General features: G+C 44.4%; 1 protein-coding gene across 1 annotated transcript; it reads right to left on the bottom strand.

Moving 5' to 3' along the window:
- Positions 1-54,430: 54,430 nt before the first annotated feature.
- CACNG3 (calcium voltage-gated channel auxiliary subunit gamma 3) lies at positions 54,431-141,350 on the bottom strand. The gene is made up of 4 exons (XM_036824342.1): positions 140,484-141,350; positions 65,743-65,826; positions 59,953-60,093; positions 54,431-55,489 (listed from the first exon to the last, which is right to left on the bottom strand). The coding sequence occupies exons 1-4, from the start codon at positions 140,692-140,694 to the stop codon at positions 54,978-54,980; spliced, it is 948 nt and encodes a 315-aa protein (XP_036680237.1). The 5' UTR covers positions 140,695-141,350; the 3' UTR covers positions 54,431-54,977.
- Between the last annotated feature and the right edge of the window lie 2,829 nt (positions 141,351-144,179).

Raw genomic sequence — 144,179 nt, 5'->3', positions numbered from 1 at the left:
AGTACAAGGTGGTGGGTCATTGTGACCACTTACAAGATCGAGAAGGAATATTATCTTTTAAGGAGTTGCCTTGTTGATGCTAGGAGAATGCTACTCTTTCTGGTTGAGCAGGTATTTCTGCCGATGGGGAGGTTTGGTTGATGCATAATGGAGATACGCAATGCACAGTGCAGGGAGAGAGGAGGCCAAAGGGCAGAGAACATTTTTTGCTGTTTAAATTTTTCTTGTCTTGCCATAAAATATGAATTTTATTTCACACCCTACTTTATAGAAGAGGAAATGGAGGTGTAGAGAGGTGACTAGCCTGGGATTTGAACTCAGTTCTATGCTGCTCCTGGGAGGGCAAATGTACAGTCCCTCTGAGAGCTGAGGTTTCAGAAAAGTTTTACAAAGCTGATGCAACTGCTAAGAACAGAATTGCATCTCTTTGGCTCAGGATCTGCCAGCTCAATTGCTTTTTGATGACTTGTGTTTTTTTTTTTTTTAATTTAAGGAACCACACCCCGTGTTCACAAATAGATGCTCAAAAAAGTCAACTGCAGAAAGCAATTGGAGCCACGGGGTTGTGAGCTGACTGTGGAAGGGGCTGAGAGTGTCCGCAGACACAGTCATCCTAACAGGACACTTTTCACTAGGGAAGCCAGACAAAAACCCTGTTAACGAAGCTTCATTAGCTACATTTATTTATTTATTTATTTATTTATTTATTGGCTGCACCACACGGCGTGTGGGATCTTAGTTCCCTGACCATGGATCAAACCCACGCCCCCTGCATTGGAAGTGTGGAGTCTCAACCACTGGGCCACCAGGGAGGTCCCATTCCTTAGCTGCTTCTTTTTTAAAATATATATATTTTAAATTAATTAATTAATTAATTTTTGCCTGCGTTGGGTCTTCGTTGCTGCATGCGGGCTTTCTCTAGTTGCGGCAAGCGGGGGCTACTCTTCGTTGCGGTGAGCGGGCTTCTCATTTCAGTGGCTTCTCTTGTTGCGGAGCACGGGCTCTAGGCACTCGGGCTTCAGTAGTTGTGGCGCTCAGGCTTAGTTGCTCCGCGGCATGTGGGATCTTCCTGGGCTCGAGCCCGTGTCCCCTGCATTGGCAGGCGAATTCTTAACCACTGCGCCACCAGGGAAGCCCCCATCTTAAAAATCTTAAAGCTCTATACCATCTCACTCTAAGCAGGGCAAAACCACGTTTCCTCAAACCTGTTTCTCAGCTTGGTTTCACAGGTTAGAAAAAAATACTACTCCTTCTCCAGAGAGCCATGGAAAATACCGTGAGTCCTTCCTGAAAGGGTTTTGAGACAGCAGCAGAGGGGCGAGGTACATCACATAATATACAGGAAGCCTTTCTAAAAATGACCTCTACTCACCTCTCTCCCCAAAGTCCCACATCTTATGGAGGTTCCTTATCTCCTTCCTTATGCTCTACCTCCCCCCCGTCTACTTAGTTCTCCTGTCTTAATCACCCCTTCCCCTCTTTGCCTCCTCTTTCCAACTTCTTCTCAAGTCAGATCTATGTCTTTTTTTTTTTTTAATTTTTACTGAAGTATAGTTGATTTACAGTGTTGTGTTAGTTTCAGGTGTACAGCAAAGTGAATCAGTTATACATATACATATATCCACTCTTTTTTAGATTCTTTTCCCATATAGGCCATTACAGAGTATTGAGTAGAGTTCCCTGTGCTATACAGTAGGTCCTTATTAGTTATCTATTTTATACATAGTAGTGTGTATATGTCCATCCCAATCTTCCAATTTATCCCTGCTCCCCCCTTCTCTCCTGATAACCATAAGTTTGTTTTCTACATCTGTGGCTCTATTTCTGTTTTGTAAATAAGTTCATTTGTACCATTTTTTTAGATTCCACATATGTATAAGCCATATCATATATTTGTCTTTCTACGTCTTTTTAAAATGCCCTTGTGTAAGATTCTTCATGTGTTCTGCGTCTTCATCCATTGCCCCATCAGCAGATCAAACAATCAAAGAATCCTCCCCTCCTTGGAAAATGGGGTTGGGTGTGGGTGGGAGATTGTAAACATTCATCACATGATTTGTCCTCATCACACCTCTTGGTCTCCATCATCTTTCTATCCTCCCAGGGCTTTTGTTCCCATCCCTCTCACAACACCTATTCTTCCACCTTGGAGTGACTTCCGGAGCCTCATTCTCTCCAGTCCGCCAGCCCCTGTCTGATGTCTCTTCATCCCTTCTCAGCTCTGACCCATCTCGGGGATTATTTCCCTTGTACTTATCCATGTCTATCTTTTTACCATACCTGTCAAGCCAAACTCAATTCAAATCCATCAGTGAGTCATTTTTGCATCTCCTCTGGAGAAAATCACACAACTTGAACACTGATGCCTTGCAAATCCATGGCAACAGATGCTGGGCCCCCAGAGCCACTCATAAGTCCTTTCACTTGTCTGCAACCAGTTCCTTCTCTGGTTCCCCTCAACCTGCATCCAGTGGGCCTGAAGCCAAGTCATGTTTGGACTTTGCAGTTACAAAAACAAATAATTCCTCTCTTGCCTAATTTGAGTGTTTATTGAATCTGAATTGGGTTTCTTCCACTTGAAATCAAAAGACTCCTTACAAATAGAATTAATGACCCTGAGCTCAGAGAAGGTGCTGGGGGAAAGGGAGGGGGAAAAAAAAAACCCTTCTGAATGGATATTATGTTGGGAGTAGCTATTGATTCACCTTGGTGTCTAGTCTCTGGAAATTCTGAGGACAAGTCTGGTTGTCTGGGAAGCACAGGCAGATCTCATAGAGAATATTCTGGAAGACAATTGACAAGAGCAGCTCTGCCCTCTTCCTGTCTTTGCTCCAAATCCTCCTTAGAAAAGCAGAACTGCCTGAGGTTTGAAATGGACAATCAGACACTGCTAACAGCTGCAGCCCAAGAACTTCGGTTCTTGGCAAAAGGATCCTGACACAAAAGTATTTCTTTGTGGAAAATTATGCATTCATCGGGCTCATTTGAAACAAAATATGATTTGCATCTTAACTTCCTGTAACAAGCTCCAGTTCTTCTGTGGATTTCATAATGTCTGATTTCGTTGGACCAGATTGGTGGGGCACATGCTTTACCAAACAGTTTAAATTCAAGCCCAGGTTTTTCTTATTTTAAATAGCAACAGCTGCTAAGCATGATAATTATTGTATTTCATCAAAATAAACTCACTAAGTTGCTTCTGACTATTCCTTGGAGCTGCTCTGCTGGGGGCTGGGGGTCCTCAGGGCTGTCAAAGATGGTGCATAGTTTTGATCTGAAAAACACAGGAGATGAGGCTGCAGGCTGGGAGGTGGGGGACGCGGGAGATGGATGGACAATTCCAGAAGCAGAGAAAGGAAAAATTCTCTAGCTGGAGGCAGAGCCAGTGAGAGTCTTCCCTCTCAGTATCTGGTTGGGCTTTCTCTCTGCAGTGTTCAGCAATTCCAAGTTTCTAAAAGATTGCAAGGATATGAGAGGGAAGGAAGAAAACATCAGAGCACTGTCATGGGAGCGTTATATATTCATAAGGCAGCCAGCGTGATCTCTCTTAAAGAGAATTCAGACCATGTTTCTCTTACTTGAAACTTCCCCCCAGTGGCTTCTTCATCCAGCAGGCTGCACCTTGGCTGCCCATTAGAATCACTGGAGAGCTTTAAAAAAAATCCCAACTGCCCAGGCTGCACCCCAGACAAATTATATCAGAATTAGTGGGGTGGGACTCAGACATCAGCATTAGTTTAAAGTTTCCTTGGTGGTTCCAATGTGTAGTCAATGTTAAGAACCACTGCATTCGATTCTGAATAAATCCAAATATCTGACCATGACCAGGGAGGCCCTGACTGATCTGGTCCCTGCTGTCTGAACTCAGCTTAAGTTACTGGTCTTTTAGTTCTTTGGTCTGTGTGGATCAAAGAATTTTCTATACTTTTCATCATGGAAATATCATACTTTCTATGTCCTGGAAGACCCTGTGTGATCTGGCCTCTGGCCACCTCGCCAGGCTCTCCTGGACCTCCTCTCATTCCTCCTACTGCCCTTCCTTCTGTTCTTTTCTGTTCATTAAATGCATCTCTCTTTCCAGAACCCCTGCACCTGCAGTTCCCTTTGCAAGCCTTCTGTGACATCACACCTCTTGTTTAGTTTCCATCTCATTACTGCATCTGTTTCCTGTATAGCACATCATTGTCTGAAGTCATCTTGTTTGTCTACTTGTTCTTTTATTTATTTATTTATTTGGTTGTGCTGGGTCTTAGTTGCGGCATGCGAACTCTTAGTTGCGACATGGGGGATCTAGTTCCCTGACCAGGGATTGAACCCGGGCCCCCGGCATTGGGAGCGTGCAGTCTTAACCACTGTGGCACCAGGGAAGTCCCTGTCTACTTGTTCTTGATCTCTCTCTGAGAAGGTAAACTGCAACCTTCTAGATATTATTCAGTTGATATGTAGCAGGTGTTCAGTAAATATTTGCTGAATGAAAGAATGAATGTACAGTAGGTCACTCAATAAATATCAGCTGAATTAATGACCTCTTAGGATCCTTCTAACAACAGGTGTTGTTAGCACCATCTTGTATGCATAGATAATTCATCAGGATCAGAGGTTTGGTAACTTTTCCAAAATTACAAATCATGGCATAATGCCACTGAAGGAGAGTGCGTGTTGGGGAAGCAGGGAGAGGGATTATGGATTCTGGGGGACTCTGCCATCACTGGAAACGGCACCTCCTTCACTAATTGGCAAAGATATGTAATTAGGTTTTAATTGTGGGCTTCTGAAGGGACTATATTAAAACCACATCTGTGGCAGCCTTTGGTGGAATCTGACTTTCTGACCTTCTAGAGGGTGACGGGAGGGCAATCACAATGACTTTGAAACCGAGGGAGAACCTCATTATTTGCGGGTGACATGCTCTCAGCAGCCGCAAAGGAGCTGGGGGCTGGGGAATGGAGCAGGTCTCCGAATCTCAGGGATTTCCCTGCTGTTGACTCATAGCAATCATTAGCTGGTCTCTAGAGATCTGCACCCTGCACGGAAACCAGAGAAGGCCTGAGTCATACCGTGGTGGTCTCCGCAGCTGGTCAGTCCACGTGACAGGGCTGGAAGGAGTGTGGATTTTGGCTTCCTCTGCACAATTGGCCTGGGAGCCTTTATCAGTATGGAAAACCAAGGGCACCTTGCTTAGCAGCTGGATTTTAAAATAATAACAACAATAGGGGATGTATTAGTCTGCTCAGGCTGCCATAACAACATACCACTGGCTGGGTGGTTTAAACAATAGAAACTTTATTTCTCACAGTTCTGGAGGTGGGTGGTCCAAGATCAAGGTGTCAGCAGGTTTGGTTTCTCCTGAGGCCTCTCTCCTTGACTTGTAGACGGATGCCTGCTCGCCGTGTCTTCACGTGGCCTTTCCTCTGTGCACAGACATTTCTGGTGTCTGTGTATCCAGATTTCCTCTTCTTATAAGGACGCTAGTAAGATTGGATTAAGGCCAGCCTAATGGTCTCATTTTAGCCTAATTACTTCATCAAAGGCCCAAATATAGTCATTCTGAGGGACTGGTTTAGAGCTTCAACACATGAGTCTGGGGGGGACATAATTCAGCCCATAGTGGGTGACATTTATTGACTGTTCATTGCATGTTAACTTCATGCTAATTATTTTGCAAACATCAATCACCTCACATAATTTTCCTACCAACCCTAAAAGTCCATACTATTATAACTCAGTTTATTTAAAAAAGGAAAAAAAACTGAAATAGGGAGTTTAAGAAAATTGTCCACATTTTTTTTTGTGGGGGGGGCGGTGGTTTAGAATGCAAGTTTTATTTTTGAATCCCCATTGAAATAAATATATTAATCTTTGAAAAATATTTGGTTATATGCCACTAAAATTATCCTTAGATCCCCTAGTGATAGTCGTGCCCCATTCTGGAAAACACTACCATAGGGAATTACTGGAGGTCCCCTGGGGAGGTAGGATGAGGCCACCGCTTGCTGAGCAAGGGTCGTCTGTGTCCCAGGTAAGCTGCTTGCTGCTGTTCATAATTCTCTGAGCCCCAGACCTACCAGCATATTGGATCTCATCTTTCCTGGCCGGCAACACTTTGGTGGTTCCCTATTCTCTTCTAGATAGAAGAGTAAATGCCTTAACATAACCTACAAGGTCTTTGGGGATCCTGGGATAGGCCTACCATGGCCCCATCAGGCTGGTGAAGAGAAGGAGACAGGAGACAGGGAGGATCCCCTGGAGGAAGTGGAAAATTGTCCAAGTTTACACAGTTAAAAATACCAGAGCTCAGATTCAAGCCTGGGTATCTCTGATTTTGAAGTCTGTTCTCATAAAATCTGTGCTAAATTGCTGAATGCTACAATTCTGGTTTTTCTGTTCTCTCCATCTGAAATAGCTATTACATACATTTTGTGAATATCAAATATCTAGCTTTCATATCTCTTAATCTGTCCTTGAATAGTTTTTAATCTCTTTATTCTAAAAAAAAAAAAGAGAGCTCCTAGGAGATTTTCTTGCATTTGGTCTTTAAGTCGTTTATTCGTTTTCTTGCAATAACAAATCAGCTCTTTCTTACTTCTACTTGCATAAAAAAATTCATAAATGAGGTTTTCTCGCTTCCAGGTCATTTCCTATTCAAGGTATCCCTTTGCTATGGTTTCCCCTTCTTGCTTCTGCAAGAACACTAAGGAAGTGAGTATCAGCTGGGCACTATATGTGAAATAAACATAACAGTCATGCAGCCATCTCTTCTGAGAGGAAAGGAAGACCATCTGCTTTAGAAATCATCTCATGTAAATAAACACACAAATAAACCAGGAGCTGCCTGGGGAAGCTGCCCGCCTGCCCACAGAAAACTTACCCAATGTTCCGGGCAGGGCAGTGTTGGCCAATGAGGCCATGCTTGCTTCACTGCGTTCTCTGTACTGTTCACCAGCTCTCTCACTTTCATCTGTCTCTGATTTTCAATCTCCTGGTATGAGACCAGAAATCTCCTCTAACCTACAGGAAACCTGGAGGGCGGTGGGTTAGGAACACTGTAGAGTTTGGCAGCATGGAGGTGGAAGAGAAGTTGAGCATCACTCTGAGGTTTAAGCCCCAAGGTTGAGAACTTAAAGCTCTGAATTACCTTGAACTTGAAGCACCAGTACAACAGCAAGGACCACTAAATTTTCCCTTCCTCTAAATGATCTCACGTCCTGTCTGATTTGCTACAGAAGGAGGGGTTGCAGGCTCTCCTGCTAGGTAAAGAGAGCTGTCCTGTATGGAGCTTTCTTTGGCCTTCTCTGGAGTCCCAGACAGAAAAAAAAAAGAAGAGTGGTTTGGCTTATTTCCCTGCTGGAGAAGCAGAGGGTGGCTTGGTGAAGGTCTTTGAACTGAGCGCTCTGACCCTTGCCAGGATCCCTTTCCTCCTCTGGTCCAGATGTCTTCCCTGTCAACCAAGCTCCCCCCCGGGAGGCATTTCCATTGCCTCTGGCTTTTTCCCCCCTTCCCTGTGTGTTTGTTTAGATTCTAAAAAGGGATTTATTGCAGCAGCCTCTGGGCATATGTTCAAAACCACCCAAACCGGGAGGAGAAATTTGCCCAAATTCACATTATAACCATCCATGCAGAGCTGCCCCCAGCTATACTGGGGGGGACTCTTCACAACAGCCTGAAGGACGGTAGAGTTATCCTTTGCCAAATCTGAGCAGTTCAGGCCTCAGATCACTTTCTGAATACTCAGTGAGATGGGTTCAGAGAAACAGTGCCAACGACCTCCGTCCAAGGATGTGCACATGGCTGACGATTACACCGGGATGACTAGGGGGGGGGGCACCTCCGTCACCCCCGGGGAGATAGCCCACCCTCCAATTCTCCTTGATATTATTCATGCTGGCCCTTTGCTTTTCCTTTCAGTCCCCTTCTCTGCTGCCAAATTTTGACAACTCTATCTCAGTTATAAATTTTAGAAATCATCTGTTTTTATGAAGCTTTCCCCCGTCATTGGCACTGTTTGCCCTGTTCTCAGAATTAACCTCTTTCTCATCTATGCTCTGTTAGCATTGTGTATACACCTTTCCCTCCTACACTTGATACGTATTTATTCACCAATTACTGGGTGCTGGTCTTTTGTTGGGCAATGGAGATATAGTGGTGGGTGACAATATAGGAGAGTTTAGCCTTCACGGAGCTTAATTTCTAGGTTGTAGAGACAGACCAAAAAACTCTCATTAAATATTTATCTCCCCCACTAGATTATGAACTGCATCACCATCATAGGGGGCAATCTCTTCCTCATCTTACCAAACCCTGTGTACCACTTGCTGTGTGCCTGGCTCTTCAGACACCATCCATATATTAGCCCCCGTAAGGCAGGCACCACGCCTTACTCTGTGCACCGTCCCCCACCCCTGCTGTGGCCCATCATGCCCAGCATCATGCCTGCCACGTGGTAGACACTCAATTCATCTCTGTTGAATTTGTGATTCATCTATATTGTCATGTTGATTAATTATAAAGAAGCCTGGGCAGGTGACGTTTATAACAGAAACCTTCAAATCCAAGGGGAGCCCATTAGGAACAGATGTTTCCTGTTTTCCTTAACCCTTACCTTTCAAGCACATTCAAACATACACGCAAAGTCTAACTAGGGAAACTATAATGACTTCCAGTACTTATCACAGAGGAAATGTATGCAGGGGCTTGGTTATACAGGTGATGGAGAAGGTAATGGTAAGGTGTGGTTGATTTCAAAAATGGCCAGAAATTTTTTCTCTCCCATTTAGAAATGGAGTCTATTTCTTTACGTATTGAGTTGAGGCAGGTCTCGTGACTTGCTTTGGGAAAAAGCAACGTTGTGTAAGTTCCAAGCTTGGGCCTCAAGAGGTCTTTCCTATTTCCCTTCTCTTTCTTGGAACCAGCTGCCAATTGAATATATCTGGGCTAGGCTGTTGGATGATGAGAGGCATGTGGACCCACCATTGCCCCAGATGACAGCCAGCCAGTTCCCAAAGTGGAGCCCCCTGCTGATTTGGGCTGAGTGTGCCCAGCCAAGACCGGCGGAAGAATTGCCCAGCTGATCCCATTCTAAATTGCTGCCTCATGCTTTGTGAGCTACAAATAATGGTTGTTGTTTTAGACATTACTTTTTTTTTTTTTTTTAAATTTTTGTCTGCGTTGGGTCTTCGTTGCTGCGCGCAGGCTTTCTTTTTTAGTTGCGGCGAGCAGAGGCTACTCTTCATTGCTGTGCGCGGGCTTCTCATTGCGGTGGCTTCTCTTGTTGCAGAGCACGGGCTCTAGGCATGTGGGCTTCAGTAGCTGTGGCGCCCGGGCTTAGTTGCTCCGCGGCTGTGGGATCTCCTGGGACCAGGGATCAAACAGTGTCCCCTGCGTTGGCAGGTGGATTCTTAACCACTGTACCACCAGGGAAGTCCAGCCATTACTTTTTTTTTTTTTTTTTAAATGAAAGCTTCTTTATTTATTTATTTAATTTCTTTTTGGCTGCGTTGGGTCTTCGTTTCTGTGCGAGGGCTTTCTTTAGTTGCGGTGAGCGGGGGCCACTCTTCATCGCGGTGCGCGGGCCTCTCACTTTCGCGGCCTCTCATGTTGTGGAGCACAAGCTCCAGACGCGCAGGCTCAGTAGTTGTGGCTCACGGGCCTAGTTGCTCCGCGGCATGTGGGATCTTCCCAGACCAGGGCTCGAACCTGTGTCACCTGCATTGGCAGGCAGACTCTCAACCACTGCGCCACCAGGGAAGCCCCAAAGCCATTAAGTTTTGAAGCAGTTTGTTTCAGAACAAAAGCAAACTGGTACATGGAGTAATCCAGAGATTAGCAACAGCAGGGAGTCACTACTATCTGAGGCTGTAGAGACAAAGGGAGGAGGCCATATAAATGGGGCCCAGGGTAACCAGATCACCCAATGGAAGAGGAGTGAGGGCAGAAGTGTCCCATGGAGGCTTAGAGGCACAGAGCAGCTGGAGTTGATTGAGGCAGAGGCGGGTGGAAATACCCTGGCTTCTCTCTTCTCTCTGCCCTCCAATCTCCCACCAGGGCTGGACATCAGCTGAGCTCAGCTGGCAGCCAGGAGGAACAAGAGCCTGGAGATGCAGGCTTCAGGGGTCAGCCCTTCTGCAACGCAGAGGAGAGGAAGGGAAGGGCTGGGAATGGATCCAAGTGCAAATAGGCCCAAGACTGATCTTACACATCCTTTGAGAGAAAGACAAAGAAGTGGGATTACTTCTTTTTTATTTTATTCCCTATTCAGGAATTTAGCCCAAATTAAAAATGAGTTCTAGCTGTTGGAAAATTGTCATTGCAAGTGTCTCTCAACTTTTGACAAAATATTCCATCAAACTGTATTAGCCTATTTATAAAATGTTGTACCCACATTGGCCCATCAAAAACACATCATTAAAACATAGCCTGAATGATGCTCTTGTTAGGTCAAAAAACACAGACGTTATAAAACACTAATTTGATTAATTTCAATTCATTCAGCAAGCATTAAAAACTTTTTGTATGCCAATCAAGCACAATGAAGGATGACACAACATATATGCACACACATATAGACACAGACAATTGCAATAAAGTACAAATGTTGTCACTGAGGTACAAACAGAGTGGGGTGGGGTCATTTAAGCTGGGTCTTGAAGAATGAGTAAGAGTTCACCAGGTGGAAAAGATAAAGAATAGTTTTTCAGGAGGAGTGTACAGAGGTTCAGAGATAAGACACAGATGTCATATTTAAGAAACTCTAAGTAGTTAGTGTATTGTAATTTGGTGTGGCTGAAACATTGACTGTGGAAGGGATATGGAGGGAGATGACGCCAAAGAAGTGGCAGGGGTTAGACCATGGAGGCCTTATACGTTAAGTTGAAGAGTTTGCCCTTTCAGGGTAATTGGGAGACATCAGCATTTTTAATTTTATTAGATTTTTAAGAATTCAAATGATACATGCTTATTTTAAAGAGTTAAAGAATGATGTAAAAGAAAATAAAGGGTCACGATTTCGGTTCTCTCCTATATGGGAGGTAGCCAGGGCTAGTGTTCAGGAGATTATCCTGACATACCTTTCTCTATTTGAGGGTTGGTTGGTTTGCTTATTTGAGCTCACCTGGATTGCAAAAAAGATATACAGTCATCCCTTAGTATGGGGGAATTTGTTCTAGGGCTCCTGTGGATAGCAAAATCCAAGGGTGTTCAAGTTCCTTACATAAAATAGCATAGTATTTGCGTATAACCTATGCACATTCTCCCATATACTTTAAATCATCTCTAGATTACTTATAATACCTAATACAATGTAAATGCTATGTAGATAGTTGCTTGTGCAAGGCAAATTCAAGTTTTGCTTTTTGGAACTTTCTGAAATTTTTTTCCCCCAAATATCTTCAGTTCAAGGTTGGTTGAAACTGCCAATGCAGAGCGCAGGGCTGCAGAAGGCCAGCTGCAACTTATCCTGCAACTTGCTTTTTTCCCTTAACAGTACATGGACATCCCTCCAGATGAGTTAGATTTAACTCATTTATTTATTCAACCATTCTCTTACTGGTGGACAAGTTGTTTTCTGTTTTCAGCAATTACAAAAATATTGCAGTATGCCTCCTCAAGATGAGTCTGGGTATATTGGGGCTTTCGTTTCAGTAAAACAGATTCTCAAAGGCAGGATATCTGGGTCAATGGATGTTTGCATTTTTACTTTTAATGGATGTGTCCAGATTACTTTTCTAATAGGTTGTAGAAATTCCTATTCCTCGATGCTGTCAGCCGGAACTGGACATTATCACTCTTCCACTTGTAAATTTTGGTAAATATAATGAGTGAAAAAAAAGACTGCATTGGTTTAATTTGCATTTCCTTGACTTCTACAGACATTGAGCATCTTATGTTTATCGACAATTTGTACATTCCCTTATGTGAATTGCCTGCTTATTTTTCTATTCAGTTGTCTTTTTTTTTTTAATCATTTGGTAAAAGCTCTTTGAATATTAGTAATTGTTAATCTTTATCTGTACGTTTTACAAAGGTTCCCTTTTATCCCAGATTATCATTTGTATTTTTTTAAAAAAACTTTTTATTTGGAAATATTTGGAGACTAACATGAAGTTGTGAAATGGTACAGAGTCCTATGTACCCTTCACCCCACTTCTCCCAAGGGAAACATCTTATGTAACTATAGTACACTATCAAAACTCCATTTGTCTTTTGATGTAGTGTATGGTGCTATTTTGCGTTCAATAATTTTCTTGTAAATTTTAGTATCTGTTAAGGTAAGTCCCACCACTTCATGCTTTTTCTTTATTTTCTTGGCTATTCTCAGATTCTTATTTTTTCCATTCAAAATTTAAAATAATTTTAGCTACTTACACCCCTTGTCTTCCACCTAAAATTCTGATTACAACTCAAAGTTATATATTAGTTGGTGAAAGATAGACAATCCTGATTGCAACTCACTTAAAGTTATATATTAGTTTGTGAAGGATGGACATTTTAAGATACCAATACCAAGTTTTCCTACCCAGGAATGTAATATTTCTCTCCAGCTATTCAGGTCTATTCCCTTCAATAAGAATTTAGTTTTCTTTATGTAGATCATGTACTTTCTTTCTTTTTTATTTATTTATTTATTTATTTATTTATTTATTTATTTATTTATTTGGCTGCCGTTTGGTCTTCGTTGCTGCGCACGGGCTTTCTCTAGTTGCAGCAAGCAGGGGCTACTCTTTGTTGCGGTGCTCAGGCTTCTCATTGTGGTGGCTTCTCTTGTTGTGGAGCACGGGCTCTAGACGCCTGGGCTTCGTTAGTTGCAGCACGCAGTCTCAGTAGTTGTGGCTCACAGGCTCTAGAGCACAGGCTCAGTAGTTGTGGCGCACAGGCTTAGTTGCTCTGTGGCATGTGGGATCTTCCCAGACCAGGGCTCGAACCCATGCCCCTGCATTGGCAGGCGTATTCTTAACCACTGTGCCACCAGGGAAGCCCTAGATCATGTACTTTCTATGGATAATTTGTTCATAGGCATTTTACAATTCTTGTCACTGGTATAAATGATGTATTAGTTTTCTATTGCTGCTGTAACAGATTACCACAAATTTAGTGGCTTAAAACAACACAAATGTATTATCTTACAGTTCTGGAGATCAGAAGTCATAAAATCTGCTGTCAGCAGAGCTGTGTTCCTTCTGGAAGCTCTAGGAGGGGGTCCATTTCCTTCCCTTTACCTGCTGTCAGAGGCCACCTGCATTCCTTGGCTCACGGCCCCTCTCTTGAGTCATTCCTATGTCTGCTTTCATCTTCAGATCACCTACTCTTCCCTAACTCTTCTTGCCTCTTATAAGGGGCCATGATTACATTGGGCTCACCTGGATAATTGAATAATCACTTCATTTCCAGGTCCTTAACTTAATCACATCTGCAATGTTCCTTCTGTCATTTAATGCAACATATTCACACATTTTGAAGATTAGTATGTGGACATCTTTGTGGGAGGATGTTATTCTATTCACCACAATTGAGGTTATGTTTCGTGTCTTACTGTTTATTTCTGGCATGAAGAAAATTTTATTTATTTTTGTATTTTTAACTACTATCATTCACCTTACCAAAGTTTAATTACTTCAAACAGTTTTGGTAGAATCCTTTAGATTTCCTAAATATACAGTTATATCACATGAAAATAATGTAATTTTTGTCTCTTTTTTCAATATTTATTTATTTAATAATAATTAATAATTGGTATATCACATTAGTTAAGGTCTCCAAAGTAATGCCAAGAATGATGATTCTGACAGAAATGACTTCAGCTTTATATTATAGTTGCTACTAGTTTTGGGTAAATAATTTTTATCATTTAAAAATAGCTTTCCTTTTTGTGTGTTGGTGGGAAATGAGCTCATAAATGCTTTTTCCTCCATAGGGGGTTGAGGAGGTGGTGGCTAGACTCTCAAACCTCTGGGTACAAATGGTTTCGTTTTAAATCACTCAAACTGAGATAAAATCAGACCAACTATATATTAGTTTGGGGCAATCCCACTAAGGACATCCCAGGGAACCCCAGAGTCTATCATACATCTCTTCTCAGGGAGCCATAAAATCTTTCTCTCAGCCCAGGAAGGAGAACTCTCAGATCAACTCCTGGCCTCACACACTGTCCAGTTTCCATCAGAACTCTTATTTTGGTATTTATGCTGCTGCAAAAACAGATCGCAAAGGGGAGGGACTGGGGATGTTCACCCAGTTTGTCATCTTCCTAGAGTCTCCATAATTACGTCACACTGAAGTTTTGAAGCAGAGTAACATGATTAGATTTCTGTTTTAAAAAGTATTTCTGGAAGAAGCTTAAGTGATTGCTTTGAACAGGATCCCAGTTTTAAAAAAATATGACAAGGGGAACTGTTACATAAAATATGGTATATCCACCGAGGAGATTATACCCGGCTGTGAATACAAGGAAACAGGTCATCGTAGAGGGAGCCTGTCACACCATGGAACACTACGTAGCAGTCCAAATAAGGTGGTTCTGAGTATACTGACATGGCAAATCTCCAAGACATATTAAGTGGAAGAAGGAAATAGCAAAACCATTTATGGCACCCTTAATGTTTTTAAAAAAAAAACATACAAAAAATAGTAAAAAAATTTTCTTCTGTGTAGATATGCATAGAAAATATACAAAACACTCCCAACTGATTACCATGGCTAAATTTTGAATTTTTGATTATCTGTATTGTTTACATTTTTAAAAATGATAATATATTCATGTTTTGTGCAATTAAAAATGTTTCAAAGAATAAATAAAACAGACTATTGTGAGTGCAGAAGAGAAATGAAGTAATATGAAGCTGGAAGTAATATGGCATTAAGGGAGATGCAGAAAAATGGAGAAGGGAAAGATATTTAGGAAGTAAAAACCAAAATATTTTAAAACATCTGATAGAGGGAATTCCCTGGTAGTCCAGTGGTTAGGACTCCATGCTTTCACTGCCGAGGGCGTGGGTTTGATCCCTGGTCAGGGAACTAAGATCATTCAAGCTGCACAGCATGGCCAAAAAACCCCAAAAACAAACAAACAAACAAACAAACAAAAAACAAAACACAGCATCTGACAGAAAGGGAGGCATCTAGGATGACTTAAGGTTTTGAGTTTAGGTGATGGAGTGGATGAGATTTTAGGGGAGCTGGCATCGGGGTGAATGTCCAAACTCTTAATTTCCTTAACAATCCCTTCCAAGCTTAAGGCATATAAGGCCACTGATACCTGTTGGTTCTGTATCTGGGGAGATGATTAAGAGAAAGCTGAGAAATAAACCTTCACCTAAATTCTTGCCTACAGTGCTAGATTAACCTTGCCACTCCCTAGAGGAAAATGCCAGGGCAATTAGTTATTATTACAATGACAGCAGTGGCCAAAGACTCCAATGTCATCCACTTGTTGAGTTAGGCTGGTGGGCACATGAGCCTAGAACGCATGACTTGCCTTGAGTGGTAAAGCCTAAATGAACAACTTCAATCTTCCTTTTCCCCCATCCCTCTCTGAAACCCCGTTGGTTCTCTACCTAGAAGAAGCCTTGGACCCTTTCCTACCCCACAGTGACCTGGGATCAAAGAGAAATGAACCAAGATTGGAACCCATAAATAAGAATCCAAAGAGAAGAGACAAACACCATGAGGATGCTAGAGCTTCTCGCCTCTCTCAGCTTCACGCTAAAATACACACACACACACACACACACACACACACACACACACACACCACCCCCAACACCCTGGGGCTTGCACTACCCAGGTCTTAGTGCATAAAACGAATCCTCTTTAGATATATATCTCTGTGTGTGTGTGTGTATCTGTGTGTTGGAGCTGGCCTGGGATGAGGGTGATGGTTGGTGGCACTTAGAATTCAAATATCCCTTCCATAGTTTGTTCTCCTTCAGCTGGAGTTAGTTTGCCAACCAGACTGTGGACAGCAAAGAGTGCTGTTGTTTTGATCACTTATCAGAGGAGATAATGCTCATGACTTCAGTCATGAAAACTTCTCCCAGCTGTTCATCTGGAACCAATGGAAAATGACCACTGGATTTAACAAGAGCCCTTTCCAAATATCTCTTTGGCATTGGCCCCAGAAGCTGCTGAAAAATGTCAGAAAGGAAGTTAATAAATTAACCTCAAGGCCACACTCCACTGGGCCTAGGAGCCTCTCTGGGTTAATTATCATCTCAATGGTGTTCAGTTATAGGGTCCAGTCAGGCCCCCGAGTGTTTAACATACTAAACAAAGTCCAAACCGTGCACCGCTTGTGACATAAAATCCTTAGACATGCCACTACTTCACATTTTTCACACTCCAAATCTTTCTTTATCAACTTAATCCCTTGTTTCCACAGAGTAATTAAAGCTCCTTTTCTACTTTTTCCACTTAAAAAAGCCAGCAAGGAATCACCCCCTCTCCCCCTACCCCAGGTTCACTGGCTGGAACTTGGATTCTTCTGCACTCACAGCAGGGACTCTCAGTCCAGGCCACACACTGGAATCACCTGGGAGCTTAAGAAGCCCCGTTCCTAGAGACTTAGACTTAATTGCTTCAGGTAGGGCCCAGGCACCCGGATTTTAAAAACTTATCAGGTGATTCTAATGGGCAGTCAGGGTTGAGAATGACTCACCTACAGCCGGGACATGCTGCTCATGGACTAAGCAAGCTACAGCTCTTCCAAGTGGATTTTCTCTAATTCCAAATCTCTCTTGGTTCCACTTTTCTAAAATTCTAATCTAATTGATAGAACATTCTGTGATGATGGTGTTAACCTAAAACAAGAAAATAGCCACTTATTTTACCAGCAAAACAAGTTTATTTGGGAACAGCAAAGAAATGAAATTTGGGACATGCAACTATGGTGAACCACATGCAAGTCTAGTAAAGCAAAGGAGGGGAAACTCTTTTATAGAAGAAGGGGAAGTCGGGAGGGGCTGTTGTGTCCACTGGAGGAAGCTGGGGGCTTGAAGTATAGTGGTTTTCCATTGGCTGAGTTGTGACAGTCTCTCATTGGCTGACCTGTTGCCAGGCAAGGAGATCTTTCTTCCTCCTGCTGGTGGTAGTAAAGTAGTGTTACTTCCTGCAGGGGATGCAAGGTAAGTGTCTTCCTGTTGGGATCTGTATTGATGTGGAATGGTACATGCATGAGAGCTCCCCCTTTGGTCTCCTGACTCCATTGTAATAGGTTTCTATTATTTATTTATTTGTATTGGCGTATACAATGTTGTGTTAGTTTCTGCTGTACAGCAAAGTGAATCAGTTATACGTTTACATATATCCACTCTTTTTTAGATTCTTTTCCCATACAGGTCATTACAGAGTATGGAATAGAGTTCCCTGTGCTATACAGTAGGTTCTTATTAGTTATCTATTCTACATATAGTTGTGTGTATATGTCCATCCCAATCTCCCAATTTATCCCTCCCCCCCTTTTCCCTTTGGTAACCATAAGTTTGTTTTCTACATCTGTGACTCTATTTCCATTTTGTAAATAAGTTCATTTGTACCATTTTTTTTTAGATTCCACATATAAGTGATATCATATGATATTTGTCTTTCTCTGTCAGACTTACTTCACTCAGTATGACAATCTCTAGGTCCATCCATGTTGCTGCAAAAGACATTATTTCATTCTTTTTTATGGCTGAGTAATATTCCATTGTATATATATGTACCACATCTTTATCCACTCATCCATCAATGGACATTTAGGTTACTTCCATGTCGTGGCTATTGTAAACAGTGCTGCAGTGAACATTAGGGTGCACGTATCTTTTTGAATTACAGTTTTCTCCAGATAGATGCCCAGGAGTGGGATTGCTGGATCATATGGTAGCTCTATTTTTAGTTTTTTAAGGAACATTCATACTGTTCTCCATAGTAGCTGAGGTTCCTCTTTATTAATTTTCACAAGGGAAATGCTCATATCAGGACTGGAACAAGAATGAGGCAAGTGAGGCATGTAGGGTACATGCTTTAAGGAAGCTCTTACTTTCTTCTTTTCTTTTTTTTTTTTTAATACATTTATTTATTTTATTTATTTATCTTTGGCTGCATTGCGTCTTCCTTGCTGCACACGGGCTTTATCTAGTTGCGGCGAGCGGGGCCTACTCTTCGCTGCAGTGCACAGGCTTCTCATTGAGGTGGCTTCTCTTGTTGCAGAGCATGGACTCTAGGCACGCGGGCTTCAGTAGTTGTGGCGCACAGGCTTAGCTGCTCCGCGGCATGTGGGATCTTCCTGGACCAGGGTTTGAACCCATGTCCCCTGCATTGGCAGGTGGATTCTGAACCACTGAGCCACCAGGGAAGCCTGGAAGCTCTTACTTTCAGATGCCGACCCTTCACTTGCACAATCCTGGGAGTGAGTGCTTCCTTAAATTTTGAACATAAGGTGCCTCACCCTAATCTTGGCCCTGCTTCATATAGCATGTGCTTTCTTTTTTTTTTTTGATCACATTTTTTTTTTTATACAGCAGGTCCTTATTAGTCATCAATTTTATACACATCAGTGTATACATGTCAATCCCAATTGCCCAATTCATCACCCCCCCCACCCGCTTTCCCCCCTTGGTGTCCATACGTTTGTTCTCTACATCTGTGTCTCAATTTCTGCCCTGCAAACCAGTTCATCTGTACCATTTTTCTAGGTTCCACATACATGCGTTAATATACAATATTTGTTTTTCTCTTTCTGACTTACTTCACTCTGTATGACAGTCTCTAGATCCATCCATGTCTCAACAAATGACCCAATTTCGTTCCTTTTTATGGCTGAGTAATATTCCATTGTATATATGGAATATATACACATCTTCTTTATCCATTAGTCTGTCGATGGGCATTTAGGTTGCTTCCATGACCTGGCTATTGTGAATAGTGCTGCAATGAACATTGGGGTGCATGTGTCTTTTTGAATTGTGGTTTTCTCTGGGTATATGCCCAGTAGTGGGAATGCTGGATCATATGGTAATTCTATTTTTAGTTTTTTAAGGAACCTCCATACTGTTCTCCATAGTGGCTCTATCAGTTTACATTCCCACCAACAGTGCAAGAGGGTTCCCTTTTCTCCACACCCTCTCCAGCATTTGTTGTTTGTAGATTTTCTGATGATGCCCATTCTAACTGGTGTGAGGTGATAGCTCATTGTAGTTTTGACTTGCATTTCTCTAATAATTAGTGATGTTGAGCAGCTTTTCATGTAGCATGTGCATTCTTGATGAGGGTGTTACTGCCTCCAAGGGTACAAAAATTGGTTCCTGGTTTGGGGGGGCAAAAAAATCTTGCTGATTTTATATATGAAACACATATATACATATAGGTATTATAAATACATATAATACATCTGTGTTATTAAAATTTCATGGGAGTGGCAACTAGGCAAAGAAAGTCTAAAAAGGCTTTTAGAGGAAGCAATAGTGAAAAAAAGGTGGGGAAACACTGATACAGAACATTGAGCATAATGCTGTTAAGCGCTTGAAATGGAGCTAGTGAGACTGAGAAACTGAATTTTAAATTACATTTAATTTTAAGTCATTTCAATTTAAATACCTACCTATGGTTGCTGATTACTATGCTACACAGCTCAGATTGAGAGAATGGACAAGACAAATAAGATTATTACAATCCCTGCTCTGGTCCAAAGCACAAACATCCTAGAAACAAACAGGATCTCCCTGGCAGTTCACAATATAAGCACTGATCCACTCACTCACATAATATCTCAGAACCCAACGCATATTACCAGCCATGCACCAGGGAGGGGCAGACAAGAAGCAGAGCGGAGGAAAAAGAAAGATCAAACTCAACAGGGCTAAATGCACTATAAGAGGATAATGAAGGCAGTGTTTGGGAGGCAATGATCTCCAAGCCACATGACCGACCTCATTGAGGGGTGCTTGAAACATACCGCTCACCCTCTCTTACAACCAGAACACCTTGCATTTATACTTTTTTTTTTTTTGGCTGCGCTGTGCGGCTTGTGGGATTTTAGTTCCCCAACCAGGGATCAAACCCAGGCCCACAGCAGTGAAAGCACTGAGTCCTAACCACTGGACCGCCAGGGGATTCCCACTCTTTGCATTTGTAAAAGGTAATTTTTCCATAAAATGTCCTGGCTTTGCCCTCCCCAAAGTCCCAGTCTTAAACTTGTATCCCTTTACTTGTCCATTGTCACCAGGATCCCCAGTATGCCTGATGCATCTGTTTCTTATTCTAGAACTCCCTGAGCTCACGCATTCTGCTCCAAAGGTGCCTCCTGTTCCCATAGTTGTCCAAACTGGAGACACCCCTCGACAATTCTCCAGCCTAAATCTGCTGTGCCCTCAGGAGCCCAGGAAGAACAGTATATCTTCCAACCGTACTTTTCCTTAGCTTTAAAAAAAAATTAACAGTAAACATTTTTATCTCAAAAGTGTCTGTGAGTCAAGAGTTCGGGATCAGATTAGCTGTGAGGTTCTGGTGTGGGGTCTCTCGTGAGGTTGCAGTTGAGATGTCAGCCGGAGGTGTAGTCATCTGAAGGTTCGATGGGGCTGGAGGGTCCGCTTCCAAGATGGGTCACCTCACTCACACGGCCAGCAAGTTGGCACTGGCTGTTTGCAAGAGGCCTCGGTTCCTTGCCACATGGACCTCTACCTAGGGCTGCTTGAGTGTCCTTCAACTTTTAACTCTTCAGTAAACTTTTTCTATTCTGAAAGTACTAAAAGTATTTTCTTTTACCCACCATTATTCCTGCAGCAGAACTAAATGCAGTGACATCATATTGATAGCTTGAAATCAGCTGCAGTTGAGTATTTGCACCATGGAAATCAGCCAGTGCTTCAAATCAAGTATTGATTTGTTTTGTTGATTAGATGTCCAGACTTTAGAAAGTGTTAAAAATTTTAATAATGCAGATTATACATAAAAGCGTGTCACATCTACAGTGGTTACGTTGTGAATACTACAAAATATTGTGAAATCGTGATTGAACTGTAGCCGTAAGTTGACTATAGATAACAAGATTTCAGCAAAATTCAACAAAAGCATTCCATAAGAATTAATTGCACAGTAAAGGAAACAATCAATAGAGTGAAAAGGCAACCTATGGAATGGGAGAAAATATTTGTAAGCCGTATATCTTTTAAGGGGTTAATATCCAAAATATATAAGGAACTCTTACAACCCAATAGAAAATAACTAATAACCCAATTAAAAAATGGGTTAAGAATTTGAATAGACATTTTTTTCCAAAGAAGGCATACAAATGGCCAATAGGTATATGAAAAGATGCTCAATATCAATAATCATCTCCCTAAATGCAAATCAAAACCACAAAAATATATTACCTCACTCTTGTTAGGGTGGCTATTATCGAAAAATCAAAAGACAGTTAAGTGTTTGTGAGGATGTGGAGAAATTGCAACCCTCATACACTGTTGGTGGGAATATAAATGGTTCAGCTGCTATGGAAAACAGCATGAAAATACCACAAAAAATTAAAAATAGAACTACCATATGATCCAGCAATCCCATTTCTAGTATTTATCCCAAAGAACTGAAATCAGGATCTCAAAGAGATGATCACCCATGTTCACTGCAGTATTAGTCACAATAGCCAAGATGTGGAAACAACCTAAATGTGCATCAGTGGATGAATGGATAAAGAAAATGTGGTCTGTACATATAATGGAATATTATTCAGCCTTAAAAATTAAGCAAATCCTACCGTATGCAGTAACATGGATAAACCTGGAGGACATTATGCTAAGTGAAATAAACCAGTCACAGAAGGACAAATACTGCATGACCTCACTTATATGAGGTACCTAAAATAGTTAAAGTCATGCAAGCAAAGAATAGAACTGTGGTTGCCAGGGCCAGCGGGAAAGGAGATGGAGAGTTTTTAATCAACAACTATAAAATTTCAGTTTTGCAAAAGGAGTAAGTTCTAGAGATCAGCTGTACAACAGTTGTGCCCAGAAATAACAATGCTGTGTTGTACACTGAAAAATTTAAGAGGATACATCTCATGTTACGTGTTTTTAACTACAATAAAACTTTGAGAAAGAACTAATCAGCTATGTGTAATTTATAGCAGAGTATTTTATATTTCATTATTATTTGCAAATTGTGTGATGCCCTTTCTTTATATCTGCAAAGTGTATAATAAACTTATGTTTGTATAGACACGCATGCATTTTTTTCCCCCTCAGAGCTGGTTGGTAAACATATACCAGCATTGCCGAACCTGGCTGTGCACGCAGGACTTTGGGAAAAGGAGTGCTGCTGTGCAGTGCCAGCTCGGTCCCTGCCAAGCTCAGATTCCCGCTTCCTGACGGCTCTGTCCCATGGCAGGAACCGTGCTTCCTCCACCTGGGACTTTGCCCAGAAGTGCAGTTTGGCTCTGACAGTAAGGCGTCCTCCAAGGAGCTGGCCACCCACATCTCTGCCTTCTGCACACACTCACTTCCCTCTGCCAAATCACCAGATGTGAGACGTGTCTCAGCACAGGAAAGAAACAGGAAAGATGGTGGGGATCCTGAGCCCCTCAGTCCTCAGCCTCCTGCTCTCTACCCAGATGTCAAGGGACTTGTATACAGACAAAAACCAAGGTTTTCTTTCTCTAAGAAATGTTTCTTCACGTGTGGCCTCCAACTATCTCCTTTAGAACCGCCCGGTACACGTGTACTTTCCTGGACCCTAGTCAGGCCTTCTGGGTTATCATCTCTAGGGTAGAGTCTGAACTTTGAACTGCTCTACTCATTCATTCATCTATTGAGTGCCTGCTGTCTGCCAGGCACTGTTGTAGGCTCTGGATATACCAGGGAACAAAACAGACAAAACCCCTGTTTGCATGGAGGTTATACTAATGAAGAAACACCAAATAGACAAGACATGTATGGAAAATATATAGTATATTCGTTAGTAATAAGTGCTAGGGAGAAGAATAAAGCCAGGATAGGGGGTAGGAAGTATGAAGGGGAAATTTGAGTAAAGATCTGAAAGAAGATAGTGAGACATGTGGCCGTCTGGGTGGAACAGTGCTCCAGGCAGAGGGAACAGCAAATCCAACAGCCCCAAGGAAGGAGTTTGCTTGTGTAACAGGGAAGAACAAAATCTGACTCCATGTTGAATCGTTTCTTTTCTTTTTAACCTTTGCTGTCCATTGCTTTTTGTTACTATAATCACTAAAAAGATGTTGTCTATAGGTATTGACATACATAATGGCCTCCTTCTGGGAACCCTGCCCCTCTGTGTAAATGTTAAAGTGCCTTTGTTCAGCTCACAGGGTGACAATCTGACCCTGCCCACCTGTGAATGGCTGCAAGAAAGAAGAAATTAACACATCCCCTCCCCGAGGCTGGCCAAACCAGGAGATGTTTTGCAAGACTTATGGCCTTATTACTTTACTTCCTCACCTCCTCCCCCTCTCTGTTCTATAAAAGAAACTAGCATCCAGACCCCGATAAGATGATACTCTAGGACATTAGTCTGCTGTCTTCTCGGACACCCAGCTTTCTGAATATAGTCGTTATTCCTTGCCTCAACACCTCATCTCCTGATTTATTGGCCTGTCATCCAGCGAGCAGAGTGAGCTTGGACTCAGTAACACTTGGAGCGATCAAGGAAAAGGAGGAGACCAGTATGGTTGAAGAATTCGCAGAGATTCTTCTGCACACAAAAATGGAGAACTCCTAGCAGAGCAAATGCCGCTAACTTTTTCATGTGAAGTCTGTCATCCTCCGCACACTTGTGTTTCCAGACCGTTCCTCCAGTTCATTTGTTTCTTTCACCAAACATTTATTGAGCACTTACAAAGTGCCTATATTATGAGGCTGAAAGTCCTTCACTTGTAAACATTTTCTGGCATCTTTGCCTGTCAATCCAATACCCTCTGATCCCAGCTGGATTTCATTCTTCAGTTTCTTGAACCTTAAGTTATGAGCCTACTGCCATTCCCCAAACTCTCTGCAGTTGCCCTTTATTCTCTGCTTGTGGCCACAGGATAACATTAGTTCCCCAAACCTGGGTCCAGTTCCCAGAACCTCCCTGTCCCAGCAAAAGGTTCAGGTCCTTCACTGGCCTGCAAGGGGCATCAGGAGATTGAGTTTAGTCTTGGACATTGAGCTTGAGGCACCTGGGATGCACATAGGAGGCCATGCACAGCAGGTCATTGGGTTGGTAGCTGTATGGCTCAGAAGAGAGGGCAAGGATGGAAGTAGTGATTCAAGTCACCATAATCATTTGTTGAACTGCTTTCCATGTGCTAAGCTGGTGGTTCTCAACCCTGACTGTACATTCAAAGTGTCTGGAGAGCTTTAAAAATATATAGATGCAAGGGTCCTACTGCAGACCAATGAACACCAAATCTCTGGGGGTGGGGCCCAGGCATCTGTACATTGTAAAAGTGTTCCAGGTGATTCTAACATGCAAGCAGAGTTGAGAACCACTGTGATACACGAGCGGGATCAGTGATTCTCAACCTTGGCTATGCATTGGAATAAACCAGGGAGCTTTAAAAAGTATTGCTGCCTTGGTCCCATCCACAGAGGTACTGCTGTGTTAAGTGGTCTGGGTGCAGCTGGGCTTGGGGAGTTTAAAAAGCTCCCCCGGTAATGAAGTCCAGGTTGAGATAAACCTTGGATACTCTCTTCCTCCATCCACTGAGCTAGGTGATGGACATCTGGGATGAGAGGATTACAAAGATGAACCAGAAATCTTTCCAATCCTCAAGAATCTCACTCTGGCTGCCATGGACATGCCTATCTGTAGCTTTGCTTGCCCTGGACTCCTTTCTCACTGGCAACATCACCTTCCTTCTTTAGGGGAACTCCTCCTACTTCCATTCCAACAATATGGTTTTTAATGGGCATTGCCAACGATGACCTGCCCTGTTCCTTTGGCTATAGACCTGAGCCAGGAAAATCAGAACCCTCCTTGCAGTTTTCTGAATTAAAACTATGGGAAGTGGGGTGAAGCTGAGGAGATATGAGCTTGGCCACCACTGATTGCCACGCTTTCAGCTTCGTGGAGAAAACAGTTCTGAAAAAAAGAAACTACCACGCACCCAAAAGGGAGTTGTGTGTGTGTGGCGGGGATGTGAGGGTCGGTGGGCAGATCGCGTGCTACAGAGGAGCAGGGAGTACCTGAGTTCCCAGTTTTTTATTGTCAATGAAGGCAGCTGCTTCCTCATCTTCCCAAGATTTAGTTACCTTGGTCAATAAATTTCCCACTTTGCCTCAGTTAGTTGAAACTAGGTCACATGAAACAATTTAAAGAACCCTCACAACACACAAGCCTTGGAGGAATTAATCGAGGAGAAGGATTAAAGCATTAGGTAAAACCAGCCCCTTTGAGCTCAGTGGTGGAGCTGGGGGAGGGTCTGTTGATGACACAGGTGAGGGTGTAGCCTTGGGCTCCCATCTAAAATGAAAGCCCTCAGCCAAAAACTCAACTGGATTGCAAAGGCATTTAGGACTTGGGGGAGAAATGAAAATGTATTCTTCTATATCAGAGGGAAAAAAAGTGTCTAACAGGTTGTGAATAATTCAGATTTAATTACTAGGAAAATGCCTTCCTTTTTTTTTTTTTTTTTTTTTTAATTCTTTCTCCTGCCTGATGCTTAGGCAGCAGGTTTAGGAGATATTTTTGTTCCAGAAATTCTCCTTGAGAACTAGTGAGCCAAGTCCTCAGGTTTCTTCTTGTTGTGTGTGAAAGCCGGGGTGTTTGGATGTGGGCAGGAAGGAGCTGCAGGTATCCTGTAGCTCTTCCTACTGAATGCTGCCTGGCGTGGTACCCACTCTGGGGGTCCCACTCCAATGCCTGGGGCCTCTGAGCTTGTGGCTTATAAACTGGACGGTACAGGTGTGAAATTCTCCCAGCCATGCAGATGGGTGCCATTACAGTTCTGTGGTATTTCATCTCAGACACGGCCTCATCACTGCTCAGCAATCCTATTACACACCTACTGCCGTCGACCTCAAACCTCATTACTCACTTGGAGCCCTCAATACTCTCTATTCCACGCCCACTCTCCCCTCCTCCCCAGAAGATGAATTTTTAAAATAACAGCTTTATTGAGACTTAATTCATATGCCATAGATTTCACCCCTTTAAAGTATACAATTCAATGATTTTTAGTATATTCACAAAGTTGTACAACCATCACCACTATCTAATTTTAGAATATTTTTATAACTCCAAAAAGAAGCCCCATACCCATTAGCAATTACTCCCCATTGCCCTCCTCCCCACAACCCCTGGCAGCCACTAATCTACTTTCTGTATCTACTGTTGCAATAGGATTGCCTAATCTGGACATTTCATGTAAATGGAATCATATAATATGTGGTCTTTGTGTGTAGCTTCTTTCACTAGCTTGATGTTTTCAAGGTTCATTCATGCTGTAGCTTGTATCAGTACTTCATTCCTTCTCATGAGTGAATAATATTCCTTTGTATGAATACATATTTGGGTTTTCCATTCATCAGTTGATGGACATTTGGGTTGTTTCCAATTTGGGGCTATTATGAATAATGCTGCTATGCACATTTGTGTACAAGTTTTTGTGTGGACATACTTCCAACTCTTTGGGTTGTATTTCTAAGAGTACCCTTGCTAAGTCGTATGGTAACTCAAAGTGGTAACTTTGCTAGGTCATATGGTAACTTTTGAGAAACTTCCAGACTGTTTTCCAAAGTGGCTACACCGTTTTACAATCCTATCAGCAATGTATAAGGGTTCCAGTTTCTCCACATTGTCGCTAACATTTGTGATTGTCTGTCTTTTATATTTTAGTCATCCTAGCAGGTGTGAAGTGGTATCTCACTGTGGTTTTGATTTGCAAAACCTAATGATTAATCTTTTCCTATCAAACTTACACACTTTGTCCATTGTAAAATTAGGTTTTTTTTTATTATTAAATTGTAATAATTCTTTATATAATCTGGATACAAGTCCCTTATTATATATATGATTTCCAAATATTTTCTCCCAGTCTGAGGGTTGTCTTTTTACTTTTTGTCCTTTGAAGCACAAAATTTTAAATTTTGATTATGTCCAATTTATTTATTTTTTTCTTATCACTTTTGCTTTTAGTGGCATATATCTAAGAAACCACTGCCTAATCCAAGGTCTTGAAGATTTACTCCAGTGTTTTCTTTTGGAGGTTTTATAGTTTTATCTCTTACATTTAGGTATGATTCATCTTGAGTTTATTTTTGTATGTGGTGTGAGGTAGGGTCCAACTTTGTTCTTTTACATGTGGAAATCCAGTTGTCCCAGTATCATTTGTTGAAAGACTTTTCTTTCCTCATTGAATTGTCTTGGCAACCTTGTTGAAAATCAATTGACTACAAATGTAAGGGTTTATCTCTAGTCTCTCAATTCTATTCCATTCATCTGTTTACCCTCTTGACAGTACCACACTGTCTTCATAGTGTAACTGTAGTAGGTTTGAAATCAGGAGGTACAAGTCTTCCAACTTTGTTCTTTTTCAAGATTGTTTTGGCTATTCTGAGTTCCTTGAATTTCTATATGAATTTTAGGGTCAGCCTGTCAATTTCTGCAAAAAGATTGCTAGATTTTATAGGGATTGTGCTGAATCTGTAGATCAGTTTGGGGACTATTGTCATCTTAACAATATTAAGTCTTCTGATCCATGAATGTAGGATGTCTTTCCTTTTTAAAGTAGACCTTTTAGGTCTACTTTAATTCTTTCAACAATGTTCTGCAACGTACAAGTCTTGTACTTCTTTTATTGAATTTATTTCTAAGTACTTTATTCCTGTTGAGGCTATTATAAGGGGAATGACTTCTTAATTTCATTTCTGTATTGTTCATTACTACTGTATAGAAATACAATTAATTTTTGTATATTACTCTTATATTGTACAATGTTGATGTATCTGTTAGTTCTAATAGTTTTTGTGTGTGTGTGTATGTGTGCGTATATTCCTCAGAATTTTCTATGTTTTCTGCAAATAAAAATAGTTGCACTTCCTTTCCAGTCTGGGTTCCTTTTATTTTTCCCTTGTCTAATTGCCTTAGCAGAAGAGTTTTGGAATGGTTGAATATAGTAGTTCTAGTGGGTTCATGGACTTTGAAATAGTCAGATATGGTTATGAATTCTAGCTCCACCACTCCACTCACTTTCTGTGTGATTGTAGGCTGGTATCTTGACTTCTTTGAACCTTGATATATTTTTTAAAATTTTTATTAGAGCATAGTTGGTTTACAATGTTGTGTTAGTTTCAGGTGTACAGCAAAGTGAATCAGTTTTACATATATCATATATCCACTCTTTTTTAGATTCTTTTCCCATTTAGTCCATTACAGAGTATTGAGTAGAGTTCTCTGTGCTATACAGTAGGTCCTTATTAGTTATCTATTTTATATATAGCAGAGTGTATATGTCAATCCCAATCTCCTAATTTATCCCTCCCCCACCTCCCCTTACCCCCGGTAGCCATAAGTTTGTTTTTTACATCTGTAACTCTATTTATGTTTTATAGGTAAGTTCATTGTACCCTTTTCTAGATTCCACATATAAGTGATATCATATGATATTTGTCTTTGTCTGACTTACTTCACTCAGTATATAACAATCTCTATGTCCATCCATGTTGCTGAAAATGACATTATTTTGTTCTTTTTTATGAGTAAGTAAAGAGCCTTGATATTTTACCTGTAAACCCAACTTGCAGGGTTTTTAAAAATGTATTTTTTAAAAAAAATTATTTATTTATTTGGCTGTGTCAAGTCTTAGTTGCAGCATGTGAGATCTTCGTTTCGGCTCACGGGCTCTCTAGTTGTGGCGTGCATGGTCTAGAGTGCGCGGGCTCAGTAGTTGTGGTGCGCGGGTTAGTTGCCCAGCAGCATGTGGGATCTTAGCTCCCCGACCAGGGATCGAACCTGCGTCCCCTGCATTGGAAGGTGGATTCTTAACCACTGGACCACCTGGGAAGTTCCTAAAAATATATTTTTTAATTAAAACATTATATATATATGTGTATATATATATAATAAAATGTACAGGTCTTAACTGTTCAGTTTGATGAATTTTGACTATTGTATACATTTGTGTAACAACCATCTGAAAATAAGAAATGAAGCATTTCCATCACCCCAGAAATTTCACTTGTACCCCCTTCTAGTCAATCTATTTCTTCCATCATCATAGATTCGTTTAGCCTGTTTCATGTAAGTACAACCATATAGTACGTTCTCTTTCGTGACTACCTTCTTTTACTCAACATAATGTTTTTGAGATTCATCCATGCTGTTATGGGTATCAGTGGCTTATTTCTTTATATTGTTGAGTAGTATTCCATTGTGTGGACATACTACAATTTGTAATACATCCTCCACTTGATGGACATTTTGAATTGTTCCCAGTTTGGGACACTATTATGAATCAGGTTGCTATGAACAATTGTGTGCATGCCTTTTAATAGATATATGTTTTCATTTGTCTTCGGTAAATACCTAGGCATGGAATTGCTAGGTCATACAGTAGATGTATCTTTAACTTTATAAGAAACTTCCAAATAATTCAAAATGGTTGTACCACTCTGCATTCTCACAGCAATGTATGAGAATTCCAGTTGCTCCATATTCTTGTTGACATCTGATTTTAACCATTCTAATAGGTTTGAAGTGGTATCTTGCTGTGGTTTTCATTAGCATTGCCCTGATGGCTAAAGATGCTGAGCACCATTTCATGTGCTTGTTGGTTAATGTATATTTCCTTTTGTCAATTTTGTTCATGGCTTTTGCTCACTTAAAGAAAAATTGAGTTGTTTGATTTTTATTGTTAATTCATAGGCGTTTAAAATATATTTTGGATACTCTTCCTTTGATATATGCACTATGGTTTTCCCCAGTCTGTGTATGTAGGTTCGTTTTGAGATTCAAATGAGGAATGATATGTTAAGGACAGTGATTGGCACATAGTAATTATTCAAAATAAAAAGAACAGAGGCTACCAGGTCATGATCTCCCTCAATTTTCCGACCATCTACCCTGAAACTTAGCTGCATCTCTACCCATCCTTAGCATTTTCTCCCTTGTTTTAGAGGAAGAGAAGAATTTCTCAACCAAATCCACCTCAGCAGAGATCTTGCTATATGAATTATGCCCTCCTATAACTTTTACATCTTTATTCTGTACTCATACATATTCAAAAATCTGAAGTTTCTTCTTTTAAAAATAAAAACAGGTGGGAGGAAGATAAGGAACAATGATCTTACATGACCTTTTTCTTCTTTCTGGAAATCTTTAGGATTTTCTCTTTATTCTTGATGTTTTGCATCCACGTATGAGACTTTCAAAATTCATCCTACTTCTCAGTGTTCTTACCTGGTTAGCTTCTTACAGGCCTGGCGTAGTTGTTCTATCTCCCCAGTTAATCACCTTGACAAGTACTCCTGGGCCTGCCCTTCCTGCCTGTATCCCTTGACTCTGAGCTTGGAGTCCCTCTCCATACATTCCTACCTTCTCTGGAGATTCCCCTGCAAATTTTGGGGTGATGGTTCCTTCTAGTTTTGTTTATCTGTAGTGTGTATGTTGTCTGCTTCCCAGCTTCAGCTTTGACTTAAAATTTCTGACCATCTGATGACACTTTCTTGCTTTCCCATGCCTTTGTATGTTTGTTTCTTGGGTTTGGGGGTAACAGAGATATAGGTGCTTATATTCAGTTTGTCCTAATAGCCAATCTCCAAAGAAACTTTCTAACATGCTACTTATATATTCAGTACGGAGCATGGTATTGGTTTATTGTAGGCAGTCAGCAAGTTATTTGCAGAATGAATCAAGGGACAAGTGTGTGGGAGAGAAGCTTCCAGACACTGTAAAGCCCACTAGCCTCCCACTCCTGACCTCCATATATAGTGTTCAGGAATATGTACTGTAGAAATAGATGGACTAGTTAGGGGACTCTGAGCAAGTTATCTTGCCTCTCTAGGCCTCTCATTCCTCATTCATAAAATGGGGATGGTAAGAATTCCTACCCAGTGGGATTGCCATGAGGATTAATGCAGCAATGCACATAAAGTGCTTAGAATGGCATCTGGTGCATATTAATCAATAAGGATTGAGTTTCTTTTAAATTTACAATGAAATATTTCAGGTTCGAAAACATTTCTGAGTCACGTGGTCTATGTTACTTGCACTCTTACCAGCAGCCTCCCTTCCCCGAATCTGCGTCCTCATTCACCTGCACCTTCCTCCGCTTTACACCCATCCCATCCCCCCAGCATCTATGTGCAGTCTCTCCTTTCCAAGCAACCCAGAAGCTTGTCACATAGTCTTCCCTTTAATGGTCCTTAGTAAAAACCCTTAACCAAGCCTGTCATCACTGACAGTAGGAGGTGAGTAAGCCATTAGCATTCCTTACTTAATGGACCAGTATTTCTTTTGGGGGTACCAGTACCAATTAAGAGATGGAAATAAAGTTTTAATCTTGTTTCCTGATGGACATAGTACAATGTGCGGTAAAACACCTTCTCTTCAAGGCACCACACAGGTGAGTTTGAGAACACCTTTGTCTGGGGTGTCATCGGAGCAGTGACATAGAGGTAATCATCTTAGAAGTCAGACTTTAGAAATCCAAATGCTTCCTGGGCTCAAAGAGTGGCCATATGGATCCATCTGGGCTAGGTTGAAAGGCATGAAGGTGTGATTCTAGAGAAAGTGTTGGATAAAAAGGAACACAGGGGATGCATCTCTGACAATTAAGACAGCACCACGTACCAAGAGATGCTTAGAAATGTAGAGGATGTATTTCTGGTTGGATTAAAAAAAGCGCTCATTCATTTGGTGACTGTTTATTGAGCACCTACGACGTGCCAGTCACTCTTCTAAATACCAGGGTTACAACAGGAAAGAAAACAGACCCAAATCTCTTCCCTCATGTTACTTACATTCCTGTTTAAGCGTAACGGGGGACCACGAGGCCAGAGGAAAAGGAAAGTTTGGTTGGCAGATTGGAGACTTTTCGGGATGATTGATGAGCGTGATTAGAATTCTTTGAGGTAGAAATGCAGGGACAGATGAAAGACCTTGGACCTCTGATCTTCCTGGGAAGAGGAGTTTAGAAATTCCGAGAGCTCATTCTCAGGGAACATGTGGGGAGGGGCCTGGGCAGGTCTGTGGAGGGCTGAGAGACAGCAAGAGGACTTGTTAGCTGGTTTGGTGTTTGGAAGTGGTTCTGGAAGGAGACACGATAAAGTGTTGGTGGGAGGGGGTGGTGTGAACTCACAAGCAAGCTTGCCTTGCTGGGGTGCTGATGGTGAGAGGAATCCAGGGCTTTGGGAATGAGAAAGACATGGAATAATGTATTGGTTATGGGCATGTGCCTTGAGTTGGGGTCTGCCACCTGCTGTGTACATGACCTTGGAAAGTTTTCTACTTTCTCCTTCAGTGAAGACCTTAGTTTCTTCATCTTTAATGGGAACAATGCTGTAGCTTGTTGTGTGGATTTGGCAGGCTAATGCGTATATATGTATATTAATATGTGCCTGGCATTATGATCCTGTTTGTAAAGTTGTGTCTCCACGGGCTGATTCATAGCCACGTCTGGAGGGTGACTGGAGGAAACATGCCTCTTCTTCCTGAGACCGTCACAACCATCGTGCGGGGGTGAGGGGCTCAGCCACCTAGGGTTACTCAGGGTCTACTCCAGCCGGGCAGGGGCTCCTGGCTGCCTCTCTGCATCCTTGCACTTTGAGGCCTCTTTTCACTTTGTTTTAAAATATTTCCCGAAGCTCTAATTGCTACACTTCCTCAAATGTTTTTAATACAGGCAATCAGCAGCTACTGCAATTAGGAGGACCTAATTACCATCGGCATTCTTTCTCTTCCCTCAGAAACCACCATTGGAACAGTCACAAATAAACCTTAATGAAGACCAAAGATCTTTCTTCAGTCTAAAGCCATTTGTAATCATGATCTGTTATTGTCAGAGCCAGCAGGCAGAGGAGTCCTTAGAAGGACTGTTGCATATTCAGTAGTGACAGCAGCCGCGGCAGCAGCAGAGAGAGACGTGCTGGGGCCTGGGAGGAGGTGAGCAGGCAGGCGTGGGGCTGGGGGTCTGTGGTCCAGGCCTGAATGGGTTGGCACTCAGTCTATTGCTGTGCTTTCACTGAACCTTAAGAATAAGGTTTGAGGGACTTCCCTGGTGGTCCAGTGGTTAGGACTTCGCCTTCCAATGCAGGGGGTGCAGGTTCGATCCCTGGTCGGGGAGCTAAGATCCCACATGCCTCGCGGCCAAACTACCAAAACATAAAACAGAAGCGATATTGTAACAAATTCAATAAAGACTTGAAAACGGTCCACACCCAAAAAAATCTTTAAAAAGAATAAGGTTTAACTATACTCCAATTTAAAAAAAAAAGGAAAAAAAAAAAGAAGGTTTGATTAATTAAAAAAATATATACCTATAGTCCCTGTGTAATCACGGCCCAGATCAAGATATAGAACATTTCCAACATCCTGGAAGGCTCCCTCCTGCCCTTCTGTGATGTGTCCATCAGGGTAGAATCAGAAAAGCAGAACCATGATGAATGTTAGGTTATCAGGGGTTAAAAGAATTTGACCGTACCCAACTGTGGGAGGAACTGGGAAGTTAAAAGTTCAAAAAAAGGGCGCAGAGGGATCAGAAAAGGTGCTCACTTGAAGCAAGGACACAGGTGAATGAGTCAGAGATTGTCAGGAAGCCCGGCAGCTGGCCACGTCCAGCTGTAGGAGTGAGACCATAGAGGAGCTGGTGTAGAAACCCATGGGAAGCTGTTGGTTCTTTAGCTGCTGCCTCTGTGCATTTGCAGTGAAGCATCCTGTGGTGATTGTGTCACTGCGGGTCAGCAGGGCCGGCATTCAGGAGAAGGGCTGAAGGCGGCGTGCAGAGAGCAGAGCCAGGGCAAACTGGAACCTAGTAGCATCTGTTTCTCACCGCCATGAACAGTCAATGGGGGCTGCTTCACTCTGGGCAGCTCTAACCTGGAACCACTCAGGGAAGGTGATTCTGGGAAGCATGGACCCCTGTACAACCAGGCTACTAGAACAATCCGGCGCAATGGAAAAATGTTCACGTCCACTAAGTGGCTGGTGAGGTTGTGTCCTCCAGCTGCGAGGTTGCAGGGCTTTTGAGGAAGAGTCTGTATGTTCCAGCTGCACGACACCTAGAACAGTACCTTCCCCAGAGCTGGTGAGGGGAGGAGGTCTCAGGCCCTCCTCCTTCCTGTTCCCATCTCTCTCCAAGAGAAGGCAATGCTGATGGAGTGGGGTCAGATTCTTGGACAGTGGCCAAGGTCACTGTGCTTTAATGTGTGGGTGTGGCCTATGGCTGTAGGGCTAAGAATAGTGGTTCTCAACCTTGGCTGCCCAGTGGAATCATCTGGGGAGCTTTACAAAATGCTGATGCCTGGGCCACCCCCAGAGAGTCTGGAGTGCAGCCTGGGCATTGGGATTTTTCAAAGCTCCCCAGATGATTCCACTGGGCAGCCAAGGTTGGGAATCACTGGAGAGGCAAGACCTGCAACTTGGTAGGCTGGATCTTCTCTTTTCAGGGCCTTTCTTCTTTCCCATGCAACAGAAAGGTTGAGTGCCTCTGAGGCTGGCTTCCTGGGGGTAGGTCTCCTCTGCCTTCATTGCTTCGCCTAAATGATTAGATTTGAAACACAGAGGAGTGAGACACTCTCCTTAGGCCTTAAGGCCAAGTCGCCGGCTTCAGTCCAGTAGACCAGATTCCTGCATGGGCCAAAATGCTCCCCCCTTCTCCCCACGATTGTAAGGGTTCTCCACAGGGTCAGAGAAAATCTATCTGAGCATAGATAGGTCCACTTATCTGGGTCAGAATTCTCAAAGCAGGCTGTGTATAAAATCCTCTGGTGTAATGTACAGTATGTCACTATGGTTAACAATACTGTATTGTCTATTTGAAAGTTGCTAAGAGAAAAGATCTTAAAAGTTCTTAAACACATACACACACGTTACCAAGTCCAAGTACGTACTGCTCGCTGCGTGACAGGCCAATAAATTGAGAGACGAGTTGTTGGGACAAGGAATAGAAACTTTATTCAGAAAGCCAGCAGACTGAGAAGATGGTGGACTAATGTCCCAAAGAACCATCTTGCCTGAGTTAGAATTCAGGCTTCTTTTATACTAAAAGGGGAGGGAGTAAAGTCAAACTTTTCCTGGTTCCAGTCAACTTCCAGAGGGGATGTGCTAATTTCTTCCTTCCTGTAGTCATTCACAGGTGGGCCTGGTCAGGATGTTTCCTGTGAGGTAAACAAAGGTATTTTAGCATAATGCTCATTACCTGGGACGCAGGGTTCCCAGAGATGGGCCATTATGTAAATTGCCCATAGCTTATGGGCAACGAGTTAGTGATTAACCTGCAATAGTATACAAAGGTAATTCCCTATTACACAACTGTAACTATATGAGGTGTTGGTGAAAAATTCATCTGTTGATCTAAGAAAGAAATGGAAAATTTTATTCAAGCCAAATTGAGGATTATAACCTGGGAACAGCATCGCAGAAAGCTCTGTTCTGCCTGTTAGAGGTCAAAGCACGGTTATATAAGTTTTTTGAGACAGAGGGCTGTACGTTAAATGACGTATTATTGACAATTTACACAATCCAGACCTAAGTGTCATGTGACCCCTTACAAGATCGAGAAGGAACGTTATCTTTTAAGGAGTTATCTTGTTGGTGCTAGGAGAATGCTGGTCTTTATGGTTGAGCAGGTGTTTCTGCTGGTGGGAAGGTCTGATTAATGCATAATGCAGATACACAATGCTCAGTAAGGGGGAGAGAGGAGGCCAAAGGGCAGAGAACATTTTTTATGTTTAAATTCTTGTCTTGCCATAAAATATGAATTTTATTTCACAAGGTGATGGATATGTTAATTAACCTTATTGTGGTAATCATTTTGCAACATATACGTATATCAAATCATTACATTGTAAGCCTTAAACTTATACATGTCAATTATATCCCAATAAAGCTGGGAAAATGATCCCCATGAGACTCTTAAAATACCCCCTTGTCTGGGCCCCCCTCAAAGCCAATTGAATCAGACTCTCAGGGAAGGAGGGTCCTGGCTTAGGTATTTTGTATTTTATAAAGTTTTGCTTATTTTATAAAAATTTGTACTGAGCTATAGTATATTACAGGAGATTACACATATCTTAAGATTTCAGGAGAATGAAATTTTACATAAATCTATACCCATGTACCAACATCCTGATGAAGCTATAGAACTTTCCAGCCCCTCCAGAAAACTCCTTCATGCCTCTCCGAGGCAGTAACTCATCCCAGCTCCCCATGATAGGGTACTTCTATCACCTGAGATTCATTTTGCCTGTTCTTGAACTTCACAGATAGAAATGGGGCCAGGCAGCATGTGGTCTTTTGGACCTTAGCTTCTTTCCCTAAACACAGTGTCTGTGAGATTCATCCACGTTGTGGGAGTCAGCAGTTATTCTTTCCATCAGATGAATGTGCCACAATGTATGCATCCATTCCATTTCTGATAGAAATGTGGTGGTTTTCAGTTTTTGGCTATCATAACGAACCTCCTATAAACCTTTTTTATGTGTCTTTTGGTGTACACACACTTGTCAGTGCACTCATCTTTCTTAGGCATATAATTAGAAGTGGAATTGTTGAGATAAAGGGCAAATGTATGTTTAGAGTTTCTATATAGGGAATAGGTTTTTTGCTTTTTTTTTTTAAGCTCCTAAGGTAGTTCTAATGTTTAGCCAGCATTGAGAATAACCGATCTGGAGGGTAAGTAGAGGCACTTTCCATAAACGTGTGGCTTCACTGTAATAAAACCCAAGGCAAAAGAGGGCTTGCTGTGCCTTTAACATAATAAGGCCAGATTTGTTATTTCTCAAGGGATAAGGTCAAGGTCAATTCTTTTTTTAAAATTAATTAATTAATTAATTAATTTTTGGTGGCATTGGGTCTTCGTTGCTGCGCGTGGGCTTTCTTTAATTGCGGCCAGTGGGGACTACACTTCATTGCGGTGCGCGGGCTTCTCATTGCAGTGGCTTCTCTTGTAGCGGAGCACAGGCTCTAGGCACGCGGGCTCCAGTAGTTGTGGCACAAGGGCTCGGTAGTTGTGGCTCGTGGGCTCTAGAGCGCAGGCTCAGTAGTGTGGCGCACGGGCTTAGTTGCTCCGCGGCATGTGGGATCTTCCTGGACCAGGGCTCGAACCCTTGTCCCCTGCATTGGCAGGCGGATTCTTAACCACTGCGCCACCAGGGAAGCCCAAGGTCAATTCTTAAGAGACAAACACATTTTTCAGGTAGCCTAAATGGGAGTGGTTTACACAAGGGAAATTAACCTCACATCTGATTTCAATCACCTTAGGAGATAACAAGCCATTGCCTAGGGTGGAAATACCTGCTGCCCCCATCTTTCCCTGCACCCCTCATCCATGGGACCAGGACTCTTCCTTCTCACCACCTGGAAAAGCTAGAAGAAAGTATCAAAGCTCACCCTTTCCACCAGCATACAGAGCCTGGGAGAAATCTCTTCATATTCAGGAGGCACTTGAGATGGCACATTTTGTAACACATGAGACCAGCCTGGGTCTCATGGGGCTTTATTTTTATGGGGTGGGGGTAAGCTATTCTTGAGGAAGGGGCATGTGGTATATTGGACAGACTCCAGGAGGAGAAGGAAAATAATACTATATAATATTATAGCTAATAACTAATATAATTACAAGTAATATAAATATAATTAGTATATAATAATACATAATATAATAATAAAATAAAGGGAGTATTAGTGGACAAAGGAGAGGAATACTTTCTTGAGACTTAAGCATTTGTGCTTGGACTTAGAAAACATACATCTGTTCTCCCCTCCCAGTCTGGTTTCCACATTAGTTGTTTATCTCCTACTGGCAAGTGAAAGACTTGGTTTCTATCCTGTTGGAAGGGCACAGAGAGGGTGAAACCTATGGGGTAAATTCCCTGCCAGGCAACTGAAATCCTAACACACCCAAGGCTGTCTCTGAAGAGAACTCAGCTTTGGTGTATGTGGCAGATGCCACGCCAGAAATTAGGGTCATTTTCTCTGCCCTAGTGGGAGAGGTAACAGAAGGTCATGCTATCACTCTTGGGCCTTTGTGTTGTGATGCTCTGGGCCCCTCTGGAGGAAATCAAGCTCTATTCTCTGGGAAGTGGAAGTAATCACACTCTTTAAGGAGAAGCTTCCAGGTGACTGTGGGACCTTCTAGGAATAATCCAGGTACCTTTGAAGGGTGAATCGCCCCATCTTCCTGGAAGAGTGAAAGAAGAGCTCTTAAGGGCTCAAAGGAGGTAAACAACTCTTGGGTAAATCCCTGGGATGGATAAAAACACGGAACTTCCTGGGTGCCTGGTAACTTGGGGGATGGGTTGAGGGGACTGTAAGTGGAAGATCTCCCTTGGAACTGTCACTGCTTGAAGGGCTGCCTTGACTTTGAATTGTGACAGCTGAGGTCGGTAATGGACAGCAATGTGGGCTGTCAAGGAAGGGTGTCAACAATGGGTGGGTGGTACACCAGGACATGGACATTGTCTGTCCCCTAATCTTCTCCTATTTTCCTCCCCACTCTGAAGCCTGCTAATGTCACCAAATGTCCTTTCCTTAAAATTTGCTATCCCTCTGTTAGGGAACCATTCATTGACTGAAACTACCTGGCCCTGGCCAGGCAGGATAATAACCATTTTCATGAGTTATCTCACAACAGGAGGTCCCAATAAGGAACATGGAACTGACAAGCTACTGTCAGCCAAAAGAATTCGGGAGGGGCCAAAAGGAGGGAGGGAGATGCCAGGCCATAATATGTCCTGCCCACCTCCCAGAAACTCTCGCACTGGAAACCGTCTTGACTGAGAAATCCATGCGCCACCAGGAAAGGCCTTAAATCGGACCAAATACGGGTGCAGGTGATGCTGAAACTTGGCCTCTGTGCACCGGTGCTGAATCAAATCTCAGAGACAGAGTTTTGGGTGAAGTAGAAAACAATAGCTTTATTGCTTTGCCAGGCAAAGGGGGACACAGCTAATACCCTCAAAACTGTGTGTCCCAAACCGGGGGGATTTGGTGAGGAGTTTTATAGCAGTGGTTCAAGGGCAGGGTTGCTGATAAGGATCTGGGTGTGTGCAGGGCCTACAATCCTTTAATCCGGCCTCAGGTGGTCTCCTGATGAGCTTCTGTTGTTCTCAAGGTTATCAAACTGTGACCTTCTCTCTGGAATGAAGAATGCTTCATCAGGTAGTTAACATCTTCCATTTGCTGGGGGATTTATTTATTTATTTATTTATTTACTAGTTATTGGCTGCACTGCACAACATGTGGGATCTTAGTTCCCAGACCAGGGATTGAACCCATGCCCCCTGCATTGGAAGTACAGAGTCCTAAGCACTGGACTGCCAGAGAAGTCCCTTTTGGGGGTTTTAATTCTGCAAAAGAGCTCAAAGATATTGTTATGTATGTTCCTTGAGGAGGAACCGGGACCCTGCCCCAAGGCTCCACTACTGTTTCTTGACTGCTCCTCCCTTGTCTCTGCATCCCCTCCCTTCCCTGATTAGCAACTGTTTGAAACTGCCCTTTGGAACTCAGGGAAGGTCATGGAGGCTGAAGCCTATTTCCTACAAACAAGAAATGGGAGACACAGAAAGACTTCCATGCCCAGGAGCCCCATAGGGTCCTGCTCAGTTTCACAGGCAAGATGATTGTCCAGAGACAACCTAGAAAGCTAACCTCACCACCGTAAACCCTGAGACTACAAGCCACATGGCAGAGAGGTTCTCCTGGGTTCCTATATCCTACTGCTCTCTTCCCGGGCACCCCATCCTAATAAAGTCTTTTGCTTTGTCAGTACATATGTTTCCTCTGACAATTCATTTCCAAGTGTTAGACAAGAGCCCACTCTCAGGCCCTGGAAGGGATCCCCCTTCTGGTAACATGTCTACTGTTCTCTGCTCTCTTCTGCTGATGGGAGGGACGAGCTCTGATCTCCATTTCTCCTGGTTTCTTCACATGGAGAGAAAGAAGAGTGCTGGTCCCATGGAGGAAGGGTGCAAGGGTAGAGGGGATATTTTCCAATTCCACTGTGCCTTTGAAACGGAGCAGGACCCTGTGGTGCCCTCCTGAGTATATATCCTTTCAGTGTTCCCCCATTTCTTGTTTGTAGGAAATAGGCTTCATTCAGCCTCCTTGACCTTCCCTGAGTTCCAAAAGGGCAGATTCAAACAGTTGCTTATCAGGGAAGGGAGGGAATGCAGAAACTAAGGAGGAGGAGTCAAGAACAGTAGTGCAGGGGCTTCCCTGGTGGTCCAGTGGTTAAGACTCCGTGCTTCCACTGCAGGGGATATGGGTTCAATCCCTGGTCAGAGAACTAAGATTCCTGCATCCCGCATGGCAAGGCCAAAAATAAAATTAAAAAAAAAAAAAGCAAGGTCCTGGTTCCTCCTCAAGGAATATACATAACAAAATACCTTTGAGTTCTGCAGGAACTAAGCCCCCACCTAGGTGGAGGATGGTGACTTCAGGCTGAGCACAAGATTCCTGGAACACCACCCTGTTACCTCGTAACCAACCAATCAGAAGAAAGTCTGTACACAGTGAAGGATGTCGAAGACTCTGTCCCACTCCGCAAATGAGTCTCCTTTTAAAAGCTTTCATGGTTGAGCAGAATCTTTGGAGATGGTTTTTGGACACAAGTCTACCTTCTCCCTAGGTTGCCAGCCTCCTGAAAAAAGCAACTTTCCTTTCCAACCAACACTCAGTACTCAAGTATTGGCTTTTGAATGGTGCCCTGAGTTCAGTAACACCTTGCTTTCTCCTCCTAAAGTAACTGAAATCAGAGAATGGATTCCTATCGAAGATCCCCTCCCCGCCATCTAGTAGCCCTCAAAAGACTACATAGGGGAAACCTACAAAAAAAGAAGAGAGGTATGGGCTCATGCCAGTTTTGAGTCATTTTGTAGAAATATAAGATTGATGACTGTACTGACTCCTGCCCAATGTTGTGAAATATTTAAAATCTAATAGAGTGAATACTAACATCATTACTGGGGAATATGAAAGTGTTAAAGTATTGGAGCCCTGACGCTACCCAGGCCTAATATTAATTATGAGGAAGCTTAATATTTGAACAGAATTGGAATGAACTGGGCTGCTTTAAAAGCCTTCCTTTGTGTTCAAAGAGGACGTTATCTTCTGAGGGATGGAATGGCCTCCATCTGCATAATGTCTTTCCTTTTGTTCCTTCTGTTGTCCCAACTAATTGCTTTAGAATATCCGACCTCTGCTATTTCCCCTATCTTTCTTACCAATAATGATTTCCTCTTCCCTCTTGATATGTAAAATGTAGGTAAGCTGGGACACTTCAAAGCACAAGACTTCTTGTGAATCTCCTACAGCTGGGATGGCAATATGGACACATTGACCACGGGGTGCCCGAGAGTGGCTCAGGCTTGGGAAATAGAAGCCAGCTCCCTGGGGCTCCCTGCTAAAAGGAAGTGTCTTGGGAATTCCCTGGTGGTCCAGCGGTTAACACTCAGGCTTTCACTGCTGTAGACCCGAGTTCAATCCCTGGTTGCGGAACTAAGATCCCACAAGCCGTGAGGTGTGGCCAAAAAATAAAATAAATAAATAAATAAAAAGTAAAAGGAAGTGTCTCGTTACATGATGGGAGAGGGTAGGTTTGAAGAAAAGATTATCAGATTTAGGTTGTAGAAGTTCCCCTTCTTGAGAGGTATTTGGAGTGGAGGTTGCCAGTGTGAAATGAAATTCATATTTTATGGCAAGACAAGAAAAATTTAAACATGAGAAGTTTTCTCTGCCCTTTGGCCTCCTCTCTCCCCTTACTGTGTGTTGTGTACCTACATTATGCATTGAGCAAACTTCCCGCATCGGCAGAAACACCTGCTCAACCATAAGGAGCAACATTCTCATAGCACCAACAAGACAAGTCCTTAAAAGATAACATTCCTTGTTGATTTTATAAGGAGCCATAATGATGCTTACATCTGGATTGTGTAAACTGTCAATAATATGTCATTTAATGTACAGCATTTTGTCTCAAAAAACTTACATAACTGTGCCTTGACTTTCAATGGGCAGAACAGTTCTTGGAGATTTCTGGTATGCTCTTCCCAGGTTATAATCCTCAATTTGGCGTGAATAAAATTTTCCATTTCTTTCTTAGATCAACTGATTAATCTTTTGTCGATACCAGCTTCCTTGTGGTTAATAAAATTGGTTAAGTTTCTGTGACTCGGCTGTTTTCCCTTCTCAGAATTGTCCTGGAACCTTAAGAGGCAAAGATACCAGGGCTGGGGATGGAGGTGCGGAGGGCTAATGATGAAATAAAATTCATGTTTTATGGCAAGACGAGAAAAATTTAAACATAAAATGTTTCTTTGCCCATTTGGGCTTCCTCCCTCCTGTTTGGTGTGTATTGTGCATCTGCATTAACCAGACCTCCTTAGGAGATCACATTCCTTCTTAATTTCATCAAGGGTCACAACTCCTTAGGAGATAACCTTTCTTAACCTTGTAAGGGGCCATGATGACCCAAGACCCACTACTTGCTTTGTATTATACATGTAGATCTAGATTTCGTAAACTGTCAATAATACATCATTTAATGTACAGCAATCCCTTTGTCTCAAAAAATTATATGACTGAGCTTGGATCCTCAGTTTGGCTGGAATATAATGTTCCATTTCTTTCTAGATTGACTGATTGATTTTTCATCAACAGTAGTATTGGTAATTAACAAGTTCTCACTTATTAAGCACTGACTATGAGCTGGTCATGTGTTAAGTGCTACACAAGCATTTGCCTCGTTTAATCCTTACTGTACCCAGTAAGGTGGATTCTATTGTGATTCGCATTTTGCAGTATAGGGGAGGAAAAAACTTTTCCTCTTACCCTCTTCGACTGAGTGGATGGGGCTGTGCAAATTAAACCGACAAAAGACAGGTAACAGAAGAAGAGGCTGTCAAGGAGGAATACATTTTTCTCTTCCCTTCTAGGTTCTTCTGGCTGGTCTAAGAATTAAACTGACATGAGACAGAGTAATAGGAGAAAACCAAACAAAATTTAATAACACGTATACATGCGAGAGACCCAGGAAAACTGAGTAATTTACTAAAATGACTGAAATCCTCACCTTAAATACAATCTTCAGTTTAAGACAGAAGAGGATGTTAGGGGTAGGGATCTGGGACTTCAAAAGTAAGGAAGGCAATTCACATGGAGATGGAGAAGCAAATGTTTGGTAAATAAATGTTTGCTGGTTCAGGCAGAGGCAGTGGGACACAGATGAATTTTAACAGATGTTGTTTTGTTCCTCCCTGTGTACACACCTAAGGTCTTACTATACTTATCTACGGTGATAGCACCCTTCCTAGAACAGGTCCTCTATCTACATTCTTTAGGCAGCTAAGGGGGAGGTCAAAGTTTCTTCCTGAGTCTTCTGTTTCTTACAAATAATCAACCTAGGGAATTCCCTGGCAATCCAGTGGTTAGGACTCCAAGCTTTCACTGTGAGGGCCTGAGCTCAATCCCTGGTTGGAGAACTAAGATCCCACAAGCTGCATGGTACAGCAAAAAAACCAAAAACCAAAAAACTAATAATCATTAATCCTCATGCTGAAGAGACACATTTTGGGGTGGCAAACTTTGCTCCCCTACAAGACATACAAATTTTATTTGATGTTAATATTTTATTTTTTTTACATGTACAAGGGGATCTCGCAGAAAGGAAGTAAAAACTCAAAGAGGTGGTTCGGTCTGAGCGCTTATATACCATTTTAACAAAGTGCAATACATTTGTAGAGAGGCGACCAGACAAAGGAAAAGGGTTTGGGCTTCTAGGGGCAGTAGATTGCGGGAAGGTAAATATATGGGGGGAAACAAAGAAAGATAAGGGTTATTTCAGTTCAATTTCTTTATGCAAATTCAAGTTGGTGCCATCACCAGTGACAAGAGTTGGTTCCTCTTCCTGGTACAGGATCGAGGAGGGGTCACAGCTTCACTAAGGGAAATTTATGCCTTGCCTTTAGGCAGAAAGGGGGAGGATAAAGAGCTTTCCCTGCATCTGCTGTTTCTTGATTGCCCTCAGCTCAAAATAAACCTTATGCCAAAGTGGCATATTTCGAGATGGTATATCCTGATCCCCTTCAGCAGCTGAGTAAACTGAAGCATAGAAAGCAGCTTGCCTAAAGTCACAGAGCTTGAACTTGAACTGGGTCTGCTTTAAAGATAGGGTAGGCGGGGCCAGGGCAGCAGACAGAACTGCACCTGGCAAGGCGGTCATGGTCATTGTCAGGGAGGGGGAAATTTATCCCTCTCCCCTTCTTGAGTTCTTGTGGCTGGACTAATAATGAAATGGACACAAAGATGAACAGGAGAAAAAGAAATTTTAATTTATGTGCACAAATTAAAGAGGCCTGGTAGAAATGGGATCTAAGAAGTGGCCAAAGCAAGCAGCTTTCATACTTTGTAGGCAAAGAAATGATAAATGTTTACGAGCCAGTTTATTGCCTCTTTCTTTTCTCCTTGTCATGTTGACCAGCAATGCCCAGATGGTGGGCCCTCTACCAGCTTGGGTCCCCCAAAGTGGGCAACATGAGTGAAATCCTAGCTGACCACATTTGACACATAGCGTGTATTTTAAGCCACTGATATTTGGGGGTTATTTGTTTCCACCTTTTAACCCGATTTATCCTGATTATCTCCCTTTACAGATGAGGAAACTGAGGCATGGAGAGATTAAGTAACTTGTCCAAAGTCACACAAATAAAAATGGTGGAGCCAAGATTCAAACTCAACCATCTATTAGTCCTTGCTGTCTAGAACCCTACAGCGTCTCAGACTGATGCCAAAAACTCAGCCTCTGTGCACTGGTGCCAAATCGAATCTTAGAGACAGAGTTCTAGGTGAAGTAGAAAAGAATAGCTTTATTTCTTTGCCAGGCAAAGGGGGACACAGCAGGCTTGTGGCCTGAAAAACTGTGTGTCCCAACCCAGGAGGATCTGGTGAGGAGTTTTATAGCGATGATTCAAGGGTGGGGTTGCTGATAAGGACTAGGGTGTGTGGGGGGCCTGCACTCCTTTAATCTGTCCTCAGGTGGTCTTGTCTGGAATGAAGAATGCTAACATCTTCCATTTGTTGGGGGTTTTAGTTCTGTAAAGAGCTCAAAGATATTCTTATGTGTATCCCTTAAGGGGGAACCAGGACGCTGCCCCCAGGCTGCACTATTGTTTCTCGGCTGCCCCTCCCTTGTCTCTGCATCCCCTCCCTTCCGTGATTAGCAGCTATTCGAATCTGCCCTTTGGAACTCAGGGAAGGTCATGGAGACTGGAGTCTCTTCCCTACAAGCAAGGAACGGGGGACACAGAAAGGCTTGGTCATGCTAGGTTTCAAGATTGCCATCTTTTCTAAGGCTTAGTTCTTCAGCTTTCCATTGAGAGTGGCTTTTAATCCCTCCTTCCCCCACCCCAAACCTTTGGCAATGTCTGGAGACATTTTTGGTTGTCACAACTTGGGGGGGGCAGGGCAGTTGTGCTACTGGCATCTGGTGGGTAGAAGCCAGGGCTGCTGCTAAACATCCTACCATGCACAGGACAGCTCCACAGCAAAGAGTTATCCAACCCCCAATGTCAATCGCACCGCTGTTGAGAAGCTCCGCCTTACACGAAATTCCTCTGTTAACCAAAGTTAGCTTCTTTTGCTTGCCACTGGAGACTTGGTTGGGTTGTTATGAGTTAGTTAATTAATTAATTGAAAACAGCAGGGTGTCAGTGCTGGGCCTGGTCTTCGCTGACATTTGCCTGACTGATCTGGAGGAGTAACTGGTGAGAGCGCCCCATGTGCCCATGACACTTAGCTATGCCAGGGAGTGAAATGCCAAGCCGCTGGCGATACATCGCAGGAAGAGCTCACCAGGCTGCGTGAGTGGGCAGAGCAGTTGCCAAGGACGAGCTTCAGTGTGGGCAACTGCAAGGTGCTGTGTTTGGCAAAAAATAATCCAGGCTATACTTAGAGGTTGGAAGAGGATGGAACAGGATAGAAGAAAATGAATAGAAATGGAAAGAATTCCAGAGAGTGATTCCCAAGCCTGATTTTAAGACTCACCTGAGCTCCAGCTAACGACACTGATGCCGAGGCCCTTGCCCTGGATGTACTTGATGAGAGGTCTGGGCGCTACTATCGGATCGACTTTTTATCTTCTGCAGGAATATAGACCCTGTTTCCCCAGATTTTCTGATTTTCAAGAGAAGCCCAAAATCCTGGCTTTTATATGTAAGTTCCCATCCCGCCCCCCCCCCCTTCTGGTAACTTTTTTGATATAACGTCAAGCCTATAGAAAAAATGTCAAGAATGAAAAAAGAGCTCCTTCCCATACCCTTTATCCAGATTCACCAGTTGCTATCACTTTGCCCCATTTGCTTTATCACTCTAAGTTCCCAATTTTTATAAACAACCTATGGATCAAGCTAAACAAGAATGTGAATGGACTTTGTTCCTTAAACTGTCATTGGTGACTTCTGAAGCTCAGGCTCCCTTCTGACGAATTAAGTAAGAATCTCTGCTGGGGCACCTGGACATTTGTATTTAAAAAAACCTCCTCCAGATGGTGCTAATGTGCATCCAGGGCTGAGAACCACTGGTCTGGGTCCCTCATGGTAATTTTATTCCCCCTATTGGTGACTGGCTTAGTGGTAGACACGGAGCCTAATTCTGGCCAAAGAGAATAAGGGGAAAATCTAACAGAGTAACTTCTAAGAAAGGTTTCTTCCCTCTTAAATACACACAAGAGGGACTTCCTCGGTGGTCCAGTGGTAAAGAATCCACCTTCCAATGTAGGGGATGCGGGTTTGATCCCTGGTCGGGGAACTAAGATCCCACATGCTGCGGGGCAGCTAAGCCCGCGTGTGCCACAACTACTGAGCTTGCGTGCCTCGGTGAGAGAGCCCACGTGCTGCAAACTACAGAGCCCACGTGCTCTGGAGCCTGCGAACCACAACTACAGAGCCCATGTGCCCTGGAGCCGGGCGCCACAACTAGAGAGAGAAAATCCACACGCCACAACTAGAGAGAAACCTGTGCACCACAACAAAGAGCCCACACACCACAACAAAAAAGACCCTGCATGCCTCAACGAAGATCCTGCGTGCTGCAACTAAGACCCGATGCAGCCAAGAAAATAAATTAAAAAAAAAAAACAACAAAAAGACACACAAGGGCTTCCCTGGTGGCGCAGTGGTTGAGAATCTGCCTGCCAATGCAGGGGACACGGGTTCGAGCCCTGGTCTGGGAAGATCCCACATGCTGCGGAGCAACTAGGCCCGTGAGCCACAATTACTGAGCCTGCGCACCTGGAGCCTGTGCTCCGCAACAAGAGAGGCCGCAGTAGTGAGAGGCCCGCGCACCGCGATGAAGAGTGGCCCCCACTTGCCACAACTAGAGAAAGCCCTCGCACAGAAACGAAGACCCAACACAGCCATAAATAAATAAACAACAACAAAAAAAAGAACTAATCTACCGCAGAAGTCTTTAAAAAAAAACAAAAAGACACAAGAAAGAGGCAGCTTTTGTGCTGGATGTTGCATCTGGCTATGATGGGATGTTTTATCTTGGTATGATGGATACTGGCCCAAGGATGGAAGCGTGGAAGGATGGAAAGACTTTGGGTTCTTGGATTTATCTTTGAGCTGCTGAATTAACTAACCTGTGAGCCCCTTTATCTTGAGATTTCTTTTTACAGAGGAAACATTTTTTCTTACTTAAATTAAATGGCAGAGATGACTAGTCACTTGCCAAAGATCAATGACTATCTTATATTATGTAGAGATATTACTAGGAAACAACTCTTCAGCCATGGATGATGTTTTCAGTATCACCTCCCCTGGAATCTAGATGGAACCATGTGACTGCTCTTACTAATGGAATGAATGGGTTACTTCTGGGTCAAGGTAATTAAGTTTAGGTGCATGATCCTTCACTTCCTCATCACCACCCCTCACCTCTCCTCCTCCCCCCATCTACCAAGGTGGATGATATCAGGACCACCCTGAAGCCACAAGATGGCAGAACTACAAGATAGAAGCAGCTTGGTTCCCTGAGTTACAGCTTGGAGCAGAGCCATCCAGGAGTGTTACTCAGCCAGAAACACCTACATTGGACTCTGTGTGAGCAAGAACTAAAGGTTTATTTGGTTAAGCCCCAGAAATTTGGGGGTTTGTTATGATAGCTTAATTTACCTGATAAATACAATCTAGTTAAGTTAGAACTGGGTGTTACTTTCAGACAAAAGGTTCTTACTTAAAGCGGGAAAGAAGGACCCATGAAGTCCAGACCACCATCTTAAAACTGTTTTTTGTTTCTTTGGGTTTTTTATATTTACAAAGAGGGAATCAGCGTTCCACAGATTTAATCTAACCTCCAGGAGTTGCTTGCTTTCAGCCTAGTAACTTGGCCTTGCCATTGCCTTTATGGTAGCTTTCATTTTAGGCTGATGATTTACTAGCCCTCAGACACTGCCACTTGGTTTCTGGTCCCTGGTTCTTTCTCAGTCTTGGCTCTTTCTGAACTGAACTGGCTTTGAGATTCTGATCTCCCTTCTATAAACATCCTGACTAAATACCATTCTGGTCCAGCTGTCCTGCTGTCCCTAAGAGGGATTCTCAGCTGCTCCCATATGGCTGGGTGTTCCCCAGTTCTGGAAGCTTCAGAGGTTCTAGTCAATGTTCATTTGGTAACTAGGAACAGAGACTCACTCAGGGTTGCTTAAGGCAAGGGGAGATTGTTGAAGGAATTCGGAAAAAGTCTCCCAGAGATCTGAGGACTACACCTGCAATACAGCTGGGCCTGGAGGAAATGGGACAGGGAAGCTATTAGAACCCAAGGAAGCCACTCTCTTCCTCTCTTTGTGATATTTGTTTTCCCCTAAATAGTACTTAATGCATTCTCCTTCTCTCTTTCCTTCCTTTGGATAGTTGAGCACTTACCAGATGAGTAGCTAGAACGAGACAGTCAAGTACACCGCTCTCACAGAACTTATCTCCTAGTAAGTAAACAAACAAGCAAAAGATAAAATATTACACCCTTCCGAGCTATCAAGAGAATAAGTATGGAATATACTAAAGAATAACAGGGGATTTGCTTTTGAGAGTTGGTAAATGAAGAGGTGACTTGTCAGCTCAGACCTGAAGAATGAGAAGGGGACAGCCACATAAAGAGAAGAGAATTCAGGCAGTGGGAACAGCAGGTGCAAAGGCCCTGAGGCAGAAATATGTTTGGCTGGATCAAGGAACTGAAAAGGGAGGCCATGTGACTGAAGTGTAGGCCACGAGATAAAAGGTGGCATGGAATAAAGATGGATAGGTTAGTATGATTTTTTTTTTTTAATTTAATTTTTTGGCCTAGCCACATGGCGTACGGGATCTCAGTTCCCTGACCAGGGATTGAACCCATGCCCTCGGCAGTGCAAGCGCAGAGTCCTAACCACTGGACTGCCAGGGAATTCCTGTTAGTATAATCTTTATAATGCAAGACCTTGGAGACCAGGGCAAAAATTTGGATTTTATTTAAGTATAATGGGAAGGCTTTGCATTCTCACGACCAAACAGTTTTGTTTTGTTTTTTTTTAAAACTTCAACTTGCATTTGGCCTATTTTTGCTGCCCTAGTCCCAAGGCTTCCTTATATCTTTTCTGTTTTGCTCCCCCTAGCCAACTAGCAACTGATTTCTGTGTCTCTTAGTTAAAATTCCCAGCGGAGATCATCTGATTGTCTCAGTTTACCTTTTTTTTTTCTCAGTTTACCCCTTTAAGTCAAGTCGCAAGTCCCAGGCCACTGGCCACCCTATGATTGGGTTGGCTAGCCTTAAATATGGTGCAATCTATGATCCAGTCAGCTGTGCCTGGGGGCAAGGTCATGTCCAATTCATGATCATGTCCACCTACCAGAGACTATGGATAAAGCAGGCAACGTACAAGCTCTTAAAGAAGTACTTCTAAAGATAATATTTATGAAACTAGTATTTCACTGGGTGCCTAAGATATAAAATTTCTGAAAATACATATTAGATTGTCTCTAATGTATCCCTAATTAAAACTCTTAAATGGCTTCTGAATGTACTTAGGATCAAAATTCAAAATCTTTAACACGCCTGTAATTTGACATCCTCTGGATCCAGCTTTTCTTTTAGTCTCATCTGATGCTACTCTTCCTTTATGTGCTCCAGCTTTACTGACTTTTTTGGAGGAGGGGTCTTTCCAGTCTCAGGGCCTTTGCACACGCTGGGGTTTTTTCTCCCTCCATGTGTCCCTCTTTTACTTGAATAATATTAACTCTACCTTTAGGTATAATTGTAAATGCCAACTCCTGTTCCTTGACTCTCCATCAAAATTAGAGCCCTCTGTTTACATGCCTGTGTACTTTTTACTCTCTACCTTTCCTTTATGACACAGATCGCAATTGTAAATGATGTTGATTTGTGTGTTTACTTGTTTAGGACTTTAGTACTTGTTTAGTACTGGACTGGGAATTCCATGAGGGCAGTGGTCATATCTGTGGGGATTATGGTTGTTTCTGACACATAATAGGTACTCAGTAATAAGTGCTAGATGAATGAATGAATGAGTGAGTGAGTGAGTGAATGAATGAATGCCATGAAGTGAGAGATTATGTGGCCCGAGGAATCACTACAGACTTCATGGAAGGGATGAGGCTTAATCTTGGCCTTGAAGAATGGACAGAATTTGGAGAGGACAAAAACATTGCAGGCAGGGATAATACTCATTGACAAAGCTAGAGAATTGGGAATAAGTATGTGGACACTGCCTTGATTAGAGCAGAAAAGTGTTAACACAATCTGGAAAACAAGGGGGAAAGGGCCCAGGAGGAAAAACGTAAATCTGTGAACAGTATTAAATAATAATAGCTAACATTTATATGGTGATTATTGTGTTTCAAGTACAGTTCCAAATGCTTTATGAAAATAAGCTCATTGAATCCTCACCACAAACCTATGGAGTGAGGACTATTTTTGTGTCCATTTTACAGCTGGGGAAGTTGAGGCACAGGGAGATTATCTTGTGAAAGTTCTCTGGCTGATAAATGCAGAGTTGGGATTCAAATCTGGGCAGTGCAGCTGCAGAGTTTGCTTGCTTGAATGTTATGCTCTCTTGAAAGGTAGAGAAGAACTTGGCAAAAGATCAGCTCTGGGGGCCGCAGAATAGAGAAGCATAAAAGAGAAACCCCAAGGTTCTGGTCTTGAGATTGGCCGTAGGATGCTCCTGGTCCAGAAATGAGTGGGCTGGGAAAGGGAACTGCATTGTGGAGAGAAGGAGGTTGGGAACTCAGCGATGGAGCAAGAGATTTGAGAAGTGTGACCAGAGATGATTAGTGAGCGGCTATTGCGTAGGCTTTGGAATTAGGTTGGAGTACCTGCTTTGCTTTCTCGTGCAAGTTTCAACATCTATCCAATGGGTTAACAATAGTACCTACCTCGAATTTTAGGATTAACGAGACAAAATAAGAGAAGTTCCTGGCACATTGCTTGGCACACACAGTGGGAGCCTAATGAATGTGAATACTCTTCACAGAGGATTGGATGATCAGGATTGCCTGGGGTCCTGGCTGTGAACCACGAGTGTTGATATGAATATTTATTTGATGTCAGCCAGCTGGGTCCAGCTGATCAGTCTTCAAGCAAAGGCACTCTGACTGCCCATGCACCAAAACCTTGCAGGGAGCAGACCTAGAGGTGCGGGGGTCCTTCCAGACATCAGGTGCCTGCTTCCCTCCTCCTGCTCTGGCCTTTGCAGAAGGCTCCGTACTGGGTCTCCAGAGCAGACACCCAGCTAGTTAAGCCCCTGGGACCTTTCTCCCCATCCCCGATCAACTCCCCAGATGCCTTGTTTTTGACAAACTCCTAGTTCCCAGGGCTGCAGGTTGCTTCTTCTTCCCCTTCACAGTATTCATCACCTATTTACTCCATCTCCCAGATCCTTCCCCTCCAAGGGTGCCTGGAGCCACTTTTCCCAAAGTGTGGGGTGAGGTAATTTGATGTGACACACAGCTGCAATATTAGAGAGAAGTATTAGTGAGAAGGTTTTCCCCTTTCTGGTTCTCCTGATTAAGCCAAAGCAAGCGTCTTCTTTGGTGCCAGAGTATCTTAACTAATCTTTCTAACATTTTGGTTATATCCTTTTTACAAAGAGCAGGCAGCTGGCCTTCGGCTTAGAACAGGCAGCAGCTAGAATATGGTGTGATTGTGTTGTTTTTACTGTATTTATTTTCCCAGTTACCATTTGCTTACAGCAAGCAATTCCAGTTTTCTTTTTTACAGTAGTGATATAAAGTTCACTTTCAAGATATATTTATTGAAGTAAAAAATGAGTCAATTTAAAGAGAAACATCAAATAAATAATGGTTAATGTGGTATGTGGATGTGAAACACTTCGCAACGGTTGAACTCAGATGACTGACATTTGGGAAATTCTGGCAGAGGGAGGAAATCAGTCAAATTAGGAAGCAGAGGCTTGCCTCTAAACGCTGCTCTGTTCATCAGCCCCTAAGATACTCTTCTTGAGCCTCTATTTCCTCACCTGCCAAAATGAGGATAATAATTCCTACTACATTTGGGGTTGTCTTAAGGATTCAATGAGGTAATTTGATGTATGGGTGTAATTTGCATGCAATGACTCTCAAGTGTCAAACAAAACAAATTGTTACTAGTCTGCGCTTTACAATAAAATTCACAGAGGGTGTGAGTGTAGGCACGTGACTGGCTTCCCAGGACTTCGAGCTTGTAGCAGGGATGAAGTGTGGGCAATCACATACCCTCTCTGGCCTCAGTTTCCTCCTTGGTAAAATGGGGATATTTCTAGAGGATTAAATGGTCCAATATGTGTAAGGTTGCAGAACACAACCAGGTACCAACAGTGTCAGGTAAGCATGAGCTCCTATGACCATAACTCTGCCCCCTTGAGTGACTGAACCCGGAAGTGGGAAGCTCCTTGGAGGTGTGACGAGCTGGCGTGCGCCACAAGCACCCCAGGAGTCACTGTGGGCAGAGGTGACATCCATTTCTCATGCTTTTATTTATTTATTTATTCATTCATTCATTTTTGGCTGTGTTGGGTCTTCGTTGCTGTGCACAGGTGTTCTCTAGTTGCAGCAAGCGGGGGCTACTCTTCCTTACGGTGCATGGGCTTCTCATTGCAGTGGCTTCTCTTGTTGCGGAGCACAGGCTCTAGGCACACGGGCTTCAGTAGTTGTGGCATGTGGGCTCAGTAGTTGTGGCTTGCGGGCTCTAGAGCTCAGGCTCAGTAGTTGTGGTACATGGGCTTAGTTGCTCTGCAGCATGTGGGATCTTCCCAGGCCAGGGCACGAACCCATGTCCCTTGCATTGGCAGGCAGATTCTTAACCACTGTGCCACCAGGGAAGCCCTTTTCATGCTTTCTGATATCAATTTTTCAAAATACTCAAATGTCCTTCCACTTTCTACCCCCCGCCCCCATGCCTCTCAGAGCCTGTGCAAAGTACACCCTTCCCCCCTAAAAAGAATAGCTCCCATTTGGCTTCTATCTTCCTGCAATCATGCTTGCTGTGTACTGAATGGGGTCCCTCCCCACCATCCAAATTCACTTATCGAAGCCCTAACCCTTGATGTGGTGATATTTGGAGATGGGGCCTTTGGGAGGTAATTAGGGTTAGGTGAGGTCATGAGGGTGGGGCCCTTGTGATGGAGTTAGTGGCTCTGCCAAGTGAGGACACAGTGAGAAGGCAGCTGTCTGCAAGCCAGGAAGAGAGCCCTCACCAAGAACCAAATGTGCTGGCACCCTGATCTTAAACTTCCCAGCCTCCAGAACTGTGAGAAATAAATGTCTATTGTTTAAGCCATCCTGATCTATAGTATTTGTTATGGCAGCCCAAACTCAGATAATGCTCACTCTACCCAGAATTCATCCAAAAATTTAAAAATATACATATTGATTATTTGCAGTGTGCTAATCATTTTACACATGAAGTTTTATTTAAGCCTCACAACTCTGTGGAGGAGAATACTGTACCATGCTCCATTTTACAGATGAGGAGACTGAGGTTTGAAGGTCGGGTGGGTTTTCCCAAGGTCCTAGAGCTACTGGGTGCCAGAGCCAGATTTTTGAACACATGCTTGCCCCCAGTAGCTTCCCGGGATTTAGGTGAGAGACACACAGACTCTGACATTTGTTGGAGCACCCTGCTGGCCTCAAGAGGTAAAGGAGGATCCTTCCTAGTGGCTAGAGTGTGGATGAGCAAAGCTCAGCTTCCAACACATACATGAGGCAGTTTGAGGGCAGGGCAAATGAATTTGTAAATTTGTGCAGGAATTACCCAGAAGAAACAAAGCACCCCAGCTCGGTTGGTTACGACAAGGCAAAACCTTTAATACGTGAGTGCTTATTACAGTAGCTGCTTCAGGGCTCTGACATCTTTGATTTCTGGGCATGTTTTTCTAACACAGAAAGGTGAATGCCTCCCTCAGGGCCACCTGGGCCGTTGGTGTCCTGAGGATTTGGAGTGGACAATGGGGACAACTATGCACAAGTCTGGGGATTCGGAGATCCCCCCCGCCCCCCCCCCAGCCACCACCTGTGACTTTGAGTAAAGTCCTCTTCCAAGGAGGGAAGAATGTGGAGGTCCTTCCAGTAAAGAAGGAAGAAAGGAAAACATCTGGCACAGATACACAGAGAGAGATGTCATGGGATTGGCTTGAAAAGTCAGGGAGGGACGGAGGGGTTAGGACCTGGAGGGAGAGGGGCGAACTGTGGGAGAGGGCTGAGTCCATTTGGTTTCAGTCTTTGTAAAAAGTAATACCATCACGAGGACCATGCCATGCAACCTCAGAGACACCTCTGTCCACTTCCCCCGGGCTGTGCTGGGGTGGAGGGCAGAGGGCAGAAGTCAGTTCAGACGGGCGTGGTGCGCCTGTTGGCCGGATTATTATGCAACGACTCTTTGAACTCTTTGGGCGTGGAATTGTGGAACTGTAGAAAAGCATGGTCCCGGTCGGAGTTGAGGAGGGTCCCCATGGTGATCTTTGAGGGGTCCCGGGAGAGGGTGAACATTGAGATGTCAGTGGAAGGGATGGTGTGGAAGCCTTTGCTGATGGGGGACAGGTCTCGGGATCTGGGCTCTGTGGAGCGGGAACTTGACCGCCTCCGGAATCTATACCTGTAGGGTGGAAGGCGAGCAAAGGTAGATTTCTTCAGGAGCTCCGAGTGGGATTTGGCACGTAACTGCTGATGTTTTTCTATATAGATGTGCACAGCGACTACTCCTACAATTTCCGCGATGATGAAAGAGAAGGCTCCGAAATAAAAGGACCAGCCATAGGAGTAGCTCTTTTTGGAGTCACGCTGCCCGGGGTCTCCAGCATTGGCTGATATATAAACTATGATGCCGATGATGTTGCTTAACCCTAAGAGAAGGGGAAAGAAAAATACATCCTTTATAAACCTCAGAGGTGACTGTCACTTTGAGGCTGGAAATATCTATTAAAAAAAAATGTGGAGTCAACAGGGAGAGAGGAGAATGGATTTATGGCCAGGAAATCCAGCTGCTGAGCTCTTCTTGCAGGATCTGTCTCTCGGGAAATGAAGAATTCTGCTGCTCCATCCTGGGTGGGGAGCGTTCAGCTAGAGAATTCACCTTACTCTTTCAGCAAGTGCAGTAGAATTCAGAATGCACGTACTTTCCCTTAGAAGCAATTCATTCCCTCAAAGCTTAATCTTCAGCAATAAGTCATGATGACGGTAAAATGAACGAGATGCAGATCCCTGCCCTTGAGTTCCTCACCATTAGTAGAAGAAACTGACATGTAAATGCAATTATAGCAAAATATAGTAAGGGTTCTTCCAGAGACACATATGAAACGATTCAGGAGCAAAGGGAGAAAGCGAGAATGATTAAACCCCCTTGTTCTGAAGACAAGGTGACATTTAAGCTAGGTTCTGAACATCAGGAGATGAAAGGTGATTGACAATGGAGTTGAGAGTGACTTACTAGTAGGGTTCTAGCTTGGATGAAGGGGAGGTTGATGGTATCTTGAGCTAAAATAAGAGGCAGCAGAGAGAATAGGCTTAGAGAAGAGGAGGTGGGTTGGAAGTGCTTATTGAGAGTCGGAATGTGGTTGCTGAGTGGACATATATGGGTCTGGAGCTGCAGTTTGGGGAACGAATGGGGAAGGTGCAGTAGCTAAGTCTTTTTATCTGCACAGGATACGATAATGCTTTAGATTATCTGTTGTTCAAGCATCAAGAATTGGGGAACATGAAGCTGTTGTCCCCAGTAGACAAGGTCTGCCGACTTAGAGTCCCCATGTGCCAACGGAATAGCCCTGGAAAGAGCTGACTAGTCGCTTGGAGAGAAATTGATTCTCCAAGGAGTAGTAAGAAGAAACAATAGAAACTGAGGGCCTGGGGTTTGCCCTCATCTGTGACTACTTTTCTCACATTATTGCTCCAAAGGTAGAATGTCTCTTTGTGTCTTTTGCTTTAAGGGTCTCATCCGGGCTTTGATACCAATAATGACTCAGGGAGGTTGGTACATCACCTGGAGTCTCCTTGCCTCCAAATTCAGGCCGCCTGTAGGGTGGTTCTAAATGGAAGCTGTTTCTCATTACACTTCCCAGTACCAGTTGGTAAATAACCATTTCCAGTGGCCTCCTGAGTATCCTCTCCATTCCTTGAATGCCCCATACTCTTCCTGGGGGTCCCCAAGATCTCCCTGGAGTCCAGCAACCAAAGGGTTAAAGGTTGGCATAGCAAGGGCCACCCCACTCTGCTCCAGTGCTATCGTTCTGATTGGCTGGTGCTCATGCATTAAGGGGAATTCATATTTTGAATACAATCTCTGGCCATATTCCATCTAGGACTTACCCCTTAGAGGGCAGGGCCAAGGTCTGTTTCTTCCCTGTCTCCTCTTGGCCTTCCCCAGCGCAGGCCCTCAGCAGGTAGGCAGCGAGTTCTAACCACTGAGCTATTTCTTAATATGGGGGTTGACGCAGCCAGCCCTGTGTCAGGCTGCAGGAAACCAGAGGATGAAAAATGGCTCCTCTTTCTAGAGTGTCAACTTGGCTTGAAGATGAGTAGGGAAGACACATTCTTTTATATTAAAATGAACATGAATATAATGAGGAGAGAGCAGAATTCACATGAATTTTTAAGTATAAATGGGAGACAGACCTCAAAGACATTTCAGCTCACGGAAGGTGGCTTCTGGTGATGCCCCCTGACTTCTCAGGGCCCCGTTTTCGCTCTCCTCTGCCCACAGGTAAATTTTGGCGGCAAAGTTTGAGAAGCCCTGAAAGGAAGTCTTGCTGGGAATAAACAAAAGAAGCTCAAAGAGAGGCTCGGATGTCAGCCCAGGTTAAAGGAAGCGGCAAGCCAAGTGAGTTGCCACTTATTTCTAGGGCACTGATGATGCGCCAGGCACTGTGCAAAGTCTTTATGTGCATGATCTCAATTAATCATTGCAACAGGCCTGCTTAAAAAAAAAAACACCCCCCTTTTACAGATGAGGAAACTGGGACACAGAGAAGATAAATAACTTTCCAAGTCAACACAGCTGGGAAATGGCAGAGGTGGGATTTGAACCCAGGACTGTCTCTTGGCCATGGGTGGATTTAGATTTCAGTAAAAGAAGCTTAGGAAGAACTAGATGTAAGTGGGTAATCACTTTCTCCCAACCATTAGACCGTAAGCTCCCTAAGGGCAGACATAGGCTAGGTTTGTTCATTACTATGGCCTCCTCTCCTTGCCCAGAGCCTGACCCAAACAAGAGCACTGTGCATATTTGTTGAATTGCATCAGCATGAGCATTAAATGGTACAATGTATATAGTAGCAGTTATTATGCATCCAGCAGTTACTGCGGGCTAGATGCAGTTCTAGGCCCTTTCCATATACCAACTATTTAATTCTCTGAACAGCCTTAAGTGGTAGAGCCATTATTATCCCCATTTTTCAGATGAGGAAACTGAGGCACAGAGTGGTTAAGAGACTTGCCCGAGGTTACCCAGCTGGGAAGCGGTAGAGCCATGATTTGCACCAGGCAGCCTGGCTTCAGAGCCCATGGTCTTGAGCATAATGCCCAGTGCCTGGCACATAGTAGGTTCTCAATAAAGGGTTGTTGACTGCTTGCCTGAAACCACAGAACCTTAGACTAACTGAGCAAAAAAAGAACCTTAGGGAGTGCTGAATCCTCCCAAATTTTCACTTTGTAGGTGGAGAAACTGAGGCTCTTCAGGGTCCTCAGGGAGACCAGTGGTGGGGGGATAGCTAGGATGAGACCCCCAGCTTCTGGCTTCCCCTCAGGGCTTTGCTGCTGCCCCTCATGTTCCCCGGTTCCCATGTGTCTAATCTACCTGCCATCTCTCACAACACCCCTTGTGAGAAGAAGGTTGCTGGTGACGCACTTTCCCTCAACAATCCCCTTGGGGGACAAAAGAATGATCTTCTCTTGTTTAGGAAACCCTCATGTCAGCACAACACAGCATCCTCTGGGTCAGTCAGAGCCCAAGAGGTCTGGAGGGGGTCACCAGCAACTAGAATGTGCCTCAAAGCAACACAGGTCCCTGGGTTTACCAGCTGTTACCATCTGTCCACACAGAGCATCACCTTTGGGCTAATCTTATTCTCCTGACAAGATGGCGGCTTTCCCCCAGGTCTGTTGCTTGAGTTGGTTCCCAGAGACTCAGAGCTTTATGCCATCCACCTTTCCCATTTCACAGAAGGAAAAACAGTAGGGAAGAAACTTGAGCAAGATCTCGGAGGAGGCCGGGATGCTGGGCTTCCAACTTCGGAACTATATTGTGTTGCTTTTCCAATGCTAGAAAATAATATTGTGATTTTTATGTTCGACCTCCTTCCAGCAACCCTATAAAATGGGTACTATTATTATTTCCCATTTTAAAGTCAAGGAAACCAAGTTATAGGGATTTGGTAACATTCCCAAGGCTCCACAGGTAGAGCCAGAATTCAAATCCAGGAAGGTAAGCCCCTCTCACCCACCATTTTATACTCCTCCCCACTGTTCCTACCCCAGTAAATATTCTGCCGTTATGGGTCAAAGTTTGGAGGTCATCACCAAAGAGTCAAGCTCCCCTCCCTCCCACCCCCACCTTGTTCTTTGCGTCTCTAAAGTATTTCATCCAGATGGCATTGGTTGAGGGGTGGGGTGGGAAGAGATTGTAAAGCGATGGTGGAGTGGAAACCCAGAGGGCAGAGAGGACGATGAGGAGGGTGGCGGAGGGATGGAGATGAAGGGGGGAGAGAGGGGGCAGAAATAGGACCTCTTCCTGGGGACCGCCTCATCCTCCTTGCCAGCCTGTGCCACCTTCCGGTCAAGGCTGCTATTGATGATAAGGTCTTCCCCGAGAGCATCTGGGGCTGCTGATTTTTACCTTGTTCCCAGAGATGCTTTGAACAGTCTGAGGATTTGTGCGCTTGAAGAGCTGTGAACAACAGTTAAACCAGCAAACACAGGTCTCAAAGGGCCAGAGATAGTGTATGACGATGTCCAAGTGAGCAGAAAGAGGGACCCCTTTGAAACACACTGAACCCATCTCTCAGGTCACACGTTACACACACCATACATGCCCCCTGCCCACTATGTGCCGACATATACGTGCACACTCTTATGAGTCATTCCCCCGCCACCTCTCTAAGCTGACCTTCTCCTCATCTTCCCTCCGTGCATTCTCAGCTAGAATGTCAGCATCTTTGGTTCTAATTAAAGTCTTTGGTTCTCATTCTTAACGCACAAGTTGAACGTTTTCTTGTTCCTTCCCTGGAGGGAACCCTGAACAGCCTTGCTTTGTCCTGGTGGCCCTGGCTTGGGTTTGGTGTCTGTGATGCTCTCAGGGCTGAGGCCAGATGCTCACCTGCAGAGACAAAAAAGATGCCCGCGCTGAGGATGACGTTGTGTCTGCTGCGGTGGAACTCGCTGGCTGCCACGCAGAGCCCGCCGAAGAAGAGCAGCGTGACACTGAGGATGGGGAAGACGCTGGAGGCCCTCACAGCCCCTGCGGAGAGAAAGAGAGAGGGTTCCCCCTGCACCCAGTCAGCCCCAGGATCCCCCCCTCCACGGGCACGGGGGTGCCTGGTTGGAGGACAGCCCGTGAGCAGGAGGACAGAGCCTGCATCTAACGTGGGTGCGAGACCAGTCCGGTCGCTCAGGGCCCTGTGCTTGAGGCTAATGCTCTTCAGTCACCATCCTGAAATTCTTAATAGCTTTATCTTGAATGTGTGTTTTATAAGTAAGTCTGATGGGTCAATGGAGCGTGCGCCCTGGGCTTGGAGCCTCTACTCACGTGACATCCCACCCCCCATCACCTCCCCACCTCCCGTTCTCCATGGGATGGGTCCTCAGCTGCTCACTCCCCCGCCCCAACCAGAGACCACTGCCACCCTTGGCTTGTGGTGTGGGCCTGGGCATGGACGCTGGGAGAACCAGGGTTGGCTGAAAGCCCTAGGCACCTGCGAGGGTATGCACTCACCCCTTGAGTGTTCCCGTGCCGGAGGGAGTGTGACATTTCATAGCAAATAAAAGACACCATGACAGATGGAGAGAGAGATGGCAGAAGAAAGGCAATAGCTTTTTTTGCCTGCGTTTTGAACCAGGAGCCCGGGATTTTCATTTTGCACTGGGCCCTGCAAATCATATAGCCGACAGGGCATCCTGGGACTCCCATTAGATCACAAGCTGTTCACCGAAACGCAGAGTCTGTCCCAGCACACATCTACATTTGCATAGTACTGAGTCTGGCAATGCCCATTTGATACCCATTTAGTCACTGAATAAGCAAATGAACTTAGTTATTCATTCAACAATATTTTCGGGCACGTACCAAATGCCAGGTGCTGTGCTGTGTCCTGGGGTACTGGTGGAAATGTTTAACCACCCCAAGGGTGCAGGTGCTGCCTTTCTAAGGGGACGAAGGGGACGCTGGCTGAGGGCTGGAGCAGCAGCGTCCTAGAGACCCATGTGTTAACTCTTCAGCTGCCGGATCACAGAGAGGCCCTAAGGTTCTGGGGCAGAGGGACCTTCAGGTGGGGATCCCAGTATTTACCCAGCCAGTATAAGAGTATTTCCTGGAACACCTGGGCCAGAATATCAGTTGGATAAATTCTGTGTCCATTGAGGTACAAAAGAGCTAAGGTCCTGCCCTTATGGAGCTTACATTCTAATAGAGATGATGGGCAGGACCTGCTACCTAATTTGCAGGGCTCTGTGCAGGATGAAAATGCAAGGCCTCTTGTTCCAAAAGTATTGAGAACTTCAAGATGGCATGGTAACTAGACTTATCATGGTGATCATTTTGAAACGTAGAGAGGTACCAAATCACTATGTTGTGTAATGGAAACCAACGTAGTGTTGTACATCAGATATACTTCAAAAAACAGACTCATAGAAAAAGAGATCAGATTTGTGGTTACCAGAGGTGGGGCTGGGGGGAGGGGGAATTAGAGGAAAGGCACAAACTTCCAGTTGTAAGATAAATAAGTACTAGGGATGTAATGCACAACATGATAAATATAATTAACACAGCTGGATGTTATATATGAAAATTAAGACAGTAAATCCTGAGTCCTCATCACAAGGAAAAAACACTTTTTTCTATATCTTTAATTTTGTATCTACGTGAGATGACGGATGGTCACTAAACTTACTGTGGTCATCACTTCATGATGTATGGACGTCAAACCATTATGCTGCCCACCTTAAACTTATACAGTGCTGTATGTCACTTATATATCAATAAAACTGGAAGAAAAAATAAAATAAAGGATGACCATCAAAGGCAAATTAAAAAAAGAAGAAGAAGAAGAAGAATTTTAAGATAGTGAGAGCAGAGCATGGAGCTAGGTGTGGGGCTCTTGAAGGATGGGGCCAGTGTGGCTCAAAGGATGGTAAGAACCCAGGGCTGAGCTGACTGTGCCTTGGACTGGGGTGGCAGACAGGTGGGGAGAGGTGTCGGACTCAGGATATATCCTGAAGGTAAAGCCAACAGAATTGGGGGTGGGATATGAGAGAAAGGGTTGTTGAGGACGACTCCCATGCCTGGTGCTTAGCCGCTGAGCCGGCAGCAGCATCTTTAAAGTCCCGGCACGCGTGCAGGAGGAGCAGTGGGGCAGCAGGAAGGTGGTTGGTTCATCTTCGGCGTGGAAGTTCAAAGCTCAGTGTTCAGAACTTTATGTCCCTGCATTTATTGTGTGTTTTCCTGTGGGTTCAGCTGCAGCCCTTCCTATTGCTACTGCGTGGCAGTGCTCACGCTCTGAATGCAGAGGACTGGGTTTCCACAACACCAGGACTGTTTTCGTTTGTTTGTTTTTCATTTTTCATTTTTATTTATTTATTTATATATATATTTTTGGCTGTGTTGGGTCTTCGTTGCCGTGCGCGGGCTTTCTCTGGTTGCGGTGAGCGGGGGCTACCCTTCCTCGCGGTACGTGGGCTTCTCATTGCGGTGGCTTCTCTTGTTGTGGAGCACGGGCTCGAGGCACGCGGGCTCAGTAGTTGTGGCACGTGGGTTCAGTAGTTGTGGCGCACGGGCTTAGTTGCTCCGAGGCATGTGGGATCTTCCCGGACCAGGGCTCGAACCCGTGTCCTCTGCATTGGCAGGTGGATTCTTAACCACTGCGCCACCAGGGAAGTCCTGTTTGTTTTTATGGGACAAGTTTTCTGCAAGTTTGGTAGCTGACTTAGCCTACGGGGATTGCCTGGGAGGGCCGATGGAGAACGGGGGTGAGGGGCCGACGAAAGCAGACAGGAGTGAGGTTCTCTTCATGAGGAGAAGGAAATGAAAGAGTTCTAGCTTTTGCTTAAGGATGACCACCCCAAGTCCCCCACCATTGGGGTCTGGGCAGACCAGGGTCCCAGTAACTGTCCCTGCTGCAATGGGGAATTTTGGAAGGGGCTTCAAACTGCCTAGAAACCTTGACGGGAGAAGTGAGGCGTAGGGGGAGGGATCCTGGCTGCCCTGACCCCTGGGAGCATGATTAAATCAGTCCCCGTCCTAGCTTCAGGCCAGTCAGTCACAGCCCTGGCCCAGGCCCGGCTTGCTCTGTGCTTCCCTGCTCCCACACAGGCTTGCAGGAGGGAGGGCTGGCACCCTGGTTCATTTAGCCCCCAGGTCAAGGGGGGATCCCCGGGAAGTAGGCGCTGGGATCTTGGGTGGCCATAGCTTATTTATAACTTCTAAATACTTACACATATGACCTACGGGTTTCCATGTGAACCTTGGCCCTGGGATCCACAAATATTAGGGGTGGGTCTGTCCCCAGTGATTTCAAGCGTGCACAGATCTTTAAAGCGATCATTTGCATTGTGTACTTGATGGGAATTGCTTGAATATTCAATGTGATGTGTTCAATCGATTAAAGGAGAGCACCTTAAAAAAATTTGTTTTAGTTTCAAAGTATGATTAAAGTATGATTATGCCCGAAGGAGATGATCTGAACATTGGAAGCTACTGAATTGTGTTGGTTGTGTATATTTGAAACGTGTGGCTATGAGATATGGGAATGTGATTGTTTCTCATGTGGTGCAGGAACCACTTGGCAACCAACTGGTGGCCAGATCCCACCTCTACCCCACAAGTGAGATAAGAGCAGGTTCTATAAACTGAGGCTACAGGTGTCGGTCTCACACAGGACATGCTCTGCTGCCATTCTCTCCTAACTCAGTTTACCCTGGATTGGTTCTTTTTTCTTTTTTCCGGCTGTGCCACGGGGCTTGTGGGATCTTAGTTCCCTGACCAGGGATCGAACCCGGGCCCCCTGCAGTGGGACAACCAGGGAAGTCCCTGATTAAACCTTCTGCTATAGGTTTAAGCTGCAGCCTCCCTAACCACACATGAGAAAGAGGAAATAGCAGAATAATCAATGTGCAGAATCCCACCCCACCAGGGTGTGGTCGCAACAGGAACTGGCAGCACGTGTGCTGGATGGGCCCGGAGACCCCTGCAGGAGTGTGACCCTGGCGCCACGTGACTGGCTCGGGGATTCCAAAGTTCCCTGCAGGAAATTCGTGTGCTCAGGAAGGTCCCTCCTTAAATTGGTTCTGTGGCTGATGGTGAGGACCTCCACCTTCCCAGAGGGGAGAAATATATTTTGTTGGAAAAGCGATGGATCTCTTGAAAGAAATTAAAATCAGTTTTGCAAGTTGTGAAATAGAGGTCACAGTTCTGTTTAGTCCCCAACAGGGCCAACATCAAAATAGGAAAGAAAAACAAAAACTACAGTCACTCTGGTAAAACCCCACTGGAGATGACTTTAAAATCATCCTCAAAAGGAGGTCCAAGTAATCTACCCCAAACTTTGGTCAAGCTACCTCTCTAAACGTGGCCTCTATTCCCACATCAAATCCTTTGAAGCTGCTCATATAAGTTCTAGTTGGCATTTGGGTAAATCCTAGTAGATGGATAAGGACTGAAAAAAGAGAAATAATATGTTTATGTTTTAAAAATTAGCTTAGAAATGACTTTCTTTCAAATTGACCCCTCGCACCACTTACATTGTTATGCGATTAAAGGCTCATATATAGACCCACTGCCCATCTGTAGACTAGCAAGCATGAGTAAAGTTAAAAATGATTTTAATTGTAAAAACACTCTTCTTGAGCTACGAGTTACAAGCACAGCCCGAATAGCACAATTTCTTGAAGTTTTTATGTATAACAGCAGTTTAAAAAAATGTTACATTTAACACTCTCTAATAGTAAATTAGTCAATGCCTTAGAACTTTTCTTTTGCGTGAACTTGACACACCTCCCTGTTGAAGAAATTCTATCCAAATTACATTAAATCCCCAATTCTCTCTGTGCCTGGATTAATGTCAGGCCTGTGGCTGCCACTGGCCTTGACCATTGCTCATCCCATGCCCCAGAAAAGAGCCAACACGTATGGCTTCGTGAGTACATGTTGGCCCCGGGCGGAGCGTAATGTGCATCAGCTTATTTAATTTTCATGACCCTGTCAGATGGATGACATTATCATCTTTATTGCTGACTATGAAGAAAGGTGAGAGATGAGAGGTAAAGCAGCCTGGTCCAGGTCCAACCCAGCTAGTAGGGTGAAGCCCAAGTCAACCAGAATCCAGAGCCCTTGCTCTAAGCCAGCACACTGTTGCCTCCTACGTGCTGCGTTTGTGACAGTTCCATGTCATATCCAGGTTACTGACCTTGGGACACTCTAGGGGGAGACACTGGTCCTGCCCCAGTGAGATTGAAACTGAAGAGGGGTGAACCTTGGTTTGCTTTTATTCTCCCAGGCCTTGCCTCTTAGGACCTCGCCCATTAGCACCTCACCCATTAGCACTTAGCCCATTAGCACCTCAAATCAGCCCTCTGGGGAAGGTGAAAACTTGTATTCAAGTTGAAGAAAATCCTTAGATTTCCTCCTAAGCAGCCTAAAAAGAACTTTTCAGTTTTGACACAGCTCCCTTTTTTTTTTTTTTTCCTATTTCTATTTCATTGAAATGAAAGAGATTCAGATGTCAGAACCACCTGAATGTCTCTGTCTAGCAGCAAAGATTTTCCTGAAGCTTCTTTGCACGTATCCATTTCTGGGGCTGGGTATTGGGGAGCCTCAAACTCAGAGGCAGCTGGACAACCTCAGGGCAGCCCTCCTCGCCCACCCCTCCCCGGGGGGACCCACGAAGGGGGAACTTACGCAGGAGATACTCAGCCGTGTCCTGTTCGTAGTCAGCATCTTCGGGGAAGTGATCAATTTTCTTGCACACGCCTCGGAAAGCCCCTGCGGAAACAAACGCGGCCCTGAGCTGGCGGGGGAGGGGTGAAAAGAGCCCCTGGGGCCCAGCCTGCGTCCTCACCCCCACGGGGAAGATGCTTTATGGTTGTTGCAGGCTCTGCCTCGGTTGGCCCATCAGCATCTTTCTTAGGGCACAAAAAGGAGATCGGTAGAGGAAAAAAATAAAAATAAAGCCGAAGATGGAAACTTTCTGCTTCCTAGATTTTGCATGATGTTGGGATCTATTTAGAAGGGCAAAGAGCTATGAAGCATAAGGATTCATCATAAGAACTGTCTCGTCTTATCTTTTTTCTTTTTTTCCCAGTTAGTGAGGGGAAAGGGGAAAAGGAAGCAGAATATATATATACACACATATATTCATATATACTTATATATATTATATATATAATATTTATATATATATATATATTTATCTTCCCATTTTGCAGATGAAGCAGCTTGAGGCAGCTGGCCATAAGAATTTTGCTTGAAGTCATATGGGTAAGTAGGAGAGCCAAAATTCCAATCAAGTTCTGCTGACTCCTCGGTGTGGATTCCAGGCATGGATTCTGGAGTAACCCACTCTCCCTGATTGGATAACGCTCATCTCTGACACAGGACCGCCCCCTTCCCCGCTCCCCTCACCCAGGACCACAGCTTGCTGTGTTCTGCGGTGTGGCTCACTCCTTCAGGGGGCACAGAATTGCGCAGGTGCACCCTGGGGAAGCTGACTGTCAGCATTTTCTTTTCTTTCTTCGACATCAGCCTGACTTAACTTGTTGTGGGTGTTTGATAATCGCTGTGGTGTTTGTTAAGTAGACAATTAACCAATCTCTGGGGCAGCGAATGGCTCTGCCAGTTCTCATAAATGACAAACAATTTCAGAACCTCTCACCACAACACAGCATGAAATGATGCCTTATTGTTCTTGTCTCTGCCGGAAAAGACGGCCTGGAGGTGAGGGGCAAGGTGGTGTCGTGGACAGTGGACAAGGCTTATGTTCACACATAGCTGGGCTTATATTTCAGAGCAGTTACTGTAAGAATTAAATAAGGCCATATATGAAGATGAGATAATTTTCGCAAAGCTCTGGGCATGTCATGATAATGGCCAGCAATTTTTAAGTGCTTCTAGTGGGCTAGGCACAGAGCTGAAACCTACATTCTTCTCTCATTTACTCTCATCCACTGCCTTAGGAGGTAGGGACTATTCACACTGATATTTGATGAGAAGACAACGCAGGATCACAGAGGAAAGAGAGTTGTCACAGCTGGTGAAGGGAAGAATCAATATTTGAATGGGCTTTACCATTACAATATGAAGGAAGCCATTATTATTATGCCTATTATTAACTCATAATAATGAGTGCCATGTATTTTTTGAAATTTATTTTATTGAAGCATAGTTGATTTACAATGTTGTGTTAGTTTCTGCTGTACAGCAACATGATTCAGTTATATATATATATATATACATAATTTTTCATATTCTTTTCTATTATGGTTTATTACAGGATATTGAATATAGGTCCCTGTGCTATACACTAGAACCTTGTTGTTTATTCATTCTGTATATAATAGTTTGCATCTGCTAATCCCAAACTCCCACTCCATCCCTCCCATACTGCCCCACCCCCCACCCTTGGCAACCACAAGTCTGTTCTGTGAGTCTGTTTCTGTTTTGTGGAAGTTCACTTATGTCATATTTTAGATTCCACATATAAGTGATATTATATGGTATTTGTCTTTCTCTTTCTGACTTAACTTCACTTAGTATGATAATCTCTAGGTTCATCCATGTTGCTGAAAATGGGATTATTTCATTCTTTTTTATGACTGAGTAATATTCCATTGTGTGTGTGTGTGTGTGTGTGTGTGTGTGTATCTCACATCCTCTTCATCCATTCATCTGTCAGTGGACATTTAGGTTGCTTCCATGTCCCATGTATTTAACACATACTATAAATAGGCTCCAAACTAGAGGCATTTCACAATAAATGCAATGTGATATGAGCCCATCCTCTTGGTTCTGATTCTCTGCTTACCAGGCAAAGAATGGACTCAGAACTAAGAGGGCAGGGTCTTGGAGAGAAGGCTTGAAGACTCAAGGAAATTCTTGGAAGGAAAACAAACTCAGAACTCCTTCCCTGATATTGAAAGAAGGCCTTCATTTTTCTTGTTTGGATTTTAGAGTTTCATTCACAGATTCCTGTTTGCTTTTAAGCCCCATCGCCTTCCAGCTGGCTGGGTAACAAATCAGAATAAGTCACACACATGAAGCACTTACCATCTACCACGTGCCATTCTAAACACTTTACATGTTTTATCCTCTCTAGCTCTCAAGACAGCCTGGGGAGGTACCTGGTATTATGAGCCCTGTTTTACAGATGAGGAAATCTGAAGTAAGTGATTTCTGCAAGGACACAGCTATAAGTGGCACACTCAAGGGTAAGTCTTCCAGGCTCCAAAGCCAAGTTCATAACCACTACTGTGAATTGCACTCTCTTCAACACATTTTAGAGTTGTAAGCAAAATCCTTTGCCAGATGGCTTTATGATAATTTCACGGTCCATCCACTGCTATGAACAGGACCAGTTGGTTTTTCCATCCACTGTGCTTTTTCCGTGATGTGCATCAGGGGCCACAGAGCAGGACAAGGATGGTGGTTGTGGGACCACCTATCATTAGCTGTTTTACATTCTCCACGAAAGATTTCATAGGAAGGAAATGTTCAGCTGAAGATTAAATGTGAAAGCTACTGAAACAGACCAGTCAGAACCACGTGGGGATAAGGAACTACACACATGCTCACATCTGCTTGTGAAATGGGCCTTTCCTAAGGTGGCTTAAGGCAACCTGAAGCTAAAATGTGGAGCCAGCAAACACCAGTAGCTCCTGGAGAAACAGTCACAAATTTTAAATGGTCTAAAGTGTCCCACCACCTGTTTTATATAGCCCACAAGCTAAGGCTGGTTTTTGCCTATGTAGATGATTAGAAAAAAATCAAAAGAAGAATACTGTTTCATGACAAGTAAAAAAATAGATGAAATTCAACTTTCAGTGTCTATAAATAAAATTGTATTGAAACACAACCATGCCCATTTGTTTATGGTTTTCGTGCCAAATGGCAGAGCTGAGTAGTTGTGGCAGAGACGGCAAAGCCAAAAATATTGACTCTCTGGCTAAGGAAAATTTTGCTGATCACTGGCCTGGAGATTTCTGTCCTGGGAAGTAGCACAAACTCTGGGAGGGCAAAAGTGGAAAGCAAACAGGAATTTGGGCCTTCTTGGGACTGGAGGACGTACTCCAAGCTGGTGATTCTAAAGCAGATAATGCTCATCTATGGCAAATCTGGGTTGCAGAATGGTTTGTTTGGTGTATTTGTTTGTTTGTTTGTTTTGTTCTGTTTTTTACTTGTAGTATTTTATTGTATTTTTAAAAAATTAAATATACTGCTGCAATTTAAAATTCAGGATATGTCACATGAACGCTGATTTGCAGCTTCTCTTGAAAAATGGGGCTCTCTGTCCCACATTTCCATGGGAAAACAATCCCTAGCAGCCGGGCATCAGCAGCCCCCCCTTTGGACTGGGTGCCAGCTCTCTAGTTGGCCAAAGTTCCCCCTACCTCCCCAGGCCCTATGTCACTTGAAGAACCTATGGCAAATTACCTCTCCAAACCTCAGTTTCTTCTTCTTCTCCAGGATAAAGATAATAACAATAATAACTTCATGGGGTTGTCATGAGAATTAATTGAAGCTGTAATAGTAGTTACAGCACCTGGTGCTGTACTCAGCATTTTCCACAGAACTCTGTTAAAATCAGGTAATGACGTAAGGCACTTAGTACAGTTTCTGGCACATGGTAAGAACTCAATAAATTATAGCTATTCCTACCATTGGTTTTGGTAAGTATTTTAGGACCAGAAGAGACACATTGGTGCCATGGTGAGATTTTAAAAAGCAATATAAAAGGAAAGGGAATCAAGAATTTCCCTGAGGAAGACTCCACACTGAAAATGAAGCTGCTGGTGCAAGTCATACACTCATCAAAAAGTGAACTTGGCCATTCCTATAAGTAGCATATTGCCAGCTCCCAGAAATAACCACTATTTAGCATTTCTGTATGTTTCCTTCCAGGCTCCCCTCATACCCCCCACTGCTCCCCCTACCCCCAGGCTTTCACACACAAATTGTTTTATAAAATCAGGATCTTGCTGGTCTTCTTTTCACTTACATTATCTCATCAGTATTTCCCCACATCCATAAATCTAAGAAAAAAAGGATGGGATTGGACTTGCCCATGAACTGCAGAGGCTGGAGCCAAAAGAGATGCTGAAAACAGGTACCCTGCAAGGATGAAGTCAGGATACAGAGATAAGCACTGCCCTAGCAGAGTTTAGGCTAAGGCACTGGGGCAGAGAGAAGCAGAAACCAGGAACGTGGTAAACCAGGAGAAGGATCAGTGGGGGTTGATCTGGGAGACAGATCCAGTGGTTACAGGTGAGAGGTGATGGGAACCCAGAGTAGAGCTTGTAGAAGAGCTAGGCTGTGAGAATCCACAGACTCCAGGACCCCAGGAAGAGGTTTGGAATGGCAGGTAGAGCCGGGAGAGATTTCCCGAAGTGTTTAAGTGTAATTACAGAGACTGGCTATGGGGTGACAACAATCCTCATCCTGGGCAGAGAAGATTGTGCTAATGGTTCTTCTCTGGCTCAGACAATGGAAGGATACTTCCTTCCTATGAGGAAGGCACCTCCTTTAAACCAACAATCCTTCTCAAAGGTCAAACCCTAGAAATAGTCCCATTACAATCAAGAATGAGATATGAATGCCCACAATTGCCTCTATTATGTACCATGATTCTACAAGCTCCAGTGCAAGAAGAAATAAAACAGAATTAAGAGTTATATGCAATAGAAAAAAAAAATAGGGTAAAATTATCATTTTTCCAGGTGATAGAATAGTCTATTTGGGAAACTGGAGGCAATTTGCTAGGAAAAAAATAGTAGAATGAATGAAAGAACTCAAGAAGTTGGCTTTTTCTAAGACATTAAACCATACAATAAAGCTGTAATAATTAAGTCATTGTGGCACTGACATTTAAAAGGAACATTTATTAGGATATTTTTTCAAAGAAGAGAAATACTACGAAGAAAATAAGAAGCAGTCCATTATCCTGTATTCAGATAATCCCTGTTAAATTAAAAGAATATATGTATGTAGTTAGAAAATTCAAACAGTATATACAGAATGGCATAAGATTAAAGTAAAAGCACTTCCCTCATCACCAAAAATTCTCTCACTTGATAACTTCGTAGAGTGATTTTTGTTAACTAAATGTTGAATGAAATCATGTCTAAGCTGAGATCTGAAGGTTAATTAAAAGTTAATCAGTGTAAGGGAGGTGTGTACCTTCAGGCAGAGTGGAATAGTGTGTGAGGTGATGAGAGGCAGCGAGTGAAGTGATGGGAGTGAGTGAGTCCCCATCTGGGGACTAGGAGTAATTCAGGGCTTTCAGAAGATCAGTGGTGGTTGGTCTGGGGGACAGATCCAGTAGTCACTGGTGACAGGTGATAATGTGATGGGTACCTGGGGTAGGGCAGATATGAAAACTGGCCTGTGAAGATTGATTGATTCAAACTTTTTCTCCTCCTTCCTTCCTTCCTCCCTCCCTCCCCTCCCCTCCCTTCCTTCCTTCCTTCTTTCTTTCCTTCCTTCCTTCCTTCCTTCCACTCTTCCCCCAAATTTATCAAACACCCACAGTGTACCAGAGCTGTTTTAAGTCCTAGGAATTGACTAGTGGCCAAGACAGAGAAGATTCTGGTCCTCAGAATTTACATTCTCACTGGAAAAGAGAGTCTATAGACTAGTCAATAAAAGAACAAGATAACTGTGCTCTGAAGGAAGCCCACAGGATGATGTGATGGTGACTGTGCATTGGGTGGGGGAGATGGTGGGCAATTTGGGGCAAGGTGGTCCGGGGGGACAGGTGAGCTCAGACATGATAAAAAGAAAGAGTCAGTTGTGTGAAGAGCCAGAGAAAGAGCTTTCTAGGCCGAGGGCACTGCAGGCACACAGGCTCTGGAGTTGGGAATGAGCTTGGTTAGTTTAGGGGACAGAAGGTAGGCCAGTGGGTGGAAGAGGGCCTACTGTGGTGGCGTTACCGGGTCCATCAGCTGCCCTTCTAGCTGTCCCTTCAGCATTGAGGTCTCTGGAATGTCTAGGAGGTTGGGTTGCACAAGGACCAAGGTCAACTCCATCTCTTCCTTAGGATCAGGGTAACCTAAAGGACCTACGTGGTCCTGAGTGGCTTCCAGACATGCAAGGGAGGTAGCCAGGGTGGGGAGGGAGCCCCTAAAATGGGATATTTTTGTTTTTAACTGTTAAAGCCCTTGTCTCCAGGGAAAGTGGTGCTTCCACATTCCTTGGCTCAGTCTCCATCCTGGGTATTTCCTTTCAGATCAGAGTACTGCGGGCACCCAGCCTGATCCTGGGAAATGGCCATCAACAGTCACGAAGTGGGGATTAGGCTGTTTTGCTGTGAATTTTTACAAATGAGTCAGATTCTTGCAATCTGGAGAAACAGAGCCTGCCCCCTCTTCAGCAGGTATGTATTTGACCTGGAGAGAGGTCATGTGGTGCAGTGGTAGGAATAAAGCTTGGAGCCCTCAGGCCTGAGTTCGAATCTCTATTCCACCACTTACTAACTCACTAGTTGGGCGACCTTGGGTGAGTTATTTATTCGCTTGAGGCTTGGCCTCCTCATCTGTTAAAAATATCAATAATCTGCAGATGTTAGGATTTCTCAAAGAAATAAGTACATTATCTGCTGTTTGTTTAGATGTACTCTGGGCCAGGCATTGGGTTAAGGGATCTCTGGGTACTGCTTACCACCCCACGGAGCAGGCACTCCTACTGGTCGTAGGCTGGGGTGAGGAGTATGGATTCTGGAGCCAGACTGCCTGCATGTGAGTGCCAGCTGTGCCACGTATTAGCTACAAGTTACTTAACTTATGTGTGTCTCAGTTTCCTCATCTGTAAACTGAGAATACTAACGGTATCTAGCTCATGGGGTTTAATGAGGATTAGAAGAGTTAATATTTGTCAAGTGCTTTAGAGCGATGGTAAGCATTGTGTGTGTGTGTTAATTCAGTCAATCCATTTCTAGATGGGAAAACTGAGGCCTGAAACCAAGGTCTGTCTAACTAACCTCAGAGCCTGAGATCTTAGCAAAATCCCCTAAGTGGCACTAACACAGCACTGGGCACCAAGAAGAGGGTTAACCAGGGACAGCTCTTAATGTTATTTGCGAACTCTGTTTCGGGCATGGGGGGAGAGGAAGCCAGGGGGAAACTGGAGATCGTGTCTCCTCCCTGCCACCCTCACATGGACATATCTACACATGGGCAGACGTGTGTGTGTGTGTGTGTGTGTGTGTGTGTGTGTGTGTGTGTGTGTGTGTGCACCCATACAGGGCTGAGCCAGGCAGGAGGCCTGAGGAGTCGGCCCACCCCAGCAGGAATAGGCCTAGACCACCTGCGGTACCAGGTTTGGGCAAGGGCCAGACAGAGCTTTTCTGGGTCAGCTAAAGACAGCTCTGCCTTTAGGGGTTTGGGCCTCAAGTCAGGAAATACTAGACCCAGAGCAGAAAGACCTGGGAAAATGAGAGAGTCATCCAAGGCCCAACCTTTTCAAGTTTGCGGTCCTGAAGGGGGACCCTGAATGGGGAGCAGCTGTCCCCAGGATGTCCCTCCTCTGATGGGAGGAGATCCCACTGGCAGAGCCGCTCAGTGGTCTTCAGGAGGAGCCCCATCCACCCCCAATGAACTGGGAGCAGCCCACATTGATGGTCCTGGGCACAATTTGGTGGCTGTGGCACCACCCAACCTGACAAAGGATTACTTCTGAGCAGTCTCTGGACCGTTACCATGTGCTCAGAGTGAGGGTGGGTCCTCCTAACCAGCCCACCGAGCCCAGCATCAGTGCCCAGAACCTGGTCCAGCCCAGAAACACAGCCAAACCAGTGCCCAGAGCTTGGCCGCATCTCAGCCACGAGTCCAGCTGAAATGCCAGGGCCCTGAAATCCAGCTCAGAATCAAAACCAAGGCTCACTGGAGACCAGGGCTCTGGGTCCAGTGATACAGGTCTTTTAAGTCCCCACTGTGATGAATCTGCCTTGAGAAATCAGGAAAGAAGAACAAACATCAAGTTTGTTTATGCCCCGGACGTACTTGTGTTAAGAAAGCAAAAGTCACCACCTGATTGTAAGAATGTTTGGGTTCCTGGGGTTAAAGCAGTGTTAAATATCCTCTTTATTACAGAGGATAAGTTACCTTAAAATGGTGATTCTCAACATGGGCTGCAAATGGGAATTACGGGGGCTGGGGACACAGTAGGAAAATACCGATGCTCTGTTCTATCCCTGGAAATTCTTACTAATTAGTCAGGGCATCTGGAGTTTGCAGAGCTCCCCAGATGAATCTCACTGTTCAGCTAAGGTTGAGACCCACAGCCTTTAGGGGAATCCACTTTAAAATAGGGACCATTATTTCATAGCAAATAATAAAGTTCAAAGATGTACTTCCAGCTTTACCTTGAAAATGAAAAGATCATTTATGAGAATATGTTTATTTTGTCTTATCTTTTCTTACTATGCACTAGGGTGAACCAAAAAGTAAGTTATGTGGATTTTTAGTGGGAGGGGGCATCCTTTTTCTGATAAAATCACATGATGGTCCAATATGAAATCTTTCACTTTCCCAGCTGGATTATAAAGTCTGACTTTCAGAGCAGGATCGTAAAGTGGGTCATTTCTGCAAAAAATATTTGAGCATGTCATCATTTTCTCAAGGGCTTCTCTTAATCCTTTAACATTCAAATCACTGGATGCGCCTATCACATCATCACTCTTGTCTGTTTGCTCTTCTCCCATCATTAACCAGTGCCCCTCTGCCAGGCTCTCAGCCGCCCATGGCTGGCATGTCACACCACGCCAGCAGATCTTCAGTGCCCCTCACATCCATCTCATGAAGTCCTGTGTATTTTGCGAGATACACAATCTCACTTTGCAATCATTTTTGCCTCCTATTTGCATTGTATGGTCACATGCTGACAAGAGCTGGCAATCAGAGAGAGGCTGCCCGGCAAAGACCGTGAATTGTAAGGTATTAAATGGGGGTGGTGTGGGGTTGGAGTTGTGTTTGAGTAGAGACTGGCTTTATAAATGGTCAGGTGATGAATCACATATTCACATTAAGATGGAGTTTGCTGGCTTGTCTGTGCAATCGCGCATGTGCAGGGATTTGGATAACGAGGCCCCTGAACTAAACTTGGTCTCTCTGAGCAAGACGAAGCACTTGGGGGTCCAGCAATTATGGCCCACGGCTCCTAACAAGAGCACCATTGGAGTGAGTGAGCTAAGGAGAAATAAACCTCCTCTTCTGAGGTTCCTGAACTGCTGTCAGTACACATCCTGAATTCAGTCTTGTTCAGCAGATGTCTACTGAGGTGCCTGCTTTGCATTATGCAGTGTCCTGGGCATTTCGGATTCATCGGTGAATGAAACAGTGTAGGTTCCGGATCTCAAGGCTGTTACATGCTAGTGGGGGAGAGACCGAGAGTGAACAAATAAATAAACAAAACAAAGGTTTCTGTAAAAAGGAGGAGGTAATTTCAAATAGTGATAAATGCCATGAAAATAATAAACCCCAGAGAGAGAGAGTGATCCTGGGGGCAGTGGGGGAAAATTGTGAGATTGGGTGGACAGGGAAGGCCTCTCTGAGAAGGTGACCCGAGTGACAAGATGAAGCCACTCAAGGGAAGATTTGAGGGAAGAACTTTCTAGGAAGAGGGCACCACAAGTGCAAAGGCCCCAGGGAAAGATAATACTTAGTGTGTTTCTGGAACCAAGGGAGGTGCAGGGAGCAGAGTGAGTGAGGGGGAGGCAGGATAAGACCAGTTCCACGAAGGAGCCAGATGATGGAGTCCCTTCCAGGCCAGGGCTGGAAAGCTGGAAAGGTGTGTGGTCCATGCTTTTGGAGGGCTTTACACATGTGAGAAACACAATCTGATTTGTAGTTTTAGAAGATCTCTTAGAAGATGGCAGGGGCTTGCAGAGGAGCAGGCAGGGAAGAGCATCTTCAGAGGAATCATTGAAAGCCATCCTGAACCTTCTGAAGAAGTAACTGCCGATGGGGGAGGAACGGCGGTCCAGCCAGAGTCCAGCCACATCCACCCAGAGAGATGCTCGATCGAGAGAGTGTCCTGCCTTAGAGCCAAGTGCAGGAAGGGGAGCTCAGAGCAGGGCCCTGTGGGTGCTACCTGTCCTTCTCTGCACCCAGTTCTAGGCCTGATTCATTTCTGAAGAGCCTGGTGTTGGGCATTTTGCTTCATCAGCCCCTTTGCTCGGTTTGGGGTAAAATCCTTCCCTGGTCCTTAATTATTTGGTTGATTGCAGGCCTAACTGGAACACCAACATAGCCCAAAGCCCAGGTCCTAGCCAGTCCTGGATCACAGAGCCGAGAGCCCGGCCCATCCTAGCTGAGACGGCAGTTCTATCCAGTTCTGTGTTCTAGATCCCCTTTGCAGCCTGGCACCCAGCCTGGCACCTGGAACTTCACAGGCGCTGGTGTAGGATTAACCAACTATGCAGAATAAACCACGTGTTTGGGGTACCAGGAAAGCAGGGGTACAGAGAGAGAGAGGAAAAAAAAAAGAGAATTGGAAATTAATTGATATTTGACTTCTACAAAAGATCATTAAAATAGCACAGAAAAAACTCCAGAAGTGTGCTGATCTTTCTTGTTTAATAGCTTAGTATTATTATTTTAGTATCGGATTATCTATGAGGGTGGGGTGGTCACCATAATCATTTTAGTGCTTCTAAAAATCATCTTAATCCTGCCTTGGCAAGCTTCGGCAGGAATCGAGAACCCATCCATTTCCAGACCACACAGGTGGCCGTGGCCATGGCAGGGGCTCTGGGGAGAAGGCTGCGGCCCCTTCATCTCTGCTGCTTGTAAGTGGTGACATTTTTCCTCCAGAGGTGCCTGGAAACGTTGGACCCACCTGCATAAGAATCACCTGGGCTCTTAGGAAAAAAAAGCACATTTCTCGGCCCCCTACACGACTTAGTGATTTAGAGAGAGTCTGAGAAACTGCTTTTTAGCAAGCTCCTCCAGGATCCTGATGAGCACCGGAGTCTGAGAGCCACTTTCTGCAGCCAGATGGACGCGTGGTCATTGTCACACACGCAGAGGACTCGGCCTCTGTGGGTATGTGAGACCTTGGCTGGGGAACAGGTCCAGACAGGGTTTTGGAGGGTTTGTGGAGAGCGATTCCCTCTTAGAAGATTGAGGTTGAGGCCATACAAGACTTTTTCTCAACTAGTGCGCATCACACAGTCCTGAGTCCCTGCCCCCGGCTGTGAGCTCAGAGCAGCCCATTTTTTGGACTTGGCCTTCACATTCCCAGGCGCTAGCAGTTCCCAAAGGCAGCGCCACACATAGTCACAGAGACACACTGACAGACCTGAGGGACATTCATTGTGTGACTTGGAATCTACTCCTCATTACTGGACCCCTTCATTTGTTCTTTAATTGCTGTAAGCAGCATGTAAATGGCACACTTACAGTATAACAGGTGGAGGTATGGCGTTCAAAAGGTTATTGTTATTTTTTAATAGACTTTACTTTGAAGAGCAGTTTTAGGTTCACAGCAAATTGAGGGGATGGTCTAGAGATTTCCCATATCCTCCTCCCCCCACACATGCGTAGCCTCCCCGTTATCTGCCTCCCCACCAGAGTGGTACCTTTGTTATAACTGATGAACTTACATTGATACATGGTTATCACTCAAATCCATAGTTTACATTATGGTTCATTCTTGGTGTTGTATATTCCATGGGTTTGGACAAACGTGTAACAATATGTATCCATCATGATAGTGTCACACAGAGTAGTTTCACTGTCTTAAAAAAATCCTCTGTGCTTCACCTATTCATCCATCCCTCCACTGAACCCCTGGCAATCACTGTTCCTTTTACTGTCTCCATAGTTTTGCCTTTCCCAGAATGTCATATAGTTGGAATCACACAGTATGTGGCCTTTTGAGATTAGCTTCTTTCACTTAGTAAAATGCATTTAAGATTCCTCCATGTCTTTTCATGGCTTCATAGCTCATTTTTTTTAGCGCTGAATAATATTCCATTGGATGTGCTACAGTTTATTTATCCACTCACCTACTGAAGGACATCTTGGCTGCTTCCAGATCTTGGCAATTGTGAATATAGTTGCTATAAATATCCATGTGTAGGTTGTTGTGTAGATATAAATACCAAGGAGTATTTGGGTAAATACCAAGGTGTGTGATCCAGCGTACAGTGAGAGGGAGGGGTGTGAGTAGGACAAGGTGGGACGGGAGAGATGAGAGGAGGTCAGATGGGCTTTACTCTAAGGGCCTGGTTTCATTCCAAGTACAGCCCAGGTACACATATATCAAAGCATCCTCCAAAGTGGCTGTTCCATTTTGCATTCCCACCAGAAATACATGAGAGTTCCTGCTGCTCCACATTCTCGCCAGCATTTGGTGTTGTCAGCGTTCTGGATTTTGGCCGTTCTAATAGGTACTTGTAGTATCTCATTGTTTTAATTTGAATTTGCCTGAAGACATGTGATGTGGAGCATATTTTCATATGCTTTTTTGCCATCTATATATCTTCTTTGATGACATGTCTGTTTTGGTCTTTGGCCCATTTTAAAATCAGGTTCTTTGTTTTCTTATTGTTGGTTTTTAAGAGTTCTTTATATATTTTGGGTAACAGCCCTTTATCACATGTATCTTTGGCAGATATTTTCTCCCAGTCTGTGGCTTATCTTCTCATTTTCTTGACATCGTCTTTACAAAAGGTGGTTTTTTCAACCCTAATTTGGCACTTTCTTCATTAAAAAAATAATCCAGAAAAGTTTTGGTTTTTGTAAAGTGGCATCTTTTAAATCGTGAGGGACCTGGGCTCAGTTTCCACCCCCCTGCAATCTCTGTGAACATGTTGCAGGATCAAACCCACAAACCTGAAGTCTATGTTGAAACTGTCCATATAGAAAGCCACACTTTCGACATTTTGTGCCATTCTGACTCCAGTAACCTGAGAAGGAGGAGAGAGAGTCTCCTGCATCTGTTTCCAGCTACCTTGGACTGCTCATTTCAACCTTCACTGGGCAGCTCTGCCCAGCACGAACAGATTTGCTCCCAAGCAAATCCATCCTGGGCCCTGACATTTATCCAGCATCTTTAACTCTTTTCTATTCATTAAGCATGGGTGGTTGCCATGGCAACCATTAACCGCACCTGACATCCAGGAATATTTCTGGCGTTTCGAGCAAACACCATCCTGGGATTTAGTTCTGCAGGGTAAAGAGCCTGGCTGCCTCCCTGTAACCGGTGCGGACGTCATGGTTTCTCCCCTGAATCTGAGGTGCCCTCCAGGCCTCTTGCCTGTCTGGGCAGCAGAAAGAATGTGGGGCCTCTTCCTCCAAATCCCCCATTCTCACTGCCCACTCACCCACCAGAGTCCTTCTGAGTTGCAGTATGATGGGGGTGAGGCAGGGGGCATCTCTAGGTGGGATGAGTCTAAGGGCAGGTGTGTGTGTGTGAGAGAGAGAGAGAGAGAGAGAGATGGGGTAGGGATGCCCCCGCCTACCCCCAGGGGAGCATCTGGAGTTATCAGAGGTGGATACAAATATCTTTTAGAAAAGCAGAGAAGGTAAATGGGCCTGGTGCCCAAGTGTGGATATGACTGTATGCCTGTGTGCTGGCGAGTGTGTGTGTTTTGGGGTGTGGTATATGTGTACCTGTGCCGTACTTGGAATAAAACCAGGCCCTTAGAGTAAAGCCCATCTGACCTCCTCTCATCTCTCCCGTCCCACCTTGTCCTACTCACACCCCTCCCTCTCACTATACTCTGGATCAGCTATTCTCAAACTTTAATATGGGCACCTTGTAAAAATGCGGATTTGAAACCCGCAGGTCTGGGAAAGGGGCTGAGATTCTGCCTCTTCTGGGATTTCTAACCAGCTCCTAGGTGGTGCGGATGCTGCTGGTCTGTGGACCACACTTTGAGGAGCCAGGTCTGGCCCAGGGGCTCTCATTCCTGCCTGACCCCAGATCACCCAGAAGCTCTTACATAGTACTGGTGCCTACATCGACAGATGAATGGATAAAGAAGATGTGGCACATATATACAATGGAATATCACTTAGCCATAAAAAGGAATGAAACTGAGTTATCTGTAGTGAGGTGAATGAACCTAGAGTCTGTCATACAGAGTGAAGTAAGTCAGAAAGAGAAAAACAAATACCGTATGCTAACGCACATATATGGAATCTAAAAAAAGTGGTACTGATGAACCTAGTGGCAGGGCAGGAATAAAGACGCAGACGTAGAGAACGGACTTGAGGACACGGGGTGGGGGGCGGGGGGAAGGGGAAGCTGGGATGAAGTGAGAGAGTAGCACTGACATATATACACTACCAAATGTAAAATAGATAGCTAGTGGGACGCAGCTGCATCGCACAGGGAGATCAGCTCAGTGCTTTGTGACCACCTAGAGGGGTGGGATAGGGAGGGTGGGAGAGAAATGCAAGAGAGAGGGGATATGGGGATATATGTATACTTATAGCTGATTCACTTTGTTGTATAGCAGAAACTAACATAACATTGTAAAGCAATTATACTCCAATAAAGATATTTAAAAAAATAGTACTGGTGCCTAGACCCCAATGCAGACCAGCGGAATCAGAATTTCTGGATGTGAGGCTCAGTCTTTTTAGCTCCCCCAGGTGATTCTACTGTGCAGGAGATTGAGGAACACAGCTTTTTGCCTGGACCACTCTCTCCCGGCCCTTCACAGAGCTGTCTTGTTCTTAGCGTTTAGATCTCCACCTGCCTTGAACACTTTCAGTCACTTCCTTCACAAAGCTTATGATTATATGTGAGTGTGCTTATTATCTTGTTTATATTTATTGCCTTGTTTAATTTCTGACTTCTTCACTAGAATATAAGCACCACTGTGTCTCAAACATCTTCTACAAGGCCTGGTACGTAGTAGGTGATTCATAAGTATTTATCGAATGTCTGTTGTGTGTTGTATCTGAGGGAATTTTAGACAAGGTGGCTTTCTGTTGGATAAGGACAAAAGTCCTATGCAGTCCTCTGTGATCTGGACCTTGCCCATGTCCAGCTTCTTCTCCCCACACTCCTCTTGCATTGGCTTTGTTTTTCTCACCTGCCTCAGGACCTTTGAATCTGTACTCCCTCTGCCTCATACATGCTTCTCTATCCATTCCCCATTTGATTAATTCCTACTTTTCCTTAAGATCTTACCATCCACACATCCTCAGGCTGATGCCATCTAATTATTTGCTCTCACAGCACCCCATGCTTTTCTTTTGGGGGACATATTATAAATAATTAATTATGGGTTTAATTATATGTCTGTTTGTTCTATGCTACTATAAATTCCAAGGGACTTCCCTGGTGGCGCAGTGGTTGAGAGTCTGCCTGCTAATGCAGGGGACACGGGTTCGAGCCCTGGTCTGGGAAGATCCCACATGCCGCGGAGCAGCTAGGCCCGTGAGCCACAACAACTGAGCCTGCGCGTCTGGAGCCTGTGCTCCACAACAAGAGAGGCCGCGACAGTGAGAGGCCCGCGCACCGCGATGAAGAGTGGCCCCCGCTCGCCGCAACTAGAGGAAGCCCTCGCACAGAAACGAAGACCCAGTGCAGCCAAAAATAAAAAAATATATATATATAAATTCCAAGAATGCATCTCCTTTTTATTTATTTATTTATTTATTACTTTTGGCTGCGTTGGGTCTTCGTTGCTGCACGCGGGCTTTCTCTAGCTGCGGCGAGCGGGGTCTGCTCTTCATTGCGGTGCGCGGGCTTCTCATTGCAGTGGCTTCGCTTGTTGTGGAACATGGGCTCTAGGCACACGGGCTTCAGTAGTTGTGGTGCACGGGCTCAGCAGTTGTGGCTCGCGGGCTCTAGAGCGCAAGCTTAGTAGTTGTGGCACACGGGCTTAGTTGCTCCGTGGCATGTGGTATCTTCCCGGACCAGGGCTTGAACCCGTGTCCCCTGCATTGGCAGGCAGATTGTTAATCACTGCACAACCAGGGAAGCCCCATCCATCTCCTTCTTGTTTACTGCTGTCTTCCCAGTGCCTGGCGCACAGTAGGCCATTAAATAAACAAATAAGTAAATGAAGGGATGAGTATTAAGTATCTCCTCCAAGTCTGAAGTCTTCTCTAAGCTTCTTGTGTTAGCATCTCTTCACTGCCTGAGACCCTCTTATTCCAGAGCCTTTCGGAACCTGAGCCCTTGAATTGCCCACTTTCCTTTTCTCTCTTCCTAAGTCTGTGGCTTTTTCTCTTTGGGTCCTCAAGCCAAGCCCACTCCTTAGATACATGCATCTCTCTCCAAGGGGGATGCTGGAGCTCACAGCACATTCACTGTGCCCCCTTCAGCTGGCAGTGCTGTCCCCTGGTTGTGGCCAGCCAGCCTCAGGCCTGGAGCCTACAGTCAGTTGTCACTAGCTAGGCTGGTTCAGGATCCAGTGGCAGTGGGGAGAGATCATGGTGTGTCTCTCTGGTGATCAGGGAGGCTGAGGTCACTGGTCAGTACCAGGACTCTGGAGGGGACATCTGTTCTACCTGCCTGAGGATTGTCCATTTTCCCATCTCTGGTATCAGCACCCTGATTCCATTGTAGGAAATCATTTATCCCTCACTTCAGTCCATGTATCGGGTTTGCGGGGGGAGAAGGGTGACGCCATTATTAGCTTGGAGGCAGACATGTGATGACCAATCAAAATTCTAAATTGGCCTGGCTGTTGTGGTTGGCTAAAGGGGGAGCCCATGACCTAGATGTGACCAATCAACACATTCCACCTCCCTGATCAGAGTGATTGGCTCAGGGAAGGGCAAGTGACCAAGCTGGTCTATTGAGGATAGTCCTGGAGCCTTGGCTAAAACTGTTAAGGAAGGAAAATGTTCCTTCCCACTGTGTTGCTAAGGTAGTAAGCTGGAACTGGAGCTTGGCAAGGGCCCCTCTTGGAGAGGGCAAGCCTGAGGGTGAAACTGAGATGAAAACGTAAAACGTATTGCTGAGAGGGGTTGAAGGTCTGAATCTTGATGACATCATTTGAACCCCTGGATCCAACCATGCCTGAATTAGGTAAACCCTTGGGTGTTTCAGTTACATAAGCCAGTAGCTCCTCAGGCTGCTTATGATTATTGGAGATGGGTTTCTGTCATTTGCAGTCAAAAGTGTTCACAAATATAAGATCACCTTCTTGGAACAGTAGTCTCTACTATACATTAATATATTAAAAATCCTGTTATTTGTCAATCCCAGTTCTAAGCACTTTTGATCTAATCCTATGTGATAGGTACTCATCTTATTGATGAGGAAACTGAGTCATAGAGGAATATGTAACTTGCCCAAGATGACACATCCAATCTGTGGCAGACTCAGGATTCAAACCCAGAGTCCGGTTCCAGAGTCCATGCATGTACCCCTCTCCTGCCCTGCCTCTCTTTCCAAAACTGACTGTACTCAGTGTTTGCCACACATTATTTCACCCTCACACCACACCACTCTTGTTATGACCGTATTACAATGTGTAAATTGAAGCTCAGAGAGGGTAAGTATCTTACCCAATTAACACAGCCCATGAGGGGCAGATTCAGAATGTAAATGCAGGTTCTTCTGACTCCAAAAGTCTCAGTGTGCTCCCTCATGACTAACCAGAAAAGGATTCAGTAACCAGCCTTTTTCTAGGCTCTCATAGACCCTAATTCCTCCACAGAGCTTCCTCTGGGTGTGAGAGTTCTCAGTCATTTCACAGCCTCAGCCTGTACCCCATTTGGACCCTTTTCTTTCACCAAGTATAAGTCTCACCCTTAGGAATCCAGATTCTGTTTCTTTCACTCAGTAAATATTTCTTGCATAAGAATGAGTGTGCCTCCTGCTGAAAGAACTGGATTGACAATCAGCAGTTACTGAATTTCAACAGTTACTGATACATCCAGGAGGTAAAGCTGATTCAGGCATGGCGGAATCCAGGGTCTCAGATGAGGTCATCAGGATTTGAACTCTCATCACTCCTCTGTGGTTTCAACTTCCAGCAACTGTCTAAAAAGCTACCCATTGAAGAGAATGGGTGACCCCAGAGCAAAACACATCTGTCTCCCAGCTTCAGGTTTGCCCCAAGCTAGCGTTGCAGACTCGGGCAACTCACGTAACCATTTCTGGTCTTGGTATCCACGTTTGTGAAATGAGGATCACCAGCCCTACCTTTCCTGCTTCTCAGGCTTGCAGGAAATCAATCAGTGAGGTCGTGGGCACAGGAAGAGGACTGAGCATCATTCCCCAAGAGCAGAGCTCGCTGGAGTGGGCGAGGCTTATGCATCTCTGGGGTCTGGCAGCTGGGACTCAGGACAGGGAGAGCCCAGACTACTAAGTGTGCTGGATCTCCAGTGTGTGGAGGAGTGAAGTGGGACAAAGCTGCGTGGTCGCTGACTCTTCTGGTATATTAACTGATCTCCTCCGCCGCCCCACCCCCCCCAGCCATCCCTTTTCCCCATCATACTTTCTTTTGCCCCAGGGAATGAGAAAACCTCAGCAGATGCCAGTATGCACGTAAGATGACCCAGACCAGACGTCCCCACTCCTCCTGCCCCTCTGAGCTTAGATGCCCTTCAAGGAAAGGGATCGGCTGAGATTAAACTCCTCCCCCAATGGAGCAGGGCTCATAACAAAAATTCATTCATGTTACTCATGAAATAGCAATTAGCCACCTGCTAGGTTCCAGGCACCAGCCTAGGCACTGGGACTACTGTTCCATGACATAGAAAACACCCTGGGACCCGTCTGGGGGGAAGGGAGGACAATTGAACAGATGATTTCAGACAGTGATCAGAGCTCTGAAGAATTTCAAACAGGGTGAGGGGCTCGGGAGTCACCGAGGGTGACGATGCATCAGGGGTGTCTCTGAGGGGCATGTGTGGCCTGAGGACGGAATGGGGAAGGAACCAGGCCCACCTTAGTCAGCGGGAAGAAGAAGCGCTGAGGTGGGAGTGAGCTGGGCTGTCGAGGGACAGGGAGGACCCCGTAGGGAACAAGAGAGTGGAGGGAGAAGGAGACGGAGGCTGAGGCCACGGGGCCGGCGGGAGCTGTGGGCCACAGAACAGCACTGGGGTCTTATTCCAAGTATGGTGGGGACTTGGGGACGGAGGGTAAGTGGGAGAGTGATATGACCCAATGGACATTTTAAAAATGACCCCTCAGGCTGCCGAGTGGAGAATGGTCTTGACAGGGAGAAGCACAAAAGCTGGGGCCCTGCGGTCCTGGGATGAGAACGATGGATGATGGTGGCTTTAATGAAGCAGGCAGGTCGGGAGGTGGGAGAAGCTTTTGGCTGATTATTTATTTATTTATTTATGGCTGTGTTGGGTCTTCGTTTCTGTGAGAGGGCTTTCTCTAGTTGTGGCGAGCGGGGGCCACTCTTCATCGCAGTGCGCGGGCCTCTCACTATCGCGGCCTCTCTTGTTGCGGAGCACAGGCTCCAGACGCGCAGGCTCAGTAGTTGTGGCTCACGGGCCCAGTCGCTCTGCGGCATGTGGGATCTTCCCAGACCAGGGCTCGAACCCGTGTCCCCTGCATTAGCAGGCAGATTCTCAACCACTGCGCCACCAGGGAAGCCCTGATTCTGTATTTTGAAGGCAGAGCTGACAAGATTTGGATGTTGGATGTTGGGGGAGAAAAGAGGCATCAAGGTTGTCTAAGTTTTTGGCCTGTTCGAACAGGGTAAGTACTGGTACCAGGAAACGAGATGGGAAAACTGGACGAGGAGCAGGTTTCAGAAGGAAATTAAGAAACTAAATTCACTCTCAGAAAAATACAGTTGTATTCATGCAGACTTGGGTTTGTGGGCTGAGATCTGTATTCATTAGAAATACAAGCAAAGAAGTTGGAAGAAGTTGTGCTGGAATCCAGCTCCGCCACTTCCTGTATGACCTTGGGCCTGAACTTCGTTTTTCTATAAATGAGGACACTAGTATGTTTCTAAAAGACTTTAGTGTTGTTGTTTGTCTTTGGGGGAATTCAATAAAATAATGTATATAAAGCATCCAGCAAGGTGCCAGACACACACTGGGTGCTAAATAAAAGTTAGTTTTAGCTTTCTTCCCTTTGCCTTTCTAGGTAGAGGTCAGGTCTCCGTTTGTGGATTGATATTTATCAATAACAACCTTGTGGAGGTGATGATCTTGACCCATGCTCAGTATCAACTGCTTTACATAAACATGGAGTCAGAGTGACCTGGGATGGCATCCTGACTCTGCCACTTACTAGCTGTTCATCCTTGGGCAAGTTATCCCACCTCTCTGAGCTTTAGCTTCCATAGTTTAAAATGGGTATAATGATGCCCTCCTCAGAGGGCTGCTATGAATATTAAAGGGACTATGTAAGAGCCAAAAAGTTGGGAAACATCTTAGATGACTCTCAAGATGGGAAGGGTTGGATTCATTGAGGTGTAGCCGTACTATGGACTATCAGGCAGCCTTTGCTCTGACTATATGGGTTGATCAGGAAAGATGTCCATAACGGATGCATTTTTTTTTAAGTTGCAGTTTAATATGGAAGGTGTCATCTCATTTTTGTAAGGCAAAAAATAAGTGTAAGTGGATTATAAGGCAGTTTATCTGAATAGTGGCTCTAGGAATTGAGCAGTGCACCACCTGAGCAACTGTATATAGGTTATTTTGTGGATTGATAGCTAAAGATGTAACTACTGATTTAGACAAAGAATAGTCATGGATGTAGATCTGGACATAGATATGTCTCAATAAGGATAGGAAAGATTGAGAAGGTTACTTTCAACAGCGGTTACATCTGTGGGGTAGGGAGGGACAGAATTTGAGTGGCAGAATGGGGGGACTTTTGCCTCTTACTCTATTTCTTAAAGTGGCTTATGAGTGAGTTTTACATTTTTGGTTCCATTTCCCTATATTTTTCAGATTAAAAACGCTCCAAAAAACAGAGGTAGTATATAAAAAAATGTTTAGCTGATCACTGTCTGGGGCTTGTGTGTTCAATAAAAATGGCAACCAAAGGGGGAAAAGAGGCAATCGAGAGTGTGTTTGATGAGGAGGGGCAGGTCTGAAGGCTAAAAGAAACTGTGGCCATGAAGCTCACAGCTTGTCTTGGCAGTTTCTGGCAGGTACCCAAGAGTGGCCAGGGCTCCTTCGAGGTGCTAATGAGGTCATAGAGCTGTTCTCAGGAGCTGGCTGGGCTTGTTTCTCTGGGGATTTGGAGACAGTGGCTCCTTTTTCTCATCTAGCTAAGGAGTGATGCTGATGTGAGCATTTCAGTCCTAGTAGGAGAGTGGGAGTCATCAGCAGGGCATGGGGTGGCCGTGGGGGTGGATACATCTGAGTTCCAGGCCATTCTGCCCTCCTCCTCCAGCCAGTCTGGCTCCCAGTTCAGGTCCCACCATCATACTAGCTGTGTAACTTTGGCAAGTGAATTAACCACTCGAGGCCTCAGTTTCCTCATCTGGAAAATGGATATAATCATAGTCCTTAACTCTTAGGGTTGTCACGAGGATTAAATGAGATCACATAGGGGGAAGTACGTCACATGGTGAAATACTCATGAACTCCCAGCTAGAATTCGCATGAGTATTATTTCCAAGGTTTGCAATCCGTTTTCCAAAATTCTGGAATCCAAAAAGCTCCGAAAACAAATGAAAAGTTCCTTGTTATTTATTTGGGAACAAACCTGTGAGGTCATGACATGGACTCAGCTGATGGCAAAACCTGACCTGAGCTGACTTGAGAAAGTATCCATGGTCTTTATGGATCTCGCCTGTTGGAACTATTTTGAAGTTTTGCTGCAGAGTGATCAATGCATCTGATAGCAGGGTGCTGCCCAGAGGCGTTAAGCCATCTACGGTAAATGTACCCTAGTCCCTTTCTGAAATCCTAAACATTCTGATTCCTAAAATGCATCTGGGTACAGGTCTGTGGGTACAGCTACAGCAAAACACGTGTTCTCCAGCCTTCATGCCTTTCTCTGTATATTTATACCAGCTTTAATATTTGTCTGATAGGTCTCCTTAAATCAACTCGCTTTTCAAAAACCCAAATTTATTTAAAAGGAGACTTTATAACTTGACTGTAAATGGAAAGCTAGTATCACTGGCCATAAATAGAAGGCCACTTAGACAATAAACACAATAAAAACAAAGTGATGTTATTAAATTCCAGCTAGACACTGTGAATTGAAAAGTAAATAGCTTTCTCCGCATGTGGTGAGATGTTATTTAATACAATGTCCGGATTCCAGGCATTAGCCATGGTAGGTGCCCCCTGAGGCATGGGGGCATGGGAGCCTCTGCTGGTGTGCTGTACTGTAGCCCCCAGGTAGAAGGAAGGGGCTAGGTAACCCCCCTTCCATCTGGGTTGGGTGGCACTGATTTTCAATGCCTCAAGGAACAGCATTAACAGGGGCCCTTCATGTGATTACAGCAGCCAAAATTTGCCCAAAGCCACCCTACCCCACCTGTAATAGGCAATTTCCTCCTGATCTATAAGGCCCTCAGGCCTGTGTTGCTGAGACTTCGTGTTGAAGGGGCCACCATTTAATAACCAGGGGGTAGCAACCCTAGAAGCTGGTGCCAGGCAGGTAGCTGGTGTTGTTCATTCATTCGTCCATAAAAGGATCTACGGAGGGCCTACTATGTGCTAAGCACCACACCTGGCTCCAGGGAGGCAGAGAAACATTAGACTAACAAAATCTCCGCCCCTGTGGATGTGGGTGAGAGAGAGAGAGAAGGAAAAAGCTGGTTACTGCGGGGCGGCCGTGCTGTGAAGGAAATCATCCAGGTGCCAGGACAGCCAGTCACAGTGGGAGGAGAGGGAAGCCTCTGGAAGGGGCATCTGAGCTGAGGCTGGATGCTGAACATGAACCAGCCACGCCCAGAGCAAGAGGGAGAGAATCCACCCTCGGGGTGACCAGCAAGTGCAAAGGCCCAGAGGCTGGAACCCTTGAGGGCAGCGCTTCCCAAACTTCAGGGGTGCAGAATCCCCTGCAGGGCTTGTTAAAATGCAGATTCCCTAGAAATCCTGATTCAGCAAGTCTGGGGTGGGTCCAGGGTTCTGCATTTCTAACAAGCTCCCAGGAGATGCTAATGCTGCTAGTGTGGGGTCTTTCTATTCTGCATGCCCCACCCCGTCCCCACTTACAATGCCCTTTGAGGGAAGCTCCTCACCTTCTTACAGCCACTGGTTTCATCTACAAGCACAGATCCCCCTGCCCAGGGTGGTGGGGTGTGCGGGCTCTCCAGGCATCCAAATCTGGAGTGCAGACACTCCAGCTGCAAAACCAGGCTGTGTGCTCTCCAGCCCTCATTTTGCCAGGAGCCAGCCCATGGCCTGAGTGGAAACAAGGAGGCTCGTTTTCTCCAGAACTGTGGCTCCGGGCTCCACGGTAGCCCTGCCTGGCCCCCCCGGGCTCACGCATCCCTGTGAGCAGTGGCTCTTCCAAGTTCTCCCTGTGGCCCCTGGAGCAGGCTGAGAAACACACCATCCCCTCCACTCTGTCCACCTCACCTCCCGCCATCTGATTCTGCTACGATGCCCTGGTGCAATCTAACAGCCTCAGCGACAGCCAGCCTGGCAGCATAGCTCAGTGGTTAAGAGCTCAGACCCAGGCATAGCCAACCACAAGCTGAAACCTGTCCCTGCCCCTTCTTGCCCGTGCAGCCTTGTTCAAATTTCTCAGCACCTCCAAGCTGCAGTTTCCTTAACTGGAAAGTTGTAATGGCCAATTCAATGAGATAATATAAATAAAGCATGTAGCATGTCCCTGGGACATAGGCTATGTGGGCAATAAGGATGATGATGGTTACTCTGCAGCCGGATGGGTCACTTGTGGGATCCTTTCATTCTTGTTCCTTCATTCATTCCCTAGTTTCAGAAGCTGGTCCTACTTGTTGTGTGATGTCTGTGTCCTAGGTACTATACAAGGCATTTCCCCTGTTATGTTACTACTATGTTATTACTTGTGCATTTTTATCCATATTTCACTGGTGAGAACACGACAGGTCAGGGAAGATAAGGAATGCTTGATGAGCCAGCCAAGTAGCCAAGCTGGAATTTGAACCCAGGTCTGTTTCCACTCCCCCTTGGGCTACCATACCGGAACCTTGGGGGGATGCCAAACTGTCCCTCACCCACAGGAGCCAAGGGCAGACTAGGCACAGCCTGGAGCTAGTTGAGGGGCTCCAGGGCTGCTGGGGGTGGGGTCGAGTCTTGGGTGTCTCAGCCAGGCTGCTGAGAGGAGGTCTAGGAAGATGGCCAGAGCAGAACAAAACCACAGATGGATCAATCTGTTGTCACTGCAGCGAGCAACATGGCTGCCCGCTCCGCGCTGGCTCTGTGGGGATGCAGGGAAGCAGGCCAGGACCTTCCCACAGGAGCTGTGTCTCACTGGGGCGCGAGAGCACAGACTCACAAAGAGGGAATCCAGCTGGAACGAGTGCTCGGTGTTCAGAGGAGCTCCCAGAGTGCTGGGCATTCGGGCAGGGGCTTGAAGAAAGGCCGAGACTGGGCCTCAGCTGGGGTACTGATGTGGGAAAGCCTGGGGCATGTGTCGGGGGGAGCACAGCGCAGACGAACAGGAGGGGCTCCTGCCAGGGATTGGAAAGGAAGACTGCGCCTGCTCCTGATGCCATGCAGGATCGATAAAATCCAAAGGGTGCCTGAGATCCTCCAAGTGGGCAAGGTATTGCTCTAGCCTGGCTCCTGGGCTGTGTGGCCTTGGGCGAGTTACACTCTCTGAACCTCCGTTTCATCCTCTGTAAGACAGGGATAATAACCGTACACCCTCCCTAGGATTAGACGAGACACGCCTGTGAGGCACATAGCACGCTGTCTGGGTCATAGTAGTTGCTCAATAAACGTTATCGATCCGATGATACTGCTGATGGTGAGGGTGGTGATCAGAAGAGGAAGAAGTGAAGTGGCGGTGTGTTCTGACAGCTGAAGAACCACACCTGAGAAGCCCACATGTCCCTTCCTTGGATTTGAAGACCTTTCTCTTGGGATGGCTGGGAAAGATACAAACGTGGGTGAATCTCGGCCAAAGATACAAAGCGAGTCGGCAGTCTGACAATGTGGCCTGGCCCCAGATAAGCATTCAGTGAATACCTGTTGAATTAATAGAGTTCCAAAAATAATTCTGCGAGGTGTGGAGGAGAGGCCGGGGATGCTGAGTGAGGGAAGCACCAGCATGACCGGAGCAGGGGTGGGGGGTGGGGTGTTTTAGAAGCTCCCAGATGGAGCCATCTCCTTAGGATCTTCAGGTGGGCAAGGCCACTCCCCTGTTCCGGGAGCTTCCCTAAGAAAGCCGGCAGAGAATAAAAATAGCCCGCAGAAACCCACAGCTTCCTTATACAGCCTTGCAAATCTCTGATTTCTCAATCATGTAATACTCAGACCACACGGCTCCTATGTTCCACTCCCTTCCTACCTGGATTTCCTGATTGTGGGGGGCTTTGGATGGCGTGAAGATGAGGGAGGTTGGGTAGGGGGATGCAGGAGGGGAAGGAAAAGGAGGAGGAGGAGGGGGAGAGAAGGGGAGGGGAAGTCCTTGGAGAATTTGCCGGTTTTCAGAATGAAGCAGCCACAGGGTGCTGGGGAGTCAGTGGGAACACAGAGACATATATAAATGTCCATACTGTGAGTACCGGGGCGGCCCATACAGGCAGAACATTTTGATGGCTAATAAATCCTGGGAAAAGAACTGGGCTTTGGCTCAGACCAAGGAAGAGTCTTTTCTCTAGATCCATCCATGAGGGCAGGGCTTCCTACCTTTTCCACATCATGGTGCCCTGGGGCAAAAGGTCAAGGCCACTCACAGCCCTGAGGCATCGAGGTTCAGCCAGGGCCGCTGGGCTGCCCTGAGGGCCGAGGGGATCCAGGCCGTTGCATCAGGGCCAGCTTCAGGGGTGGAGGAATGGACCGGTCTCACAGTGTCCCATGCTCAGAAGAGTCCTATGCTTGGTTGAATGCTCTGCTCTTACTGTCTTGAAATCCTTAACATTTTTGGAAAAATGAAAAAATTTTTCATTTTGCACTGGTTCCGTTAAATTAAGGATCTACTCCTGTTCTACACACCGGTAACCCAAGGCACATCTGGAGAGGAGCTCTGTTTTAGGGCATTGAGACATGCTAGATATACCTTTTTGGCCATTTTCATCTTTTTTTTTTAACTAATCCTGAAAGGTGTAGAAAAATGAAAGTTTTAAAAAAAATAGATGTGCTAGGAGAACAAAAGGAAACAAAAAGCCCTCTTAGTGTGGTGTGTTATGAGCTTTGACTCGAGCCAGAGTGCCTGGGTTCAGATCCTGATCCTGACAATTCAAGCTGTGTAACTTGGCCAAAGTTGCTTAACTTCTCTGAGTCTCATTTTTCTTATCTGTAAATTAGAGATAATAACAGGATTTATCTCAAAAGGGAACCCTCCTACATTGTTGGTGGGAATGTAAGTTGGTACAGCCCCTATGGAAAACAGTATGGAGGTTCCTCAGAAAACTAAAAATAGAGTTACCATATGATCCAGCAATCCCACTCCTGGGCATCTATCCAGACAAAACTCAAATTCAAAAAGATCCATGCACCCCTATGTCCACAGCAGCACTATTCACAATAGCCAAGACATGGAAGCAACCTAAATGTCCATCAACAGATGAATGGATAAAGAAGATGTGGGTATACAATGGAATACTATATACAGTATTCCATTGGAATATATACAATGGAATACTACTCAGCCATAAAAAGAACGAAATAATGCCATTTACAGCAACATGGATGCAACCAGAGATTACATACTAAGTGAAGTAAGTCAGAAAGAGAAAGACATACACCATATGATATCACTTATATGTGGAATCTAAAATATGACACAAATGAACTTATCTACAAAACAGAGACAGAGTCATAGACATAGAGAACAGACTTGTGGTTGCCAAGGGGGAGGGGGTTAGGGGAGGGATGGAGTGGGAGGTTGGGATCTGCAGATGTAAGCTTTATATACAGAATGTATAAACAACAAGGTCCTACTCTATATCACAGATAACTATATTCGATATCCAATGATAGGGACTTCCCTGGTGGTCCAGTGGTTAAGAATCCGCCTTCCAATGCAAGGGACACGGGTTCGATCCCTGGTCGGGGAACTAAGATGCCACATGCTGCGGGACAACTGAGCCCGCACGTTCTGGAGCCTGTGCGCCACAACTAGAGAGAAGCCCGTGTGCCACAACGAAGAGCCCATGCACCGCGATGAAAGATCCCTCATGCCGCAAGTAAGACCCGACGCAGCCAAATAAATAAATAAATATTTTTTAAAAAATCCAATGATAAACCATAACAGAAAAGAATATTAAAAAAGAATGGATGAATATGTATAACTGAATCACTTTGCTGTACATCAGAAATTGACACAACGTTGTAAATCAACTATATTTCAATTAAAAAAAATAGGATTTATCTCAGAGGGTTATGATGAGAAATAAATGAGTTCATATAAAGTTCTTAGAATAGCGAATGTTTTAGCTACTATTATTTTAAAAAAGACAAAACGTTATACACACTGTGATTGCTATTTATTCAGGGCTTACTGGGTGCTAGAAGCATACTTTCATTCAATCCTCACTACAACACCGTAAGATACATATTATTATTATCACCCAAGTTTTTACAGATGAGAAAACTGAGGCACAGAGAAGGTAAATGACTTGTGCAAGGAAACATTGCTGACAAGTGGCAGAGCTGGGCTTTGAACCAGTCCAGCTCTGGACTTGTACACTGTACTCCTCTTCGTTACACAACTCACCTAAGCTGGGGTGGGACATAGATTGTTTTGATGGGAGGGAAGAGACACTGAGCTGGGTTCACACTCCGATCCGTTTTAGACCTGCAGCCTCCCAGCCAGGGGTTGTGTTTCATCATGTAAACCATATTTTCCTACTGCCTAATACAGTCCAGCGCAGCCATCAATGTTTAGCTCCCTATTCCTTCTTGTTGACTTTGATTTCATATTTAGAACAGATTGGTTGAAGGCTGACTTTAACATTTTTCCAAATCAACCCCCAAATATGTCAGTCCAGGGACAGACATGATGAGTGATCATCTTGGTCTGTGGACGGTGGTCTTGGCTTAGAGAAGCATCACTTCTCCCTAGTGTGCCCTCACCCACTACCATGTTATTTCTTTAGCACACACTTAAAAAGCTCTTAGAATGTGCCAAGCACTTTTTAATAGCAATTTATATATATTAACTCATTATAACTTCTGGGATACTAACATTGTCCCCATTTTACAGATGGGAAAATTGAGACAGAGAGAAGTCAACTAATGTGCCTTGAGTCTCTGTGTAGAGTTTTTGCTCTTAACTTTTGCCCCATATTGTGGCTAAAGGAGACAACCCAAGTGTCCTGTGGCTGGCTTCCTGCTTCCCAACATAGAAAAGGGAAACAGCCTGAAAATGCCCTAAGGACTGGGTCCCTTGTGTTTATGCTGGAGAGCTGGCCAGGAAGCAGAACCTGTGGAGTCCCTGGTTTTGTGCCTTGCCAGGACATCACCTGAAGTATATCTGGGAGGAGTGTCTGCTTCCATTTGAACTCAAACAGCCCCAGGAGAATAGCTATTCATCTGTACATACTGACAGCTCACAGCAGGATGTAGGGAGTTCAGAAAGTCCCCTGCTTTGTGAACATTCTTCTTTGAGGAGAAGAATACATGGTGAAATGTCAGTGCATGGATTCTGGAGCCAGACAGCCCAGGTTCAAATCCCAGCACTCCCATCTGCTAGCTGTGTGACCTTAGCAAATCGCTTAAACTCTCTGTACCTCAGTTTCCCCCATCTGTAAATGGGGATAACATTACCTACCTCCTAGGGTTGTTGTGAAGCTGAAATGAGGTATTACTATATGGTAAGAGATTAGAACAGCACATAGTAAACACTGTCTAAGTGATAGCTATTTTCATTTTTGGGTCTTCCCTATCTCAGAATAGTTGACTTCTCTATATCTTGCCCTCACTCTCAAATGTCCAATTTGTTAACATTGTCTGTCAACTCAACGTCCAAAGCATGTTACTGTTCGGAACGCTTCTTCCTCACACTGGTCCAAGCCACCATCTCCTCTCACCTGGATATCTCCTCCTAATGGTCTCCCTGCTTCCAGTCTCATTTACTTCTTTCCCACAGTGATATTTGACAAAGAAAACCACTTCATGTGACCCCTCTGCTTTAAAGCTCTCCAGTAGCTTCGCACCACATTTAGAACTACATCTGAAGTCCCCACCACGTACCATGATGCCCTCCATGATCTTGTCACTGTCTACCTCCCAGCCCTCATCTCCTACACTGCTACTCCACTGGTCACTGTGCTCTGGTCATGCCAGCTACAAACACACTGAGCTCTTTTCTGCCCCAGGGCCTTAGCACACCATTAGCATGCCATTCCCTTTGTCTGGAATACATCTCCCCTGTATTTTTTTTTAATATTTCTTTTTTTTATTTTTTTAGATTTATTTTTGGCTGCATTGGGTCTTCATTGCTGCAAGCGGGCTTTCTCTAGTGGCGAGCGGGGGCTACTCTTTGTTGCGGTGTGTGGGCTTCTCATTGCAGTGGCTTCACTTGTTGCGGAGCACGGGCTCTAGGCACGCGGGCTTCAGTAGTTGTGGCATGTGGGCTCAGTAGTTGTGGCTCGTGGGCTCTAGAGCACAGGCTCAGTAGTTGTGGCACACGGGCTTAGTTGCTCCGCTGCATGTGGGATCTTCCCAGACCAGGGCTCGAACCCGTGTCCCCTGCATTGGCAGGCGGATTCTTAACCACTGCGCCACTAGGGAAGCCCTCCCCTGTATTCTTACATGGCTGGCTTCCTCTTCAGCTGAGACTCAGGTCTCAGCTCAAATGTCACCTCCTCAGAGAGGCTCTCCCTGCCATTCTGTGGTGGGAATGATCTGATTTACTCTTTAAGAAGATCATTCTCCCTGCTTTGTGGAGAAATCATTACTTATGCAGCATGTCCTTCCACTGTTTCTACCAAGCCCCATCAGGCACCAGGCACCCTGTATGAAAGTACGTGAACTGCAATTCATCTGCTCACTCAACAGGCATTTTGCTAGGAAGTGTGTGCAAAACCAAGGCAAACGAGTAATATTCGTGCCCACCAGGAGGTCACAGCATGAGCTAGAAGCTCATCTGGTGATTTTTGCATGCTGAAAACATTTCGTTTCTATAAAGAGTGAAGTTGCTCTAACAGGTGTCAGGAGGCCTGGGTTTGAATGCAGACTGACGCTTGCTGGGATGACCTTGGGCAAGTTACTTAAACTTTCTGAGCCTCTCCTAGCTCACTGTGCTGCGATTCGGAGAAAAAGACAAAGTATGAGAAAGTACCTAGCACTAAATAGCATTTGTTTGCTGACTTTTCTTTTTTACCCTACCTATCATTAGTCCTTTTTTCTTTGTCCAAATGCCCTAACTTTGTGCGCATTGGAGAGATATAAAGTGGTGCTTAAGCGCTTGCACTCAGAGCCTGACTCCACTGCTTGATTAGCTGTGTGGCCTCAGGCAGGTTGCTTGACATCTCTGTGCCTTAGTTTAGGCATCTGCAACATGAGAACAACTCATAGAGCTGTTGTGAAGGTTAAACGAGCTCATTCAGGAAAGGTAGTTAGGCCAGTGGCACCTAGCAAATGCTTCAAAACTGTTGGCTTTTTACCGCTGATAATATTAATCGATTAAGTGCTTACAATGAGTTCAGGCCTGGACAAGAAGATGCGGGAATCCAGACGCAGGTAAAACACAGGCCAGCTGCAAGGACAGCTGGTAGAGATGATGGATGGAGTGGAAGATACAAGGGCCCAGCCAGCGAAGTCGTACGGGCCGTGCAGATCCTCAAGTGCAGAGGAAGGAAGTGGGCGTCCCGCCTCTGCCCGGGCCGCTGCAGACACTGGCAGAGCAGATGGCTTCAGGAACAGCCACGCCCAGGCACGAAGCAATGAGGCGTGGATCTGCGCCTGCTCCCGGGGGGCGGGGACTGTGGCAACCGACGGTACGAGGGCTGCACTGGGGCGATCCACCATCTACCGCCCAGCCTGTGAGGCCATTCCACCTTTATCGGCCTTCCTCCTGGGTCCCTGGCTCATCTGTTCATTCAGGCAAAGTTTTCTGAGTGTCCACAAAGTCAAAGGCCCTGTCCGATACCCAGGAGTTTCAGATGCAAATAAGGCCAACTGGAGAGTTCAGCATGCAGCAGGGGAGGCAGATGCAGCAGCAAGATGCAGATCAGAGAAGACAGGTCTCACACCCCTGGACGGACAAAAGGAGATCCTTCTATTGCAGGCCCGGGGGCTGCTGGAGGGATCATGACCTCTCCACCCGAGCCCCTATTTAGGGAGATGCCACCAACTGCCAGAAGTAGAGCCATGAGTCAGAAAGGCAGACAATGCAGTGAGTCCTCAGGGGTTGAGAGTCCCTTCCCATCACACACCAGGCAGGATTTCTTCCCTGCTCACACGGTTCCCTACAACCATTTTGTTGAATGGGGGACCTCCAGTTCTTCTAAGAGGGGCATGGAGAAGAGGCAGGCTTGGGTGGTCTTCCTGTCTCTGTCTGCTGGGTACTGGGTTGGGGAGACTGAAGGTATAGTTTACAGAAGAGTTCGGAGTTTAGTGTGTGACCTGAAGTTGTCTTAGCTTGTATGCCTAGGACACAGATCCTAGAGGTTTGCACGCCGGAGGTTTATTGGGATGGGCTCTTGGGAACAGTCCCCCGCGTGGTAGGGGAATGAGGGAAGCAGGACTGGCCAGAGGGCGAATGGAACTGTGACGCGGTTGTTATGTGGCCTCAACCCGCGGGGACTCTGGAGCTGAGATGGCATTTAGAGATGTCCTGAATGAAAGCAAGGCGGTGGGGCCTATGTACCTCTACCTTGAGCAGCCATTGGATGTGGGATGCCCCTTGGGAAGGAAATGACCTCGGCTGAGGCAGCTCCTTATGCTGAGGTCAATTTCCAGAGGGGGCTCAGCTCTGAACCGGCTGTGTCAGCAGGTGTAATCCAGCAGCTGGAAGATGAGGGGACCCCAGCATCTGTCAGTCAGGTCAAACAGACTGGGGTGATAGTCTTGGCTCTGCCACTTACTAGCTGAGACACCTTGGGTAAGTCAACCTCCAGGAGCCTCATTTTTCCCATTTGTAAAATGGGGATGAGGCCAGGAGGGACTTCATAGAGCTGGGGTGAGGGTGAAGTTCTAGAATGGGACTTGGCAGTGTTATGAGAGGCGTTGTTATGCCTGAGATAGTGCAGGATATCACATCTAATGCAAATTGTGGAATTTATGTGCGTGGTTTTTTTGGGAGTGAGGGGCAGGAGTTGGGGGTGGGGAGGATTGTGTCCAGGAAAGCTTCTCACAGTTGGGGACAATTGAAGTTTGAAGGCACTGTGGTACCTGGCCATATAGGCAAAGGTGTGGAGTGGAGGAGGGGGACAGCAAATGGCTAGAAGGAATAGTTACTGGGCGCAGTGGTGAGAAAGAGGCCACGGACTGCCAGGTGGTTCCCGTCTTTTGGGGTCAGTGCCAGCGCCCTCCTCTCTTTGTCCCACATGCCTGCTGCACAGGAAACCGCGGCTTAGTACCTCACTGCTTCTGAAACTGCCATTCAACCTTTTTACCTTGCTCAGCATGGCTGCTTCACCAGCCAGAGGGAAAAAACGAAAAGCCCACAAGCAAGAAGAGGAGCCTCGAGCTTCCATGGGGAGAAATATAAGCCCTAGTCAAATGCAAAGAAACCCAAAGGGCAGTGACCACAGTGACTCCAAGAAAAGCCCACCGGTGTGATAATTCCCACTCCTGCTGAGGGGCAGTGGTGCAGGCACCACCGGGAGGGAGGTACCAAAGCAAACCCGCCTCGCTGATTCCATCAAAAGAATCACACCAACCGGACCTGGGAAGTGTGCCGTCGATTGCCTGGTGTCCAAAAGGTGATCGAGGTCAGATCTGAGCCTATCGCACTTTTTTTCGTTGTTCAAATTAGACAGTTCACCCTCTGAGAGCCACCCTCTCTGGATTCCCCAGCAAGGGTGTGCATGGAGATGATAGGAGGAAGTAATTAATCAATGAACCGATTTGTTTATTCAGCTAACACTGATTGATCGTCCAATATTTGCCAGGCACTGCTCTAGTCACGGGGCCACAGAGAGGACGATGTTGGATTACAACTTTCCAAAAACTCAGTCTGTGCTGTTAGAAGTCAGGGCTGGCAGTGACCAGAAGGAGCATGAGAGAAGCTTCTAGAAGCAGATCAGGTGATGGTTACACAGGAGTGTTCAGTTTATGAAATTTCACTGAGTTTAGGATGCATTTCTCTGTGTGCATGTTACACTTTAATTTTTCTAAGTTTAAAAATTTTAAAGCTCTAAGTACTAAAAAGATGACTGGTACCTTTTCCCACGTGCACATTTTTTTAAACTACCTTAAAATATGTATAAGGATGTACAGCAGATTCTAATTTTATTTCCATGATGACTAACTTCGGTCAGTTTTTGAAACATCAAATTTCATTTAAAAAAAGCTTTTCTCTCACATCCCCCCGCCCAACATATTCTTGCCCAAAGCACATGCTTAGTTTACCATGAATCCAGCCCTGATGGTAAATAAAACCTGCAAGGTCTCGGTCTTCCTGAAACTGAAATTCTAATGAACAAAAGCAGCCATTCCACAGCCAAATAAATACAGAAGCACATTAACTGCAGATGGCAATAAATGCTATGAAGGCAATCGAACAGGACAGTGGGGTACGGATCCGGTGGGTGGTGGGACTAGCCCGAGAAGGGGACCTGAGACGTTGATGTTTACGTAGAGTCCTAAACGGTAAGAAGAAGACGACCACAGGATGAGCTTTCTAGGCAGCAGAAACACGAGGGCTAGGGACTGGGGCATTTGTTAGAGAATGAAAAAAAAAAAAAAGATGGATGTGGCTGGGAGGTGTTGCAGGGATGAAGCTGGAGAGGCAAGGAAGGGTCAGAACAGGCAAAGCAGTTTTTTCACCTCCAGTTGTACCTTATAACCACCTGGGGAGCTTTTTTAAAAATACCAGAGCCTGGAACCCACCACAGTGAGGTGGGGCCCAGGCAGGGGTGTGTTTAAAAACTCCCCAGGTGACTCAGTGTGCAGCCAGGGTTGAGAACCACTAGTGTGGCACCTGGAAGCCCAGAGCTGCTTCAGCTTTGATGTGCAGCCCAATCATCAGAGGATCTTGTGAAAAATGCAGATTCTGGTTCAGTAGATTGGGTCCAGCAGCTGCATTTCTAACAAATTCCCGGATGAAGCTGATGCTCCTGGTCCAAGGACCACACTTTGAGTGGCAAGGTTTGGGGCTGGGATTAGGAGGCTTATTTTTAAAGAACCATGGGAAGTTAGTGACGAATATTAAGCAGAAGGAGAGCTCGACCTTACGGGTGTTTGCAAAAGATTACTCAGGTGACAATGAAGAAAATAGATTGGAGGGAGAAAAGAGCGGAAGCCGGAAGATAAGAGATAAGGGAAAAACGGGGAACGCTGGGTGCCTTCTCTTGCTTTCCATGTTGCTTGAAGCCCTGGGGATTCTGGGCGTCAGGAGAGCAGGAGAGAGATTCGAAATTTACAGTGTTCCAGGCTTTAACCTAGAATCCCTCTCTATGTCATCTTGCTAAACACTCAGAACTATTCCATGAGGAATAACTCGCCCAAGTAATGACTTTCAAACCCAGATCTGTGTCCCAAACGCAGGGATCTCGGAGAGTAGAAAGGAGGTGCAGATTTACGGAGGTACAGAGGACCAGAAGAACATGCAGTTGTTTGGAAATTTAAGAAAATGATCACGAGCATCTCCACTCTTGTTGCTAACTAACCGTGTCTTCTTGGGTGAAAGAACATAGTCTGCCTGCCAAGATGAACAAAAGAAGTACGGTTTTCATTTGGAGGCTTAATCTTGCTGGATAGGTAATAATTCCCCCAGCCCCATTCCCTGCCTTGCAGGATGCTTTCAAACCGATCCCCACAGCCCTGAAAGAGTCATGAGTCAGAAAAGCAAAAGAAACAATGAAGACCACAGGGGACAGGGCATACACCTTTGCAGGGTGGGCAGAGGCCCCTCCCAGCCCCCACACACACTTGTTGTGACCGTGGTGGGCAGTGGGGTGCCACACTTCCTGCAACACTGCACAGAGAAGTTGACTTGGCTTGTCCTACCACTGATGGTTTGCTACCTTCCAGTCTTAATCCCTCACCCTCCAGAGAATCTGGATTCTAACTTGTCTGGAAACTCATTGACCCAGGAAAGAAAGAAAAGTGAACGTTTTTGCAAGACACAGTAACCCAGTGTAATTCAAACTTTGTAGTATGTGGGACCCCTTTATAATATAAAAAGAGGGTCATGGATTCCCACATAATTGAGTTGTTATGGTTTTCCTATGAACAGGAGAGTACCAATACCAAAGGCCCAAACAGGGATCCTGAAGGTCATATTCTGCCAGAGGACATATTTTGGTTGGCTCTGACAGCGTTTTTGGAAAGATCACCAATCATAGCCAATATTTTAAAACTGCAGGGGTTCACACAAAAATCTAGATTTCTGGCTTCTTCAGAAAAATCAGACGACCTGACGACAATGGGCCCACATTTCTGCAACAGGCCATGAGTTTTCCAGTTTGCCAGTGCCCCTTCCCTCATGTGTAACCCACCTGGCTCTGTAGGCACCTGAGTTTTCGTGACCCTTTATACAGATTCCATAGTCCATTGTTTGCCCCATGAGGTCTCAGGTCCACAAGTTAGGAATAAAAGACTAACTCTTTATCTGGACTTAAAAGCAGTTTGGAAGCCACTCAGATCAAAAGATCATGGTCATGGCTCAAAAAAAGCACTCTACAAAGCGAGAAATAAGCGTAGAAATAACCACAGCTTTCCCCCTGGAGTGCTTCTCTGATGTTAGTGGTCTCTGGGTCTCAAAGTGGGTGAGTTGTGCACACAAGTACTTTCAGATTTTGATCTCTTCCAGCAAAAAGGACTGCCGGTCCTTCACATAGCACAAGAAATGTTATCTTAGCATGCGTCATTCTATACTGTGTGTGTGTGCGATCAACTTTATTAAAACCTGATTGGCGGGCTTCCCTGGTGGCGCAGTGGTTGAGAATCTGCCTGCCGATGCAGGGGACACGGGTTCGAGCCCTGGTCCGGGAAGATCCCACATGCCGCGGAGCAACTAGGCCCGTGAGCCACAACTACTGAGCCTGCGCGTCTGGAGCCTGTGCTCCGCAACAAGAGAGGCTGCGATAGTGAGAGGCCCGCACACCGCGATGAAGAGTGGCCCCCGCTTGCCGCAACTAGAGAAAGCTCTCGCACAGAAACGAAGACCCAACACAGTCAAAAATAAATAAATAAATAAATAAAAATTAAAACCTGATTGGCAGCAAAGAGGTTCAGGGCATACTTCTCTAACTCCTGTCCTCTCCCCCAGCCCTCGAAAAAGAAGTTCATGGAAGGCAGTATGGCAATATAAATCAAAAGCCTTTAAAATACAGCTATCTTCAAAGGAAAAACACTAATTCCAAAGGATACATGCAGACCAATGTTCATTGCAACATTATTTAAACTAGCCCAGATATGGAAGCAACCTAACTGTGCATCTACAAATGAATGGATAAAGAAGATCAGGTACATATATACAATGGAATATTACTCAGCCATAAAAAGAAATGAAATTGAGTTATCTGTAGTGAGGTGGATGGACCTAGAGTCTGTCATACAGAGTGAAGTAAGTCAGAAAGAGAAAAACAAATACTGTATGCTAACACATATATATGGAATCTAAAAAAAAAAAAAAAAAGGGCATGAAGAACCTAGGGGCAAGACGGGAATAAAGATGCAGACCTACTAGAGAATAGACTTGAGGATACGGGGTGGGGGAAGGGTAAGCTGGGACAAAGTGAGAGAGTGGCATGGACATATATACACTACCAAATGTAAAATAGATAGCTAGTGGGAAGCAGCCGCATAGCACAGGGAGATCAGCTCAGTGCTTTGTGACCACCTAGAGAGGTGGGATAGGGAGGGTGGGAGGGAGGGAGACGCAAGAGGGAAGAGATATGGGGGTATATGTATATGTATAACTGATTCACTTTGTTATAAAGCAGAAACTAACACACCATTGTAAAGCAATTATACTCCAATAAAGATGTTAAAAAATAATAATGATAAAATAAATTTAAAAATAAAAGAAGAAGATGTGGTACTACTCAGACATAAAAAAACGAAATCTTGCTATTTGTACAACATGGATGGATCTAGAGGGTATTATGCTAAGTGAAATGGGTCAGATAGAGAAAGAAATACTATATGATCTCACTTATATGTGGTATCTTAAATACAAACAAACAAACAAATAGAACAAAACAAAAAACAGACTCAGAGATACAGATAACAAATGGGTATTTTCCAGAGGAGAGGGGGTGTGGGTGTGGGCAAAATAGGTGAAGGGGATACAAACCTCCAGTTATAAAATAAGCCACAGGGATGTAATATACAGCATAAGGGGTATGGTGAATAATATTGTACTAACTTTGTATGGGGACAGATGTACTAGACTGTGATTATTTCACAATGTATGCAAATGTCAAATCACTATGTAGTACACCTGAAATCAACATAATATTGTATGTCAACTATATTTCAATTAAAAAATATACATAGCTAATTTCAAAAAGGAAGAAGGCTAGAGCAAACCATGTCATACTGGATTAGAATTGGAGACATGATTATGAACTCATGTTTAGCTTAATATAGATACAGATAGATAAATACAGAAATAATTACAGATATGTTCATACACATGGCTTAATACATACACATACACTTCCAAGCTCTATCTGCCAGGAGGGCCTAGAATAAATGACAATGAGCATAGCCAGCACCCAGTCTTGGTTTCTAATCCCATTCTCCAGTAAAAGGAACCAGGAAGCCTTGGAAAAATGACTTCTTCTAGGTCAGGGAATATACAGGATGAACCCGGAGGGTCCTGTATGCCAGAAAATGAGGAAGTTCTCAGATACAAACGATGGGGGAATGTCAAAAGGACACAGGAGCCAAGTGAAAGAGCTCCCAATGGCCAAAGCTGGGAGAATTGGAGGAACAAAATAAATAATGGTGTAATGGATTATAATCCAAAGTATAAAATGTCTATGAGTCCATACGGATATAAATGAATAAATGAAAGAATGAATGGGGGAGAATGGACAGTTCTCCTATACAGAAGGAGTCCAAATAATTTATGCAGATACTGCCCCCTCAAGGGAGGGGAGTATAACCCCACACTCATTAAGTATGGGTTGTGCAGAGTAACTTCCTTCCAAATAGCACAGTACGGAAGGTGGGGGGAACAACTCTACAGTGGAGGAACCTGATAAACAACGACCTCAGCCTGGTGATCAAGGTCAACATCCAGTGATGTCATGTGGGCAACATGTACCCTTGATGTGATGTGACGAGAATGGCACTTTTTGTGGTTTTCCTCTCAAAACGCCATAATCCCTGATGCCATCATGAGAAAAACATCAGACAAAGCCAAACTGAGGGACATGCTACAGAATTAGTACGTCACAAAACTATCAAGGTATCGAAAACAAGGAAAAACTGTCACAACCTAGAGGAGCCTAAAGAGATGTGATGACTAAGCATAATATGACATCCTGGATGGGATCCAGGAACGGAAAAGGGACACTAGGTAAAAACTAAGGAAATCAGAATAAAGTATGGGATTTAGTTAATAATGTATCAATATTGGTTCATTAGTTGGAACAAATATAGCAATGTGAGATCTTAACCACAGGGGAAACTGAATGTGGGGTATACAGGAAATCTCGGTCCTGTCTTTGCAGCTTTTCTGTAAATCTAAAACAATTCTAAGTAAAAAGTGTATTTAAAAATATGCACATCTTTTGACCACGTAATTTCCGTTTTAGAAGCTCCATCATAAGGAAATTATGGTGAATGTGTGCAAGAATTTATTTACCACAATGTGTGTGTGTCTACTGCTTTTAATTGGAAGCAAACTAAATACCCAATAATAGGAGATTAACTAAATAAGTTATGGCACATCATACAATGAAATACTATCCAGTCATTAGATGATGTAGGAAAACATCTGTTGATATAGAAAAGGTGATCATGATGTTTTAGTGAATGTACATTACAAAAAATGTACAGTATAATCCCATTTGGGTTAAAAATAAGGAATAACTACATAGAGTAGAAAATGTAAATATATATTCAATGGGGGTTATATCTGGTATGAGAATATGGGGATAATTATTGTGACTTTCAAACTAATTTTTATTTTCTAAGTTTTCTATAGTAAAAAAGAAAAGCCATTATATATATAATACAATTATATATATATGTATATATACATAATATGTATAATTATATATGTAAAAAACTACAGGCTTCCAGGCCCAGGCCGTGGACTCCCGCTCAGCCCACTGTGTCAGGCAGCTATGGGGTCAGATCCAGTCTTTCCCTTTCTCAAGGCCACTAGAAAAACACAAGATCTTTTCAGTGCAAGAGTTTTGTGGCTGAACATGTCTGGGAAACAGAGCAAAATGGCCCAGGCGGGGTAGAGAGGCTCTAGAACCTTCCAGAGACCTTCCAAGAGTCACCCCCCTGTCCATCGCTCTGGGCTCCTTTTTTGCACGACTCTCAAGAGCCCTTAGCCTCAGAGAGGTCTGCTCAGGCAGCCGAGTGCAGGGGACTCAGCAGCCGGCCCCGTGCATAGTGGGTTCTCGATATACACTTGTTGAGTAAACGGAAGATGTGTGCCTCCTCCCTCGATTACGGCTCGAATTGAGAGGACTGTCCTTTTGGCTTTTGGAGGACTTAACTCCCCTAGCACAGCAGTCCTCATCCCAGCTGCCCACTTCCATCCCCAGAGCAGCTTCCAAACAAGCAGGTGCTTAGGATTCTGGCTTAATCAGGTCTGGAGGAGCAGGCAGGCGTCAGTACTTTGAAGCACTTCCCAGGTAATTGCCCGTGCCTCCAGGACTGAGGATGTCACTGCTGGCTGTCCGCTCAGCTCCTTTCCCTGTCCGAAGTCCGAAGCCCATCTGCACACCCCCAAATGACAGGCAGCCTCTGGATGAAGGACACGAAGCCCTTTTTGGCCCAGGCATCACCTCCTCGGGACTTTTGTGACTCACATAGGCACAAAGCAGCCTCTCTCTCCTCCCCTAATGGTATTCACAGAATTCTGGTTTTATAGCACAGTAGTAGTTGTCATATACATCAAGGAATGAGGAGGGTTAATGCCTTAATACCTTCACTTAAGCGGGGGGGGGGGGTGGGGGGTGGGGAGAGAAAGAGAAAGAGAGAGAGAGAGAGGGAGAGAGAGAGAGCCACATTATGGGGGAAACTGTAGATCTCAAAACACTCACCAGGGTGAGCACACATCCCCAGCAAACCCAGCCTCCATTTCCAGAGAATGGTTGAGGAGTGTCTTCAGAGATAACAGCAGTATCACCACAGTCCCCTGAGCTTCTCCTTTGCAGCTCTTATCTCAAAAGTAATTGATTAATTTTTTGTGCACAGCTGGGTGTCTGGTGAGGAAGAGGTTTAATTTTGTTTTCTGCAAGAGAAACAGTTGATCTGTAGTTCTGGAAGAGCTGCACGTTCAGAGGGCAAATTCACAGAAGGAGACCAAGACGTGAAGTTGTGGAGGCCTGTTCAGTGCAAACTGGCCCAGCTGATGGTGCAGGAGGGCAAGCGGACCCCTAGATGGAAGTGACCCCAGAGCGGGGTTGGGGCAGGGCAGGGGTGGCGGGGAAGAGACAGGACCAGGACTGAGGTCATCAAGCGGGAAAGAGAGTCAGGAATTGGTGGACACGGGGAGCACTCCTGACCTTGCCATCCTGAGGGCAGACTTGAACTTGAATCTAAGATCTGTACGTTTTATTTTGGTGTGATGCAAAATTCTCCTCCTTAACTCCTCCAGTAGAACTTGGTAGTTAGAGGTGATGGCTCTGGCTCAAATCCTGGCTCTGTCACTTAGAGCTGTGACCTAGGAGGGTTACTTAACCACTCCAAGCCTCAATTTCCTCCCCTGTAAAATGGGGATAATCCTTACTTGTCTCTTAGAGTTGTTTTAAGGATTCAAAGTGTTATTGTATGAAATATGCTCAGAATAATACCTAGTTCATAAACTGCCAAATCACTCAATAAAAGTCAGCTCTTTTTATTATTCACACCTTACAGGATCACAGCAGCCTGGGTAGAAATTGCACCATCTCTGGAGACTCTGATCTAGCTTCTCTCAGTGCCAGGAGTAGCAAGTTGAGACTCTATAGGGGATTTCCCCCTCCCAGCAGCAGGCTGGGTGGCTTGGCTGCGAGGAGGTCCATTTTGAAGCTGGCATCTCGGGTGGCAGCTGTGAAATACCATAACCTCCAGGGAGCATATTTGGGCTCCAGTTCAGGCGGCAAGTCTGGAGAAAGCTGAGTGAACATTTGGACCCCAGGAAGCAACCTGGAGACTTAGGAAGAGACCCAAAGAAAGAAATTGGACTTCCAGCTAACCTGGCAGGTGGTAGGCTAGGATTTGGCCTCTGGAGGGCGCTCCGGAGAAACCATTCCTCAGCTCAGACTGCAATGGCACACCTGCCTTCCTCCACCTGCATGTGAGAGCAGGTACCACCTAGCGCCGCCCTATCCCCAACTCCTGACGTCTAGTGAACACTCAGCATCCATCATTTGAATGAATGAAGAAGTGCAATATATTTCCCCAAGTCCTTTAATACTTACTATCTCATTTAATTCTCATAACAGCCCTAGGAAATATGCAAGGCAAGAATCATTTATTTAATTTTGCCAGATAAACCGGCATAGGACTCATAACTGGCAAGATCCCAGGTCTCAGACCCCACATTGTTCTTTCTACTAGAGCATGCTGCTTCTAAAATATCTTTCACTTGTTTGTTTTGCCAGGAGTTAAGTACAATATGGTTTCATCACCATCATCCACCTAGACTTTGGGGGAGTGTATAAAGTCACTTGACCTCCTTGCCAAGCATCCCCTGGCTATAAAGACAATTATCTCCTCCAGTGCCCTGGAACCTGGACCTCCTGCCCGTCAGGGCAGACGGACTTGTCCTGCAGCCTGTGGGCAGCATTAATGAACAGCAGCTGGGAACCGCTTTGGCACAGGTGGCTCTGCTGCCAGCAGGGATGGTGTTACGTCCCTTCACACTGACTGATTCAGGGGATTGCTCGCTCCCAAGCCAAGTGGATGCTGGCCCAGCTGCCTGGAGGGGAGATGTTCTGGTGTATTCTTCCGATGTCCTCTATGTTAAGAGTTTGCAGGTAAGCTGAAGGAAGCAATTTTACTACCTAGATTCACCTTCTTGCTCCCGCATCTACGATCAGGTGCACAACACTAAGCTTGTGGGAAGAATACATCTTTTCAGAGGCAGCAGATTTTCTCAGAAGAGAGATAAGGCAAGCGTAGTTTTCTATGAGAACACATTCCTGCAGCGGAAGACGAGGCTGTAGATCAGATGGATGGGAATAAGAGGCAGGAGGATTGGAAAGCTCTTGATTCAAGGGTTTTTGTTTTGTTTTGTTTTGTGTGTTTTTTTCCCCCACCCATAATGTTTCCAGTACAAATCCCAGAACCAGATGCAGGGTTTAGGAGTGAGAGAAGACTTCTCCTTTCTAGATCTCCCTTGGCACTTTGAGCAGGCACACAAAAACATCTGTTGGCTGATGCTGGGCAGATAGTTGTGCCTCTCTGGTCCTCAGCTTTCTCAAGCAGAAGCTGAAATGGAACCAGATCAGAGAAGCCACCAAATCTCGGCTGCAGAATATTTCCCTGTCAACTGTAGAGGGTATCACGAGAATCTTATTACCAATAAACAGTGTGAGTTCTGAAATGTGCAAGTGATGTACTTTTTACTTTTATAAATCAGAGCAGGTTCTGTTCTCACTCAGTTGCTTTCTGATAGGCTCTGTTGAGTGGAGTCGGGAAAAAAAGTGGAGTGAACAACCCTATTGTTATCCATTTTACAGATGAGGAAACTGCGGACTCAGAGTTCAAAGTAACTTGTACAGATTCACAGCTGCTAGGGATAAAGGCAAGATTCAAATGATGGCAATGTGGTTCCAAAGACCACACTCTTAACTGGCTGTCAAGTGGAGTGACAAGGTCAAAGAGAACCAAAGACTGAAGGTCGCAGTTGGAGTACCCTTGAGGTCATCTAGTCTAATCCTATCTTGTAAAGAAGGAAATAGGCCCCCAAAGGGCATGGTTTATTCCATAGTACAGAGCTGGGGGACAGAGCTGAGACTAGAGCTAAGATTCTGACTTTTGCAACAGAGAAGACTTCAATATTTTCTTGACAGCTCCAGAATCTTTAAATCCAGGGGACAAGGACTCCTGGACATGGATGGGGTCCCACGTCTAGAGTGGCCAAGATCTGAAAGTCAGGTCTACACAAGCAATCATCCAAACGTTTCCAAGAGCCAGATGTTTGACACAGGATGGACTTGACATCCAAATGATTGAATAGATGTTTTACTCTCTCCCTGCTGACTTTCAGGTCTTCTGGTCAAGCACCTTGGTTTGGTTGTCTCCAACACACCAGGGTGCCATCCTCTCTGTCCTTCCCCGTTCCCCATCCTGTCTGGGGAGTTTAGGCTCTTTTCCCTAATCCATTTCATTTTTCAGGATTATTGTTTGGTTCATTCTGGCTTAGCTTGTACCCAAATTTCTTAGGACTGACTCAAAGGAAAAACCATTTTGTTAAAATAGATGCGTTGCTTTTAAACAATTTGTCCTCCTACTCACTTTTTCTTTTTGGAAGACAGAAACTGAATATAGATTTGTGGGAGAGAGATAAAGAGGGAACTGGAGAAGAGGGGTAGAAAGGAAGAAGGGGAGAGGAGAGAGGCGGGGGAGGGGATGGGATGGAGGAGGGGAGGGAAGGACTGGGGGGTGAGCTCCAGGGCTGATGCCAGGAAGTGTGCCAGGACCCTTCCCCATTTCCGGTTGTGTACAAGCTTCGACCCAAGACCAGGCCTCGTTTATGTCAAAAAGGAATCCATGCCCAGCTCCCTGCTGAGGCACTGTCCCTAAACGCCTAGTTTCATTGGACAAGGGGAAAGAAGGCCCCTCTCTGGTCTCCTAAAGGGGGCGGGAAGCCAGTGGCCCGAACCCAGGAGAAACCGGCACAGAAAGCCCTCCACACGGGGATTCCTGCTGACTCTGTTTCCCCATTCATGACTCCGCGAGAGGGCTGATTGAAAAACCCAGCCGAGTGGCCCCTGCGGGAGGACAGTTCATGCATATTCAAATCCCTCCCTTCCAGCGCTAAACTTAGCAGCCACCTTGCTCATCCCGAATGCCTTCCACCTCCGCGCACCCGATTATCCGCTCCACCTGTGCCCAGGAGCCCCGTCTGGTCTGTCGCCCCCATGTCCTTATCTCATCAATAGCCACCCCTCGTTTACCCGAGTCTCTCTGTCTGTCGGCTCACCCTGAAAGTCCACTCTGCCTCTCTTCGGAAATACAACCTCCTTAACCCTTTCCTCCACTCCCATACCGTCTTCAGGTTCTCACCTTGAGCTCACTCTGTGATAAGAACAGCGAACACTTAGGCTGGTTTTACTGCGTGCCCCTGTTCAACGCATCTTCCGGGTACCAGTTCGCTTAATCCTATCACAATCATGTGAGGCTGGTGCTCTTATTGTCTCTCCCCTTTTGTTTAACAGATGAGGAAACTGAGGCACAGAGGGGTTAAGTAACTTGTCCCAGGTCACACAGCCAGTAAGTGATAGAAGCAGATCTTGAACCCAGAACAGTCTGACCCCCAAAGCCACGTTCCTAACCATGAAGCCATAATAACTCAACCCTGCGCAGCCGGCTTCCACCAACATGATTGGTCTAAGGAGGATACTGAAATGGCCTCTTATTCAGGCCCAGGACCTTAGAGGGCACCTTGTCTTCTCCTAAAGGATCCTTCTACCCCTCACTTGATTATTTAAGCCTGTGTGGTTTGTCCTCAGTTGACAAGATGAAAGAGCTGAACGTTTGCCTGAAAAATGCAGTCTTTAAGTGCGTCATCACACAGAGGAGACTACCCAGCAAGGGCAGCAGGATATGCAGACCACCACCCACCTCCCGGGTATTCCGAGTGTCCCTCTGGATGAAGCCAGACCAGCAGAGATGAATCACAGTGCTGTCAACATCAGCAACAAACAGCAACACGGCCACGGAATGCTACCTACATGCCCAAACTATTCCAAATACCTTATCAATTATCATCTCATTTAATTTCCTTAACAACCCTGTATAAGGGAGGTACTAGTGTTTTGCCCGTTTACAGACGTAGAACCCGACTCCCAGGAAAGTGAAGTGATGGGCCCAAGGTCCCACCACCAGTAGTGGCAGAGCTAGAACTTGAACTTGTACTTCCGTCGTGCTCCTCAGCGCTGTGCACTGTGGCTTTGGGGACTTTGCCATCTGCCCACGTTGAAGATACCATGTTAGGAAGGGAGATAGTCCTTTCTGATCTTGGTACCAAAGAGAGTGGTATGTATCTATATATTCTGAAATTTATTTATTTTGAAGAGTTACTAAGTGGCTGGCACTGTGATAAATGCTTTATGTCTATTATTTCATTTTACCCTCAAAATAGCCCCATGACTACAATTAGTATCCCATGACAGGTGAAGGAACTCCAACTCAGAGAGGTTAAGTAATTTGCTCAGAGACAAGCCTTGGAGCCTGTCTGGGAGCCCAGGTGGGCCTGACCAGAGGTCTGCTTAGGGTTTACCTGCATTCTGAGTGCTGCAGCTGCACACTTGACCAAGCCCCGCCTAGTCCAGGGGCTTCAAGGAAGCCTGGTTTACAGGCAGCCTTATGAACCTCCTCGGCAAGAACGTATTTCATTATGAGATGCATTTTACTCTCATTCTTGGCTCGGTCCAGTCCCCATATTTTCTTTCTTAGTCCAGTTAAAAAATTGGACCTATCTTTTCTTATTTTGTGTACCTAGAAACTGCCTTAAATTCTTTCTGGAAGACGATGAGTATAAATCAACAAATATGTTAAATATTAATTTTGAATCCCCATAGAGCTTCTGACACACAGTAGGTCTTGATTATATCTATGATGATGTTTGTCATAATCTCACTCCTGACTGGCTAGATTCTAAGCTTCTCTAATCCCCCAGCATCAGGCTTCCCACTGTTCTTGCCCCGATCCCAGATCTTTCTTTGTGGTTGAGTTTTCTCTGCTAAATAATAGCCAGCATTATTTAATGTTTCCCATGTACTTGGTACTGTTCTAAGGCATTTTCAAGACATAATTCAGCCCCCACATCAATCCCATGAGGTAGATATTGTCCCCATTTTACAGATGAGGAAACTGAGGCACAGAGGAATCAAGTAACTTGAATAAGGTCCCACAGTTTATAGGTCATGGAATCAGTACTGCAAACCCAGGTGGTCTGGCTTCACAGCCTGAATCCTTAACCCCTATGCTGTGCTCCCAGTTGTTCCAAGGGCAGCGGGGCAGCCTTGGTGGACTGAGCCGAGAGAGCCCCTGAGAATGAGTTCTGCAGGAAGCTGGAAGGGCGTCAAGGACCCAGGCACAAAGGGCTCCCTGCGGGTGGGTGGCCACCCATTGTGTTGATGGCTCAGGCCCACAGGCTTCATCAAATCCCTCTGAAATGCAAGGCTCCCACTCTTGTCAAATTGAACGGGCTTTGCAGATTTCAGTTTCAATCCTGCCAACTTGAAAGTTTTAGCATTTCAGCTGTTTCAGAATTATAAAAGCCTACAAATGCTAAGGCGCTTTTTTTAGAGTTTAAAAAAAATGTGTCTTTTCCCCACCATCACATAACAATCTGAAGGGATTTTTTTCAGATTCTTGCCAAATGTGTATTTTTAAAGATTGCACTTGGCCAATGACCAGAAGTGGAGACTCTGGGAGGAATGTTGAGGAAGTTCTAAGATGCGTTCAGAGGGGAAGCTCTTTCCTCTCTGCAGAGCCCCGATTCTGCTAGGGTGGATCCTGTTTTTTTCAGCTTTCTCACTCCCTTTGGTGACAGAGTGTTTCCCTAGGACACTGACACTTCAGCTAGTTGGGTGGCCCAGAGGACATTTGGACTGCAGCCCTGGCCAGGGAAGACCACCATTGCTGCATGAAAATCTTCCGGCTCAGCAGCTGTCACCAGGAGCCAGATGGCCCTCAGTGGACAAAGTTACTGCACCAGGTACCAGCTTAATCCCCACTAATTAAGTGTCTCATGCCTGTGTGTGTATGTGTGTGTGTGTGTTTGTGTGTCACAGACTCTCCCCTGGTGTGAATCAGCTCCATCATCATTTTGCAGTGTTTCAGCTTCAGATTGCAAACATCCAACAACAAATAGGAGCCCTGCTTTCTAACGAGCTGGAGATGTGTGGAAAATAGAATCACTCACAGTAGCAGGGAGCCACAGATGTTCCAGGGAGGCAGCAGGCCGTGCCAAGCACAGACGGTCCGTGTGGCCATGAGACAGGATGCAGAATCTTGTGATGAAAGTGATGCCCACACAACCCAGGAGACGAAGGGATGAAGACGGGTGGGATGGAATCTGGTTCCTTCTTCCAAAGGCCTGGCCTTCTGTACGGCAGCATGACACTACATTTGGAAATGGTCCAAGAAGCTGAATGTTTACATTTGAATAACTTCACTACCAAAGGAAGGGCTTCTAAGGAATCTGAAAGACCTGGGTTCAAATCCCAGCACCCACACTTATCAATTGGGTGCCCTTTAAAAGTCACTTAACCTTTTGGGGCCTCAGTTTTCTCATCTGTAGAAGGGGGTAATCAAAGGATCTACCTGCTGGGTTGTTAGGATTAAATGAGAGTACAAACAAAGCTCTTGACATAGTACCTACTCATAGCCGATGCTCAATAAACAGCAGTTATCCTCACCATCACCACCACCGCCACCATCATTTCTAGCTCTGCAATCCTAGCAAGATGATCCTGACTCTGCCAAGTTTCATTTTTCTCCTTTATACAATGGGAATAGTGATGCCTATTTCACAGAGTTGAGTTAATGTTTATTAAGTTCCAAGACAGTGCTCAACACACAGATCCCCAAAGGTGGATTCATTTTCCTTCTCCCCTTATTAGCCTTCAGCCTTACTGTAAAAATCATTGAATTTAATTATTGAGAATCAATATTTGCCCAGCATAATGCAGGTTCCCTCAGGACCTGTAAACCAAGAGGCATGGGCATTGACCGGTCCCCAATGAGATGATGCTCTAATAGGTAAGACAAGATGCTGAGTGGGGGCTTCCCTGGTGGCGCAGTGGTTAAGAATCTGCCTGCCAATGCAGGGGACACGGGTTTGAGCCCTGATCCGGGAAGATCCCACATGCCACGGAGCAACTAAGCCTGTGTGCCACAACTACTGAGCCTGTGCTCTAGAGCCCGCAAGCCACAACTACTGAGCCTGCATGCCACAACTACTGAAGCCCGTGCGCCTAGAGCCTGAGCTCCTCAACAAGAGAAGCCATTGCAATGAGAAGTCCGCGCACCGCAATGAAGAGTGGCCCCTGCTCACCGCAACTAGAGAAAGATGCGTGCAGCAACAAAGACCCAACGCAGCCAAAAATACATAAATAAATTTATATGTATAAAAAAAGTGCTGAGTGGGATGGTTATGCTGCCTGGGAGACCAGGAGACTTCGAGAGTCTCATAAAATTTGCTCAAGGGTAGATAGCATGTTGGTTTCCAACCCAGGTCATTCTGACTACAGAGTCTATACTTTTAACCATGACTATCTGTTGGCTATGGTGAGAGAATGGAGAGAGGTCAAAGTTTCCCAGTTTCTCTTAGTTGCTTCAGTTTTCCATTTTGAGAAAGAAAAAGAAAGAGAGTGGGGAGGGGAGGGTAGAAGAGAGAAGAGAGAGAGGAGGAACAGAAAGCTGGCTTTGGAGTTGTGTGCAGGGCAAACAAACGTGTCCACCTAGTATTCTGGGAGCCCACTTGCTCACTCAGCTCCCTCTGAATAGGAAGCCCTTCCTGGATGTCAGGCTCACTGCTGTGTTCCTCCTCCCCTTCAGGAGGCAGGGCTTGGCCTGTTCAAGGCGAACGTCAAAGCTCATGTCACTTTGGGGCTCTGATAAAAAGTCTCAGCAATGGCTTGGAAGAAATCTCACATGGTTGAGAGCACAGATCTTGGAGCCAAGCAGAACTAGAGTCAGACCCCAGCTACACCACCTAGTAGATGCGTGACCTTGAGTCAGTGACTTCACCTTTCTAGGCCTCAGATTCCATTTCTGGAAATTGAGGATGGTAATGAACAGTATCTCTCTCTTCCACGGCAGCGAGAGTGAAATGAAAGACATGCACTTAAGGCACTGGCTGATTACATGGGAAATGCTCAGTAAACGGCTTTGTGGTTGTTTTTTACTGGTCTCAGAGCAGTGCCCCCTGAAGGCCGGCATGGAGATGGCAATAGCCAGTGCTACAGACAACTCAGGGCTCTTTGTGTATCCCACCCAATCTAGAGAGTCTCCTTTCAAAGCAAAAGTCTTTGAATTTGTGTGTGTGAGTGGGTGGTCTTTTATTTTTAATAATTACCTGATAACCAATCCCCCTTGCTAAAATCTATCAAGATAATAATCTGTCAATATCTATTAAGATTATAAGACCAAATCTCTATTGATCCCAGCAATCTCACTTTTGGTAATCTAAAATAGAAATAAAAACACCAGTACGTAAGGACATATGCATAAGAATGACCAAAACCAAAACAAAACAAAACTGGAAACAAGGTGAATGCCCATCAGTGGGGAACTGGTTGAATACACTGAAGTGATTCCATTCTGTGGAATATTATTTAGCTATTAAAAAGATTGAGTTAGATCTGTGTCTAGTGACCTGGAATGATATCCATAATATATTGAGGGAGAAAAGCAAATGGCAGCTAATAATATCTCCAGTGTGATTCAGTTTTTAAAATCAAACAATGTCCCCTCCCTTGTGCACGTATGTGTGTGTTTTGAGGGTGAGGAAGATGAGGAGGAAACACAGCTAGCTGTTAACATTGGTTACTTTGGAGTTGGGCGTGTGGGGACGGGTGGGAACTGAGCAGGGTATATTACTTCTTTTTCTGTTTTTGGATAGTTTCACTGGTTACAGTAAACACATTACTCTTGTAATTTTTGAAGAGGGAACTTTATCTGTGTTTGCAGATGTAAGAAAAAAAATAATGGTGTGAGGTAACCCTGTGAGATCACATAACTAAGAAAGTATTTTCTTCACAGCCTAATTGCCTGAGGAAAGGGGCCACATCTTTTCAGCTTTGTACGTCTAAGACCAGCAAGGTGCCTTCCTTATCCAGAGAAAATACTCAGTGAGTGTGAAATATATGCGTGAATAACATTTACTCAGCCAGCATTAGGGGCTCTGGCTTTTCAGTGAGCTCACTGAACTTGAAGTGAGTTTATACTCAGATGAATCTTCTGATGATGACTTTGCTTAGCTAATTCTTTACCACAGAGCTACGTTCTTGAACTTTTCCTTTTCAATGGTTTTATCAGTGACTCTGTGAGAATTGCAGTGGCAAGCTAGTCAATCACAGTGGCAGGGAACTTAGCTGGGAACTCTAGTGCCTTTGCTGGATGAGAGTTGGGATCCCCAAAAGGACTTCTTTGCATTAAAACCTGCCAACCTGAACAAGATGAAACTTTAAATCTGGGTTAAAAAGTCCCAAGAGCAAAAACATGTTGCTTGAAATGCATTTGGCTAGCTGCCTTCAAATAGCTTTTCCCAACTTCTTAAAAAATACATAAAAAACCAGAAAGAGATGAAAACTCAAAGCTTAAAAATTAAAGACTGAAAGACAACTCAATGGCACAATCTTGGAAGAAACAACACCAACTATAAATGCAGTTGGAGACAAAATGATAAAGTAGAGAAGAAAAAAGATAGACTTGGAAGAACATAATCTTTAAGCAATCACACTGTTCAACTCTATACCAAAACATTTATACGTTTCTATGAAGTGAATGATTTTCGAGGAAACAAAAAGGACTCCAGAAAAAGGCCTGTTATAGACAAATAAGGCATGAAAGAAGTTGTCAAATAACTATTTTTCAAAAGGCCCCAGGCCCAGAGGGTTTTACATGAAAATTTCCATGTTGTTGAATCTATTTCAGAGCAGAGGAAATCATTTTATCAAGTTACTACAACTCTGATATCAAAACTTAACACAAATAGCATATCGAAGGCAGACTACAGATACATTTTATTGACAAATATAGAGAAAAGTCCTAAATTACATAGTAGCAGACCTATATCAGCATTATATTATCAAAAATAAAATATAGCCCAAAAGGATTTATTACAAAAATGAAAGATACTTTGTACTATGAAAGGTATTAACACATCTTATCCTATTAACAAACCAGAGAAGAAAAAGCGTGAAATCTCGGTAGATATCCAAAAATGTAAACCTCCATACCATTTAAGATTCTTAGTTAGCTAGACGTTGATAGAAACCTTCCTAGCATGATAAAGAAAACCTTTCTAAACCAAGAGCAAATACCATGCTTCTTGGTGAAATCCTGAAGAGCAGGATTAGGGGAGCAGGAATCACCCTGGGAGTTTGCTAAAATGCAGATCACTGGGACTTCCGTGATGGTCTAGTGGCTAAGACTCCACACTCTCAATGCAGGGGTTCTGGGTTTGATCCCTGGTCAGGGAACTAGATCCCGCATGCCGCAACAAAGTTCCCACGTGCCGCAACTAAGACCCGGTGCAGCCAAATAAATGAATATATTTTCTTAAATGCAGATTAGTGGGTTTGCCTAAGTTCTGGGATTTATACCTAGGTCTGTAACCACACTTTGAGAAACAATGTCCATAGGCATCACAGTTACAGTGAGGGGCAAGGCAAAGGTGGTCTTTAAGCACCACCGCTGTTGACCACCATTCTCTAAGGCTCAGTCAAAGAAAAGAGAGTAGGAAGAAAATAAGTTCTATCTCTTATTTGCAGATGATATGATTGTTTACCTGGAAAACCAAATGAAATTAATTACCATGCAATGGCACCAATAAGAAAGTTCAAGCAGCTTATAAATAGATAATTACAAATTGGTAGCTTCCTCACACACCAGTAATATGAAATATACAGAAAATATCCTGGGAAAGCATACCCATTAACATTAGCAACCAGGAATATAACAGCTATCTAAAAATAATATACCCAATCAATGCACAGGCTTGAATGAGAAAAATGGAACAACTTTTCTAAAGGACATAAAAGGAAACATTAATACACGGGAGATTTATTATGTTTTTAAATGAGGAAGATTCAATGTTCTGAAGATGTCTATTGTGCCCAAATAACTCTATTAATTAAATTTTTATTAATATTCCATTTCTCTGGCAAGTTGACAGAATGGTCAGAAAATTCACTAGGAAAATCAAAAGAACTAAGAACATGTTGGTAAAGAAGCATACTAAGGAAGCACATAGTAAGGAAGCACTTCTGGTATTAAGAATCTTAAAAACTATGGTATTAATTCAAACAAGTATGATAGAACCATCAGAAATAGAAGTATAGATTAAGAATAGAAAGTCAGATACAGATCTATTGTGTGTGTGTGTGAAGTTAATCAAGAAAAAGGTCATAATTCACTCCAATGTGGATGAACTATTTCATAAATAGCTTAATTTGTGGTTTAAATATTGAGGGCAACTTTGTGTCCAAGTTCTTGCGATTCTCATATCTGCCACAATGAAAAGACAGAGGAAATTAACATGGTGGTAGCTGAGGGTAAAGTGCTCAGGACTAGCCTGCAATGGGCTCAATACGAGTCTCCAGGCCCATGTGGCTTCTTAAACATTTAATAAACTCATAGGCTACATTATTACAGGTCAGAAGGGATGGATGTAGGATTTTAGTCCCCATTCCATTATTTACTTGATGTTTGACCTAGAGCAAATCACTCGATTAACCTGAACCTCATTTTCTCATCAGAAAATGGGGATAATGCACACAGGTCCTGACTCATTCATAACGCTGTGAGGGAAAATGAAATCATATACGAAAGCCCACTGTAACTGTGAAGTGTTGGCAACATGGACATCTGGTAACCCTATTCTAATTTAGGCTGGTGTCACAGCACAGGGGTTAGGAGCCCAGGCTGTGGTGAGAAGCTGCCTGGGTTTATTGCATTGTGGCTTCGTCATCTACCATCTGTGGGATTTGGAGAAGGTTCCTTCACCTTTCTGTACCTTGGTTTTGTCATTTACCAGCTGTGGATCCTTGGGCAATTTACTTAACCTCACTGTATTTTGGCTTTCCTCATCATTAAAAGGGTAATAACAATAGTACCTACCCCAAAGGTTGTTCCAGGTAGCAAATGAAAAAGCATGCATACTGCTTAGACCAGTGCCTGACATGTAACTGATGCTTGTTGTTTATCATCATAATTATCTCTGGGGATCTATGCCTCTCCTACTCCAAGGTTGGAGCACATAGGCCAGTCTGCCCTTTGGGACCCCTCATCTACAGTGATTGGTTCAGTAATAGACATAGACCTAATAAGAGCCAGTGAAATACAACGAGACTTATACTTGCTGGGAAAGAAACTTATATTCTTCTGTTGAATTCAAGCAGAGAAGCATATAGCCCTGAGAGCTGCTGTTATGTATCTGTATCTCTGAGTCTCTCATCCATTACTCTGAAATGGAGTCAACAAGAGAGGAAGCAGGGGAAAGAATGGTGAGAGAAATAGTGTATTTGTGAATTTGATACATCAAGTCATACCTTTACTGTCCAGGTTTGTGAGCCAATAGACTCAGTCTCTCTCTCTCTGTCTCATCTATCTCTATCTCTCTATCTCTTTTTCTCTCTCATTCTTTAAGTCAGTTAGAATTGGGTTTTCTGTCACTTGCAATTGAATGAATTTTAGGTGATGCAACAGTATTATTGTACTATTATGACATCAAACAAAATGTTCCCCAATTCTCCAGAACAGAACAGATTGGGTCTTGTTAACATAAACTCTGCACTTCATACATTTTTCATCCTCAGTGTGTGGTCACACAATTATGAATGACAATCCTTTATCCAAATGATGGGCCTTTAAAAGATAAAAACAACACTGCCCTTTTCCAATTCTGGTTGAGAGCACAGTGCTAGAGACAAGTCAAGAGCTTCAAGCTCATGACCTTCAAGCAGCAGCCCCAGGGCTGGAATGGAAATTAACCAGAAACCAGCATTTCAAATTTCAAAAGGTCACCATTTATGAAAATATTCTTTAATGTTCACCGCAAACCAGATGATAAGTCAGAAATGGAAGGAGTGGGGCTGAAACAATGGTTACACACAACTTGCTTTCCACGACCCAGTAAACTCTATTTGTGCCCAGTTAGACTGGCAGTGACCTCCTGATGTTGCATTCAGACTTTTAACGTCAGTTAATCTGTCACACTGAACCTCATCTAGTGACCTGTCACTGGGTGTCCCTGTAGGAATTAACAGAGTTTGGAATGTACGTGTTTGTCTTCTGATCAAAAAGCATAGCTACATATATGGGGAAGCAATTAGACAAGACATCTCTTACGAGTTTTGGATCAATGTATCCAATGGCCCTCTTAACACACGCACTTGAATATTAGATGAGAAGCTATAAATTCAACATGTTCAAAAAACCAAACTCCCCAACTCCCCCTACAAACTTTCCATCAGTAAGAGGCATCACTGCCCATCCAAAGGTGAAGCCAGAAACACAAGAGTCCCCTGACTTTATTTTTCTTCACCCTTGACAAACAACAAACAGACACTTCTCTGGATTCCAGCTTTTACACATCTCCCAAAGTGATGGCCAATGTCTCCATCAGCACGGCCACCTCCCTAACAAGGAGGGTCATTGCTCCTGGATTATTGCATTAAAGCCTCTCAACTGGCCTTCAAATATTCCTCTTCTATTCCCCCATCCACTGTCTACACTCCATCTGCAATGAGCCTCAAAAATGAAAACTTTATCATGTCAGATTTTTTAACTACCATTTTAAACTTTATAAAGGGTTCCTGTTGCCCCCCAGGATAAAGTCTGACCTAACACACTTTCCACGGATCTGCATGACTTGGCCCCTGCCATTCTCTGCACTCACCCCACCTATGAATGTATACTTTTCTACGGCCATTACTGAGTGTTTTAGTTCCCCTATTATGCCATGCTCTCTTCAGCCTCCAGATATCCATATGTGCTGTTCTCTCTTCCTGGAGCACTACCTCATCCCTTCATTTCTCTAACTCACATTCATCCTTCAGTTCTTGTGAGAGTTGTAGTTTTTATTTTGGAAAATTCTTAGTCCAGGGATGCAGCCTGGTGGTTAAGGGGAAAGGCTATGTAGTCATATCATTTGAGTTCAAATTCTGTCTTGGACATTAGCTAGCTGTGTGACCTTGGGCCAGTTACTTAACCTCTCTGTACCTAAGTTTTCTTATCTGTAAAATGGTGAAGATAAGCATTGTTAAATGGGTTAAATGTGATCATGTAAATGACTTAGCATAGTGGCTGGTACATAAACTGTCAGACAATGTTAGGTATTATCATTATTTTACATGCCATACATGGATGCTTCCAAAGGCTCTGTCTTTGGTTCCATTCTCTTCTTTTTCACAGCTTTTTTGGAGGCTCTTATTCTCATTCTCTTATTCTCTACCCTTTGCCACTGATGATTTGCAAATGTGTATTTCCAAATCAAACTTCTTTCCAAACTTCTAGAGTCTCTCACTGAGATTATTGCAGTGGCACTCACCACCCTCCTCTTGCGGCTTATCTCCCTGTTCCACTCTTACATCTCTAAAATCTGTTTCCACATGGCACCTGACTATAATTTAAAAAACGTCAGTTCAGATCACATCACTCCTCTGCTTAAAACCCTTCAATGGCCCTTCCCATTATCTTTCGACCAGGGCTATCAACCCTGGCTCTGTTGACATGTGGGACTAGAAAATTCCATTGTGGTGGCTTTCCTGTGCATTGCAGAATGTTTAGCAACATCCCTGATGTCCCTAGATGCCAGGAGTACTCCCCAATGCCCCTACCAAGTTGTGACCACCAAAAATGTTGCCAGACGTTGCCAAATGTCCCATGGGGGGCAAAATTATCCCATACTGAGAACCACTGCTTAGCCTAAATTCTTGATATCTTATGATAAGTGTCCAGGTCATTCCTGCTCATCCTGAGGACCAGACTGGAGTCAGTTCCACTCAAACCACATGGACAGAGGATCGAGTGATAGGGTGACATAGTAACCCAAAAAGAAAATCAGAGTGCTGTGACCAGAAGAAGGGGGATGGATGTGGGGCTGGCACAACAACACACAAACAGGAGCAGACGTTCCTGGCAGCATCCCAAGCCTCCCTTCGATTTCCCATTTCTCTCTGTTTCCCAGTGCCTAGCACTGGGACGGGGCATGAGAAATGTTTGTTCAGTGGCTGCCCCAATAGTCCCTTCCATTCCCTAAACATTTCATCTTCACACTCAGTCTCTTTAACTAATCATTTGAGGTAGAAGGTAGACAATTTATAAATTTAAACCCCAATCCACCAAAAACGTGAGGACTCACAGCTCAGTTTCCCTACCCTCTGCTTTGTCTCACATGTAAGGAATCTCACCACAAATCCAGAGCTTTGACCTCTTTGTAGGGACATAGCCAAGCTTTGTCGGTGTTTGTGAACAAAGACACAAGACACGGTGAATCCTTCAGGCCCTGTCAAACTTGATACCAGCAGGGTTGCATTTTAATCCAAGACACCTCTTTCAGCACCTGCCGAAATCTCACGTTGCCTCTTACATTCCAGTGATGGGGGAACAATGGCTGAGCTTAGCTGCAACTAAAGAGAGCTCAAAAACAGAGAAATGGGAACCCGCCAAGGGACCGTGTTTCAGCTCCCAGTGGAGAAGAAAAGACAGAACTAGAAGGAAATCTTATGACAGAAGTATGAAAATGGCTTCTTTAGTTTCTCTCCTCAACCTCTTGAAGTTTGTCAACAGAGTGAAAATTCAGCTGTAGAGAGATTCTTCAGTTTTGGGGTCTCAGGACTCCTTTACACTTGTGCAAATTATTGAGATGTTTCTATGGGTTAAATCTAACAATACTTACTGCGTTGGAAAACAAAACTCAAAAAATTTAAAAATATTTATTTTTAAATCATTTGAAAATAATGATAGACCCAATAGCATGTTAACATATGTAACATATTTATACAAAAAATAGCTATATTCTCTAAAAAAAAAAAAAAAAAAGCACGAAGAGTGGCATTTGGCTTTACATTTTTGCAAATCTCTTTAGCGTCTGGCTTAATAAGAAGGCAGATAAATTCTCATATGTGCTTCTGCGTTTGACCTGCTGCCAAATGTTTTGTTGAGATATATGAAGAAAACCTAGCCTCATACAAATATGTGGTTGACAAAGATAGATGAATCTGAATAGCCTTTGAAGATAATTGTGGATAGTCTCCTTTGATATTACACCAAAACTCGACAAGCAGTAGTTTCTTAACAGCCAGTTGCAATGTGGAATTTGAAACCATATTCATTAACTTTTTATGCTCTAGTACATTAAAATCCCTTGCTCTTTCTAATTCTGCATCTTGAATGAATCTTTTACCGAGGGATCATTTTTAACGTCATGCATCGGTCATTTGGAAAATATCAGCTGAGTTATACAGATCTTCCAAATCTGGCACATTACACAATAGAAAAAAAAATTACATTCACTCATGGGGGCAGATAGGAGCAAAATTGTAATTTTTACTTGAAACCTTGAATTTTTCCCTTGGCAATAAATACTGTCAGTTGTTTCGTTGAAGTGACAGGCTCACTTAGCTCATTTTCGAGAAAATGTCTGCCAAATACCCAAGCCTGAATAACCATAATTTGCCTGTCAGTCGTCCTTTCAAGTAAATATGGTGTTTCATGGGAAAAAAGCAGCTAGTTCAGCTCGCAACTCAGTTGCACGAGTGCCTTTGCTGGAGACCCACGGTGGCCTTTGGTTTACAACGGAAGTGCTTTACGTGTCTTTCCCATTTTGTTACATACAAGGTTCAGGATTTAATAAAATTAATACCTTTTTGCTGCTTCACCAGGGATGTTTCAAAGTGAAACTAGCACTTTCTTTCACTGTGAGTGAGTGGTGGTGGTGATGAACACGATGAGAGCTAGAACCATTTGGTTCCATTGCTGTTATTCATGCTCAGGCTCCAGGAGTGTTACCCATTGTTTTTGCATCATCTGTGCAAGTGTCAACATAGTGAAAAAGGCAAATCACATCTTATTAACACTATGCAACAGTTTTGACTTTGCAGACCCCCATGAAATGGTGTTGGAAGGCTCCCCTTACTCCCGGGCTTAACAGAAGACATTTTGAGAACACTGGGCTATGACATCAGCATTAAGGACATCAGTTTTCAGATTTAAAAGACCTGGGGTTGAATCTTCCCTCTACCACCACTCACTAGTTATGAGAATTTGGACAGTTACTTCTCTGAGTTCCATTTGCTCATCGGTAAAATGGGTATAATACCCCATAGGGCTCTTGAGAGGACCAAGTGAGATAATGCATACAAGCACTCAGTATGCTCTTGCTACAGTTATTTACTGAGTGCTAATTGTTCCCCAGTGTAGCTCAGCTGGGGGATATTCTAGAATACATATTCCCTAAGGTTTTGACCACCTTCATCAACAAGTATGAAAGGAATCTGGCAGAAGATGTATCACCAAAGATCATGAATCTTGTTTCCTGGTAAGGTCTCTATTAGCTATGTCATTGGCTTTGCCTCAGGGAAGCAAAGACTTGTGAAGATTCTCAGGGACTAACAGAACAGTGGTATCCATGGCCGGGATGAATCCTTGCTGTTGGCAGAACAATGCAGATGGGCAGATTCTGTCTGATCTATTTATCACAGGAAGATGGTAAAAACCAACACCAAATTAGTACTTATGTGTGCCAGGCACTGCTCTAAGTGCTGTACAAAGAATAACTCATTAAATCCCTATAACAACCTTATGAGTAATAATCCCCTTTTTATAGATGAGGAAATTGAGACACAGAGAGATTAGGTAATGCATCCAAAATCACACAACTGTATGTGGTTGACCTGGGATTTGAGGCCAAGCAATCTGACTGTATAGGCTGAGTTCTTAACTACTACACTGCACTGAGGAAGCAGGAAAAAAAGGGAGGGAGGAGTGATTTTTCCAAAAGGTTCCTTTCCCCACCACAGGGCTTATGTTTAAAAAGCCTAATTTTGCTCTAAATGACCTGTTAAAAAACCCTTTGAATCAATCAGAAACACCAGGAAAAATGAAAACTGTACAAAGCAAATACATGACATGATTTTGAACAACTAGTTAAGTGTTAGAAAGGAGACTCCATCTTTGAATGACTCAGAGATTTCAATGACATTGAAACCAGAAAGAAAAACATGTAATCCTAGAAAACAACTTAGCTTTGCATCAAACATTGTCACATAATCATAATAATGTTCAGTGGTTTTCAAACTCCAGAATCAATCTATAGCTCCAACATGGAAGACATTAGCATATTTATAGAATAGAATGCAAAAGGAGTGAATCTTGACCATGAAGAAGTAAAAATATAACCAATAGACATGGGTACGTGTTTGTGGTGGGGGAGGGTATGTGGACATCCTCATTCTACAAAGTGGGAAGCTAAGACATTCTACCCAAGGTGGTTGGAAAAAGAAATGAAGATTAATGTTATTTTTAGAAATTAGAAAGGTAATCAATACAGAGTGTGGAGTGAGTTAGCTAAATCCTCACCTATTACGGCAGGAAGTCAATAGATTATAAACCAAGAAATAGAAGATAAACATATTATTTAGAGATGTGGATGTAACCACCAGAGGAACTGAATCAGAAATGGTTCTAAAAAAAAAAAGCTTGCTCTGAGGAGTAGGATTTGGAGTAGGGAGGGGTGAACCCCCTTGAGGTAGATGTTTGTCATTAAAAGCCCTTCCATATGATTTGATTTTTAAAAATAGTGTGCATGATTAAATGTCTTAATAAATTGTAAGATACTTTTTTAAAGCTTTTGAGTAAATTATGAGTAATTTGACCTGGAAGGGAAAAACATACCCTTTCTAATCTCCTTGACAGAGTAGAGCAGAAAAACAGGGAAATGATATATATTAGAGATTCACCAAACGGGGAGTAGCAGTAGTTCTGGGGGTTAGGGGATGAAACCTTGCCTTGTCTATTTTACTTTAAAAGTTGGTATTAAGAATATGTTTTTGTATTACTTTTATGTTAAAAGTGTTTTAATTAAGAAAATACAGTAGGAAAAACATGCCACTCAAAAACATGACAAAAATCAAATATCCAGGATTGTCTGTAAAAAAAAAACAAAAACAAAAACAAAAAAACAGTTCAAAAACTTAGAAAAGAGAGAGAAATGTGTCATCACTCAATCATCACTGTTTGTCTCCATGGATCTCTAGAGGTAGGCTGTTTTCCTGGTCTCCTTCCCTTCTGCTTAAGGATAAGAAGCCAGGGGCTCTGAATTCATGTCCACTCCAGCCCCCAACACATGGGAGAGGTCAGTTCTCCTCTGTGTGCCCTACACAAGCCCTCCTCGTGCATTCGGCAAATGTGTTTTGAGCACCTATTGTAGGCCAGGCACCTTGGGGACACACTAGCCCTAAGAGAACATTTCTGTGATGATTAGTCCCCCTGACTAATCCAGGACCCCCTGCCTTATGCACCAGGAGCATTCTGCACTGTTCGCCTGGGTGCACTCAGCTTCTTCCCTACATAATTGTGAACTTACCAAAGATGGGACCGTGTCTACTTTATTCTCTGCTGAATCCTTGGCACCTAGCACAGTGTCTGGCACACAGTAGGTGCTAAATAAGCCCTCATAGAGCAGGAGGACCAGGTTGGAGCTCCCCTCAAGTGCAAACCGCTTACTTCACAGCTCCTATTGCCTCTCCAGACTGAGAAGAGGGACCAGCATAGGAGAAGATGCCAGCTTAAGGGGGAGAAGGGGGTGAATCTGTGAGTCAGGAAGAGGTTGCCCTACAGGAATGATGACTCCAAGAGCTTTGTAAGATCTGGTAAGCATTAGAAACTTCCACGTCATTGTCATTTCGTTTAAACCCCATTTCCCCATAATGAGAAATACAATACTGAAGACAGTAAGGGACCATGACTTGTTTTCAGGGGAGGAAGGAAGGCAGTGCTGAAGAGATGCTATTCCACTGTGCCCAGTCTAAGAGAAGCATGAGGGCGAGGTGAGGCAAAAGCTTTAATGATTAGCGCTGAAGTTCTTGCCTGGGGGAAGCAAGGAAGGTCACAGGACAAACTGCTCCTTCTATCAAGCAGCAAATAATGCAGGTGAGGAGAAGACTCAGACATGGCAAATTCAAGAACACGTCATTCCTGGGATTAAACTCTTCCAAAGGCTTCCAGTTCACTCTAAGTCCAAGTTCTTACAGCTGCCTGCTGGCCTCAACACCCTCAACTATTCTCTTTTCCTCCTCACTCATCCTGTTCAACCCCACTGGCTTCCTTGCTCCTTAAACACCCCAGGCACCTCCCCACCTCAGGGCCTTTGTACTTGCTGTTCCTTCTGCCTGGTAGGAATGCTCTTCCCACCTGGCTTGGTTCTTTACCTCTTTCAGATCTGGGGTTAATTGTCACCTTCTCAGGGAAGCCAAACTTGACCACACTGTTTAAAATTTCATCCCCCTTCCCCTCCCCAGTACTTCTGCCTACTTTAAGAGAGTTTGGAGAAAGTCCGTGGTCTTGAGCTAGGACTCTCCACTTCCTATGCTCAGCCCCAGGGACTCCAACTGGAAAATCATCATTAGGGGTGGCCCAGATTGACTTTTCCTTGGTTCAGACCTCATTATCTCTTAGAATCCAACCCCTGCCATTTCCCCACTGCTCAGAGCTAAGCCATCACTCACCACAGAGTAAAAAAGCAGAAAAGAGCAATTATTATGCTGTGCAGCAGACCTTTGACTCAGATTAACATCATTGCCTCTTGATTTGATCTTTTTATTTTTCTCTAAACACTTAGGGCATTTTGATTGCAAGCCAGATTCATCTTTGGTGGAAAGTAATATTTTGAAAAATCAGGACTTACTTGATAGTACATATTTTAAGACATTTTAAGCTGATAAACAGCTAATTGGTTCTACTGTCCTGTGATTTGCAAAGTCAAAATGATTTGTTGTAAATATGCATCTGTATTAACTGCTCAATGCCAAAATCAATTTCCACAGGTGACAGTAGAATTTTGTAATAGATGAGGTGGTGGAAGGCACCTCAACAGTTACCCGTGAGTTTTTGAATCACTTTAATTTAGCTGGTAGGTATTATTGTATTCCAAGGCAGCTATGCATGATGCTGAATAGCATATGCTATGGAATATAGAGTGGTGGAAATTCCATTTCCTAAACATGCAGGTATCCAAATATATACAGAATCTGAAGCACGAAGAATAGAAACAGTGCCTGCCAGATCTGTGCACAATATATCCCACACAACATGTATTTTCTTTTTTCCTTCCCCAAGTTTGCACCCAGGGTATTGAGGGAATTTTTAAATGAGACTGTTAAACTACTCTGGAACAGTTCTGAGGGGAAAAAAATGGAAAATAAGTGATGGACAAACAATGTTGAGATCTTCAAGTCAGACTTGCTCAAAATACAGGCTGCTGAATTACCATCCATTGTGGCAGGGATTATAGGATATATTATTTTAAAAGTAGTTTGTAAGCACTTAATGGCAGAACGATGATTGTTAGGGATTAGCATGGATTCACTAAGAGAAACTCAAGGTAATTAAATTACCTACTCACAAGCAATAAATTCAATGTATATTTATTAAGAATCGACTATGTGCCAGGCTCTTGTTCTAGATTAGTGGTTCAGGGAAATGTGATGGATAAAGAGTATTTGGATGGCAAAACATATGTGATAATATTTTTTACAACATGCAGGTTAAAATGTGGATAGAGGGTGTTAAGTCATGCTGCCCCAAGCTCATCTCAGCTGCCCATTTCTAGCCTACTCAGGCCCAAGGTCACTAAGAACCAGACCTGGTGGTACACTCGTCTATTCCATGTCTGGTGTGGGTTGGGTGCTCTTCCAAAATGTTTCTGGCCTTGGCTGCTGCATGAGAATCAGGCTGCAGAACCCTAAGTACGAGAATTATCCAACCCAGAAAACTTGACTCCTGCCTGACACAGAGTATAAAGCTCAAAGAAGTCAAATGAATGATGTGCCCAAGTCTAGTCCTCAGGAAGTGGGACAGCCACGAACATAATGGCACCCTCAAGTTTGCAAACACCCCAAATCCAATGTAGAAGATGCAAGAATATCCGATAGTCTGCTCACCTGCGTCTAGTTAGACTCTGGAAAAGAAACACTGTTCTTCTTCCAAATGATTGGTGTTGCCTTTTATTTTTTATTTACATTTGATCCAGAGGTGGTGTTTCTTCACAACCTACTGCTATAATGTCTAAATCTTGCTAGCTTTACCATATCTTTTCCTTGACCTTGCTTTCTGGTTGTGGAATAAAAATTGACAAAGGCTGGGTTAATTATTTTTCACAATAGTTCCGGTCGTTGAATGGTTCAGAGCCAGTGACTGACATCAAACTCTCCTGGATATAGGAGTGGGCAGGTTGGAAAAACCCAGCCCAGCAGCCCTGGGCAGTGCAGTGTGTGGTGATTAAGGTGAAGCTTCTGGTTCAAGTCCAGCCCTGCCACCACCTAGCAGGTGATCTTTAATTCTCTAAGCCTCAGTCTCCTTATTGGTGGAACAGCCCTGCTAGTTGTACACTGGGCTATTATGAGAATCAGTTGCATCTATTTATACTAGTGCTTATCCAAGCAAGTAGAGTACAGTAATGAAAGGCAGCACAGGGTAGGGTTGGGAACCCAGCTCTGCCTCTTACTAACCACATGCCCTCTGGGTCCCCATTCCTTCATTTGTAAAATGGGGATAATAGTAATGTCTACCTTCTGAAGAAGGCACAAGGATTAAATGACGTTTGTCAAGTGCTCACGTAGAACAGTGCTTGGCATAGAGTCTGTGCATGTTAAAGAAATAAATAAATGCTCAGGAGTTAGCCCAGAAATGAACGTGCAGTCTGCCCCAGTAATTGTAGCATGGCACACAGAAGGTGTTCATTAAGTGTTAGCTAATTATTATTTTACTGTTTCCTTGGCACCTCTTTCTAGGGTTCTCATGACCCGTTCTCTCTTTCTGCAGCTTCCTTAGAAGCAATCCGCAGGATCCATATTGTCATGTCACCTGCTTACCGATCCCAGGAGGAAGGGCAGATCTACCCCGGAAGCAGGCCCTCTCGTGCAAACCCAGGAAGTAGCCCGCAGACGATGAGTCTCTGCCTTGTAAGGAACTGTCTTAAGCCAGAGGGCTTCTAGTGCCAGACATTTCTGTTCATCTGCATCATTTTAGAGCAAGCCTCAGGTAGACCATCAAAATGGGTATTTAAATCCTGAATTCTTTCTCCTCCTTCATCTCTGTTTTGTGTTTTTGTTTCTAGTTTTTCTTCATTTTTTTTCAGTTTTCACAGTTTCTCCTCTGTTCCTTGCCCCATAGTGTTAATGTTACTTAGGGTTCTGTCAATTTCCCTCTTTGTAGTCATTGGGGTTTCTCGGACACTTCTTGTGTACTTGCATGTCTTCAATTACCATCTATGCTTGGATGATCCTAAGTGTCAACCCAGGTTTCATCTCTGTCCTAAACTCTATATTAGTGATTCTTAACACTTACGGAGGATGAGACTCTTTCTATAAAAGTGCCCATTCACATCATATTCTTCATGAAGCTTCATAATCATATGAACCTCATCTGTGGAACTATATGGATGAGTACCTCTGTCTAGACTCTCAGTACCAGCTGCCTGTTGTGGACCTCAATTTCTTCACCCTCACCCACCCAGTAACCATGTCTGATAGAGTTTACCTTCAATCTGTCTCTAGGGTCTTTTTTTTTTTTCATTGCCATCAGAACACAGGTTACCAAAGCTTTCTCCTCTTGCCTGCCCCAACAGATATTGTTCCCTGTGTACCTGGCCAGGGGCTGCCTTCCCTAGAGACCATCAGAGGGGAAGATCTCATTGACTTTCTTTCAACCTCTTCATGGCTCAGAAAGAGGACAAGGACTGTCTGGGCAAAGAACTAAGTGAGAGTTCTTCAGGAAAGAAAAGAGAACCCAACAGAATACCTGATCTGAAGAGTCTATGATAAAGGTAAAACGTGTAAGAAAAAAAGAAAGCAATTCAACATTCTTCGGAAAACAAAGGGTACTTCTAGAAATAAAATGTTATTACCGATTCCTGCAATGAGATATAGCAGGGACTGGCTAACTTTACTTTTTCTGTAAAGGGCCAGACAGTAAATATTTTAGGCTTTGCAGATCAAGCAGCAAAATCAAGGATACTATGTAGATATTAATACAACAGTAGAGAAAACAAATTTCCAAAATTTTTAAATTGACAACATTCAGAATTATAGATGCTGAAATTTGAATTTCTTATCATTTTTATGTGTCATGAAATATTTTGAGATGTTATTTAATTTTTTCTACCATTTGAAAATGGAGAATATATTCTCAGCTTGTGGGTTGCACAAAAATAGGCAATGGGCAAAATCTGGCCAATGGACTGTAGTTTGCCAACCCCTGAGATGTAATTATGTATCACAGTACATATACATCATTAAATTTTCAACTTGTAGAATTTTAGAGACAAAGCATGATGACATATATCCTGTTTATTGATAAGTCTGAACTAAGTGGTATATAAACAGGCACTTGTTTTATTTTGGCTTTCAACTGTTGTATGTCCAATCCCTCATTTTCTTGATGATATTTTGGGCAGATTTCATAACTTTACAGTCACTTTTGGTTGTTAAAACTTCCAATTGCCTATCTGATTGCAAAGCTGTATCCCTACTCCTCCCTCTTTTATTTTATTTTTCTCACTGTATTTATTTATTTATTACTCCTCCCTCTTTTAGATGGGAATACCTTCAATATGCTGTGGCAGGGAACAAGAAGGAAAAAAAGGCCAAAAGTGCCACTTCACTTAGCTGGGTGAGGTTGCAAACCATTCTTGTTCATTGCTACCGTTCCTCCAGCTGACACTGATGGTCAGGTTCTCTGCACACAGGAGTCTGTATGTTGACTTTCCTCTGGAGGCACATGCATTTGTTATTAGAGGGCCCTTTGGAGTCTTCCCACTGCAACTTCCTTCCTGATGTGAGGTGCCTGAGTCTGGTCAGTCTTTTCCATGCCACCTTGGCTCCCATCACTGGCAACCCACAGCCCCATGCTGCTGGGTCTGCAGTTGGCCCATACAGTAAGTACCCTGTGAACATTTTTACAGGCCCTCCTCCGTCTGGATGGACTCAGTTCTAGACCAACATGCATGGTTTGGGAAGTGGAGCATGAGCTGATTCTCAGCCCCTGCTTGACCCCTAGGCCAGGTAGCCCTGTGCAAGACAACACCTTCATGAACATCACGTAGCCCTGTCTAAGGTCTTCTTGCCTAACAGGATGCTCTCTTGGGTGGGATACTGAAAAAATGGCTCAAGCTCTCAAGTATACACTCAACTCAGAGACCTCTCCATTCTAAACAGGCGGACCTGCTGCCATTCCCTCTCTCAGCCCTGGTCTTGCCTCCCAGCTTCCTTGCTGAAATATGCACATGAGCAGATGAGCAACTGTGCTGCCTAAGCTAATATCCAGTCCAGGAATGAGATGCCAGTCTCTCTTTTTTCCAGCCACCCTCAATCTTTATGAATGATTCTTCTTGGAGCCACAGGTAAACTCACTGAGGAGCCAAAAGTATTGGAAGAAAGGGTAGTGGTATAAGAAAGCGAACTTGGGGCTTCCCTGGTGGCGCAGTGGTTGAGAGTCTGCCTGCTGAAGCAGGGGACATGGGTTCGAGCCCTGGTCCGGGAAGATCCCACATGCCACGGAGCAACTAAGCCCGTGAGCCACAACTACTGAGCCTGCGCGTCTGGAGCCTGTGCTCCGCAACAAGAGAGGCCGCGACAGTGAGAGGCCTGTGCACCGTGATGAAGAGTGGCCCCCGCTTGCCGCAATTGGAGAAAGCCCTCACACAGAAATGAAGACCCAACACAGCCAAAAATAAATAAATAAATAAATAAATTTATTAAAAAAAAAAAAGTGAACTTATCATTTGTCTTAGCAAATGGATCTTGTCTAAAATGCATGAATCAAGGACTACTGGTCAACATATTATTTAGAGGTATGAAGGAATGAAGGAACCACAAGACACAACTAAGAACTAAGGCAGAAACAGATGAAACTGCTTGCTACTTTTGCTTCCTCGTTGTACAGGTAAGGAAACTCATGCTCAGAGGTTTAGCAATTTCCAAAGTCTTGTAGATAGTAAACGGCAGATTCAGGTAAGAACCCAGGTCTGCCTGACCTCAAAACCCCTCCTACTATCTGATATTCTTTGTGGCCACACATAAATTGTTAAAGGCCCATTTGCTCCTACATCGAAAAAGTAGACTCTGGCAGGGTCATGGGATGAAGGAAAAGAAAAACAACCTTGGAGTTTTGTAGGCTTCTTTTTAACCTCAGAAACATTGGTTTTCATTGCAGATACTTCCACATGTCGGAGTATAATGTTCAAATCGTTAAAAACATAATTCTCCTAAAATACACAGTGAACTTATGTCAAGTTTTATTCAATTCATCAGTGAGGGAACCAGCAGAATGACAAAGCTGGCTCAAAGGAAGATGTTATGTACTTTTTTTTCAAAGAAAAAAAATCTGAGGGTCTTCCCTGGTGGCTCAGTGGTTAAGAATCCACCTGCCAATGCAGGGGACACGGGTTCGAGCCCTGGTCTGGGAAGATCCTACATGCCGCAGAGCAACTAAACCCATGTGCCACAACTAATGAGCTCTAGAGCCTGCAAGCCACAACTGCTGAGCCCAAGTGCCACAACTACTGAAGCCCGTGCGCCTAGAGCCCATGCTCCACAACAAGAGAAGCCTGAGAAGCCTGTGCACTGCAACAAAGAGTAGCCCCCGCTTGCCACAACTAGAGAAAGCCCACGCAACAAAGGCCTAACATAGCCAAAAATAAATAAAATTAAGTCTTTAAAAAACAAATCTGAAATAATATCTTTACGTTATCTATAAAACTGATTAATGTCCTAGAGGGTGAGCAATAGTCCACAACATTTGAGGTTATCTCCTCTAATGAACAGAAATCATTTGTACCGCTACTGAACTAAAAAATATATGTGCATCCTCCCAAGTTTTCGACAAGTAAACACCTAACTATACAACTGGGCCTGAATCTATAATAAAAGCTAAGTCAAACAAAGGTACATTCCCCCGGAGAAATAGATGACCACTTAAGTAAGCTGGTTAGATACTGCTCTATGACATTAAACATTAAAAGGTCACACTCGGGCTTCCCTGGTGGCGCAGTGGTTGAGAATCTGCCTGCCAATGCAGGGGACATGGATTCGAGCCCTGGTCTGGGAAGATCCCACATGCCGCGGAGCAACTAGGTCCGTGAGCCACAACTACTGAGCCTGCGCGTCTGGAGCCTGTGCTCCGCAGCAAGAGAGGCCGCGATAATGAGAGGCCTCCACACCACGATGAAGAGTGGCCCCCACTTGCCGCAACTAGAGAAAGCCCTCGCACAGAAATGAAGACCCAACACAGCCAAAAATATAAATAAATACATAAATAAATAAAAAAAAGGACACACTCATCTTTTTGCCTCATTTCTTGTTTTATTTTTTTCTTGATGCGTGCTGGTTACCCACACCAATCATCCATGCTAATAGCTTACATTGGTCACCCAACCTTGGATTGCCTGTCATTTGCCTTTACTCCAATCCAGAGATAACATCTCAAATGATTAAGCAAAAAAAAAAAAAAAAAAAGTATTTTCAAGCTATCTACTTTCTAAGATGGGTAGAATCCTAGGGTCAGAAGGCTGGGATTGTGGTAGAAAAAAGAGGAGTCCTTTCCATCAAGGATGACGCAACTAAGAGTAAGATTCAAAACTATTTAACCACAAGTAGGACACAAGACGAGCCAATTAGAATGGATGCTTCCATAGGGCTGGAACATGATCGTGATGGCCCTGCTGGACCAGGTTTTAACCTCTTACTTGGTGGATCTAGTGGATGTTTGAGAGGTTCCATGAAGGGCTTAGGGCTAGTGGCGGGGGTTTGGTGAGGGACTTGGACCAGTTGTTGTTTATCAACAGGGAGGGAAGTATTTCAACGTTTTAACAAACAGTATGGCTATACAAACATGTTCTGGCTGAATATTAGTCATGCTCACACCTCAACCTCTGCCACCTTCCCCATCCTGACCTGCCCCCAGACACAGTCATGGTCAGTTTCCCCCATCCTGTCTTAAGACTCCAGCCCATTTCTCTCTTCTATCTGCCTCATGGGCTTTAGGGTCAAGGTAGAAGAGTGGAGAGAAAGGAATAAGGAGAAGTTCAGGAGTAGGGAAGAGAGTAAGAGAGTTCTAATGCATTCTGCACCCACGTCCAAGGGAAGGTGCAGCATTAAATCTAGGACAGGGGGAGCAGAAGTGACTACTTGGTACTGTTTCTGAGCTCTAGGGATATAGTAGTGCCCCAGACAAGAATCCCTGTACTTATGGAGTTTATATTCTGCTGGGGGCAGATAGGAGATGTGAAAATTATGAGTTAATATATGTGAAAGCACCTAGCATGGGCTTGGCACATAGAAAATACTTATGTCCTTCTCCCAACCCTGTCCTCAACCACGTCTTTGAAGCTTCCCCGAAAGCTTCTGAACACATAAATGAAGCTGGAACCCCATCTGGCTGAAAAAGTCAACCATCTGGAGATTTGGAAATATGGGGGAATTTCTAATGACTGGTTAATTTTTTTTCAGTTTTTCAGCCAGATGTTTGATGTCATCCAGGCCCATCTGTAGCAGAAACAGCAGTTTATTGAACCTCTTTTTCATAATTTTAAGTTCCCCGTCCTAAAATCCTAAGTGGGCTTTCTTTTCTTAGTAGGCAATTTTTTAATGAATTGAATAAGTGATTATTGACTAACAAAGAGCAATTCAGGAATCAAAAACGAAAATATCAGAAATTTGGATTTAAAGGGGCTTTTAGATAATTTCCGGGGCTCAAAAGGCAGGCTATGGGTCAAATTCAGCCGTAAAGTGAGTTTGGTTTGGCTGGCACTGCATGTTTAAAAAGTTAAACTAGTTGCCCACATTTTAAAAATCAGCAGATTTAACATCTAGCTTTTTAAAATTTGGAATATTGGGCCAAGTTTGGTATACATTTCTCCAGAGTAAAGATCGACTCAAGGCACGTAGTAATTGTTTCCAATGTGCCACAGTCCGCACTACTCTCTGTTGCCCACACACTGAGACCAAGTTTCAGTTACCTTATATCTTCTCAAACACACTCTTACTCCTTCCCCCACGCCAATATAACTGAGGTAAGAGGACTGTGAAATGTTTGTTTCACACTTTACATTACCTGCCAAGTCCACAGGGACCTTTGGATTTGTTACTTCCTAATCTTATCTGAAGCTCTCATTTTAGAACTGGGTAAACTGAGGTCCAAAGGAGGAAATAACGTACACAATTCACATAACTATCAGTGACAGAAATGTGATTAGCACCCAGGGTTCCTTGCTACTAGGCCAGTGGTCTTTCCATGATCTAAACACATCACTTTGATTATAACTAGGAGTTCAAGAGGTTTCTTGATGAGAGAATCACATATTGAACATGTTCTCATTCAAATTCACACACCGCCATTGAAAGCACGCAGCAGGTAGGGGCACTGCTTTGTGAATGCCTTGCGTGCTTTCCAGCTAATGAGTCAGGCATTCATTCTGGCTTCTCAGTGTGGGTGTCTCTACATAGGTCGATTGTTTTTTCACTCAAAGAGTGTCCTTTGCTGCCTCTGAGTTTTTGCCTGTCTGGTGGCTCCTGCCCCCCTGTAGAGGCTGCACAGGCTTGCTGAGTGTTCTGGGATCTGGGGCTTCTGAATGGAAAAACCCATGTGTCAGGGCATTCTCACAAGCTAATATTTGTACCAGTAGCAACCTATCCACTAGAGCATGAATTAATGCTCCCTAGCAAGTGCTCAGTGAAGCAACATTGCTTAGGTGAGGTAGTGTCTGCTGAGTTTAGGTATGTGACCTTGGGCAAGTTATACAACTTCTCCTGGCCTCAGTTTTCTCATCTGTAAAATGAGGCTAATACTTATACCTGCATCACTGAACACCTTTGAAGATGAAAGTTATTTTTTCAAAATTCTTAGCACAATCCTAGCACAAAATAAGTGCTAAATATGAATGACTTTCTGGTGAGTTATAGAAATGAAAACTGGAAACATCTCTTCTCTCACTTGAGAGACGTGATCCTTCCTAACACACATGGTCATTCCCAGACCCATTGTAAATACTCAACATGTGTTGGCTTTAATATCGTAATTGCTTGGAGGAATTCTAGAAAATTAAGATTCCAAGTGATCCACCACAGACCCATGGAGGCAAAGAACCTAGTTGTGGGGGCCTGATACTCTATTTTTTAAATCTCCCCATATGATTCTGTTGACTAGTTAAGACTGGAAACAATTGATGTAGTTTTCTTATACTTGAATATCTTTGGTGATAGACAACTCATAACTTCTGAAAGCTCCCCATGCCATATTAGATAGTTACTTATATTGAGGTAAAACCTGTTTTCTTCTAGCTCCCACTTCTAACCCCTTGAGGCCACATAGAACATTTCGAATCTTTTTTCCATATGACAGCCCTTCAGATATTTGCAGACAGCTGTCATGTCCCTCTGGAGCATTCTCTTCTTTTGTATGAAATAGCCACATTTTCTCATGACTCTTAAAAATGTATGGATGCCCGCCCCCCCCCCACCCCAGTTATCCTTTAACACTTAAAGGACCAGAAAAATGAGGATGCTAAGGCTTTGGGAGACAGGACATACTGGGCAGGAGATGGCTGTACACCTTCACTCCAGCAGAGGATGGATGCTGCCTACTGCATGTGTCTTCCCGTGCAGAAAGCAGAGGCTACTGCAAATTCCTTGAACACTTGATATGTTCATTACATGAAGGAAAACCTTGGCTTCAGATTTCAGCCAGGCCTATCTAGGTGTTGAGTATATGGGTGTACACATAGCTAAAATTTTATTGTGATTCATTAAAGTTTATGCATCTTACTGTATTAGTACTTCAAAATGTAAAAAAAAAAATAAAACTGGGCCAAATTGCATGGAGACTGCAAGAAATTTTCTCAGAAGAATTCACCTGACCAAGAACATATCTTAGATTAATCTAATTTCTTCTTGATTCAAATTCTCACTTCTCCCACTAAGCCCACAGAATATCTGGGTGGGGTTCCAATTCCTTGTACAAACTGTGGGTGTAGGAGATGATGTTGGAGAAAAGAGAAACCATCAGTTGAGAAATTCTGAGCAAGGATTCAGGAATTCCAGGCCCTAAGAGGGGAGGTCAAAATTGGTGATCAGTTGTGAATTCCCAGGTTTAGGTCAAGGGGGCAGAAGAATTGGAAATAACTGAAACTTGGTCTACATATGTGCCATTTCTGGATTGGGAGGCACCTCAGATTTTTTATGCCAACCCTGGAACCATCTAAGCATCGAAACATCCACCAAATCTCAACTTTATAAAAGATGACTCAATTCTTTATTGTTAACATAGGAAAGGGAATTATGGTATTTCCTTAAGGTAAATGACTTCACCATATCTGATCACAAATAATCATAGATATTAGATTTTTGTCAATGTTTAGGAAAGAATTTCCATCAGTACCTTGTATACAATAAGAGCTTTGGGTAGTGCTAATTCATGACCACCTATTCCAAATTAATTATTTACCAGATTAATATACTGAGGGTTGGATGGGTAAATGTCTTAGCCAAGGTCACACAGATAGTTTGCAGCATTACCCAGGTCTTCAGACATCAAATACAGTAATCCTTGTTGCATTTAAAGTAGTCCTTTCCTACCTGGGTTTCCCACCAGTTGCAAATTTGCGATGGAAACAGAATCAACTCTAGTAGTGCTACAGTCAGGAGAGCAGTTGTTCAGAGTGTCAGAACATGGGAGGAAGGCCAGGCAATGATGCAACATTACACTAGCAAGTGATGTAATAGCATGATTTCCTAAGCAATTTACATAAATGCAACTTCTCAAGAAGCCCTGACAAATGCCAGCCAGTAGGAATGCAGGCATGGAGAACCAATGGCAGGCAGGGGAGGAGAGCACATAGGAAACACAGATTTCCTTGCTCATCACTATGACAAGCTTCACAGATTCCTCAGAAGCCTGAGAAAACTCCCTTCTGTCCCTCTAATCCAGTGCCTTCCCTCAGGCTCATAGGCTCTAAAGAGCTTTGGTTTCCTTCTCTATTTTTCTGTTTACTCCTACTGACATCCAGGCATTGCCCAATGATGCTGAGAGTGACTCCTGGTGTACTGAAAGCAAGTTTAGTAGTGAGACAGGCTACCTAAGAGCTTGACATTCTAAAATTGGTCTGTCCTCTTCATTATCATTTAGAATAAATCCTCAGTTTTTTGAATGAGAAGTGGTATGCTGTGATTCTTGGAGAATCAATCTTATGCAAATGTCATAGAAATATATTTGTTGGGTTTGCAGATGCTTTAGGGAAGAAGACAGGTGGACACCAAATACCAAGACTTCAGGTTTGTTTTTTGATCCCAAATGGAGATGTATTAATAAGTTTTCTTAAAATGTGTGTGTGTGCGGTGTGTGTGTGTGTGTGTGTGTGTTTAGAGGTTCATATATGTTAGTCTGGAACTGGTTGGCAATGGAAGTTCATGAAAATATCTAGTTAGACCAAACTCAGAAGAAACTGATAAGACTATGTTGAGAAATAAGGAAATAGCGCAGAGTGTGCCAGGCTAGGTCAGAATCAATCTCTCTCTCTCTCTCTCTCTCTCTCTCTCTGTCTCTCTCCCCCTCCCCCTTCCCTCCTTTTCTCCCTTCACCTCTCCCCCACTGAAATGCAACTTAAGCAGAGCCAAAGACCCCATCTCAAGCCAGAGATCAAAGCAAAGCAGTTCACAATATACCTAGAGGTTTTAGATTTGAAGACTTTTTTCTCAACTGCAGAAGCTGCCTAGAGTACCACAAAATCTCATCTCATGAAGCTTATACCAAAAACAATCAACAAGACCCAACCCTTTTATCCCACACAGCATTAGTCTTGCTTGGAACAATCTGGACATCTGCACATTCTCGGCAATAATTTGAACTATCTCTCTTTCCCCATCACTGCCTCCATCTCCCCAACGACACACTGGAATAGCAGAATATCAGAAACTGGATTATTTAGGGCCATTGAGAGGAATTTGTAAATACCTTCTAAGCAGCAGGTCCTCCACAGCCCTGAATGGGTCATTACTTCTTCATTCTTCCTGCTGGTTTCATTATCACTTGTAGATTTAGTCCTGCACACACCTCTGGAATATAACCAGTAGTCCGTGCCCACTGCAATGGTCATTAAACTAAAAGCTGCGAAGGCTCCCACAGTAGTGATCAACATCTGGATTCCTCTGTCACACATCCTCATAATTCTTCATGGTACTCTAGATGGCTGGGGGTTGGAGAGGGAGGTTCAATGCCAGAGGGGAAAATCACTCTGCAGCTGGGTAACCTAGGACAGGCCCTTCCAAAAATTCAGGTCTCCTTTTGTCAGCATCCACAGGGACTTTGGGAAAGCTGGGATTTCCTGTCTGGAGCTCTCTCCAGTTCCCTGGGTCGCCTATGGCCCTCGGAAGGGTGCAGGCTCCAGGGGGTTGGTCCACATCACTGCTGCCTTCTGAGGGTCCCTGGGTTCCTTTCATTCCTCAGGAGCTTGGTAAGCATGAGGGTCCGTGCAGGGCATGGCTCTGGAGCCTGGAGCTGCCAGCTCGGTTTGAGATGCGCCTGGCTCCTCACAGCCCCGGGAGACTCAAGGCAAAGAAATCCAGCGAGGTCTATGTGTGTGTGTGTGTGTGTGTGCGTGCGTGCGTGTGTGTGCGAGCGCGTGTGCTGGGGGTGAGGGCGGATGGCAAAAAATAGCACTGCTGGGAGGCGAGTCTCTGAGAAGAGCGTTCATTGCTTCCCCAGCCTCCCAGGAAAGCTCTCCGCCTGCTCCCGACACCCCCGCTCAAACTGGAGAAAAGACTGTCCCGGGGCGGGGGCCGAGAGGTTTCATTGGAGGGCAAAGGTCTGCGGTGCTGAAGGGACAGCTCCCCGCCTGTTGCCCCGCCTCCGCCTTCTTAACGCCCAGTTTTAAGTCCGTGGTGCTGAAGGGACAGCTCCTCCTCTGCCGCTGCACCCCGCGCCTTTCCAGCGCCCGGGCTAGAGACCTGGGGTACTGAAGGGTCTGTCTTCTCCCCGCCCTTCCCAGGCCAGCCAGCCGGCTCGGCTCTGCCTAGTCAACCCACGCTCCGCGCAAAGTTTCGGGAGACCAGGGCAGTCAGCGCCCCGGCTCCGTAGCGCTGCAGCACGACCCCGTTCCTCCTCTCCCGCTCCTGGAAGGGTTAAGGAAAGGGGAAGGGGAAAGGAGCCCGCAGCGCACTCTGGCGCTCTCGCCGCTCCCACCCGACGCGGCATTCCCTCCCCACCCCCCCACCCCCAATGAGCCAGGCAAGTTTGCCTTTTGCTGCGGGCGCCGCTGGAGCCCACTGGGGAAGACCGAGTCTTCTTAAAGGGGCCGGCGATTCCGGGCGACGGTTCTATGGCTCACTTGGGCGGGCAAAAAGTGTTGTCGTAGGCACATCGTGGATAGTCTGTCTCAATTTGGTTCCCCAGAAAACAAACCAATATGTCTACCCTCCTTTCTCTGGAGCTCTGGTTTACACTGGAGACAACGTGCTCAGACCAGACCCGGAACTGTTCATATACATATGATCATGTATTACTAAAAGACAGAAGGAGCTAGAAGTATGTAGACTCTATTATATACATATTAGGGATTTGGGCCGAGGGGATGTGAGATTGTGGTCTCTGAAAACACATATATTTTAACAACCCTACATTTTGGGGTTGGCAGTGGTGATGGATTCAAGGTGGGAGAGTCGCTGAAAATGTCAGATTCTCTTCAAAGGTCCCTGGGATGTTCATTTGTTAACATCCTTGTCTAAGTTAGACCAGGAGGCAGGTGAAGTTGGGTCTGCTTTCCTTGTTAGTCCAAAGTGCAAATGTCAGTTCATACCTGAAAGCTAGTGAGATGCTTCCTTGGAAATAGCCAATGTTGCAATGTTGCAAAGGATCAGCATTTAACTAGCTTTTTATTACTATGTATTCTAAGCACAGCGAATACACTAAGGACAGTCCACAGAACGCCCTTATTATTTTCTTTTCTTTGGCATGATGGTACAGATACCCAGAGGTCAGGTGTTTGGAATTGAGGCTGCTTGGGTTGTTTCTGCCGTCCCTGAGATGTGTTCATAACCAACTGTCATATTTGAATGTTATTTAACTGGACAAAAATGATAATGGTGCCATCTCTGGCTCTCCGTCTGAGAGCTTCTATCCAGATGAATGAGTAGCAGCAATGCATGGAAGAGTTCTCAAATGCAGCTCACAACTGCTTGGTGACTCTGCTACTTTTTACATTTTTTTTTTTTTTGGTTTGTTTTTGGTCTCAAGTTCACTTAAAGGCTTGGTTCTTGGTGTTAGATATACCTGTGCATGCATGTGTAGGTTTGAATATATAGTCATCATGTGACTGTGTTTGAATGTTTACCTGTGCCGTGTTCAATTTAGTTATGAGTTCTGAATGACTGGGAATTTGTTGTAGAAGTAAAGCAGGTATGTAAAGATATGTCTGTACCTGCTTTCAGTTCGCTGCAAGCAAACTGCAGTAAGCCTGTTTGCTGCAAATGCATGGCTGTGTGCATTTGTGGGTGTACATGCTTAAGTATAGGAGTAAGTGCATGTAGGTTTATGCACCTACATGCACTTACTTGCATATGCATGTGTCGTGGACCACAAACACTGATTTGTGGGCAGGAAATAGAAATACTGAAATTTTACCACATAACCAAAATAGAACAGATAAACTTGGGGCCAAGACCACAGCTAGTCATACCCCAGAAGAATGATAGGAGGTAATGGGGGAAGATGTACAAGGCCTTCTACAAGTTACTTATTGTTTTTTCTTTCCTGAAAAGAAAAATTGCTTCTCAGTAAATGTCCTTTTTTTTTTTTTTTTTTTTTAAAGGAAAAAGCCATATGTAACATGGAAGTGAAGTTGGTCTTTCCTGAGAAGGGTTACTAAATTAGTGAAATTTTCTTTCCCCATCTCTGAAACTTAAATAATATGAAGTAATTAATAATGACCAAAGCAGCTGTTCCAGGATCTGTTTGTTTCTTCTCTTCTTCTGATAGGAGTGAGAAAGGTCTTTTCCCAAAACAGGATCATGTGATTGGCAAGTCTACAGGCTTTGGGCTTTGGAAGAATGTGCTCCAATCACTCCATTCACCAGACGCACAGTAAAACAAAAGCAACCCCTGCTCTACCTCCTTGGTCTGTAATATAAGCCCAGACAGACAAGGTATGGTTCCCAGAAGGTCCAGAAGAAAGGAATCAGGTATCCAGGTAGACAGTGTGGGGTTGCGGAGAAGGGTCAGGAACTCAGGCAGATGAAGGTGACAATCATGGGCCAGGATGTGGACAATTTTTCTGAAGGAGAGAAAGGGATCAACATAACAAGAATGAAACTTTATACTGAGCCTCTGGCTTGGTTTGGCAGGATTATCCTTTACAACCCCTGCCCAGGGCCAAAGCGGATCACAGAGAATGGGAAGACCTGAACCTGCATCTGGAGAGAGTCAGAACACCTGACTGGAGTGGGAGTGCAGAGACAGGGAAGCCGTCAGTTAGTTCCTGATGATGCCTCCCCACTTACTAGGGGGTGACCTCATCCTTTCATTCAATTGAATGTGTGGGTGTGTGTACAGGTGTGCGTAGAATAGGCGGCTAAGCCTAAGTGTAATTGCTCATTTTCACCACTAGAGGGCTCTTTCACCAGATCCATAAGGGACCCAAGAGATTCAAAGCACATC

The sequence above is a fragment of the Balaenoptera musculus genome, chromosome 15 (genome assembly GCF_009873245.2).
Source record: "Balaenoptera musculus isolate JJ_BM4_2016_0621 chromosome 15, mBalMus1.pri.v3, whole genome shotgun sequence".
Taxonomy (NCBI): Eukaryota; Metazoa; Chordata; class Mammalia; order Artiodactyla; family Balaenopteridae; genus Balaenoptera; species Balaenoptera musculus.
This window is presented reverse-complemented; position numbering and strand designations above follow the sequence as displayed.

Bases quoted from the DNA above. Each gene is read 5' to 3' on its own strand.
- CACNG3 (XM_036824342.1), bottom strand. From the start codon at position 140,694: ATGAGGATGTGTGACAGAGGAATCCAGATGTTGATCACTACTGTGGGA. The intron at 65,827-140,483 runs GTATTTACAAAT...TTGTTTCCGCAG, and splicing joins GAGGACCTGCTGCTTAGAAG to GGGCTTTCCGAGGCGTGTGC. The intron at 60,094-65,742 runs GTAAGTTCCCCC...TTCTCTCCGCAG, and splicing joins CACGGCTGAGTATCTCCTGC to GGGCTGTGAGGGCCTCCAGC.